The sequence below is a fragment of the Cryptomeria japonica genome, chromosome 9 (genome assembly GCF_030272615.1).
Source record: "Cryptomeria japonica chromosome 9, Sugi_1.0, whole genome shotgun sequence".
Lineage (NCBI taxonomy): Eukaryota > Viridiplantae > Streptophyta > Pinopsida > Cupressales > Cupressaceae > Cryptomeria > Cryptomeria japonica.
Genome location: NC_081413.1, coordinates 619,018,430 through 619,162,608, shown reverse-complemented (window position 1 = coordinate 619,162,608; position 144,179 = coordinate 619,018,430). Strand labels below are relative to the sequence as shown.

The 144,179-nt window shown below is 35.5% G+C and overlaps 1 protein-coding gene across 1 annotated transcript; it reads left to right on the top strand.

Moving 5' to 3' along the window:
• The first annotated feature begins 49,032 nt into the window (after positions 1-49,032).
• LOC131063697 (disease resistance protein RPV1-like) lies at positions 49,033-124,495 on the top strand. Its single transcript, XM_059211842.1, has 4 exons — positions 49,033-49,163; positions 120,350-121,355; positions 121,522-123,753; positions 123,857-124,495. The coding sequence occupies exons 3-4, from the start codon at positions 121,936-121,938 to the stop codon at positions 124,493-124,495; spliced, it is 2,457 nt and encodes an 818-aa protein (XP_059067825.1). The 5' UTR covers positions 49,033-49,163; positions 120,350-121,355; positions 121,522-121,935.
• The last annotated feature ends 19,684 nt before the right edge of the window (positions 124,496-144,179 follow it).

Genomic DNA, 144,179 nt, shown 5'->3' with positions numbered 1-144,179 from the left:
ATGGATACAATGCCTGCTCAAGATCAAGTTCCTTGGCATTGACGATGAAGTGGTCCCGATTCAGGAAAAAGAAGTAATCGGTCCTAGTCAATCTAGAAATTTTTTGGATGAAGACACTCTTTTCGATGAGAATTCAGTTGAGGATATGGTACTAGAAAACATATTAAAATTACACTCCAAAATAAATTTGGACGAATATTTTCAAAATAAATCTCTAATTGAAAGAGCACAATTGTTTGCAAAGTTTTTTAGAAGAAAATAAATGAACCTTGTTTTGGAGTTGTTGGGTGTTGATAACAAGAATAAATCATTAGAGGAATCAGTAAATCAGAAAGTAGTTGAAAATTTGCAAGAAGCTCTAAAATGTATCGAGAACACAAGTCAAACTGTTGATTTAAGTGTTGTACAAAGAGCATTAATGACTATGATTTCTAGTAAGAAATGATCAAAGAGAAGACAAACTCAAGCAATTGCTCAGTTATTGAACGTGTCTAGAAGAATTGTCTAGAGATATATTAGGAAAAGAAATAGGTTGGATGAGAATATTGAAAAGAATTGGGTCAATATTTGCAGGGTTCCTCGAAAAGATAGAATTGTTGAAGATGTAAGAAGACTTGTTATTAAATACTGAACCAATCACTCTCATGTTTCTTCCAATAGAAGAGACACTATATAGATTAGAAATGAAGATGGTACAAAAATTGCACATCCAGAACAACTTATAGACACAACACAGAGTGAACTGTTTGAAGCATTCAAACAAGAATTTCCAGATGTCAAGATATGTCAAAGAATGTTTGAGATATTATGACCATGTTTTGTGCATATCAATAAGGTACGTGAAACTTGTTGTTGAAATCACGATGAATTTCAGCTGTATCTCCAATCATATAAAACTGCAATGGTAGAAAGTAATCCAAATGTACTCATCCCTGCAAGTACAACATAATTTGTGAAGTCTATTTTATGTGACAGATTAGAAGGTTCAGATGAATACAATGTACAATGTCTAAAAAATACATGTGCTGACTGTGGAGATTTGAAGAAATTTGTACAAATTAACATTGTTGATCTTTCAGTGCAATTTCTATGGAAAATATTTGAATATGAAAAATACCAGACAAAGTTAGGAGTTGAATCGAAAAAAATTGTGTTAAAAGAAAGTGAGTTGCCTTACAAAGAGTTCATGTGTAGATTTCAAAACATGATATATCCACATATGATATATCCACATATCCTACACTATCATGTGCAAGATGGCAAGCAAAACAGTTTTGTATCTCAAAAATTTCTTTCCTCTGAGTTGTATTCTTTCCATAGTAGACTTCTATGAGAACTAAACGTTCAGTCCTCACAGAGAGATTCAAAGTCAAACTATTATTCTAAGCACGTTGCAATTTTCATACAAGTTTTGTATAGACATGCAGAGGTTTATGTGGACGGTCTATAATCTGATGAAGATGATTGCATTGTCATTAAGAAAGTTCATTTTTATATTAGTGATGATACTTGTCTTGACAGGAGTTATGTAGCACACTGTTTTGAATTTTTTTTTGAAAATATCATATATCGTTGGATAAGTGCTTCACAACATTGGATTTGGTTTAATGCATGTGTTGCTAAGCATAATTAAGTTTTACTTAAGTATTTTAATTATCTAGTATAATTAATTTTTCTAAACTAATAAATATTATATTTTATTGTAACTTCATAGGACTATTTAAATCTAGAAAAGCATTCAATTGGTTGTCACAACAACATGCTAAACGTGGTCTAAAGTTTTTGTGGAACTTTTTTTAGAGTGGACATAGAAAAGGAGAGCATGATGGAGCAAGAGCCTGTGTGAAGCATGCACTTCACCAACATGAACTTGGAGGTACATGTTCAATGTTTATAGGAGAGCGTGTACCTTATGGGTCGGAGTTAAATTGCTAAAATAAGTTAATATGCAAGTAACAACATAAGAAATTAAAGTGAGATAGTAGAATGGTGTCAAAGTCATTTTGGTGCTTGTGACACGACATACAACAAATGCTATTTTTGGGAATTTAAAGATATTGATCGTTCCAATCCTTATAATTGCCAAACAATTAATGGCATTAGAAAATTGCAACAAGTGATGACTAGAGGACGTAGCAAACCTCTTGTGATTTAGGTAAGAGAATTTAGAACTTGCTTTTCTACAAAATTGCATTGAACATAAATCATGTCTACAGAATTTAACAAATCTCTTGTGATTCAAGTAAGAGAAAAACCATGTTTTTGTGTTGACTGCATTGAAAACAGCGCAAATATTCAACAATGTTAGAACATTAGAGATGGATTTGTTTCACAATGGGAGATGACAAATTTATTTGCAACGCCTCCTTATGAAGACAGTGACATTGTAGATATTCATGATCCTCTATATTCAACATATTATGAACGTGTTTTTGATTTAGTTGTGTCAAGTACAGTTTAAATCTTAATTTAATTTGAATTCATTTTACATTCAACCATACTTTACAACTTAATTGTTTGTAATTTGTGGTGTACAAGTGATATTTTTGCCGTGGTTGCAGATCCTAACAATGTAGAAGGTGTTGATTATTATCTACCAGGATGCACAAAACCAAAATATAAATTGTCAGAATCAGTGAAAGATGTTGATGGGCAACAATATCCCACGAGATCAATTGTTGAAGGTATTTATTATCAACAAACAGAGATAGATAACAATGGTGTTACATTTATTGAATACATGCCTGACCAAAAAGATTTGCATTATAGTCACTTAGTTATAGTGACAAGACTACAATTTGAAACTTTACAAAAAAGAGGTTGTGGCCCCCAAAAGTGGAGGTTGCCTATCAAAGATCATGAAAGGATATTAGAGATAGTAAAAGACAGAGAGGATCTATATTTTATGTACGATGAGCTCACTTAATTTATTAGAACAAGTGAACTCATGTTTTCTTTTACCATGATACATGTGTATATATGCATATATATGTATACATGCATGTATATATATATATATGCAAATATATGTATGTACTATTTTTTGGATCGTCATACATATGTACGTATGTACATTCGAGCTATGTTTTGGATCATGATACATATGTACATTCAAGCTATTTTTGGATCACTATACATATATACATATGTACACATTTACATTTGAGTTGCTTTTTGCAACATATGTACACATGTACACATATACATATACATATGTACACCTGTACATTTGAGTTAATTTGTTGCAACTGCTATCTTTAATTTGTACACGTGTGTATGTGCATTTGAGTTAATTTACATAATTTCATTTTAATTGATTAATTGATTTGATTTAATTTGATTAATTCATTTGATTGATTTGAATCACTTAATATAATGTAATTGAATTAATTGATTGATCTGAATTGAGTTCATTAATTGATTTGATTTAATTTGATTGATTTGAATCACTTAATATAATTGATTTAATTAATTGATTGGATTGATTACAATCACTTAATTAAATGATTAAAATTCATTGCATTGATTGATTCATTGGATTGATTAGAATCACTTAAGTTTGAAGACTTTGAGGGAAACCATTAAAGGTTTCAAGTGGGTGAGGATAAATAGGATTTTAAATAAATAATTTATTTATTTAAAATAGTTGTGCAACTTGCATTTGTAGGAAAATACAAGTGGGTGGAGGATAAAGGTGATTTAAATAAATGTTAATTTATTTAAATGTGAGAGATGGGATTTTGGGGGATTTAAATAAATATTAATTTATTTAAATGTGAGAGAAGGTTTAATTAAACAAATATGATTTATTTATTTAATTAATGGTTTGAATTTGGTTAAGTGAATTAAATCAAATAAATTGAATAATTTATTTAATTAATAGGAGAAGAGGGTTAAGATGAATTAATTAAATATTAATTTAATTAATTATTGATTGATGGTTAAATAATCAAATAAATATTAAATATTTATTTAATTAAGTGGACAGATTTATGTGACTACAAAAAGAATCAACAGACATATCATCATAAGGATCATATGTCCGAATAGTGTCAATCATACAAACCAACTGATCCTTAATAGTCTATGCTCTTTCCTTATTTGGTTGGGCAGTGACAAAAAGTAATGTCGAATCAAGATGATCTAGTACATGCTATAGGGAAAGAATGGTCTCGGCAAAAAGTTGAGCCCTGCGTTGACTATCTGTGGAGGGAATTGGACTAGACTGTGTAGATGTCTGGTCAGTTTCCTCAGGATGAACTCTAGCATCTGATGTATGATCATCCATGTGAGAAATATCTGTATGTGTAATAAAAGTAAATATTAAATTAAAATTAATTATTCAAAACTATTTTTAAATAATTCAAACTAATTCTGAAAACTATTTTAAACTAATTCAAACATATTTGAAAATGATACAATTGTATATAAAGTACAATTCAAAGTAATTGAAACATTTGATACAAATTAATTTAAAGAAATATTAAAATTAAATACATGTACATACACATACACATACACATACACAGACACATACACATACACATACGCATATGCATACGCATACACATATACATACACATACACATACACATACACATACACATACACATACACATACACATGCACAAGTACATACACACACATACATACTGTGCAGGTACATACATACATACACACATGCACATATAAACACACACACACACACACACACACACATACACCCACACCCACATACACATGCATGCATACATACATATTGTACACACATATGTGCACGCATAAAAGCATACATGTGCACACATACATACACCCATACATACACATGTATGCGTGTGTATGTGCATGTATGTGTATTGCATGCATTTGTATGTGTATGTGTGTATGTGAGTGTATGTGTGTGTGTGTGTATGTGTGCATGTATGTAGGCATGTAAATGTGTATGTATGCATGTGTATATACACATGTATGACATGTATGTGTGTGTATGTGTGTACATGTATGTCTATATATATTCATGTTGGTGTATGTATGTATATATATGTGGATCGTATGTCTATGTATGTATGTGTGTATATATGTTTATGTGCCTATGTGTATATACATATGTGTATGTATGTGTCTGTGTATACAGACATAAACACACATACATACATATACATATACATGTGTACACACACATACACCCACATACACCCATACACACATACACATATACATGCATGCATACATGTACATACATGTACACATACACACACATACATGCATATACACACACACATACATACATACATACATACATATACTCGTGCATACATATACACGCACATATATAAATACACATGGGCATACACACATACATACACAAACACAAACACATGCACAAACATGTACATCTATGTATGCATGTATATGCACGTGTGTATGTATATGCACGTGTGTATGTATATGCACGTGAGTCTGGGTGTGGATGTGGGTGTAGGTGTAGGTGTAAGTGTCTATGTCTTTCTATGAGTATGAGGATTTATTTTTTTATATGTAGTGTATTGATTATAAATTTTTATGGTTTATATGTAAGCGTAATGAGAAAATGATTTTTTTTTTTAATTTAACAAGTATATGTGCATATTTTTTTAAAACATTTTTCTAATGTTTTCATTTTAATTTTGTTCAAAAAATCAATAAACTACAAAATAAAAGAATTATAACAATAAATATATTAATTTTTAAAATTATAAACACAAAACAAAAAAAAAGCCAAAAAAATGAACCTACTTGGAAAACTGGGGGCTGGGAATAAGCTGCTTAGGTAGTTCGGTCAAACTCCCAAAGCTCCTCAAGGTGCAAATGAGGGGGGTCAGTCAAATTTTTTATTTATAAAACCGATAGTCCGGTCGGACTCCTGTAACCACAAAGGCGCCAAATAGGCGGCACATGGCCCTCGGGTAGTCTGGTCAGATGGTCCCTTGTTGGCCCAAAGTGTGACACAGGTGCATTCTTTGGCCTATATGTATGTATATGTATGCGTGTATGTATGTATATGTATGTATGTATGTGTGTGTATATATATATGTGTGTAAATATATATGTATGTATTTATGTGTGTGTATATATGTATGTATGTGTGTATGTATGTATATGTATATATATATACATGTATATGTATATGCATATATATGTATGTATACATATTCATGTATATGTATATATATATATATATGTATATGTATACATACATATGTATATATATGTATGTATACATATACATGTGTATATATATGTATGTATATGTATGTATATGTATATGTATATATACATGTATATATATATATACATTTATATACATATATGTATATATACAGACATATATATATATATATATGTATATATATATACATGTATATATGTATGTATGTATGTATGTATATGTATGTATATATGTATGTATATATGTATGTATGTATGTATATATATATATATACATAGATGTATATATCTATGTATATATATGTATGCATATATATATACATAGATGTATATATCTATGTATATATATTTATGCATGTATATATATATGTATGTATGTATGTATGTATGTATATACATATACATATACATTTATATACATACATACACATACACACACACATATATATACATATACATGGGTAAAAGCACAAAACTGTGTAACGTTTCAGGCTAACTTATTAGCACAAGTGAATTTAAGTAATTCTAACTAAAAATTAATTTTAGTCAAACATATGGTCTATATAGATTCATTGTAGCTAAGTTACATATGGGCCACAACTTTTCCAATTGGAAGTGTCTACTAAATGTATATTTTATACTACTTTTGGTCTAATTACAAAAAAAATAAAACTCAATGTTTCAACAACTCCTACTCTTATAAATAATATTTTTTTTGAAATGTAAAAATACCCTTTTATAGATCTATAAGTGAATTTTCCAAAATATATATCTTTTAATATTTTAATTAGTTTTAATGTTTTATATTTTATTTTTATTGAAAGTAGGTCATCGGCACTAAAATATAAGGTTGATTATCTTGTCAAAGAAAAATACTAAAATTTATTACAAAAAATTGAAAAAAATATGATGCAGTAGAGAAAAGAATCTATGTCAAGATGATATAATTATTTTATGATTTGGATAAATAATTAAGAAAAAAGGTGGTGGGAATTGGAAACAGTTATATTTCAGCACGTGCAACTTTTCAAATTTAATGAAAAATATATATTTATAAAAAATAGTAAACAATACATCCATGCACTAAAGTTTCAAGTTATCACTATACAACAAAAATTCAAGAAAAAAAAAGTAATTTTTACTAAATAAAGTGTGGTGGCTTGTATAACTTCAATTTCAACATTTTTTTAGCAACTAAATTATAGTGTTTACTTTATAAAAAACTATATTCAAATAATTTTTTAAATTTATGTTAAAATTACAAACATAAAATAGACATAAGAATATAAATTTGATTAGTTTACATCATTTCAAAATTCAAAACATATATTTCACTTTCTATTGATTTAATTTAAAAAGTTGAATCAGCATTGACCATTTCTTTTATAAAAGTGTGACACAGCGTTATACTTTTACCCACATGCATGTATGTATATGTATACATGTATATATATACATATACATATGTACATGTATATATACATGTATATATATACATATATATACATATACATATGTACATGTACATGTATATATCTAGATATAGATATAGATATAGATATAGATATAGATATAGATATAGATATATATACATATACATGTACATGTACATATGTATATGTATATATATACACACACATGTATATATGTAGATACACACACACACACACACACACACACACATACACATGTATGTATGTATGTATGTATGTATAAGTAGATAATAGTATATTTATATTAAATATATTTAATTTTTTGAATATAAGTTAAATATGTTTAATTTTGTTTAAATTTTTTGTTGTTATTTATTTTAATATTTATTATATAATAACATTATAAGTTACTAAAAATCCCATTAGTCAACTCTAAGAGTGTAACGGTATGGAAAATGGCGGCACTGGAAGGCAGCAGGAGCGGCGCTGCCGAGAAGAGCAGGGTTACCGATGTGCGGTATTCTAGTTCCCAGTCTACGAAGGTTGGATCTCGAAGTGATGAAGTAGACATCGCCTTCCCCATTGCGATAGGTAGATTGCATGTTGTCCAACAACCGGTTAATGCTGGGAAAACAGATAGGTTCCAGGACTCCAAACACTCCAATCCATGGTTAAATTATGGAAATCCCTATTCAAGTGGTAACCAGTGCCCTATTGACCCACACAAGTGGAAGGCGAATGGTTTGATTTGGACTATCAAAGGCTGGTTCCGCAAGGCTAATCATCCCGCATCTGAGGGCCCCTGAAACTGGTATCCACCGCCTAAACCTAACACTTCTGATGCACCAATCGAGAGAGGCATTCCTCATACCAACTATTTTTTGGTTCCCCCGACTGATCATGGTAACTTCCAAAAATGGAATGGGCTCTTCAAGCAAGATAATTCAAGGGCGGACCAAGCTAGGTTTTGGAGATCCAACTTTCGCCCAAAAAATTGGAACCCTCGACCGAATCTTGAAAGACGCCTTGACTTTCGAAGAGCAAGCTCTCCCCCTCAGTGACCCCATTTTCATAAACCCGTAAGAAAAACCTCAAGACCCACTATCTTTCTGGATGAGAATAAGATTAATTCCTTCTAGGTCCTTGAGTCTTGCCTTTTTATCAAGTGGGGTGGTGGAAAGCGGGTTAAGGACAGCTTTGAATCCTAGTGTAGAGTGCAGTGGGGAAAGGATATTAACATTAATATTCTCCCGAATGATTTCTATATGATTGAATTTATGAGCAATGAGGAGAAATGGCAAGCTAAAAATAAAGGTCCATACATCCTAGATGGCATTGAAGTTTACATCATTGATTGGCAGCCCAATTTCAATCCCCAGACATATGTCCTACCAGACAGCAAGGTATGGATAAGACTGTATAATTGTCCCTCGGATTATTGGCACATTGATGTCATTAAGGACATATGCAAAAACCTTGGTACCTTTATATCAGCAGATGACATCCTGGAGGATAAACTTTGGGGAAGCTTTCTCAGAATTTGTATTAGCATAGATCAAATCAACAAGATCCCAGATGAAGTCAGAATTATTGGGGCATAGAAGATCTGGATTCAAAAGATTGATAGTGAAGATCAGTTGCATATTTGTCCTAAATGCTTCTCCTTGGATCACACCGGTATTAGTTGTGATGTCTCGGCTATGATACAGCAAAATTATTCCTGTAAGCAATCTTCTATTGAGGTAAATCTCCAACCGGAACCTCCCACTATCGTTGACATCGGGGATGCCTTTTGCAATGATACTCTTGATAAGGAGAATGTTACACTAATGGAGGCAACCCCTTTGATCATAGTTCCCCCCTCCTCTAGTCAATGCGAGAGCCAACAAGATCTTCTCACACTTCTAGAGAAGATGAAATCCCTACAGGCAGACATTGAATCCAAGATATTGGACTCACTTCCACCCTCCCCTCTTGTGACTAGGAATAAACTGGCAATTGAAGATGGCAGTCTATACTCTCAGGGTATGGAGAATGACACTATAGGGGAGATGGGAGGGCATATCTGGTCCTCGATAGGCATTGAACTTGAAGATGGTGAAATTGAAACCTCCTCCTCGGAGGGGGAGGAGGACTTTGAACCTGACTCAGAGCTTATATTGGAGGGAACTCCAAAAGGTTTTGGAAAGTTAGATTCAACTATTGAAAAATAAAATTTTAAGCCAAAAGGTGTGCGGGGGCGCAAGTCCAAAAAAGTCATGGTAGCAGTAGCTGGTGCTGCCAGTGGTCAAACCAAACTTAATTTAGGGAAGGGAAATGCCCTTCCTTAAGAGCTATGAGATTCCTATCTTGGAACATCAAGCCCCTGACAAATGGTGCTTGATTAAGTGCCAGATTGATGACACCAAAGGTGATATTTGGCTACTACTGTAAACTAAATGGAGCAAGGCTAAGATTGATGCTAAAATGAGAGTTTGGAAATAGTGGAATGGGCTTTTTAAGTAATCGGATGGAGCCTCTAGTGGCTTGAGAATCATTTGGAACCCCATGAATGTTAAGATCTCACTTGTGGGGGAAGATAAGTATTGGCAACATTGCTCGGTCACTATTCTTGGATGAAATGAGAGCTTCAATCTCTTCAATGTGTATAGACCATCTTTTGTTGGTGATAAATGGGCTCTCTGGGATCTCCTTTCCATCAAGCTTAACAGTATCACTAGTGGTAGTTGTGTGGTAGCCGGGGATTTCAATGTGATCCTTTCTGGCACTAAGAAAAATGGGGGTATTTAGAGGACTGGTACGTCCCAAAAGGACTTCCAGGAATTTGTTGTGAAGAATCACCTCTTAGACATTGTTTCGAAAAATGGAGTTTTCACATGGACGAATCGGAGAATGGGCTTTACTAACATTGCTGAATGGCTTGACTGGTTCTTTGTTTTTGGTGAGTGGTTAGGTCAAAGTCTAGCCTTAGAATCCTTGATTCTATCACTCACCAGATCAGATCACTACCCGATCTGTCTGGAGGTCGCCTTGGCTCAAGCAGAGGGAGGCACCCCGTTCCGGTTTGAGAAAATGTGGCTCAGAGTGCCTGAACTATATGATCTTATAGTGGCTTGGTGGAATGAACCAGTTTTTGGGAATCAGTCAAGACTTCTCATTCTCAATAAAAAGCTCAAGTATATTAAGGTCAAGATCAAAGAATGGAATAAGAACCATTTCAAGAATATTCATATGGAGAAATTAAGAATTAAGGCTGAACTGGCAGACTTAACCAACTCTGTTACATCTTTAGGAATGACTGAGGATCTATTTATCAAAGAAAATTATCTCAAATCTGATCTAAATGAAATCCTTCGATGTGAGGAAATCCACTGGCGTCAAAAATCAAGGGAGTTATGGTTAAAGGAAGGTGATAAAAACACCAAGTTCTTCCACTGGTCGGTCATTGCCAATCAAAATAGAAACAAAATACCGGAGATTATGAGACCGGATGGAGTCACTATCAGGAATTACGAGGACATTGCGCAGGAAGCTATAAGATTCTTTGACTCTTTGTTGAATGGTGACCATTAGGTCGACCATGAAGCAAGAGCCATAATTCTAAACTCAATCCCATCTGTCATTTCTGCTAATCAAAACATAGCTCTCTGTACTCCTATTTCAATTGATGAAGTAAGGAATATCACCCTCTAGTTGAAACCAGATAAGACTCCTGTCCCGGATGGCTTCCCTGCCGCTTTTTTCCATCATTTCTGGGATATGATTGCTCGAGATTTACACCTTGCAGTAGAAGAATCAAGAAAGAAGATGACTATGTTAGGGGCCATCAATCACACCTTTTTGACTCTAATTCCGAAGAAACAAAATCCACAACATATGAGTGACTTTAGGCCTATCGCTCTATGCAATACTGCATATAAGATTGTAACAAAGATCATAGCTAATAGATTGAATCCCCTCCTTAAACACATCATATCAGATGAACAAAGTGGGTTTGCCCCTGGAAGATCCATTGTGGAAGGTATCATCATTTCTCATGAAACACTTCACACAGCCAGGACGACCAAGGACTTCTGTATGATTTTAAAACTGGACATTCTGAAAGCTTATGACATGGTGGACAGGGATTTCTTATTTGATGTTCTGAATAAATTTGGCTTCTGCAAGGAATGGCTCACTTGGATCATGAGTTGTCTCTCTTCCTTCAAATTCTCTGTTCTGGTTAATGGCTCATCCCATGTTTTCTACTCTTCGACAAGAGGTATCAGATAAGGTGATCCACTATCACCTTTTTTGTTTATCATAATGGCTGAAGCTTTAGGTCAATCCATAAGAGCTCTCCAACAAGATGGTCTTTGGGTTGGAGTTAATGTGGCAACAAGGATTGAAAAAATGACTCATCTTTAGTTTGCTGATGACACCATTCTATTTGGTTCAGCCTATAGGAGGGAAGCTAGAACAATCAAAACTTGCCTTGACGACTACTATTTGGCTTCCGATCAGAAAATCAACTGGCACAAATCTGAAGTGTTTTTTGTCAACACTCCGCTCAACTTGCAAGCTGTATTATCAAGGATTCTCAATCTCAGAGTCGCTAACTTCCCTGGGAAGTTTCTTGGAACCCCTCTCCTCATTGGTAGTAACAAAACTCACTACTAGAAGCACCTCATTGATAAGTGCAAATCCAAGCTTGCAACTTGGAAAGGCAAGTGGTTATCCTCTACTGGGAAACTCACTATGATAAAGTCGGTCCTTTTAGTGCTACTAGTTTTCTCCATGGCTTGCCTGTGATTATCGGTGGCAATTGAAGATGAATTGATTTCTCTAATGAGAAATTTCCTTTGGAATGGTTCGGATGACAAAGTTAAATTTCCCTTGATAGCTTGGAAAAAGATCTGCCAACCAAAAAAGGTAGGTGGTGCTGGTATTCGCCAAATCTCAATTATGAATTTAGCAATGGGTGCTAAAATGGTTTGGGAAATTTGTAGCGGTGGGAAGCAAAAATGGGCAAGGCTTCTAAAACATAAATATCTGGACTCCCTGGAACCTATAAGGATTTTGACTATCAACAACCCTCCCAAGGGTTCGGCTATCTGAAATTTTATTACGGACAACAGGGAAATCATAAGCGATCAGGTTACTTGGGATGTCAGGAATGGTAGGGATGCCTCCTTTTGGTTTGATTCTTGGTCTGGTGAAGCTGCCCTTTGTCATAACCCCTCTCTACAACCTATTATGGAAGCAACCTGTCGCCTCTGGGGGAACAATATCTATCATTATGGTTATCCGATCCAAGAAAATTGTATTGCTATATGGAAATGGAACTCCTTGGATCAACTGGACTTGAATCAGCTTCAAAAGGACTTATTTACTGACATTCTCAACAAAAGGATTATTTTCCCTTCCCCTGATAAGGATATTATTAGGTGGTGCAGCTCCTCCGATGGAAAATACAAGGTATGCTTTGGCTACAAGCTGAAAGAAGTGGCTATAGACTGGCCTGTTAATCTTTTTTGGCATCAACACCTTCTTCCCAAAGCAGGTTCCTTTTCCTGGTTGGCTTGCTAGAGAAAAATCTTAACTCAAGAAAGGCTCCATTCAGTGAGTATCACTGGTCTCAGTAGATGTCCTCTATGTCTAGAGCAGGAAGAGACTACAGATCATCTTCTTCTCTATTGCAAATTCTCTAGTCACTGTTGGTGGAATTTCATGAGGAAACTGAGAATCTTCAGCCCCTTCCCAGTAGGGCTGGATCAGTGGTTTCTACAATGGCCTAAATCACTGGTTTCTTATTTTCTCCTCATCCTCCCATCACTTCTGATTTGGGAAATTTGGAAAGAAAGGAACCGCAGAATCTTCTAGGGTAAAGAAATGAGCCTTCTGCCTCTTTGTGGGAAAATTGAGAACCACCTAACTAAGATCCTGAATGTGGTAGCCCAATCCAAAACACTTAAGAAAAATTTGTTCACGGACTGGGATGGTAAGATTAAGCTAGCTCTTCCAAACCTACTCATCCCTCTAATTTTTGGATTGGGCTCTCTGGTGGATCAGACCAATCCAAGAGTGGGGGTGATTTGGGATCCGCTAGAGGTTGGGTGGAGCAAGGTAAACTTTGATGGTGCTTCTGCAGGAAATCCAAGCCAAAGTGGTATTGTTTGCATTCTGAGGGACTCTAATGGTCATTGTATAAAAGAAATCTCCAAAAATATTGGAGTGGCTACTAATAATGAAGCAGAATTTAGAGCGGCATTAAGAGGTCTTCAACTAGGGAAGGAACTAGGGGTGCAAAATATTCATTTGGAGGGTGATTCATTAGATGTCATTAATGTGATCCATTGCAATAACACCCCTAGTTGGCATCTTAACCAGTGGCTTCAATCGATCCTGGCGCTGCTAGCTACCTTTGATGAATTTCGGGTTAGCCATATCTACAGAGAAGGTAATGGTGAAGCCGATATACTTTCTAAATTGTCTATAGCCGTTAGTGACCCCTCCTGATTATCCACTGATGATGATTTTTTTTTGGGCCAATTGACATGCTCTCCTCACTCTCCGGTTGGGTCCTTTGAACTTTGGCGCGCTCTGGTTGGGTCTATTGATAGTTGTGCGCTCCCCAGTTCCTCCTGCATCTTCCGGTTGTGGAGAAAATCAGTGCTCTGCTCCCCAGTAGCCATGGTTCCCCCTCTCCACCTTTTGGTCTTGGTTTCTGGTGGAATGATCGACCATCTGCCCTGTTAACCCATTAAGGTTTCCTCTTATCAACGTGATGTGACACATTGCCGACACCATTGATTAATGCTAGTTTTTGGCTCGTGGCTATTAAATACAAGTGTACTTTATGAATATCTAGTTATGACTAGATCCTTTCAAGATTTGTTTATGATCACTTGATGCTTAAAGTCAGTCGACACCAAGTTGAGAAGCTTGGAGCAGATGGTTAGCTGGATATTGGCAACTCACGCGTGTGGGTTTTTAATGGATATGTAGTGTTTGCAGGGTGTCATATTCTCTAGATTGATTCCTTGCTATTTAACAATGGAATACCCTTTCTTTCCACCATAATTTGCTTTCCTTTCATGGCATCTTGTTATGGAGACCCCAATCCTCCTTGAAGCTTTTTGTTGCCAGATGGCTTTCTTGGGTAAAATCTCAGACAGACGTCTGCAAGAGGTCCTTTTCTCTTGACATCCTCTTATTCTCCATGACCTAAAGAGGATTCTGGGAAAAGAATTTCTCATGGCTTACCACAGGTATAGAGCCAATGCTGATAGTCCAACCTTTTTTCTTGCAATGATAATCTATATGGGGACTAGTAAGCAGAAAGCAAAACTGCTAACTCAGATGATGTTCAAGCATCGCCTGTTGGGGGAAATAGATGCTGTATTAGACAATATTGATGCCAATCTTAGAATTTCGCTTCCCCGAAATTATTGTATGTCACTTAGCAATAGAGCGGAAGTGAAGAAGCTTGTGATTGTTAATTCCCTGGATTTCAAATCCCTCTAGGCAACCTGGCCTGTCATCTCCCAGAATATTGATTTCCTTCTGAAAGTGGCTGGTATACAAAGTGGTTTCACGTCAGAATGGAGGGAAAAATTTCTCTGTGATGAAGATCTAGCGGGGACTGATGACCTTGGGATCTTGGAGAATGGTGATCTGGTGGATGGAAATGACTGGGGTTTTGGGTTGGGTGAAGAGTGGTTTCCAAATGACTATCGACTCCCCAATGAGAAGGCAGAATCGGCAGCTCATTTGAAGTGCGGCACTAAATGTCCCATTGTCCTAGATGTGGTAATGCGCTTGTGGATGATGCTTCTGAAGATTCTCTGTGACTCCAGTTGTCTCTAGGCCCTCCGATCTCTCTGCTTTTTGAGATTGTCTATTTTTTGTCTTATAACCTTTGCATCCTTAAGAGGTCAGTATATAGTTGTACTCATCCAACCTTAGTGCTGGTTTCTCTTTTCTAAGGACTAGAGCTAAGGTAGGGGGTTTTATTCCTGATTCTTTCCCCCTACCGCTCTTATTGAATTAGGCCTTGTATTCTTCTTTTTGTTTAATACAAGGGTGCTGCCCCTCTGCAACTATTTACTTATTAAAAAAAAACATTATAAGTTACTTTAAAATATATATTATATCAAAAATTTAATAATATTATTATGTAATGCTTGCCAAAATATCCTAGAGAAATATAACAAACATGCAAATAGGAATAATTTTCGTTTAGAAACATCTACTAATACAACATATGCATTACATTATTCATTATGCAAATATCCAACCATCTAAGAAATACACTTCTAATCCATTAACATAAACAAATGAACATAATACGCAAGTGGAAATAAATACAACTCATTAACAATCATTCCTTAGGGTATCTCAGCACCATTACTTAAATATCATAAACTCAACATCATCATCACTAAACATAATCAATTCTGCTCAAGCATACTACTAATCATTTACTTCTTAACACATAGAGAATAATCCTTTACATAACCATCATGAATGGAACCCTATCAAATCCCATTAATCCATTTTAGGTTCATTTTAAAGCACCAATGCCAAGTGTTCCTAACCCATTTTACTTACCTTTAATTACATCATAAATCATAGTACCTACAACATGCTTAATTCTTTCTCATCCTAGAATGACCATGCATACATCTCATTATCAATAAATAATCTTAACCAAGAGATAAACACAACTAAGAAGTACCAACTTTCTAGTTAAGAGTAAATATTTCCATGCATTCAGTTATAACCAATGGCATCCTTATTTAAGTATAAAACCATTTCTTTATTCCATTTAACCCATATCTAAGTTATACAATGATTCCAATAATGATTAGTACCATATGCACTACTATGTATCAATCCTAATACATAAAGATACAAGATCATCTTACATCAAGTACATAGCTTATTCAATATTTACATCTATCTCTCAAACTCACTATTACAAATGCCATATGAATCCTAATACATCAACCTGCTACAAGAATATTCTCATATGCCAAAGAGACAAGAATCCAATCCATGCTCAAGCATCCAACGAAGAAAATCGCAATGAAAGAAGGCATCAAACCACCCGACCATGTGGAACCAAAAGAACCACCCCTCGTGTTATGAGATGACAAGGTCCCACACACACTCAAGACCTAGGATGACACCTAACAACCAAAGAGACTAAAACAACACAAGAATACACAACAAGAAGTAACACATAATCAATAAGAAAACTCACATCACAAGGCTAAATCATAAATATAGAAACTCCCAGAGGCGTACCATAATCCAAGGCATAAGGAACAAGGACACATGTAGGGGAAAGAGTGTCATCACATGCTATCCTCACATAGAAGGGAATAATGCCACACCCTAATAGTCATGTCTTTGCATGCTATCCTCACATAGAAGGGAATAATACCAGAACCTTGATAGACATGTGGATCCATCTCAACCTATGAGAGAATCAAGAGAGATTGACTTACCATCTCCACGGTCTTCCCAAGCTCATACCGAGTCTCCACTCAAGGGCCATGAGGTTGGCCACTCAAATCAATTAATTATCTTGTTTAGGTGAGTCCTAATTACCCAACCCAACTAATTAATTATTATGGTTAACACTTATTTAAATCAAGAAAAACCCCCAATGTGTTCTTGGTGGTCTAGACTTCAAGCATCTCTACAAGGTAACTCTTGATAGCCTATTCTCTAATGACCCCAACCTTCACATGGAAGCCCACTCTCCCTAGCCATGTTCCAAAAAAAAAATCACAACAACAAGAAGGAGGATCATTAAAATGAATCCACATACATCATCAACATGAACATAAGCCAATTTGAAAAAACAGGCAAACCAAGATGCCAACATATAAATCAAGAGCCTCATCCATCAATGAAAACACATCAATAAACAAGAGTGAGGAATAACCCTCTTACTAAGCCATAAATAATCACAACCCTAAAAAATGAGGCACAACATCTCACTGGGGCTATCATGAACAATGCTCCACAACAAGGCATTCTACATCTTGCTGGAGCTAACAGAGCATCCTCAACAATAAGACATTCTACATCTTGTTGGAGCTTAAAACAATAGTATAATAGCCAAATCTAAGAACTATCCAATAATAAGAAAAATAGGAATATCAACAAATGCCTCTGGTATGAAAATCAGACCCAGAAAACTGACTAAGAACCACAAAATTGACCAAAAATAGTCAATGAAGTAGAGTAGCACTTCTGCAGAATAAAATAGCACATTTGTTAGACTATTTAGTGCCTTCACCTAATAGAGTAGCACTTCTAACAATTAGGTTAGCACCTTTGTTTGAATTATTAGCACATATGACAGTTATAATAGCACTTTTACCACTAAGAATGACACATTCAACAATCTAAATAGTGCATACACAATGAATTAGCGCTTTTGACCAAGACATTGGCACTTTTTCTAGATTAGCACATTTGACTAGGGTTTTAGCGCTTTCACTATAAAACTTAGAATACGAAAATAAAAAAAGTTACGACAACTTAGAAAATTTACCAAGTCTTCAATATGATGGTAGAACTTTTCAAATAGAGTCGTAAAGACACTAGATGTCCATATAAACTAATAAGAATTGAATTTACAATCGAAGTGCAAAATTATGTTCCCAAACCTTAAAAAAATGACTCACGACAATACACAGAGAGTCGACACTCAAGCAACTAGATACAGGAAAAGTTGTAACAGGGTAACAAACAACCCATAGATGTAGAAAAGAAAGGCAAATCAAATCCACAATTCCTAGACCAAATGAGGATTCATAGCAAGCTTCAATAAACACAGAGAACCTCAAAGCCGTTCAATCCGATACACCAACAAATAATTCACAAAAAACTCAAATAATAAATTTCATAATATATATATATATATATATATATATATATATATATATATATATATATATATATATATATATATATATATATATATATATATATATATATATATCCAATAGAGATACCTAAGATCATGCAAATCAATAAAATAAAATAATATTACCATTCACATGTTTAGTAGGTTTCAGTCTCCATTTCTTTCTATCTCCGTTGATCTTGTTTGATATATTTGCTCTCAGATTTTATGTGTCCACAAGAGCTCAACAAAGAACAAAAATGTGGTTGATAGCTTGGTTGCAAGAAGTCTTGATTCTGTCATTAGTGTTGATAATGAAAGAGAGCATCTTCTTATATAGAAGACACTGTAAGAAATGGAGGGATAAGATTAAGAGGTGTAAAGATAAATGGTTGGCTACGATTAAAGGGTAGATAAAGGAGATAATTAAATAATGAGAGGGTAGGTAAGAGAAGAATTAAGAGATGAGTGACATATGTCATGGGTAGAAAAGGCTACTGAATTAATTAAATAAATAAAGATATATTTAATTAATAGAGGAAGTAGGATCAATTAAATAAATAAAATATTTATTGAATTTAAAAAAAGAATAATTTAAATAAATAAAACTACTAATTTAAATGATGAAAGGCTTAGAAGAGTATTAATGAATTAATTAAATAAATAAGAATTTATTTAATTAATAGAAGATAGGATAAAGTAATTAAATAAATGTATATATTTATTTAATTAAGAAGGACAATTTTAGGTGTCTACATTTTGCCACTCTTTGAGACAATGCATCTTGTCGCGTTGGTTCAAAGAAGATAAGATAAATTGATACAAAGTTGCCCCAAGACAGGAATGATATGCCCCCTTGAGAGATTGGATGAAAATGTTTGAAAAAAGCATACACAATCTCTTAATAAGAAAGAAAGGCTAGGAAGGATTGATAAGATAAGGTGACAAGGTCACATAGGAAGAAAAGACTGACACAGGAAGCTAGGGTTAAGTAGCCTATATGATAGGGCCACAAGGAAAACATCATCAATTGCATCCACACACCTAAGAGATTAGAGTGCAGAGAGAGATCTTAGAGTAGTCAAAGTAGTCAACGACGATGGATAGAGTTCATAGATTTGATTGAGTCCAACGATATCAGAGACCATATGACATGCGTGAGCCAATAAGTACCTCAAAGCCTCTTTGTATTTTTTTGCTTTTATTGTTTTCATTAATGCATTTCAGGGTAGATAAGAAAAAATGCGAAATCAATATTTTGCAATAAAAATGTGTCTAGGTTAGTGCCAAACATGTGTAGGTAGGATAGGTGTGTCTAGGTTAGGTTTGGTCATGTTTGAGAATGCAATCACATCTAGGTTTAATAGGGATGCGTCTATGTGAAGAAGACACATCTATGTCATAAAGGCGTGTTTATGTAGGACAACAGTGCATCTATGATGTACAGGCACTTATAGGACAAGAAAGAATGTTTGGGTTGATGAAAACCACGTCTGCATTGTAAAAACACATTTGTGTCTAAGTAGGCTCAAATCGATAGTTTTGTGATGAACATACACTGTCGATTGGATAAGCTTATGAGAGGATACACTCAAGCAGGTTCCCTAGGGAGACAAACTGAGAGATAGGCTAGAATTGACAATTATGTGATGAACATATGTTGTCAATTGGATAAGTTGCTGAGAGGATACACTCAAGCAAGGCCTCTAAATAGGATCAAGTGCATTGTGATGAACATATACACTAGGATGCATTGCCATGTGATAAACATAAGCACCAGGATAGAAGTAGCACTATGTGATAGACATGAGTACCACTAGGATTGACATGATTGGTTTGCTTGGATGCATGAGTACTTTCCCCAGATATAGTCACAAGAGAGATTCTCTATGACACAAAGGTTATGACCAGAGTTGAACTTTGAGGAGCAGGAAGTTGTTGAGGGTATGAGATTGAGACATATCATGTATCTGTCTGAGATTTGGGCAAACAAAGGAATACTGACTTCTTTAGCAGAGAGATGACACTCTGAGACCTATTCATTTCATTTGTCGATTAGCAAGATGTCAGTCATTCCAGAGGATGTTTATAGGATTTTAAGGATACCGATCCATGGGGAGCTAGTGTCATATGACAAAGAGGGCAACAGGGATGCACTAAGATGATTATTTGGTGACCCAGTACTGGAGATGAGATCGGGTCATGTTAGCAGGGATGTTATGCTAGGTAATGGATGCAGACTATCGACAGTAGTTGGAGGAGTGATTAGTGGTTACCTTTGTCCAGATAGGGTGACACGAGGTATGGTTGTTGGCTGGGGGAGGACTCTAGAGACATTGGTGACACAACACACTAGATATACATGGGGTGTATGTGTAAGAGCACATTTGTATCTTGAGCTATACTAGTTTGTATATCTTGATAGTTGTAGGTTAGGGTGTGGGGTGACTCTATTACAGGTGTGGTCATATGAGCACATTGCAGTGACTAGACCAGTTCACTTCATAGGGAGAGGGCATGGACAGTCCTACGCACACTTGTACAATATGATCACTTCCTAGCCACAAATTGGGAAGGTGGACTATTAGAGATGGGTGATAGATAAAACAGATAGTGTCATATAGAGACCCAATCTTGACTGTGAGGATTGGGAGGAGGACACTATAGAGCTTCCATATAAATTTAAGATCAATTATTTGATCAAGAAGATGCCCTATATACTAGACATACATCACATTGACAGGGTATGTAGGCAGTTTGGGTGGTAGCAAAGGATACCTTGGGAATTTGGAAAATTTGCACAAACAGTGCGAGAGAAGGCTCACAGGAGGGAGATTTTGTCCTATGATGTTGTGATTATATAGTTTGAGAAGATGGTTCCTATGCCATGGGATCTACTAAGGAATGTGGTTGATGTAGGTACAGATGCAGAGTATGATGCCTTTTTTGCAGCACACTTAGTATCGAGGTTGATAGATCCAGATAATCCTATGGTAGCGGAGGATGATGATGATGAGGATAGGGTGGAGGGAGATGGCAGAGGCGGAGGAGAGGAGCAGTGAGGAGGGTGCTCAGGGTAGAGATGAGGATGAGTATGAGCTATTAGCATTGCGAGAGATTGCAGCAGGATAGGCCGATGAGATCGAGGATCTCGAGAAAGACGTGATTCAATTGAGGCAATAGTTAGGAGAGATGTAGAGAGAGAGGTATCATTCCATCTAGAGGTACACTAAGGATAGGCAGGAGAGAAAATAAGGACACAGAGGCTAGATATGAATATGTCCTATGGGTAGGAGAGGAGGTAGCCTACTAGAGAGATCTGTACTATACAACTCTTCCTCCAAAGCTAATTGCTAGGAGCTTCAAGAGAGATTCTAGGATGACTACCATATGGAGGAGGGAAAGATGACATGAAACCAATGGTGGGGTTATGGGTCCACCTGTACCACCAGGAGGAGGAGATAGAGGAGGTGATCATGGAGCAGGGACTTTGAGAGCTTAGATTCTTTCGAGGCCAGCTGGCTCCAAGGGAGGGAGTGCATCATAGCTCTCTTAGATCCAGGTTTTTGTATCAGTATATTGTATGATAATGTAGACACCTTCGAGTGATTTTGTAGCCATATGTATTATTGACATCATTGTATCATGACACATTTATTTTATTATATATATATATATATATATATATATATATATATATATATATATGAGATGACTCATTCCTTGCAACAGCTATATGCATGTGTTCTTATGTGCTTATGATTCTATATATGTTGATGCTTCTATCAAATGGGTAAGGACATGTGTTCTTCATTGTATACTATTGCTTTGGTGTATTCATTTCCACCATTTTCTTTTGCAAATCCTTGACCTATTGTTGCAAGTCATTCTTGGGTGGTGTATTTTCTCTTTGAGCTAGTCCCATTCCTAAGCCACTGGGCAGAGGAGGAGGGATATAATGCATATATGGATGGTATTGATCATATATGTGTTCATATAGAGGAGGGACATGGTTATAGCTTGCATATAGACCACTTGGTATGGTGTTGCAATGAGGAGAACTAGGTCTAGTTTGATACATGTTATGAGTATAAGGATAGGATGTATCATAAGAGTGATCTTGAGTATTGCCCCCAAATCTGACATGGGGTCTCCTCGTGTCATGATTTTGAATATTTGCTTGAGTGTAATTGTATGAATTGGTATGATCTTGGGTATCATCATGAGCATGTGTGGTGGTAGTTCTTCTCAATGGGAAAGGACAATTGCGGGGTTCTTCATGAGAGGTTCTATCATAATTGGCATGAGAATGAGTGTACATGTTTGTAATTTCAAGTTTTTGAAATAGGGAGGAAGCTGATTCAAGCACGAGACACTCTCTCCTATTACCACCATTATCAGGTCTCCTTTGTCGTGTATTAACTTGATTTATTCGATTTGTATCATCCTCCAAAAATTTTGATATATCAAAATCACGGGGTAGTCTTGTTCCACTTTGTGCCATAACTTGTAGGAAATATTTCCTATCCCTCTTCATGATTTCTTGAACCAATTTTTTTAAATGGGGATCCATGATAGTTTCCTCAACTTCTGCAGAATCCACAAATGCATTGTCATTTTGATTATCATTTCCATTGTTATTCTCATTATTGTCATTGTCATGGTCTGGTATATTACTGCAATAGTCAAATGGATTGTAAAATTCATCTCCATCAAACCAAAAAAGTGTTTTCACATGCTTCCTAGGGATCTTCCCATTCACCAAGAACACGAAATCAACCACCAAAATTACCGCAATCATCAAAAATCATTCCAGATCAAAACATTAATGAATTACCCTATTTTATCAGTTAACCGCCTATCGATTAACTCCATCTTCTAGATAAGATGAATCACGACTACTAGATGAAATCACCAAGAAGAGTTGCTATCAATGACAATCCTAAACAAATGAGAAACTACCGGAAGTCACTTGAAATCACTGGATGAGTGTCAATTTATAATAGCTATACCAAACACAAATGTGATTATAGAACATAGATGCATAAAGACCTAACAGAAATGTGATTCCCAGATCTGAAACCTACAAAAATCAACAGAAGAACCCAAACACAGAAATAACCTGCACAGACACAATTTATAGATAGAAATGTGATTTAAACTAACACAGATGTGATTTCAAAAGAACCAATCTTGCAAAACAGAAAATCAACCCCACACAACAGAAATGCTGCTAAATAGAATGCAAAAGCATAAATAAGTCAAAAACGCAATTAAATTTGACACAGACGCGACTTGAGGATAGCAAATCTGCAAAATGACAACAAAATTAGAAATGTGGAAATATTTGTTGCAGACGCTGGATGAAATCATAGATGCGATTTTATTTGTCATAGATGTGAAAAAATGCAGAATTGTCTCAATGTTGAACCTGCAACTTTTAAAAACACAAAATCTGCAAAGATGATGTCAAAATAAAAAGGGACAAGGGTCCCATGGAGAAAGCCAAAATGTATATGGTGAAAAGTGATGATGATAAACTATTGTAAAACCATAAAGATCCAACCACAAACAATCTAGGTCCTACAATGAAACATTCACCAATACCAATAGAGATACCTAAGATCATGCAAATCAACAAAGTAAATCTATATTATAATTCACATGTCTAGTAGGTTTTAATCTCCATTTCTTCCTATCTCCATTGATCTTGTTTGATATATTTGCTCTCAGATTTTATGTGTGCACAAGAGCTCAACAAAGAATAGAAATATGGTTGATAGCTTGAGTGCAAGAGGGCTTAATTTTGTCATTAGTGTTGATAATGAAGGAGAGAAGAACCTCTTATATAGAAGACATTGCAAGAAATGGAGGGATAAGATTAAGAGGTGTAAAGATAAATGGTTACCTAGGATTAAAGGGTAGGTAGAGGAAATAATTAAATAATGAGAGGGTAGGTAAGAAACGAATTAAGAGATGAGTGACATGTGTCATGGGTAGAAAAGGCTATTGAATTAATTAAATAAATAAAGATCTATTTAATTAATAGAGGAAGTGGGATCAATTAAATAAATAAAATATTTATTGAATTTAGAAAAAGAACAATTTAAATAAATAAAAGTACTTATTTAAATCAGAAATGCTTAAAAGAGGATTAATGAATTAATTAAATAAATAAAAATTTATTTAATTAATAGAATAGTTAGGATAAAATAATTAAATAAATAAATATTTATTTAATTAAGAAGGACAATTTGAGGTGTGTACAATATATATACAACAAACCTTATGTTTAAAATTCAATGAATATTATGTCATGATCTTCCCCACAAACAATTTCATTCACGTGTGCGGAGCAGACATTCTTTCTAGAAAATAAATTGTAGAGAAGAGAACACTCCACCAACTTGGAAAAATAGAAGTGATGGTAAAGCCAATTCGAAGAAGAGCCAAATCCAAATCCAAAAGCCAACAAGCCAAATCCAAGCAAGCTCCAATCTACCAAAATCTCCCAATTGCAGAAAAATAATTCTAGAAGCTAACTCGACAAAAAGCTAGGAAAGCTCAATAAATAAAATTCAATTCAAAACTATGCAATAAAACTGACCAATCAAAATAATCTAAAATATTATCTTCTATACCAATTCCCTTCTTGAATTCAAGGTAAGAATATAAAATATTATTATTTACTCACCCCCAAATCTCAACCAATAATAATACAGGGTAGCTAAGAATATAATATTTTAATTACCTAAATAGTAACAAGAGAATATAATAAAATAATAACCAATAATAGGTAAAAGCAAAGCCCAATAATAAATAAATCAAGGGCAATATATATAAATAAATGTCACAAATGAATATAAAATCATAACCAACATTAGAAATAACATTTAAACAATAAATCACTAAATCAATCAAATAAATATAAAGGCACCAAATAAATATAAACCAATAAATTAATAAAACATTAATTAAATAACATTAAAAAATATTAAATCTCAATCAATAAATCACCAATGATAATTAAATATCTAAACTATATCATAAATTAATTTAATTTAACATTAATAAACTATACGAATCCAATATTAATTAGTCACATAATCAAATAATCACAACACCTCAAGACAACCCGACACTGGGTCGAACATCATAGCACAAGACTCTAACCAACGACTCAAGCCATAACACTAGCTAACAAGGATGACAACTTAAAACTAGAGTGTATAGAGGGAACTCATGCCATCTCCAACAACTTGCCATTGGGATAGAGACACGCTTATACTTGTAGAACTAGGTAGAGTCAATGTCTGCTACCTGCAATCCTGCAACCACCAATATCCACAAGACAACATATATAACAATATATCATAAATGATTAGACAAGTGATAGAGAATCACAACATCATATCATGCTTGTGATGAGTGGTATGACATCATCCCTATCACGAATACAGTAGTGAGACAGTCACAACCACCATAGCATCATCTCATCCAACATAATCATATAGTGGGGTTAGCATAATCAAGATGCCATCAAGATCTCATTAACAATATAATCCATCCGTGAATAATAAGTGCATATAGATCATCAAATGTAAGTCCACCGTCATAATAATCAAAGATAGATATCATCATCCACATAAGTCATCATGTATCAAATGTCCATATAAAATATGTAACATCATCAATAAATATCCGAGAAATAGATAGAGTCATAAGCATCAATCAAAACATCATCATAGAGTCTAAGCAAGTCCAACAATGCATAAATCAAAAGGTGAAACAAGAAGGGACGCTACATATTACTTTAGTTTTAAAAATACATATATAAATAAATAATAATAAGTTTTTAATGTATAATTATTTTTTACCTTCACTAAAACATCATTTGTAACATTTTTATTGAAAAGAAGTGTTTATATAAAAAAAAAAACAAAGATAAAATTGCAAAGTGCAAATATGATATGATTCTTGTGAAAATGTGTATGAATCTCACATTGTTAGGGGTTCATTTATGTTAAGATTTTTATTCAATCAAATAAGTGGAAGGAAAAATCTTCTCTAACATTTAATTTTAAGAAAAATGTTTGTTAAAATAAGAATAAACTATGAAAAGAAATATTTGTCTTGGATAGAAGAATAAAGATAAAACCATGAAGCTTACAATTGTTAGGGTGCTCACTTATGTTAAGTGTAATATCTACCCCTTGGACACTACATTTTATTTTTACTATTTATATGTACCAACTTAATTAAACAAACTTCTCAATCTAATTAGAAATGTAAACTTCTTAATTCCTTCAAATGTCAAAGGTGGTAAGCTCTTCAAGTCAGTATCCCTATTAGACCTAGACTTAAGCCTTGAGGGTTCATTCCAAATGACCTTGCCTACGTATCCTTTCAAGGGAAGTCAGAGGCTTCATAGTTTGTCCAAAGGATTAGAGGGAGTTCATTCTCTCCTCTTGTATAAGATATTTGGTCTCTCTTTAAACCAAAATTATTTATCAAATTAGTCCAATCATAATATATAGCAATAACCGATTGCCATCAAGTAATGCACAAAGTTACGCAATTGCTTAAGGGTCATATCCTTTCATAATTTATAATCCTATAAAGGGTAATTCGAGCACACTTTCCATTAACACATGGTGTCTATCTTGTACACCTCAAACACATGATTACTAGCTCTATCTTACATCACATATACAAAGTGACTAGCTCTAGCATACTTCCCACATTCTTAGGGATTAGCTTTAATATAGATCTATCATAGATAATGACTAGCTTTAGTAGGCATCACATATCTAGTGACTATCAGTTTTATAGTGAGGAACTGGCATATGCCTATTAACTAGCTACCACTTGCCCACAAATCCTCCCAGATAAAATAAATGTCGGTGCATTGCGCACTACACAATGGGACACATTCTTTTGTCCATTGTTTGCACCAATGAGCAAGCAGGAACAAGGTTCAATGTATCCCATACTACATCGAGTGTCTGTCCTCGACCTAACAAGTCAAGTATACCATTTCCACTTCAAGATATGCCCAAAACTATACAATGAGATTGATCCAATTATTACCTACCTTTTCTTCATTAGAAATTGTCTTCCCTGTAGTCCATCAGATGGCTAAGGAACAAGGGCATCCATCGCCGACATGGAATTGGCCCCCAGGCCTACATGCTCCTGGCGGAATCTGTCCAATTACCCTAGCTCATCATGGGTATCCCTCACCTCCATGCAACTGGCAACATCCATCTGCTAACTAGGTGGTACGACTGACAGTCTACTGGTATAGTACACTCCTTGACTACAGTTAATCTTGAGTGGATAACCTTATCTTATGTAGGCCATAGGATTTATTCTTCAATGATCATCTCGGATAGAGAGGACTAGTCTATGTGCTAGAGGAATAAAATCCTCTACCTATGCCTTCATAGGGTCCTAACTCTATCTATTCCCATAATGTTAGTTCTTGTACATGGCTTAGCACTATAACTGGAAGAGAGGTTCCTAATTTACAATATGTAGATTATAACTGAGACAAGTTTAGGAGTATTCACAAAGTCTTATAGGTCTATGATTAAATTACACATCCACCTAAGATCACTTGGATCCAATATAAGATTGCCTCTACTCAATAGATAAGAAAACTGACCATAATGTGGTCTACCCTTTCACTTTATCAACTCATCATTAAAAAATTCACAATATATTAAGTACGAGTTATAAGGCTTTCTTAACTCTTTCATAATCAACTAATGGCTATTTGGCCTCATTTGAAGCCTACTAAAGAGGAAATTTCAACATATTAGGAACAACCTCAAACCTTTGAGTTATCCCCCCCTTAGACCCCACCCCTGTGGACTTGAGGTCATAGGGGCATCCTTCACCCAATGACCACCTACATTCCTACTTTCAATGGGTCAAAGTCACATGTAGTATCTCTCAAAGGATGCCTATGCACAAGGTCCCATAACCAAGGTTATTTTAAGTAATAACATAATAATAGTTGGGGGAAAATCAATTAAGAACACACACACACACACACACATAAATCAAACCACAACACTAGAGTTATGAGGAAAACCCAATGTGGGAAAAACCTCAATGAGAACAACTACTGGAGTCTACTACTCCAATTCAGCCTCACAACAGAGTTACTATTTACAATATGTTTAGGGCACCAACCCAAGGAGCACCAAACCCTGATAATTTGTGAGCACCAACTCTAGGAGCACCAACCCCTAATTTTAGAGCACCTACTCAAGGAGCACCTACCCCTACTTTGAGCACCCACTCAGAGAGATACAATAATGTTACGTTTTGCAATACAATGAAAAAAACTTGTTACAAATGTGTTTTGTAACCCTTACAAATTTCTTACACTTGAGAATGGATTTTTTTGCCTGTTGATGTTCTTCCTCTTCTTCCTCTATCTGATTATCTTCTTCTCTCCACCTTTGCTACACTTTTTCTTGACTTCTCTATCTTTCCGCTTTTGTAGCTTCTACTTCTTCTCTTGGCCGCAAATTCACTCTACACTACTACACTGTAGACTCAAAATGAAAATTTTATTTCCACCTCTATCTCTGTCTTGACAACCACACCTACCATTGTCAAATCTCATCAAATATGTTGCATGATTCGATTGGCTCTGTGCACCTAATATTTTCCCTCCAAAGCATAAATATGGTTTTGTTGTCTTGTAGATTTCTACTCCAAGATATTTTATTCTTTGTCTTCAATATGTCCCCAGATTGGTTGCCTGTATTAAATGCATCCTTTTTGTCTTCATATCATTCTATGTACTTAGATTACTAAGTTTAGTAATCCTCCTCTTCCTGAAGAGATCTAGTATTCTTCCTCAAGCCACACAAACAACCTGCAATGTGATTTCCATTAATGCATTCTCCATTCTCCTATTCTGATCTATTCGATCACAACTACCTCCATTAAAAAAATCTTCACTTGGTAGTTGGCAACAAACTTTGGCAACGAATGACTCAGATTCTCATTCCTCTATGTGCACTCATGAGCACCACGTCATCAAAATGATGTTCAAATTAGTTGGTCAAACCTTGGTCAACTGCCATGTTGATTGTCATCTTTATCGACATGCAAATTGTGTGTTACAATTTTCACATTTGGCATTCAAGTAACTTGGTCAGCATCGATCAACCACAGTCAACCTACTAGGTGGACTATCGGGCTGCACAGAACCATTGAACTCCATACCATGACTAAATTTTGTGTTATTTGCATTACAGAAATGTATGCGGGATGGCAGGAGCCATTAACTTCTTTCTCCTAATTATCCTGCATCATCATTCTCAGACCCCTTTTACTCGTGCAAGTTGGTGGGATGCACCATTTTCAATTTGTCTTATGTTGTAAGAGTTCCATCCTTTGGTCATTGGCATCACAAGATAGTGGGGGACGTGTCTCTTTCACCTTGTGTTATCCCATAAGGTCATCTTCAAGTCTATTTCACTCATGCAGACTGGCGGGATGTATCAGCCATCCTACTTCTTGATGCCCTGTAGACTCCTTTTTGTCTACACTTCCTAGCCGCGGGATAGCAGGGATCACCTCCTACCATTTTTCTTCTTATCTCGTAGGATGCCTTCTCTGCAATTTTTATGGTTGCAGGATAGTGGGGAGAACTATTTCTTTGTTTCTATGTTACCCCACTAGATCATTCTTCAATCATCTCCTGGGCTACAAGATGGTGGGAGACGCTTCTGACTTCATATTTTGTTTCCCCGTAAGGTCTTTCTTTCTTCCCTTTCCTCAGTGAGAGCTAGCTGGTGACACTTTACTCTGCGTACAGTTACCCTGCATAGTCATTCATCTTTGACTTTCTACATTGCGGGATGGTGGGGATCCTTGAGCTCCTTCATTTTCTTACCCCGCAAGGTAATTTCTCTTCGGCTTTTTATGACGCGGGATAGTTGGGGCTGCTTCTATTCTCTTCAATATCCTTATCCTACATGGTCATTACTTCTTCAATTTCAATATTGTGGGATAGCAGGATACCACCATCGTCGAGACACAAAACTCACACGAACACGTCACAACCTAGGTAGACCAATACACAACAACCAAGTAGACGTCGACGCACACAAGAAAGGGGGCCCACTCGATATGGAAACCACTAGGCCAAGTACGAACTCTGTTAATATATTAATGAAGCCCGATGAAACTTGAAGATGGTCTTGTCAAACGCCATCTTACACCAAAATGTAGACAACTTCGCCGAGACAGAAGCCTTGTCTCACCTAAACACTACCATCAAAGGGATTTTTCACCTTTGCAACCTGCATCATTTGTATAGCATAGCACGACATGTTATGCATGACTGCATAACCTGTGTGTTATGCGCTCATCACTTACTCTCTGTGTTACCAATTTGATCATCTTTGTACCTTTATCCTCTGACTGTTGACATCAATGATAATCTAATGCCAACATTTACAACCCATACTATAACACTTCCCTTTATGACATTGAGGATTTGAGTCAAAGTCCTTCCATTATTATTCATAAGCCAAATTGAATGTCACATGGTTTGTTTTATCGACCTAGGGGATAACATCATCACTCAACTTGAAGTTACCTTGGTTCTCACAACACATAGGAAATTAACTCCATTGAAGTACATATAGTATGCTCTATATTAAGGTTCTCATATATAATTAAGGGTCAATAAAAGCCTTTAACCCAATACCCAAATACCATTTTAAAATTATTTAGTATATATTATTATTGCACTAAACGAGGATAAAATAACATTTAAATTATCCCAATTCACCTATTTTCCCTACAATAGATTATCCAAATGGTCCATAATTGCCTTCATCTTGATATCATCTCAATATAGCCCTACAACTAGCATTTCCAATATAATAAGTAACTAAAATATCATGGATCTTAGAACATAGACGTAGCCATGTCTTGGCCATGTTCCTACCTTGAGTATACCATCACTCAATGCAACCATAATATACCTCCCTTCATTCCCATGATAGTTCCAATATCAAGGTTCTATTTAGAATTATTATAATCATCAGATTATATAACGTATTTACCATGGTATCAATAGATTATCATAATTGAAGATAGGTTTAGGGAAATGTGGTTGTAGCACCACTAACGAAGTTCACCTTACTATATTATGCAAATCAAGGGTAGAGACTCATATAAATTATAACTTACTCTTGGACCATGCTATAAGGTTATCTTATAACTAAAGATTTGTTCCAAAAATCTTTGCCATCTCAATTCTCTTAAAGTTCAAGCATAAATTTATTCAAATAATTAACCCTTCATTATTGTAAGTTATTTGTTAATAGATTTTCCCCAAAATATCCTATAGGTTCATCTCCATGATGCAATGGTTAGGCATCACTTAACAAGAAATTCTTTTTGTTTTCACAAACAATAATTAATCATTGGACCAAGACCCCATGCAATAGTGAATACATAACATGAAGTTACATTATTATAGTCATAGTTTCCACATCCCAAGTTATGTGATAATGAAAGTCATGTTATGCCTAAGTTTCCGAGTCTCACCCTACATCACATGATAATATATTCTTGTACATATAGCTTATATATACCAATTCAAAACTTCTCATTTAATGTACATAAATATGATAAAAAAGAACAACTTGTTATATCATACCAAAATTGAATGTCCAACCTACTAGACATACAAATAATGATTTTGATTACTAGTCTGTCCATGGAGATAATTTAATATTTAAGACTATGTATTGGACAATGTTGGCATGCAATACTAATATCATGTTTCTACTCATTATTTTAAAGGAAGTCTTACCATACTGTTCTTCCAACTAGGGTCAACATACTTTACCCAAAACAATAATATTATTGCCCTCTATATCTAGACATTATAAGTAAGCGGATATCATAGTATAAGATCACTATGGATCTAATCAAAATACACCCATTATGCAAGCCTCGACATGGCTCCATGAGATGTGTAATTGTGAGGAAAGGATATTAATTTATTTAACCAACCAAAACCAATGTCTATGCTTAAGTATTACACTACAAGTTCTAAGATTTGATAATAGTTCGTGGTCAGTCAATATATGTGTTCTAATATATATAGAATAAACTATTTGTCTAATCTAGATTATTAGTGTTACATCTCATAAACCAAATCTCCACATAAAGAAAAATTGACACTTTTATCCATCCATTGATAACCAAAACCAACATAAGGTAGCTGTGGAATAATTAGGTTAACTCGCTAACAAAATGTATTAAATTTCTTTCTTTTAATTCAAGCTCTTTGTTTATAAATAAATCACCATCTCATTGAAACTCTTAACCATTCATAGATATTTATATGCTATTAACCATTTAAATATAGACTGTAATAATAGTAAAGGGTGGCAAGATTAAATATCATAATCATGTAATACTCATCAACCCATCAACAAAGATGCCCACTATTGAGAGAGGTTGTTGCAAAAAGAAGGGAAATGTGTTTTGACTTCATCATTGGCTTTTCATGGATTTCGAACACCCTCACAGCATTTGAGACATCAACTAAAAGCAACTCCAGCTTGTGTGGGACCAAATGCATCCATGTATCGACCTTGCTGCCTTAATGTGTTTCCAGATGAACCTTTCATCTGCACCAATCCCGTAAACCTTCCTAAACGACTCATCAAACTCATATATTTCAACCTTTGATCTACTTCTATCATTCAGAGCCATGGATCATGTACCTTCGTCCACCGAACACAAATCAAAACCCCCCTTTGAAAGTATGAATTGTTCTCACGCCATTTATGTTGGATCCAATCTTGGGTGACACAGAAACAACTACAAGCACCCATTTCAACCAATTCCTTTTCTTCCCAGAGAGACCTATGCTTGTGAAGCTCTATGCAAGCAACTGATGAGTCTCCGTTGAGCTATAAGAAATAGCTGACAATCCAATCATAACATATAGAGGCAGAAATGCCCTCAAATCTATATCATACGATAAAAGAGGATTGTTTCCTTGTGGTTTTAGGCTATTTGAGCTTTTTGATAGAAAACTAGCACCTTATTTTGTTCCCCATCATAGTCTATCCAGTCACCCAGGCCAGGGATATACCCAACAAGAGTACTCACTTTCCTCTCAACAAGATAGGGCTTATCATTTGAACTCTGGCAACCGATACTGTGAATTCATCAATTCACATAGCAGGGCTAAGAATCTGGACAGAATTATAAAATAAGAGCTTTGGCTCAATCTTTGGGTTCTCTACTCTTCAACAAATCTTTATTACTTCAAGGAAAATATTTATTTTGATGGTTGTTCAGGGGAAAGGAGCTAGTAGTGGACATAGGACCAATAATTGTCATCTTTTGGTCAACCTCACTGCCGTTAGTAGACATAGTAGGAGCCAAAAAGAATGGTAATGGAAGGTCCATTAATAAATATCACATGTACCAATAGTGGATAATTTTTTTTTACCATAATTAGTCCATTATGAGACATTTGTGCACCACTACTGGGACATTTGTACATAACTACTGGAGCATTTGTCCACTACTGTTGACTATGAATTGGAACACACTTTCTGCATTGGACCACACTTTCAAATGACCACATAACTAATTCCACACCATGCATCGTTACTACTCACAAGCCAAAACAAGAGCAAGTCCCATACCGAGAGAACCAAAAAAAATTAGTCAAAACAAGATGAACAGTTAAGAAGCTTCAGATGCGTAAAGTTAGCTATGTCCACTATTGCCTCCTTTCCCCTACTCCATCTTAATTGATTTAGAGTAACTAAAAATGGCAGAGCGAAAAATTATCTAGATTTTTTACTTATTGATCTCTAAGTTTAGTATCATAAAAGTGATTTCTCAATTAGTTCTCAAATAAAATTATTATTTTTATTTAATCCATTTGTACTTACCTTATCACAAATTAAATAGCTACAACTAATGGGTTTTTCTATATCTTTGTTGATTTGTTTTTACAACATATTGATTCATAACATTTAATTGATCATATGAAGAAAAAAAAAGTAAGATGGTTTGTATTAAAGTTTAGATTAATATGCATAATTTAAAATTTTGTGACATTATAATTAAAGTGTTATGAACAACTAAGGCTAGGTCTCATGGAAGGGGGCTTCCTAAAAAATAGAGGTGAAGTTGAGATTTTTAAGGGATATTTTAAAGTTAGTGATCTCATGAATTTTGTACTACAATTTAACTTAAAAATTTAAGTTCTTAAATTCAAGGGTGTTGGTGGTCTCATGAACTTTATAGTGTAGATCACCTTAAGTTTAAACTCCTAAATTTAAGCAATATGGCACTAAATAAATTTAAGTTTTTCTTTAAAATTCAAATGATTGACAAGTGGCATAAAATATTTCGAAGCTCCTAGGGTAATTTCTAGCTCCATCATATTTTTACATGCTTAAATTTGCATATCTAGAAAGTAGGAGCTTCTAATTTTTAGGAAAAGATTCAGAATAATCCCATAGAAATTTTTTTTTTCTTCATGAGACCACCTCTTCCTTTAAAATAGAAGCGTAAGTTCCCCAATGAGACCTGCCTAATAAATCTAAGCAGCTTTATTAGAGGGAGGGAGGAAGGCTCAAATCATTCAAAGGATGACGTTAAGCTCAAATGGAGGGATGATAATGTAATATTTGCTTAAAATGGCTTCACCCAAAACAAATTTTTTATTTTATATATATTTATTTATAAGTCATACATCAAACAATGATTTATATTTATATCGATTTGTTATAATCTATTGATTATAATTTTTTTATTATTTTATGAACTATAGCATAAAGGAGGATTTTTTTTTTTTTTTTGGCAATACATCATAATATACCAGTAGGTTGTGTTTTGAGAAATACTTACCTATATGTTCATACTATTGTTTATGCATGTGTTTTGCTTAAATACTAGGAAATGGAATGTTAACATGCAAAATTTTCATTATAAAAAATGATAATTTGAAATTTGTCTATTTTCGTGGTGAAACTATTATTTATGAATTGAAAATAGGTAATGGAAGAAAGGAGAGGTTGAAAATAAAGAGCAATTAAATATTACCAAAAGAAAAACTCTTTTTATTTTAACATTTGCCTTCTACATATATTGTTATTAATATTATTAATACAAATTTAAGATGATTGATTAAAAATAGGCAAAAAAAATATTTAAATATTCATGTGATCATTATCTACACAAATAACTTTAAAAAAAAATGATCAATAGCTACTAACCGAAATAAGCAAAGAAGTTTTATTGAATAAAACTTGTTTTCATTTCATAGCTTGTAAAGTATTATAATGCAATACTTTGCATCACTTATGTCTTCTGTAATTAGCATAGTTTTTAATATAATAAATTATTATTTGATTAATGTTTTGTTGATTTATGATTTTATATTTATTTATTTGATTTATCTATTTATTGTCTAATTTAATTATTTGTTATTTATCTATTGTTTAATTATTTATGACTTTATTATTTATTTGTGGCATTTATTTATTTAATTTACCTTTTGCTTTATTTTATTGGGCTTGATTTATTATTTATCCATTTTTATGATTTTTGACATTATTAAAATACAATACCCTTTGTTACTAAATGTATAAATAAATATTATATAGTTTACCTACCCTTTATGATTATTGGTTAATAAGCTTTGGGAAATAAATTATTATATTTGGGCATGGTAGGTAGATTTGATCTTATTTTGGAATATTTCTATTGGTCGGATTTTTGGCTATAGTTTTGAATGAAATTTTTATTTATTTGGCCGCTTGTACATTTTTGTCGGGTTAGCATTTCCAAATTTTTTTCTGCATATTGGATTTCTTAGCTAGAGATTTTTGGTTGCCTGGATTTGGCTTGGATTGGATTCGGGGATTGCACTTCTTTAGCTTCATTTACCATTACTTCAATTTTCCAGGTTGGAGGATTTTAACCTTCTACAATTTTATTTTCAGAAATGAGTGTCTTCTCTCTATATGCAATCTGTATGTGGGAATGGGAGAAGAAAATTTGCATATTGGAAAGAAATGATGATTTATCTATATACATGTATTGGAAAATTGGGGAATTGGTTTAATATGTTTCCCTTGTTTTATTTGCATTGGTTTATTTGTCTAAGAATTTTGTCATGAATGACTCTGTGTACGAACTGTGATTTCCACAATGGTTGGATGCATTGCTAAGTTCGTTCTTTTGTTGGAGTAAAATTGGTTTCTCACTATTCCTTATGAGCTTTAGGAATGATTGCATTCACTATTTGTTATTTCATTTGTTGATTGGGAGTTTTCTCTTTGAGTGTTGTCGGGAGTCTCTACGATAGTTTGGAATGGATTCCAAGTCTATAAATCAGTTACTAGGACCAATATCTCTTGATTATTGTGTTGGAAGAAGATTTCATTCTTCTGAGTGGTTTGAGGATTCAATTTCTATGCCTTGATGTCTTTTTGAGTCGATTGCATCTTAACTTTTCCATTTTTTTTTGAGTTTTGGATTTCACTATTCATATGCACTATTATGGGTGTTAGATGCGCTATTTGGCTAGACGTGCTAAAACAAGTATCATATGTGCTAATGTGTGAGTCATATGCGCTACAGAACAAGTCATATGTGCTATTATGGATTTTATATGTGCTAAAATGGGTTTCATATGCACCAATCTGCTGAGTTTTGTTAGTTTTCATAGTTTGAACCATTATGGTTACTTTTTGGATTTTGGGTTTTTACCAGAGGCTTCCTATGATTGATTTGAGTTTCTCAGAGGTACTTATGATGTTGTTTAGATCATTTTATGTTTTGATTAATTAAAAAAGAAGGTTTTCAGGACCCGAAACCTTTAACATTGGAGATTAAGATAAGGCACCAAAAAGTTCAGTGCTTAAGAACCGCATACAAAAAGACAAGCCAAAAAGCCAGCAAACCGAAAGGACAACAAAACAGAAAAACAACAAAGAAACACAGAAGGCACTACACAATTATTTTCTTCAACAGGTCCTTCACCTTTATCACCAGCTCGTCGTAAGTTGCCCCGACAGCTTTAAGGTCTTCCAGATCCTTGTTGGGTTTCTTATCCTTCTTTTTGCCTCTAGTATGGGTATCGAGGCCTTGAACTTCCCCCGTTCCTTCAGTTTCCAGATCAATATCGAGGATTTCCTTTTCTTCATCCAGTTTGCTGATGAGAGTGTGGGTGTTGTTAGCTGAAATCTTCAATATGCTTAGGCTCTATTCAGCAATGTTCTTCAGACACTCCTCAATTTTACCTATTTTGCTGACAGTATCCGAGAGAGTTTGGTCGTTAGTGTCAGCAAGATTTTTCCTATCTAGCAAATCCTTCTCAATTTTTTCAAACCTGGGGTTGAAAGCATCTCTTATGTTTTCGGCTTCAGCGATGGTGCTTTTCAGGTCCTCAATGTAGTTGGCCATGGTCTTCCCTTCCCCAATATTAATGGTTTCCAGAATTAAGGCTCTGTTGCAGAGTTTTCTGTTTTTGTCCACAGCTTTCTTGTAACCATTAATAAGTCACTCCATAGTTTCCATGAAACCTTGCAGACCCTCGAGGGGAGGGCTAGAGGGGGGGATGGCTTTTCCAGGGGTTACTTGTTCCTCTTTAGGGGTAAGCCAGGTGGTAGTAGTGTCTACATCCCTAAGAGTCTCCTCCATGGTCTCCTTTTCCAGGTTCTGATCAGCTTCCAGGACCCTTACCTGCTTGTGGACTTCTGGTTTCTTGACAATCTCCTCTTTCTTCTTGTGATTTTTCCTGGTCTGGGTATGAACTTTTTTTTCTTCTTCAGCAACCCTTGAGGGTTCTCCTCCTCAGAATCATCCGAGTCATCCTCTTCTGAAGAAATTCTTATCAGGGGTTTGCCTTTAGGCTTTTTGCCCTTAGAGGATGAAGGTCTAGTTTTGGTGTATTTCCTCTTTTTCCTGATTTCATACTCTGAGACGTCCATGCTGTCCTCAGTGTCAGTTGAAGGGTCGGTATTAGACTCCTCTTCCTCTAAGAAGGCAGAATCAGACCCTTCATCCTCAGAATCCACAGAGGGCTACATCCAAGCTATTTGACTAGCCTTGAGATGGTCATCTATTAGGACCATTAGGCCTTGATGCATAGCAGTATCACCCAATGGGTTCTCTTTGTAGGCTTTAAGGGATGCATTCATCGAACATAGTAGAAAATAAGGGAAGTTAACCTTATCATTGTGCCTAAAGTGGTTCAGCAGAACAAAGTGATAACCATAAACTTTTGTGAAACTACCATCTAGAGTGATATAACACATTAAAACAAAGAGAACCTCCCATCAGGGTTTGGAAAAAGCTCTAGGTGGGTAGTAGGTTTTTCTCAACTTTACCAGGCATTTTTTTCTCTTTCTCTATGTCCAGATATTCTTTCAATGGCTTCCCTACTGACCTTCCTACCTCTGTAGAAGTTGCACCCTTCTTTGGTGTAGAAGTTTAGATCATTTTATGTTGATTTATCTCTGGTGAGATGGTTTATGCCATACCGTCAAGGATTGTGTATATGTGTTTGATTTTCTCTAGCAAGAGGATAAATGCCTTGCTATTGAGGGATAATATGTGTAAGCTCCAGTGAGAGGATTGTGCCTCACTGTAGAGGATGTATTTGGCTATTTTTGAGTAAGAATATTGTAATCCTTTCTCTTTTTTATTTCTATGATTTTATTTGGTGGAGGTTCTAACTTTACGTTTTGGTCATATGATTCTTATTGTGCTCATTCTATAACAATGGTGATTATGTTGATTGATTTCATCTCTTGATTGAGCCTTCATGATATTATTTTGAGTCTTGTTGATTTATGTTCTACCCTAAGGTCTTAGTCCATGGATAGGGAGAGTGGGCTCTTGCATGTGTAGGATCGGGGTCATGAGCAATAGGCTTCTAAGAGGTTCCTAGAGAGGATACTTAGGGTCTAGACCAGCCATGGGACCACATGAAGAGTTTATGTTTATTTGCAAGTGATAACCTTAATAATTGATTAGTGGGTTTGGGTAAAATTAGGAATTAATATAATTAAGATAATGAAATTGGTTTATAGTGCCCCACATAGCCTTTGAGTGGAGACTCGAAATGAGCTTGGGAAGATTATGGAGATGGTAAGCCAAACTTCCTTGATTTCTCATAGGTTGAGATGGATCCACATGTCTATCAGGGGTGCGGGTGGAGATCCAATATTTATATATTATTCCCTTATCTGTGAGGATAGCATGTGACGACACTCTTTCCCTACATGTGTCCATGATCCTTATGCCTTTTTTGTTGATTATGCCTCTAAAAGTTTATTGGTTTATGATTAGCCTTGTGATGTGATTCGGTTTGTTGTTCTTGGTTGTAATCTTATTGATGTTTTGTTAAGTCCCTTGGTTGTTAGGCGTCAGCCTAGGTCTTGAGTGTGAGTTGGAACCCCATGTCATCTCCTAGCATGGGGGGTGGTTCCTATTCGATCCCACATGGTCGGATGGTTTGATGCCTTCTTCCATTGGGATGTTCTTAATTGGATAGTAGTGTGCATGGATATGGATTCTATGATTCTTCATTATGCAGATAGTTGTAGAGCTGATTTCTATGTATTTGAGTTAGTATATTATATCATAATGATATTATAAATGTAAAAGAGACTATGCACTTGAACCATGTATTCTTATGTAATAGGGAATGTTGATGTAGTAGTTGAGATTATGGTCTTGTAATGGAATAAGATGTATTCATTGTATGGTTCTTGTTGTAAGATTGTTCATTAAGTAGAATAGAGATTAAAATCTATATTGGAATAAGTTTGAAATGGTTAGTCATGTATATCCATATTTTAGAAAATGGTGTTATGAGATAATCTTGTTATAAGCATTCTCATTGGAAAATAAAATTATTTCAACAATAAGCTAGAATTTGTTGTGTAGAATTGCATATTGTTTTGTATATGTCTATCTTAATGGAATGTATAAGGAAGAAAATGAATTAGATTTGTTTATGAGTTAGTTAGTGTTATTTTGATTCATATTGAGTTATATGGTTAGTGAAGAAAGTTGAGGGAATAAGAATATTTTGATTTGGTGTTTTAAAATGAACATAGAGAATCAATGGGAATATGATAGGATATGAGTTTGGTATTTCATGATTTTCATGATAAGAAAGATAGTAATGTAGTGTTGTAATAGATGTTAATGGTTTCTTGATATATATGTGTCATGTGTTAATGATACCAAATAATAGCTTTGAGATACCCGAGGGAATGGATGATAGTGAGATGTACTGTTATTTCCACTTGCATTCTATATTTCTATGATTATGGTTATGTTCATGATGTTTTAATCATTAATGTAGATGTTAATCTATGATCTTGAGTAATGATAGTTTATTATGTTGCATAAGTAGATGATTTAAAAATAAATAAATAAAATCTCTAATTGATAGTTAGTTTAGTTATTTTCTCTAGGGTATTTTGGCTGGCATTACACATTGATCTTCTAGAGGTGATATTGCTCTTATCTTTAGTACTTTTTTTAATTATTATTGGAATTCTCTTTTGCAATTCCCTTTGCACTTTGGGATCTCATCTCCTTATTGTTTTTTATTGAGGCAAACGGGTTTTACAGGGACCTGAAACACAAAGTTTTACAACCAAAATAATAGTCACAAAATAGGCTAGAACCAACAGCCAACTAGCAAACGAAACAAGGGCCAAGCCCACAAAGTAAAAAAATTATTAAAAATAACCTAAACACAAAACACAACAACAACACCCTACTTGAAAAGTGCACCAATTCTGAGTTCTTCTAGATCATCTTCCGATTTATGTCTTCAAGCTCTTCTATAATGAACCTGGAGGTACCCTATTCCTGATTCCTGCTTCTGGTTCTAGTATACAGGCCAGTCGTAGTTTGAGAACCCGTACCTTGCACACTCGAATCCTGTAATTTCTTCTTCTATTTAGTCTCCAATGGCTAGATGTTGGATAAAGGCCAAGCTTTATGATCAGCAATCATCACATTTACCTTCTTGAGCCCTTCCACACCACTATTCATTGCTTCCTTACCAAGGTCCACTAAATTCCTCAAGTTCCCTTTTATCTCTTCCAAGATTGACTCCAGATAACCAATTCTGCTCTCATGGCCAGTCTTCATAGTCTCCACATCTTCAGTTAATTTTTGTGTCATCTAGAGTAGCTTATTAGTTTTACTTGGCATAGGGTTATCGGTAAATGTATTAATCATACCCTTGATACCCTCTTTCAACATGTTAATTTCCTTACCTACCTAGAGGAAACAATCCTATTGCCCACTAACAAAATTTTTGATTAGCCACTCCAGCACTGAGTCAATAGTGGTCATCCCCTCTTTCTCTTGGTCAACATAAATAAGGATGTCAAGTTTAATTTCCTTTCCCTTGTTGTCACCAAAATTCCCCAACTTAGTCTTTTTTGGTTTTGGAGGGTCAGAAGCCTTCATTTTTAATATAATTTTATACTGTCACTACTCTTTCAATTCTTATATATGCTTAGGAATACAACAAACATATTATTTTATTGTTTTCTATATGTTAGCTACACGAGGAGGTTGGAAGATCCATAAAATGGTTTGACCATTCATGCTCAATTTCTTAGCAACACTAGTATTTTTTATTTTCTTATGTACAAGTTTATTAATGATTAACTCACTTTGTATTTTGTATCCTCTCATCTCTTCTTATCTTTCTTATTTCACTAACCACATAGATTATATCAATTTTATTCATTTGATATGAGTTAGTATCATTGCTTTATTTTTTCATCATCCTTGTGTCATGTTATGTGACTAAGTTCAAATTTTATGAAAATTTTAGATTTGGTAGCATTTTTAGACCCTTGTGTGAGATTGCAATCTTAGTGTGTTAAAGGGACTGCAATGCATCACAATGATTATTGGGTAACAAAATCCATCTTTTGGTGTCAAGTTCCTTATTTTTGGCTATTTATTTTTTTGAATTAGTTCATATATTCTATATCTATAATTCTAAGAAATTAACATTTACTTTCTCAAGTCTATTAATATAATAATAAAAATTTAATGTTAACACTTTTTCTCTATTACAATTATTCTTCATGTAAAATAAGTTTGAATTACCTAGGTTATTCATTCTTGAATAACATTAGCTTTACTCTAAGTCATCCAAGTTTGTGTTCTATGTAAAATAAGTGGATTACCTAGATCATGTCATTTTACATGATAGAGTCAAGATTGACCAAGTCAAAAGATAAATGCCATAGTAGAGTGTAGAAAATATTTATAATCACTAAGAACATATGGGATTTCTTTGAGATTACTAGTTACTATCATTTAAATAATGTAAGAGTTCCTATAGAAATATTTATATCATGCAATATTGAATAAATATTATAACCACCAAAGATATAGGAATTTCATGAAAGTACAAGAGAGATCAACAATGGAAGAATAATGTTATCCTATCGAAAGATATAAATGATAGATCAAAACAACATAATTAGATTAAAAAGGGGACCCCTTGGTTATATGGGCCAAGGTGAACATAGGATGGCATAGAATTATGACATGTGAATCTTATGACTTGAGACAAAGTGATAACTTGTCCACTTAAGCTAGAAAAGTGACGACTATCCATTAAAAGTGGTAAGTATCCTATGATTTCCCTAAGTAAAGTTAAGTAACACGTTTTTTTAAGAACTAGATGTTGAACTTACTAGGTACAATATCCCTATACCAACACCCCCCCTTTAGTACAACTTAGGGAGAATTTATACAAATGCAAGATGGGTCATGGCTACTAGGCCATATTAGGTACTCACAAACAAATAAGAGTAAGAAAAAGATATGGATACTCACTTGAGCCCACATTAAAAATATCCAAGAAGATTCTTTTTAAAACATGAAATGAAGAAAAGAATGAGGCTCTGACACACTAATTAGTCATTTGTTTTCAATACAATTACATTTCACATTCAATGGATTCATAAATTCATTAAATCTACTAGCTAACCAAAATATTAATTACAAAATAAAGTGCAACTAAACCTAACATAATATTTTTATTTTTTTATTACATCACACATTTTATGTCATATGGTAATTAATTTTAACAAATTCAAGTTTATCAAAAAAAATTGTAGGCAAAGGAAATACTTTATAGTATATTGATAGGATCCACCTATGTAATAACTCAATCCTTATGTTTAAGATTTTGGTAGAACTATATGCTTCTGAAGTAAGTGGGAATACAATTTTCTTGAACGATTGTAATAGAATCAGCTAAGATATATTTTCCCATCTGATTGTTGGGGTCACTCATGCAGATTGGTGTCTTCTTGATCCCATTCATGATCTTATTTTAGAGGTCCTTCATGCAACATTATAGTGGTTATAATTCAACAGTTATCTATAGCTTCTTTGTGCTTTTAGGATGTTCTTCATGTTCTTATTATTTTGGGACATTTTTCTTGGAGGCTTCTTAATCCTGCATTCTTTTTAGCAATTCATGTTTCTTTTTATGTATTGCATCTCTCACTTTTGGAAAGGGATATTTTACCACATGTTTTTTCTCCTTTTCTCCGCTAAGTGAGAGTTTGTTTCTTTGTACATGGGTACCTAATCAGGGATTTTGTTGTTGAGACCCATTTATACATTCATATATTTAAAAAATTTCTACGCACCCTAAGTTTCACTTAAAAGGGTTGGGGTGGGAGGGGGGGTGTTAGAGCCTATTTAGCTATTAGTTGTTTTTTACAACTAGTTATGCTTTTTTTGCTTAAGTTCACTTAGGAGTGCTTATTTTAGTTGTGCACCTTGTTTAGCTTTTATGCATCTAATTCAGCTAGAGGTGAGATTTATTGAGCTCCTCATGCTTGCACTTTAGTTCTCCTAAATTTAGCTTTGTGTCTTCTTTATAAGCACCTCATTGTACAATTGTAATTTATTATATAATCTTTTCTTAATATAACATTTTTTTGAAATATAACATTCTTTTGTGCAACCCTCATTTGTGGAAGGTGTTATTATTTGTCATTTGATCTTGCAGGCTTGTGTTGCAATCTTTTGTGTTGTAAAATTTAAAATGGTATCAAAGCTTAACATAGCTTGTCAGATCATCCCTACTTTCATGGACATACCTAGTGGTTAACAAGATCTTGAAGAATTTTGTATAAAATATTATTTTAGAAAGAAAAGAAATATATCTATAATGTGTATCACTACTATAATAGTGGCATAATATAATTTTTCTCATAATTTAGTGTACAATCAAATTGAGAGAAGGGGTTATAGAGCACATTAGATTTCACATTTAATGGATTCTCTATAATGTCTATGGAGAATGGAAAAGGTAATAAACAAATGTATAATCAAATGCAGAGAAGGGGTTCAATGTAATATAGATTGGATTAATAGTCAAAGTAAAGAACCATGAAACTGTAATATTTCAAGGTCAATATTCTATCTAGATTAAAAACTAATGTAGTTAGTATCCTAATTATGAAGTTATAGAACAAGTTGAGTGTGCACCCACTAGCGTGGAGGTAGAATCTAAATATGTGGAAAAATTCTAATTGATTATAAGTTAGTAGATGTTAAGGGTAAAATGTTTAGTAGTGTAAAGGACCTTAACAAATGGGTGACCATTATATCTATCTCCTAGAAGGTAATTAGAGAAAAGAGATGAAAATAAATTCAAAAAGTGGACTTTTGCATCGAAAAGGAATAAGGATATTAAAAATAAATTGGAGGCAAGTGAAAGAGAGTATTTTGAAATGGAATTTATTTTAGTAAGGGATTTTATATATGGAAAAGTAAAAAATATGTAGTAGTTCACGTGCTCATAATAATTAGATCGATCATGATTCATTGGATCTTATAATGTAGGAAGAAATGCAAACATAATTTTAAACAAATGAGGAATGAATTTAACTAGTTAACATGATTATAATAAGATGTAAAAGGTTTCATAGTTGATCCCATTAAGGAGGTACATACAATACCACAATGGATTAAATGAAGAAATGGTTACTCTCAAAATTGGTATTAGAGGTGAAATAAATTGAAGTAAGTACCAAAAATGAATGTTATCAAATATGCACATGCTATTTAAAAGAATAAATAGATGAATCTAGTTATGGATGATGTTAAAGAGAGATTTCTTTTCAAAAATATGACTCACTAATGTGAGAGCTACAAGATTTATTTTTGGTAGTGAAAGTCAAGGAGGAAGATGTAAATATTGAAAAATGGTTGAAAATGCAAGGTTTTAGTGCAAGGATTTTTCAATATATTTTTTAAATTTCAAGATCCAAGCATGTTAAAATAAAATAAAATATTGAAATGATATTTTAAAATAAATTAAAGAATAAAATCTAAATTAAAAAGAAACTTTCTATTATTATTTATAATAATGAGTAGACAATAGATAATTTAAAAATAACTTTAAGAGTAAAATTTAAATTAAAAAGCAACTTTTAATTATTATTTTTTTATTAAATATGAAAAAAATCTAAATTTAAAAGAAACAAATCTAAATAAAAAAGCAACTTATTATTATTATTTATTAAATGTAAAAAAAAATATAGTTTTAAATCTACATTTAAAAAACTTCTAATTTAAAAAAAAATGTTTTTAAATCTAGATTTAAAAGAAGCTTCTAATTTAAATTTTAAAATAAGACTAAATTCTAATAGATATTAACCATATGAAATTAATTAATCTATGTTAAAGGTAAAAAAAATCAAATTTGATATCTCTCCCCATCCTCTACATAAATTTATTTGTAAAATATAGGTATGCTAGTTCAATATTATTATATTCTATTATAAAATAACAAAATTTATGAGACTAAAAACTTTAGTAAATTTTGAAGGTTAGACGAGAAAATTTCTAAGACCACCCACTTTAAAATACTCTTCAAAAATTTCAATAACACTGATAAAATTTATTTACAAAACCCTTCAATTGCAATGCATGAAATCTAGAAATCATCAATCTAATTTTTTTTTTTTTTTTTTTTTTAATTGTAATGGTTTATCAATTCGAATATTTTAAAGACATTAGGGGAAGAGCACTAGTAGCCATCATAACTAACTTCGCGCACACACATATCCTAAATGGTACATTGGATTTTGACTTTTCTTTTTTAGTTGTCTTCGTATGCGACTTAACTGCTTATAGCTATTGATCTGGCTTCTGGATAGTAATGATGCACACTGTGGAATCAGTTATACGCACAAAGGTAAAAAACTACACATTTCCAAGTGTCGCCTGATACCTAACTAAAGATGTTCCAGTAATTGTCAACTCAAAATTGCCAGTACTTGTTGACAAATGTCCCAATAGTGGTGCACAAATGTTCCAATAGTGGTACACAAATGGGACAAATGTCCCAATAGTTATGGACAAATGGGCCAATTAATTACAAAAAAAGATCGGCTATTGGTACAAAACAAATTTATTAATGGTGTTTTCACTATGATGGCTATTGGGGGGTCAACATGACAATAAGGTGACGTTTATTGGAACTATGGTATCTATTGGTGCTCTTCCCCTAGAAGGTTTCTAAGACATTGGAATGATGATTGAGTTTGCTTTCGATTTTCTCACGCGTGGGCACGACGTTTGAGTTTGCGTTTGATTTTCTCATGTGCAGGAACATCATTTGAGTTGGAGTTTGAATTTGGGAACTGTTGACCGCTGACCACTGACTGTAAAGGGAGTGTTTATTGAAACGGAAAATGGTAGAAAAACAAAACAGAGACAAATAATATATTATATATTATATATGAATGTTAAATTTATATTTTATATTACTTGTTAGATAAGATCATTTGTCAAATTTAAGCTTGATATAGGGAGACAAATAATATATTATATATGAATGTCAAATTTAAATTATATATAATTAATATTTATAGATTAAACTATAATATTGACAGTAATAGTAATAGCAATATCTAAACTCAACTTAAAATTAGTATTTAGAAATATACTCTCTATATATAAGTTATATAAATTTATAATTTAATTACTACAAACAATATTTATAATTAAATTAATATTAATAATTTTGATGTTATTTTATTATGTATGTATGTAATATTTATCTATATTTATAAAAAGAAAAATATTATTTATTTATATATATTTTAAAAGTTAAAAAATATTATTATGAAAATTTATATATAATGTAATCTTAAAATAATTTAATTATACATTATATATTATAATATAGTTATTATTAAAATAAATTAAAAGAAAAAATTTAATTTTTTTAAAATATATTTTAAAAAACAATCAAATAATAAAACAGCTTGGTGACATCAGTCTTAAACCACACACTAAACAACATATTAAGTTTAGAGAATGTTAATCAATTTTATACGCTTAATAAGAAAAAAATGGGCAACACTTGCTGCTGCTGCTCATGCTCATCCCCCCAAAAAGATTATCAAGATGTTATGGAGAAACTGATCAAAGTGGAAGAGATGAGCCACATCTATGAATTGATTTCTTACATCGATGACCTCTTGAATACCATTGACCAGGGAAGCATTCATTCAATTGCCCTTCTTTCCAAGATAATCGAGTGACTTCTTCTATCACTTCTGGTATGCAACCATTTTTTAATAATGTAATCCATATATGCAAGGTATGCAACCATTTTTTAATAATGTAATCCATTTCCTTATCATTACGCCTATTGATTCACACATTTTGAGTATTTGTGGGAACGAAAGTATAAACGTGTAATCTAAAACAATCTATCAATGTTTATGCGTGCAGAGGGACACTCTGCCAATGCTTAACCGTGAAACACGGAAATTGATGATTGATATAACAAATCAAGCAGGGCGGATTCAGTGGGTGGGAATAACGCTTTCAGTTGTAGGTTTTGTGTTGGAACGAATTGAGCAAGTTTCTTCCAACAGAGAGGAATGTACAGAGTTGCTGAAATACATGTGTAACTTTTGATGGGTACATAGATATTTCGCTGCTCCGGATGCGGGTGAAGATTTGCGGAGATTGCAAGCACGAGTACTCAGAGCTCTCATTAGAGGCAATAGTCGTTGTGTTGAATAGGAGTGCCGAAGTATTGAATAGGATTCCAGTTGTGCTACCTCCCTCCCAAGGAACATCTCCTCAAGCAGGTACTAAATTCTCTTTTATTTGGGCTTCTGTTTATGCTACATCAATCTTTTGCCTCACAAAAATCCCCGATCTTAGAGGTGAACTGTCCTGAATGAATGGTTTTTTTTGTCACCAAATTCCTCTCTTTGGATTGAATTCATAATATCTAGTTTCTATTCCTTTCTGTGTTCATGTTTTTTTTGTTAGAATTGTGTATGGAGGGACCAATAATGCATCGGACAAAGTCAATTATTTTATATTCATTAATTAAATAAACTAGCAATTGCAAGCACAACTTGGGCACGAGTACTCAGAGCTCTCATTAGAGGCAATAGTCGTTGTGTTGAATAGGAGTGCCGAAGTATTGAATAGGATTCCAGTTGTGCTACCTCCCTCCCAAGGAACATCTCCTCAAGCAGGTACTAAATTCTCTTTTATTTGAGCTTCTGTTTATGCTACATCAATCTTTTGCCTAACAAAAATTCCCGATCTTAGAGGTGAACTGTCCTGAATGAATGTTTTTTTTTGTCACCAAATTCCTCTCTTTGGATGGAATTCATAATATCTAGTTTCTATTTCTCTCTGTGTCCATGTTTTTGTTAGAATTGTGTATGGAGGGACCAATAATGCATCGGACAAAGACAATTATTTTATATTCATTAATTAAATAAAAAATCAGAATCTTCTATATATTTTGATTTCTAATTTAATTAATAAATATAAAATAATTGTCTTAATAGATGCATTTTGGATCCCTACAAATTAGATTTTTTTTTCATAATTGTCTTTCAAATGGAAAATGAGATCAAATAATTTATTTGATATTTGATTTTTTTTTTGTTTTTATTAACAAAAGGTCAAAGTCAACAAGAGTTTATATTATATAATAAAAGGTGATGCGGTATGCATAATAATAGAGTAGTTATCTAGATCACTGCTAATTGCATTCAAAGCCCCAAACTACCTCCAAAAACCTGATTGGAAATTATACAAAATTTGCCATCCACATACCCTAACCTAATTAGATGCCTAGAATTCTGTACAAAATGGCCTCTGACTTGCCAATCCCATGGTTATACAAAAAACTAACTAAGAAATTACATAAAATAGGGGCCAAAAAGGACTACTCCCCTGCAATCCGACATGCATTTTGACGACAAAAAAAGCCATCAAGACATGTGAATTCATCATCACTACTTTGCCCTTATCATCTGACATACAAAGGGGAGAGCATGTTGTATCCATGTTGCTTGGTCTCAGACCTTGTGCCTCAAAAATTTCCTCCAGACCATCCGCCCTCAGATTAGCCTGTTCCTCTTCGTTGTTGGTATCAATCCCATTCACTGTCATGCAGCTCTGAATCCAATTCTCCCCTTCAGTCTTCTTCATACGGTATAACTTCATCAGGAAGATCACATTGAGTTTGATACCCTCTTTCCTAACTCCAAATGCTCTTGCATCCTCAATCACCAAGATGGGAAAACATGGCACTAGCTTCCCATACTGAATAATGACCTTATTATCTTTAGGGTAAGGAATGGTCAATTCATCACTAATGTTATTCATTACCTCATCCAAGTCTCCAAGAAAATCTTTCTTGAACATTTTCTGACACGACCCTGCAATAGCTTCCTTGGACTCACCAACATGAAGGAGTGTGGCAAGAAAAACCATAAGAATTTTTGTGTTGACTTTGTATTTGTGAGAGGTAAATATGAATTCCCCAGAAAGACTTCTCATAACAGCTCACACTACCAAACTGTGAGAATGAATCAACATCTCGTTCATTCTCATGTCCTTAATTTCTCGTATGAACACCATTTGCCTCGTACTCACCACCGAACATATGGGAGATTCCATTATAATAGTCCTCTGTAACTCTTCACTCCTTAAATCTATAATAGCTTGACTTGATAGACCAAGGCAAGGCTCAAGTAAATAATGCCTGCAAAGCAGCTAAGTTCCTGCGAAACAATGACAGGATGTTTTTGTTTTGTCTAATTGAAGTTTTTGTCAAGTTTGCCAAAGTAAAATGTTAAAAAGGTTGTTAATACAATTCAAAATATTCCTAGCACTAAGAGTCGATAATTTTTTGCACTTCCAGAGTGAATCAGGTAGTAAAGGATCTATGCTTTGGTAGGAGAGACACGGGTTCAAATCTAAAGAGGGGTGGAATATGGGATAAGTATGCCCCATATTAAGGAAAAAATGATAAAACCTAAAGATAATTTGCTGTAAACACTCTGAATCTAATGCTTGCCTCCTTTTCTCTATCCAAATTATACATCAATTAGTCGAAAGTTGTCTTCAAGTTCGTTTTCATCTGCAATGTCACTCAACCCAATGCACTACAGTTTCCGAGCATCCTCCACCTTTCAGCAGCATGCAAAACGTCTGAAACCCTAATCGCCAGCTGTTCGCCCCAATTTGTCACCTGTACCGTACGATGATCCCCAGGGGTTTTGCAGAGCCAAGTTTATCCAAGCCAACATTTTGTAGGCTCGAGCTCCCTATTTTGGAGGCATTGTCCCCTGAAGTTGTGCTTTGGTGTCTACAGGAGCAACTATAATGAATTAGTCTTGCCCTCGGAAGTCACGCATTCTCTCGTATTGATAACGGTGAATGCCTCTGATCATCCAATCAAAGCTTGTCGAGATTGATTTCAACAGTCAATTGTTAAATGTCGATTGGTTTGGTATATGAACATTGTAAAAGAGAGAAATCTTGAAATAATATTGAGTTTTGATTGGGCGTGCAAGATCTGTTTAATCACCGTTTAGGGCGAACCCTTGGCAATAGTTCCATGCTGTCGCAGGAACTAATAATGCCAAAGAGAAGCCCGACAAGTGATTTATAGAAAAGGACTCTTTGCCCTACCAAATTGGGACTAGATATCATAATAGCCAAATAAACATAGACCATGTATAATTCCTTGAAAATCAAAATCAAATCATACACAAAGAGTAATCTTGTTGCTCCTTAGGATATCATACTCCAACTATCCATTAGCATCTTGGAATGACCTTTAAGGAAAGCTGCCACTATCTAGAAACATCATTGATCGAGCCTGTCTATTAATATATATGTATGTTATTTTAAAATCTTTTATAACAACCCTGCCAACTATATATTACCTTGAGAGGAAGAGGGCTACCAACTTCGAAACATGATTATGCCACATCATCAAAATACTATGGATGAGTGATATGTCCACCTCACCATCAAATCCTCATTTCAAATTTGAAATGCCTTCCCAATCACAACATCTACCTTGCAAATACATTGTATTTTAAAATAAAATTTCCCTACTCCCGAATAACGTCTTCCTAACAAAGTGAAAATTGACTATGTTGGCAAAATAGAATACTCAAGAACCTCCTTGTCTGCTCCCAAATTAGATAAATGGTCGGCTACCAAGTTCGCCTCCCTATAGATATGATTAATAGTGACCGCCTCAAAATATTTGAGCAATTCCAAAGTTCTACCTACCAGGGCATTAAGTCTCCAATTTAGGGTAGAGTCAGTTCTAATTGCATTAACTACCAATATTGAATCTCCTTCAATTTAAGTCACTTCCATAAGTGCTTTAAAATATACCATGTTATTAGTATCCTCCTCTAAGGGATTAGCCAATCTAGACAACACCAAACTGATGGTATGATGAAAGAACAAGGATCCAGTCAACTATTGAGGCGGGGGGGGGTTTGAATCAGTAGATAGAAAAAATGATAAACTTTCACCTTTCTTAGAAATAACCTCTCAAGTAAACTTAGAACTATCAATGCAATATCTGTGTGAGAATAAAAATGTCAAGTTAAACTGGTTGACTATTACAACAGATTAACAGTAAACAACTTGAAACTCACAAACATCCAAATACTTTTACTTGACATAAGTAAATCTTCATTTCATATTGCTGCTGGTTATCATGACTTATCAAAGTGACATAAGTAGTTAAGCAATTCAACCATAGAAACATAACCACAAAAACATTCACCACTTGACACAATATTTTTGACGTGTAAACCCAAATGGGAAGAACCACGGTGAGATGAGACTCACAAGATAACTATCTAAACTCTTATGAAGTTCACCTTGTTAGGAGCCAAGCCTGTTAAAGCTTTTACAAAAAGTCCTGTTGAGAAAGATTCTGTTAGGGACCACCCGGTTAAGGGATTGACTATAATGCCTTGTTAGAAGCAATACCCTATGAGGAGTAACCTTTGTAAAGGATTTAGAATCCAAACTATTGGATCACCTTGTTAGAGGATTTGATTAACGCCAAGCTTGTTAGAGCTTACCCGGTTAGGGGATTTAACTGTTGTAATTGTTAGAAAACAATAGGAGTTTTCTAATCTGTTTGAATAGCACTTCACTTTCTTGTTCAGATCCTTTTCATGCTCCTATCTGCCTTTACTCAAAATGCAGATACATCATCCGGTTCGGCAACCACATAGGGTGATTGTATGGATCTATGTCTCACTTTAGGCTAACAATGCATGTTCCGGCCTGAAGGATTCCCGCCGGAAGTGTTTCAGCCAGAATGCTTCCGGCCGGACAGATTTGGCCCAATTTGGCAGCCACATTGCACTCGCGTTGCAAGGGTTTTTTCGACCGGAAACATTCCGACTGGAAGCATTCCAGCTAGAACGGTTTCTGTCGGAAAACCCTTGCCCTATATAAGAGCCGAAATCCACCCAAGCCTCTCATTTTGCATTGAGCGGCTTGGATTTGAGCAGAAGGGTGCAAAAAATCATAGAGATCCAGCCAAAAGTGTTTTGGTGGTAAGTACCAGTTTTTTTTTAAATGTATTTATTTTAACATATTAATTTATATTATTATTTTTTTAAATAGTTTTTAATAGAAAATTAAATTTTTGATAGAAAATTAGTATTTTTTAAGTTTTTAAAAAATATATTTTTTGTATATATTCTATCATATTAGTTTAGAATATTAGAAAATAAATACACACATACATACAAATACATACACAAACATACACATACATACATACAAACCTACATACACATGTAGACATAAAATAATTATATACACCTTAGGACATACAATATGTATGTATGTATGTATGTGTATGTATACATCCTAAGCAGTATATAATTATTTTATATGACCCCTTATTACCACTAAAGGCCCCTTGCGACACATGTGCACCCCTTAGGACCTATTAGGACCACATAAGACTAAATGGTGTTGCAAGAGGTCTTTTGTGGTCACACATGCGTGACCCCTTAGGACCACTTAAGGCCCTTGCAACACATGTGCACCCCTTAGGACCACAAAAGACCAAATGGTGCCACAAGGGGTCATATGTGGTCCTAAGGGGTCACGCATGTGTTAGAACACATGTGTGACCCCTTATTACCACTAAAGGCCCCTTGTGACACATGTGCACCCCTTAGGACCTATTAGGACCACATAAGACCAAATGGCCTCGCAAGGGGTCTTATGTGCTCGTAAGGGGTCACACATGTGTTAGTCACAAGGGGTCATATGTGGTCCTAAGGGGTCACGCATGTCTTAGAACACATGCGTGGCCCCTTATTACCACTAAAGGCCCCTTGCGACACATGTGCACCCCCTAGGACCTATTAGGACCATATAAGACCAAATGGTCTCGCAAGGGGTCTTATGTGCTCGTAAGGGGTCACACATGTGGGTAAGTGCACAAAGTTGTGTCCACTTAGTGTGGAAGTTTTACACTTAGAAAAAAAAGACAAATCTCATGGAACGCATGAGAAACGAAAGAGGATCTCGAGCCAAAATTTGAAACGGGATCCTGAGCCTAGATCTAAGAAACGAGATCCCGTTTCAAAAACAAAATGGGATCCCGTTCTAAAATGGGATCCCGTTTCAAAAACAAAACGGGATTTTTTTTTTTTTTTTAAATTATTATTATTTTTTAAATTTTTTTAATAAAAAATAAAAGCTATATATACATGAAATATAAAATTTATATATAAGTCACATTTCTCTTTGTCTTTTTTTCCTTTCTATCTCACTTTGTCCCCTCTCTCCCAAAATCTAAAACTATGTCTCTACCTCTCTCTCACACCCTTAACTCTTTACTCTTTATATTCGCTATCTCTATAAACCTCCCCTTACCCACTACCTACCTATATATTTCTCTATATATACATCTCTCTCTCCCAACCAACTTATCTTTCTCTACATATGTCATAATAGGTCCTACTAAGGGGTCTTATGTCATAATGGGTCCTAGTAAGAGGTATAATGTCTTAATAGATCCTCTTAAGGGGTCTTATGACATAATAGGACCTATTATATCATAATAGGTCGTATTTTGTCATAATAGGACCTATTATGTCACAATGGGACCTATTATGACATAATAGGTTGCATTATGACATTATAGGTCCTATTATGACATAGTACCCCTTAACAAGTTGTAGTAAGGGGTATACAGTCATAATAGGTCTTCTTAAGGGGTTTTATGATATAATATGACCTATGATGTCATAATAGGACCTATGATGACATAATAGGACCTATTACATCATCATAGATCTTATTATGCCATTATTAGTCCTATTATGACATAATACCTTTTAACGGGTCCTACAAAGGGGTATAATGTCATAATAGGTCTTCTTAAGGGATCTTATGACATTATATGACCTATTATGACATAATAGGTCCTAATATGTGATAATCGATCTTATTATGTCATAATAGATCCTACTAAGGGGTATTATGCCATAATAGGTCTTGTTAAGGGGTCTTATGACATAATAGGTCGTATAATGTCACAATAGGACCTATTATGTCATAATAGGTCCTATTATGTCACAATGTGACCTATTATGACATAATAAATCGTATTATGACATTATAGGTCCTATTATGTCACAATGTGACCTATTATGACATAACATGTCGTATTATGACATTATAGGTCATATTATGTCACAATAGGTCCTGTTATGACATAATACCCCTTAACTATCTCTAATGGGTCCTATTATGACTTAATAGGACCTATTACATCATCATAGATCCTATTATGTCATTATTAGTCCTATTATGATATAATACCCTTTAACAAGTCCTAGTAAGGGGTATAATGTCATAATAGGTCCCCTTAAGGGGTCTTATGACATTATAGGACCTATTATGACATGACAGGTCCTCTTAAGGGGTCTTATTATAGGTCCTATTATGTGATAATCTATCATATTATGTCATAATAGGTTCTACTAAGGGGTCTTATGTCATAATAGGTCCTAGTAAGAGGTATAATGCCATAATAGGTCTTCTTAAGGGGTCTTATGACATAATAGGACCTATTATGACATAATAGGTCGTATTATGTCACAATAGGACAAATTATGTCACAATAGGTCATATTGTGACATTATAGGTCCTATTATGTCACAATAGGTCCTGTTATGACATAATACCCCTCAACTCTATCTAAACATACCATCTCTCTCTTCCAACCAACTTAACTTTCTCTACACATGTCATAATAGGTCCCACTAAAGGGTCTTATGTCATAATAGGTCCTCTTAAGAGGTGTTATGACATTATAGGTCGTATTATGACATAATAAGTCGTACTATGTCATAATAGGACCTATTATGTCACAATGAGACCTATTATGACATAATAGGTCGTATTATGATATTATAGGTCCTATTATATCGCAATAGGTCCTATTATGACATAATACCCCTTAACATGTCCTAGTAAGGGGTATAAAGTCATAATAGGTCCTCTTCAGGGGTTTTATGACATAATATAACCTATGATGTCATAATAGGACCTATGATGACATAATAGGACCTATTACATCATCATAGATCATATTATGTCATAATTGGTCCTTGTATGACATAATACCCTTTAACAGGTCTTACTGAGGGGCATAATGTTATAATAGGTCCTCTTAAGGGGTCTTATAACATAATAGGACCAATTATGACATAACAGGTTCTCTTAAGGGGTCTTATGACATTATAGGACCTATATGACATAATAGGTCCAATTATATGATAATCGATCCTATTATGTCATAATAACTCCTACTAAGGGGTCTTATGTCATAACAGATCCTAGTAAGAGGTATAATGTCATAATAGGTCCCCTTAAGGGGTATTATGACACAAAAGGACCTATTATGCCACAAAAGGACCTATTATGATATAATAGGTCATATTATGACATTATAGGTCCTATTATGTCACAATAGGTCTTGTTATAACATAATACCCCTTAACAAGTCCTACTAAGGGGTATAAAGTCATAATAGTTCCTCTTAAGGGATTTTATGACATAATATGACCTATGATGTCATAATAGGACCTATGATGACATAATATGACCTATTATGTCATCATAGGTCCTATTATGTCATAATCAGTCCTATTATGACATAATACCCTTCAATAGGTCCTACTAAGGGGTATAATGTAATAATACATCCTCTTAAGGGGTCTTATGACATAATAGGACCTATTATGACATGACATGTTCTCTTAAGGGGTCTTATGACATTATAGGACCTATTATGACATAATAGGTCTTACTAAGAGGTCTTAAGTCATAATAGTTCCTATTAAGAGGTATAATATCATAATAGGTCCTTTTGAGGGGTCTTATGACATAATAGAACCTATTATAACGTAATAGGTTATATTATGTCACAACAGGACCTATTATGACACAATATGACCTATTATGACACATTAGGACCTATTATGTACCAATGAGACTTATTATGACATAATAGGTTGTATTGTGACATTATAGGTTGTATTATGACATTATAGGTCCTATTACGTCATAATTTATAAGATCTTCTAAAATCTAGAATCTGTATTATAACTCCTAGAGATCTGAAACCATTCTCAAACATCCTGCTAATATATACATAAAATATAACTTAAAGTATAAGAAAGGAAAAAGACAAAGGGAAATGTGACTTAAACTTAAATTTTATATTTCATGTATATGTAGTTTTTTTTTTTAAAATAAAAATAAATAATAATAATAATAATAATAATAATAATAATAATAATAATAATAATAATAATAATAATAATAATAATAATAATAATAATAATAATAATAATAATAATAAATAAATAAATAAAAAGGGAAATGAGATCCTGTTTTGAAATGGGATCCTATTTTGTTTTTGAAATAGGATCCCGTTTGCTAAACATTTTTTTAATTATTTAAAAAAACGAAACGGGATCCCGTTTCTAAAAATTTCAACTTTGGTTCGGTTGTAGCTTCGGTTTTGGCTTGGGAAATGGCTTGGAGAGCCGACCCTTAGGCTTGGACCTAGTTTGACCTGCAACTTGAAGGCCAAATCAATCTTCATATAAAATAATGACTTCAAAAATATCTGAACACCAAATTTTCAAAAAAAAATTAAACAATGAAAACCCATTATAGTAGAGACTGTCTAGGTTCTAAATACGTAATTTTTTTAAAAAATTGATCAATATTTTTATTTTTAAAATAATTACTAATGAAAGAGGTCTATAAACTCGAAATAACATGGTTTTTTAGTTTTTTAATAACTTTTTTGTTTCTACGTTTTTTGAAAAAAAAATTATATGGCATCAAACTAGAGACAATTCTATACAATTTTAAAAAAAAAACCAAAAAATGTTAAGTTTAGGTCAAATTATGCTTGTCGTACACAAATTTTTTTCAAAACAATGATCATGCCCAATAAAAAATTAACAAAAAAAAACATATGCAGAAAAAAATTACAAAAAAATATTCTCATCAAAGGTGAGTGAGTTATAGATATTTTCCCAAAAGGATTTATAAAAATAATTTCATTTAATTCAAATTATGCTTGTCGTACGTGGGCATGGTATGGTCCTGAAAAGTGACTTTTAAACTATAGGTTTTAGTAATGCCTATTCAAAATTCATTATTAAGGTCTGGGTATTAAAATAAATTACATATTTGGAAAGTAGACTTCAAGCACTACATTTTCTATTACTGAAATTTTTCAAGATTCATTCTTTAAGTGCCTCAAATATTTAGGTCAAACAGGACGAAATCGAAAAAAAGGGAAAAAACTTCACTTTTTGGCCAAAAAGTGGACACAACTTCTTGCACTTACCCATGTGTTAGAACACATGTGTGACCCCTTGCGACACATGTGCACCCCTTAGGACCTATTAGGCTGACATAAGACCAAATGCCTTATTACCCCTAAAGGCCCCTTACGACACATGCACACCCCTTAGGACCTATTAGGACCACATAAGACCAAATGGTGTCGCAAGGGGTCTTATGTTGTCCTAAGGGGTCACGCATGTGTTAGAACACATGTGTGACCCATTATTACCCCTAAATTCTGCTTGCGACACATGTGCATCCCTTAGGACCACATAAGACCAAATGGTGTCGCAAGGGGTCTTATGTGGTCCTAAGGGGTCACGCATGTGTTAGAACAAATGCATGACCCTTTATTACCGCTAAAGGCCCCTTGTGACACATGTGCACCCCTTAGGACCTATTAGGACCACATAAGACCAAATGGTGTCGCAAGGGGTCTTATGTGGTCCTAAAGGGTCATGTATGTGTTACAGCACATGCGTGACCCCTTAGGACCACTTAAGGCCCCTTGCAACCCATGTGCACCCCTTAGGACCTATGAGGACCACAAAAGACAAAATGGTGTCGCAAGGGGTCATATGTGGTCCTAAGGGTTCACACATATGTTAGAACACATGCATGACCCCTTAGGACCACTTAAGGCCCCTTGCGACACATTTGCACCCCTTAGGACCTATTAGGACCACAAAAGACCAAATGGTGTCACAAGGTGTCATATGTTGTCCTAAGGGGTCACTCATGTGTTAGAACATATGTGAGACCCCTTAGGAACACTTAAGACCACTTGCGACACATGTGCATCCCTTAGGACCTATTAGAACCACATAAGACCAAATGGTGTCGCAAGGGGTCTTATGTGGTCTTAAGGGGTCATGCATGTTCTAGAACACATGTGTGACCCCTTAGGACCACTTAAGGCCCCATGTGACACATGTGCACCCCTTAGGACCTATTAGGACCACAAAAGACCAAATGGTGTCGCAAGGGGTCATATGTGGTCCTAGATGAATATATGTGCAAATATAAATAAAATGAATGTACATAGATGAATAAAACGAATCCATGCATGTGTAAAAATATTAAAGAATCAATGACGCACATATCCCTTTAAATCTCCTTAAGACCACTTAAAACACCTTAGGACAACATAATTAGATGAATCCAAACAATATAATTAAATGAAACAATATATGTATAAATATAAATTAAATGAATATACATAGATGAATAAAATGAATCTAAGCATGTGTAAAAATATAAAAGAATCAATGATGCAAATATCCCCTTAAATCCCCTTAAGACCACTTAAAACGCCTTAGGACAACATAATTAGATGAATCCAAACAACATAATTAATAGAAACAATATGTGTAAATATAAATGAAATGAATGTACATAGATGAATAAAATGAATCCATGCATGCGTACAAATATAAAAGAATCAATGACGCAAATATCCCCTTAAATGCTCGTAAGACCACTTAAAACACCTTAGGACAACATAATTAGATGAATACAAACAACATAATTAAATGAAACAATATATGTGTAAATATAAATGAAATGAATGTACATAGATGAATAAAATCAATCCATGCATGTGTAAAAATATAAAAGAATCAATGACACAAATATCTCCTTAAATCCCCTTAAGACCACTTAAAACACCTTAAGACAACATAATTAGTTGCTCATTTTAGTGAAACTATATATACATGTGTAACTATGTATACAACATAAGAATGAAACTATACATGACTAAATCAAAATTAAATGAATACATAGATGAATAAAACATGTAAAATCAATGTATAAAACGTAAAATAAATGCATCAACAAAACTAAATTTCCACAGGTTATCCAAATTGCTACACATGTCTAGAAATATCTAAATACATACGAGTTTATCAAAATAAGACCTATCTAATATAATTTACTTTTTCAAACATGACAAGTGAACTTAAAGCTCATGGTACATATAATCTGGATCCTACCTATCTTTTATAATTTTAAAAAAAAAAATCATGATCTTCAATAGGCAACCTCCACTTTTGGTTGCCACGTCCTCTTTTTGGCAATGTCTCCAACTGCAATCTTGTTGCTATTACTAAGTGACTGTAGTGAAGAACTTCTTGGCCAGGCATATAATCAATGAATATTACACCATTTGTATCTATCTTTATTTGTCGATAATAGGTGCCTTCAACAACAACTGAACCAGTGGGATATTGTTGCCCATCATCATCACTGACTGATTCCAATAACTTGCATTTTGGTTGTGTGCATCTCAATAGATAATAATCTACACTTTCAGTATTGTTAAGATCAACAACCACTGCAAAAATATCACCTGTGAAAATAGACCATGCATGTATATATATTACAAGCAATATTAGTTCATTACACATTTTTAAATTAATTTTGAACAATATTAAATTAATGAAGAATTTAAAAATTTATGCATGTACATATATGTAATTTACAAAATATGCATGCACGCACCTGTAACAACTAAATCAGAACACGTTCATAATCAGCTGAATATAGAGGATCATGAATATCAATAATGTCACTATCTTCGTAAGGAGACATTGTGTAAAATTCTTTAATTTCCCATTGCAAAACATATCCATTAGCAATATTTTGATAATGAGTATCTCTGTTGTTCGCAATGTAATCAACACAAAAGCATGATTTTCCTCTTGCAAGAATAACACAAGGCTTGCTAAATCCCGTAGTCATGACTTGATGAAAACTTCTAATACCATTAATTGATTGACAATTATAAGGATTTGATCAATCAACATCTGATAATACAAAAATTATTTAGTCAATTTTAGTGCATTTCACACACACTCGCACACACACACACACACATATATATATACACAAATTTTAAAAATAATTCAAGAACACCAAGAATGTTTAAGAAAATATATATATATACCTTTAAATTCCCAAAAATAACGCTTGTTGTAAGTTGTATCACGACCAACAAAATGATTTTTGCACCATTCAATAATATCATTAGAATTACGTATGGTGGTACCTGTACAGAAGCTCTTTCTTTATAAAATTGGACAACTGACATGCATATATATATATATATATATATATGAAGATAATTTACCTGCAAGTTCATGTTGGCGAAGTGCACGCTTCAGACATGCTCTTGCTCCATCATGCTCTCCTTTTCCATGTCCACTCTCAAAGAAGTTCCACAAAAACTTTATGCTATGTCTAGCATGTTGTAGGGATAACTAGTTAAAATCTTTTGCAAACTTAAATTTCCCTGACATGAATAACATATGTATTATATATATTTAAACTCTTGACCTATTATATACAATCAAATCATATATATAATAAAAAAAATAACTTAAATAATCAATTTCAAATCTAATGTACTTATCGATACATCCATCTAACCAAATCCAATGTTGTGTAAATTCTATCCCATGATCTTTAATATCTTCAAAAAACATTTCAAAACAATGTGCTACATAGTTGTTATCATGACACATATCATCACTGGTATAGAAATGGACCTCCTTGACGATAATGTGTTCATTTTTAGTACTCTCTATACCATCCACATGAAATTGTGCATGTCTATAGAAAACTTGTACAAATATTGCAACTTGATCAGAATGATAATATTGACTTTGAATTTCTGTGTGAGGACTAAATGTATAATTCACAGAGAAATCTACAATTGAAAGAATACAACCTAGTGGAAAACAATTATTTTAATCACGAAACTATTTAGCCTGCCATCTTGCACCATGACAATGTTGGATATGTGGATATATCATATTACAAAATCTATCTATAAACTGAATGTAGGGCAATTCACTCTTTCAACATAATTTTTTTGGATTTAGTTCCTGACTTACTTTGGTATGTCTCATATTCAAATCTCTTCCATATAACTAGTGCATGAATATCAATATTCTCAATTTGCAACACAAACTTACTCAAAAATCCACAATTTGTATAGTATCCCTTCTATTGGAAGAAACACGAGATTGGTTGGTCCAATAATCAATGACCTGTCTTTTTACATCTTCAAAAAATTTGTCTTTTCTACGAACCCTACAGATATTTACCCAATTCTTTTTGATGTTTTCATCCAACATATTTCTCTTCCTAATGTATCTTTGAACAATTCTTCTAGATACATGCATTAATTGAGAAACTGCATTAACTTGTTTTCTACGGGTCAATTCCTTACTAGTAATCATAGTCATCAATGCTCTACGTGTAACACTTAAATCAACACCTCGACTTGTGTTCCCAATACATTTCAATGCTTCTTGTAAATTTTCAATTATAGTTTCATTTACTAATGTATCAGGAGAACTTTTCTTATTACCAACACCCAACAACTCCAAAACAGGTTTCATTTCCCTTTTCCTAAATAACTTAGCAAATAATTGTGCTCTTCCAATAATAGACTTATTTTTAAAATAATCATCCCACAAGTTCTTACAATGCAATTTTAATGTTCTTTCAGGTAACATATCTTTAGATGGAATTTCATTGAAAAGATTATCTTCATCCATTTCCATCAAATTTTGCATACCAGAAAAAAAAAATTCATCTCGTACCTGAGAAGATGTTTCTTGAACATCATCAGGTTGATCTTGAACAACAACGGATTGTTGTTGACTATGTTTTGTATGACCTTTCATCTTCTCGTCCCTTTTACGATCATACAACCTTGATCTAGTCCTCTTATTCCTCATTGCAAAAAATATTTAGATTTTCAAAATTTTGTGCTTTGAACCTAAAAACAAAACATGCGAATATGCAGATCTTCAAAATTTAGTGCTTTGAACTAAAAGGTTAAATATCTAATTACTTTTCCTTGGTTCTTAACAAAAAAAATGTAATTAGTGAAATGTATAAATAATTTTGCATTCTTAAACTTAACATGTGTAAGTTTCATCCATTTAGATCATTTAACTTGAAGCCCAATTTTTATAATTTAGAAAATGAAAAAATAAGGCTCAAGAAATTTAGGAGCATTGATAAAAAGTAAGAAATTAAGTATACTTCAATTAGATACATTTGACTATATGCAATGTACATATGAACGCGATTTAATAACATTAATTGCTTGAAATCACTTAGCTAATATATAGAGAATTTGAGTCAAGTATTAGGAAATAAAATATAATATAATTTAGTACTAAATAGTGTTGGATATATGGCCAAGTAATGGTTATCCTGGTATCGTAGTGACTAGAGAATATGGTTAATCTTAAAAATATTTAATTTTCAAAAAAACATCTAATATTGTAAATTAAGCATGATTGAAAAATAAATTTAAAATAACATACTTGGAAAGGGTAGATGCCTTCCAAAAAAAATTCAAAATCTTCGCCGCTTTACAAAATTATAAATATTCGCCCCTTTATAATCTTCCTACTCACTCTAAAATGCCACTTTATGTGAAAAAAAAAATGATTTTTTACAAAAATAACTCTTATTATTTTCGCACTTGATTGTTTTGGTTTTTTTAATGGGAAACATAATTCTTTTATGTATGTGGTTCAAGCGAACGGTCATGTCGGCCCTCATAGTTCCAATCAGAAGGGTTCCGGTGGGAACATTTCCAGCCAGAACAACCTATGTGGAATGGCAAATGGCAACCACATCAACAAAAATGATGATTTTCTCAAACTTGTCACTTCTGCAACAAAATTCAATAGGTAAATTAAACTTATTAAAAAAATTTAAAATACCCTTTTTTAGAGATCGAAGTCACAATTCTACTCATATAATTTGTTAATGTTTTGTTTACATTTAATATATAAAAAACAAAAAATACCACAACTAGGTATTCTTTTGTTCTATAACAGGTTGCTTTGAAAAAAATATATATATATCGAATCAGTTCAAAAAAGTTTTAAAAAATATGGTTCACTAGAAGAGAGAGTCTTCTCCAAAAGGGTATTTTTAGTTTTTGGATTATCATAAATTGAATAGACAAATTGTGGTGGGAGACAAAAACTGTCAAATTCAGGTGTATTCGACTTCCAAATGCTATTACAAAGAAAATATACATCAATTTTTTTTATTTTTTTTTTCATGCACTATATAAATATGTGATCTATAATGGATATCAAAATGAGAAAAAAAAAATGTTGATTTACATTTACTTTTGAGGTGGGAACCAAACCCCCTGTTTTTTAGCATTAAAAAAATGGAATTTAAAGCTAAAAAAACATTTAAATTATTAAAAAAAAAAATTCAAAAAATACTAGACTTAAACTTCAACAAATTTTACACATTTTTCAGTTTACATCATCTTGAAATTCAAAATGCAAATAACACTTTTATGGCGACGAAATTGAACAGTTATTGTTGTGTTAGCCTTTCCCTTTGTAAAAGTGTGACACATGTTTGTACTTTTACCCCACACTCAATTCAACTTTGCCAATGCTTAAACTAAAACAACTCATCAACCTTATAAAAAATCAATTAGGTCGATAACACAATAAAAACCTAATTCTCTCATAGAGATTACAAACAAGTCAGTTCAGGTATGACCATTGGATTACATAAAAATCTCTACACATCATTCAAGAAAGCCTCGACCACTCCATGATCACCATTTCATCGAACTTAGTAACTCATCATGCGTTTTGCATTACATGCAATATACTTTCTCATTCCCTAGACAAAAGCATTAACTCAACACGCAAAAAACTCTTTGAAACTCTCCTCATACAATATGCATATGTGTCATAATCATTACTGCTCATTATCGGATCATAAACCAATATAACCAATTCACCAAACTTAATCAGTTAGGGTTTATCAAAACAACACGTCGGGTTTACATGTTCAACTCTCCAATACCTAGCAATACCAGTTCACTCCATAAACTTACCAACCGGTTACAGTTTCCTTCACTAGCTCTTCTTACCGGTTACAAAATATCATTACCAGTTACAAAATATCATTACAACAATATTATTACCGGTTAATTAAAATCAGTGACAACATAACATATCATCAATGCAATCTTCATGCAAATGCCAACAATCTCCCCGTTTGGCATTGATGGCAATACAAATATCAATACCATTGATTGTGAATAGGAATTTTGGTTCACATTTTACCATGTACTCTCCTTGTCTTTAGCTTGTCACTGGTTCTTCTCCCCATAATCACATAGATCTTCTCCCCCTTTGATAATAATGCCAAATTGAAAGTAAAACATGCAATGTAAAACTTCACTTCCTAGCATCAACATCCTGCAACTTGATGCTCCCCCTATGGAATAACTCTACTTCTACATCAATCCTAATGTAAAATTCTGCAAGTAGCTCCGGGACTGATGTAATCTACATCATGTTCAATTTACCTCATGAAGGGGTACAACCCCTAGATGACTTTTAAGATACTCAAAAGTAGTCTTAGGCAGAGGTTTAGTAAAGATATCTACAAGCTGCTCCTTGGTAGAAACATGCTCTAAGATCACATCTTTAGTCTGCACTTTTCCCTCAAGAATGATACTTCAATTCAATATGCTTGGTTAGTGCGTGCAAAACATGGTTCTTTGAAATATTTATGGCACTGGTATTGTCACATAAGATCTTTTCAGGTTCTGTAAAATTCATCTTAAAACCTTCCAAAACGTGCCACATCCAAATAGCTTGGGTACAATTCATATAAGCTAGAACATACTCAGCTTCAACAGTGGACTGTGAAATATAACTCTGCTTCTTTCTACTCCATGAAACAAATTTTCTTCCAAGAAAGAATGCTCCATCGGTTGTTCTTTTCCTATCATCAACATTACCTGCCCAATCTACATCTGTGTACACCTTCAAGTAAAATTTTCCTTGATATGGATACCATAATCTATAGTCAACAGTAAATTTCAAATATTTGAATATCCTCTTGGTTTCTATCAAATGTGTTTCCTTCAGATTCTTCTAGAATCTAGCAACTAGACCAACTACATGAGCTATATCCGGTCTTCTTTGAACAACATAGTGCAATTTTCCAATCATTGACTTGTACTCCTCATCAACAGATGTGGCCTCATCTTCCTTAGACAACTTACAACCTATAACCATTTGGTGCAGGGGCACTAGGACATGTGGCTACTTAATTTTTGGCAAGGGTCTACATCATTTTGATTCATGGTTATGCTTATGAATAGAATGTGTAATGTGTGTATTTGAAGGCCTATTGATTAGGTCTAGACAGTGTAATAAGCCCTGAGGCTCCAAGGTGTGTCAACTTGGTCAAAGGCCTTGTATGGGCATTTTATATGTAGTTTTGGTTTTTAGGGGTTTGAAATGTGTGGTATGTTCATTCTTGACCTTTTGGTGTGAAGGCAAGACCAAATTGTAACAAGTTGCCAAAAGTTGCATTATTGTGTTAAGCAACTTTTCTTGCAAGATTTTGAAATACGGTTATCCCAAAAGGTTAGTTGGTTGATTGTATGAATTGGAGGTTGTTGGAGGAATTCCTTGGTGTGATATAATCCTAGGGGAATGATGCCAACTGGTTAGAGATGATATTGAATGGAATTCTTTTCTTCAAAACAAACTATTATTGCAATTTCCTGCATTCTTCTTGAGTTTTTTGTTCTTGCATAATTTTGTATCAATGGTGGGCTTAAATTAAATATTTGAAAAATTTTAGCAGAGTTTCACCTTCCATCTAGAGCTAATTTGAGGTCTTGAAACCTTCGGGTTGAGAAGAAACTGAATTTTCTTTCCCACTGGCCTGAGATAACCCTCAAAACAAGGGTTTGGATGCAAACAGTGACACAAATCAACATTTCTTTATGGGATCAGTCTAAAACCTTGGGAGATGTTGATTTGAAATGTATACTAAATTCTCTTGGTGGTTTTGGAGACAGGAAGTGCCATTTTCCTTTCTTAAGATAATGCCCTAGGCTTGACATCACTCATGTGGCAAGCCTGTGCAACAAAAGAAGTGGGTGGAAACCGTGGATAGAAGATTGGATGATGGTCAAAATTGGCATGAGAAGGACCCTTGGAAATTTTAAGACCCTTTACAAGTGTTAAAACTTCCTTCCATTGTGACTGGTGAAGCTTTTGAGAGCCTAATCCCCAATACCAGCTAGAAGAGCCTAAATAGGGTAAGTAGGGTTTGACCATCTGTACTCAAAACCCAGATGCCAAATTGAGAAGTCCTTGGTCCATTAGAAGAGACCAAGTGAAGATCCTTTAGTGAGTAAAATCAAGCAAGTAGTATAACAACACTAGACCCTCTGCATCATATTGGTATCAAAGCCAATACTTGGGGTGAAATAGTGTATGTAAGACACAAAAGGTGGAGAAGATGCCGACACAATTCCTCTGAAGGAAATGAACCCTAAGGCCATCAAGAAGATGGTAGAAGATATGCTTGTTGAGAAACTCAAAGAGACCAGATAGTCCAAAGGAAAGGACAAAGCATGGGATGATGACTCAGAGGAAGAGAAAGAGAATGAGGAGTAGGAGGCTATTTCCAAAGAAGCTCATAATATGGTCCCTGATCAAAATATATTCTTGGATGCTTTAAATTTAGTAAATAGAGACAATGTAGAGAGTTTACCTGCCTATGGTGGTAGCTTGAATAGAGAAGAGGTGCTTGATTAGATAGAAGCACTTGACAACCACTTTGACTACAAAGAAGTTCCTGAGGAAAAGAGAGTGAGTTTGGAAAAGTCTACACTCAAGGGGTCAGCCCTGTTGTGGCAGATAGTGCTGCAAGAAGAAAGAATGAAAGGAGGGAAGAAGAAGATATCCTCTTGGGAGAGGATGAAGAACAAAGTCAAGAGCCAATTTCTATCAATAGACTATGAAGTGAAGATGTAAAAGAAGCTGCAAAATTTCAAACAGAGAGAGTTGGATATGAATACATATACTGAAGAATTTCATAAACTAAGTCTTAGATCAAGGAAGCATGAAGATGAGGTAGAGAAGGTGGCTAGATACTTGAATGGCCTAAGACAAAATGTACAAGATGAGATAAGAATATTGGCTCCAGACACTATACATAAGTGTTTTCAATTGGAATCGAGAGTGGGAGATAAGATAAAGAGGAGAGGAGAGAAAAACAATAGAGGAAGAGGTGGCACAAATTTCAGAAGTAGAGGTGGCTATGGAGGAAGGAATACTCCTTTTAAAAATGGCGATTCTAACAAGAAAGATTCCAATGGAGAGATCAATAATAAGAATGGAGGCTTTAGAGGAGGAAGAAGACCTTTTGGTAGAGGTAGATAGGGAGGTCAAGGAAGGGTTACTGGCGTCTTCACCGGCAAGTGCTACAATTGCAACCAAGTGGGTAATATCATGAGTAGATGCCCTAAGAAAAATTCTAGTTCATATGGACCAGAAAGAATGAATCAAATTGTACAAGAGGATGATGGACAAAGTGTCAATTCTCCCATGGGAAATGTAGGTCCTACCTTGGATGGAGAGAACCTCATTCTAGCGAGGACATTATTGAATGTACCTCAACACAAGGAACCACCACAAAGAAAGTCCCTCTTCAAGACTACCTACAAGTCACATGGTTAGGTCTGTAAGGTAATTGTTGACAATGGATCCACAGGGAATATTGTTGCTTTTGAAATGGTAGAGAAGTTAAAATTGAAAAGGTTACCACATGTCAGTCCTTATAGAGAGTCTTGGCTTAACAAGGGGCAACATGTATTAGTAGATGAACAAACTTGGGTGGATTTTGAAATGGTAGATTATAAGTATAGGATCATGTGTAATATCCTTCCTATGGATGCTTTTCACCTATTATTAGGTCGTCATTGGGAGTATGATGTCAAAGCACAACATGATGGTGAGAAAAATATGTATGTCATTACCAAGAATGATAGACATTTTAGGATAGATCATCTACCTGATCAAGGGGAAGAGAAGATTGCTAGTCCAAATGTCATGTTGCTTAGTGGAAAGAAGCTTTTAGAGGTCCTTAAGCAAGAAGAAACCCAAGGCTATGCTTTAGTTTTGCACGCAAAAGATGAGTTCAAGCAAGGAAATGGTGAGAAGGGGGAGATTCTTGGCAAAGTGCAAGCCATTTTGGATAGATATAAGAGAGTTGAGGCCAAAGACATGCCTGATAAATTGGCCCCCATCAGAGAAATTATTCATCAAATTGATCTAATCCCTGGTGTGGCATTTCCTAATAAAGTTGCCTACACGATGACTCTTAGTCAGAATGAGGAGATAGAAAGACAAGTGCAAGAACTTTTAGATAAGGGGTTGATTAGGAAGAGTTTGATCCCATGTGTTGTATGCAGTATGTTGGCACCAAAAAAAGATGGAACTTGGAGGATGTGCACTGATTCTAGAGCCATCAACAAGATTACAATTAGGTACCAGTTTCCTATGCCTAGGATTGAAGAACTAATGGACTATTTTGGAGGGTCATGCTATTTTTGAAAGATTGATTTGAAATCAGGTTACCATCAAATCAGAATCAAACCTAGGTATGAGTGGAAGACAACCTTTAAAACCAATGAGGGCTTATATGAGTGGATGGTGGTGCCATTTGGCCTCACAAATGCACCTAGTAACTTTATGCGCCTCATGAATGAGGTATTGGCATAATTTATTGGAGAATTTGTTATTGTTTACCTTGATGGCATCTTGGTGTTTAGCAAGCCCAAGGAGGAGCATTTTAAGCATTTGAATCAAGTTTTGAGGAAGCTTCATAAAGAGAAATTGGTAATTAATCTAGAGAAGTGTGAATTCATGAAAACTGAGTTGGTGTATCTAGGCTTTGTAGTTTCTAATCGAAGTTTGAAAATGGATCTTTCTAAAGTTGATGCTATTTTCAATTGGCCTACACCTAGGACAATAGGTGATGTTAGGAGCTTTCATGGATTGGCTAATTTTTATAGAAAATTCATCAAGGGTTTTAGTCATGTTTGTGCTCCTATACTTGACACCATAAAAGGAGGAATAAAATGCAGGTTTGAATGGATAGAGAAGGCATTTTAAAACTTTGATATTTTGAAGAGGAAGGTTGCAAAACTTCCCACCTTGATGCTCCCTAACTTTGATCAACTTTTTACAATTGAATGTGAGGCAAGCAAGCAAACAATAGGTCTAGTCCTTAGTCAAGAAGGACATCCAGTGGCATTCTTTTAGGAAAAGTTGAATGAGGGTAAAAAAATTTATTCAACCTATGATTTGGAGGTCTATGACATGGTTCAAGCACTCAAAAAGTGGCACCATTATCTTCTTCCAAAGGAGTTTATTGTTTCTACTGATAACCATGCGTTGAGTTTTCCTAATGGGCAAGAGAAGTTGAAGAAAAGGCACATCAGGTGGGTTGAATAACTCCAACTTTACACCTTTACCATCAAGCATAAGAAGGGTGTGTCTAATAAGGTTGTAGATGCTTTGAGTAGGAGAACCCTCACTATCCAAGAGATTCAGTTACAAAGTGTTGATGTTTGATTCTCTTAAGGCCATGTACAAGGAAGATAATGATTACATGCATGCATATGATGTATGTACAAAGTTTGCTAGCTCTTTTCATGTTGAGTTTTCTGATTTTATGTTGCAAGATGGATTTCTTTTCAATGGGCAGCAACTATGCATTCCTCAATGCTCTATAAGGGAAATCATTAGAGAGAAGCAAAATGGCAGCCTTGGAGGTCATTTTGGTTTGGACAAAACCTTAGAGCAGGTATCAACGTTTTACTTTTGGCCGAAGATGCAATTAAAGGTAAGAAGATTTGTCGAACATTGTCCTATTTATCAAAGGGGAAAAAGGTGTTTCAACTAATGTAGGATTGTACCAGCCTTTACCAATTCCTACTAGGCCTTGGGAAAGCCTTAGTATGGATTTTGTACTTGGATTGCCCAAAACTCCTAGGGGGTTTGATAGTTTCTTTGTAATTGTTGATAGGTTCAGTAAGGTGGCTCATTTTATGCCATGTAAATGCACAAATTATGCATCTCATATTGCAGGTGTGTTTTTCAAAGAAGTTGTAAGGATACATGGATTCCGTCTCAATATTGTCACTGATAGAGACTCCAAGTTTGTTGGTCATTTTTGGAGGACTCTCTAGAAGAAATTAGGTACCAATATTTCATTTTCTTCAGCATACCACCTTCAATTTGATGGAGAAATTGAGGTGGTTAATAGATCCCTTGGAAATCTCCTTAGATGCCTTACAAACAAGCATGGACAAAGTTGGGACTTGGTGATAGGACAAGCTGAATATGTATACAATGATTCAGTCAATAGAAGTACAGAGAGGATTCCATTTGAAGTTGTGTATGGTTTACATCCTAAAGGGATACTTGAACTCATAGATCTTGGAGGAGTGGAGAAAAGGAGTGCACTAGAAGAAAACTTTGTTGTCACCATGAAGGAGGTTCATGAACAAGTTAAGGCTTCACTTCAAAAAAGTGTTGATAAGTATAAAATCAGAGTAGATGTTAAGAGGAGAGATGTTTAGTTCAAAGTAGGGGATTTGGTGATGTCCAACGTAAAGAAAGAAAGGTTACCTAAAGGCAAACCCTGTAAACTCCTCATGAAGAAGATAGGTCCCCTCTGGGTGGTTCATAAATTTGGTAAAAATGCATATGAAGTTTAACTTCCAGCAAACTTGAGAATATCTCCCATATTCAATGTATTTGATTTGACAGCCTTCAAAGGATCCTTGATAGATGTAACACTTGATTCATCTCTTGTGGAAGAGGATGCAGAGTGGGTGAAGGATTCACTGCCTCGCAAGCCATTTGAATTGGAGTGCATTCTTGAATCTAAGGTGATCAAACAAACCAGGAAATGGGTGTACAAATACTATCTGGTCAAGTGGAAGGGACTTCTTGAGTGTGAGGCTTCTTGGATGAATGAAAGTGATATCCTCAAGCATGGAAAAACAGTCAACCGGTTAGCAACTCAAGGGACTTGAGTTTTCCTATCCCGAGGAGTATGGTTCAGGGGCACTAGGACATGAGTCTAATTCATTTTTGACATGTGTCTATATCATTTTGATTCATGGTTATGCTTAGTACTATAATGTGTAATGTGTGTGTCTGAAGGCCTATTGATTAGGTCTAGACAGTGTAATAAGCCTTGAGGCTTGAAGGTGTGTCAACTTGGTGAAAATTATTGTATGGCCATTTTATATGTATTTTTGGTGTTTAGGAGTTTGAAATGTGTGGTATGTTCATTCTTGACCTTCTGGTGTGAAGGTAAGACTGAATTGTAACAAGTTGCCAAAAGTTGCATTATTGTCTTAAGCAACTTTTCTTGCAAGATTTTGAAATATGGTTATCCCAACAGTTAGTTGGTTGATTGTATGAATTGGAGGTGGTTCAAAGAGTACCTTTTCCTAATATAAGCTTGGTGGAATGATTCCAACTGGTTAGAAATGATATTGGATGGAATTATTCTTTCTAAAACAAACTATTATTGCAATTTCCTGCATTCTTCTCGAGTTTTATGTTCTTACATAATTTTGTATGAATGGTGGGCATGAATTAAAAATTTGAAAAGATATATCAGAGGTTTACCTTCCATCTAGAGTTTATTTTAGGTCTTGAAACCTTCATGTTGAGAGGAAACCAAATTTTCTTTCCCACTGGCCTCAGAAAACCCTCAAAACAAGGGTTTGGATGCAAACAGTGACACAAATCAACATTTCTCTATGGGATCGATCTCAAACCTTGGGAGATGTTGATTTGACATGTGTACTAAATGCTCCTAGTGGTTTTGGAGATAGGAAGTGCCATTTTCCTTTCTTAAGATGATGCCCTAGGCTTGACATCGCTCATGTGGCAAACTTGTGCAAAAGAAGAAGTGGGTGGAAACCTTGGACAGTAGATTGGATGATGGTCAAACTTGGCCTGAGAAGGACCCTTGGAAAGCATGATAAGGACCATTGGAAATCTGTAGACCCTTGAAAAGTGTTAAAACTTCCTTCCATTGTGACTGGTGAAGCTTTTGAGAGACTAATCCCAAATACCGGTTAGAAGAGCCTAAATAGGGTTAGTAGGGTTTGACCATCCGTAATCAAAACCCAGATGAAAAATTGAGAAGTACTTTAGGGAGTCCAAAAGGGTATCCAAATCTGTAATTTATTCTGGGTTTTGTTCAAATAATTTGGAAATGACTGATAAAAAACTCGAAGAGGAGGCCTCATTGCTTGTAGCCCTCACTAGGCCTCTTGGGAAGAAAATATTGTTGGGGACTTGTAGAACTTGATTGAGAGGTCCAGAAGAATAAAAATGCCTTGTGTAGCATGGGATTCCATCCGCACAAGTCATATTTCACCACTTGACTAAAGATCATGTTGCTTGGGTTTTGGGGTTGTTAGGCATCCTTGGTCAAAGGGTTGAAACCTTAGGAATAGGAGACTCCTTGTCAGTTGTGAGTTTCCCTCAGTGGAGAGATCCTTGGGAAGGATCAAGGGAAAGCACTTGTAACCTAGGGAAGTTTGCAGTCATTGGTCAATTGGAAGAGACCAAGTGAAGACCCTTTAGAGAGTAAAACCAAGCAAGTGGTATAACAACACTAGATCCTCTGCATCATATTGGTATCAGAGCCAATACTGGGGGTGAAATAGTGTATGTTAGACATAAAAGGTGAAGAAGAGACCAACACAATGCCTCCTAAGGAAATGAACCCTACGGCCATTAAGAAGATGATAAAAGAGATGCTTGTTGAGAAACTCAAAGAGACCAGACAGTCCAAAGGAAAGGAAAAAGCATGGGATGATGACTTAGAGGAAGAGAAATAGGATGAGGACTAGGAGGCTATTGCCAAAGAGGCTCAAAATATGGCCCTTGATCAAAAGATATTCTTGGATTCTTTAAAGTCATTAAATAGAGACAATGTAGAGAGTTTACCTACCTATGTTGGTAGCTTGAATGGAGAAGAGGTGGTTGATTGGATAGAAGCAGTTGACAACCGCTTTGACTACAAAGAAGTTCCTAAGGGAAAGAGAGTGAGCTTGGCAAAGTCTAGACTCAAGGGGTCAGCCCTGTTGTGGTGGACAGTGCTACAAGAAGAAAGAATGAAAGGAGGGAAGAAGAATATATCCTCTTGGGAGAGGATGAAGAACAAAGTCAAGAGCCAATTCCTACCAATAGACTATGAAGTGTTGAGTACAAGAAGCTGCAAAATCTCAGACAGAGAGAGTTGGATATGAATGCATATACTGAAGAATTTCACAAACTAAGTCTTAGATCAAGGAAGCATGAAGATGAGGAAGAGAAGGTGGCTAAATACCTGAATGGGCTAAGACAAAACATACAAGATGAGATAAGAATCTTGGCTCCAGACACTATACATAAGTTTTTTTAATTGGCATTGAGAGTGGAAGATAAGATAAAGAGGAGAGGAGAGCAAAACAATGGAGGAAGAGGAGGTAGAAATTTTAGAAGTATATGTGGCTATGGAGGAAGGAATACTCCTTTTAAAAATGGTGATTAAAACCAGCAATATTCCAATTGAGAGTTCAATAATAAGAATGGAGGCTTTAGAGGAGGAAGAAGACCTTTTGGTAGGGGTAGACAAGGAGGTCAAGGAAGGGTTACTAGCGTCTTCACCGGCAAGTGCTACAATTACAACCAGGTGGGCAATATCATGAGTAGATGCCCTGAGAAAGCTTCTAGTTCATATGGACCAGAAAGAAGGAATCAACTTGTACAAGAAGATGATGGACAAAGTGTCAATTCTCCCATGGGAAATGTAGGTCCTACCTTGGATGGAGAGAACCTCATTCTAGCGTGGACATCATTGAAGGTACCTTAACACAAGGAATCACTGCAAAGAAAGTCCCTCTTCAAGACTACCTGCAAGTCACATGGTAAGGTCTGTAAGGTAATTGTTGACAATGGATCCACAAGGGATATTGTTGCTTTTGAAATGGTAGAGAAGTTAAAATTGAAAAGGTTATCACATGTGAGTCCTTATACAATGTCTTGGCTTAACAAGGGGCAACATGTAGTAGTATATGAACAAACTTGGGTGGATTTTGAAATGGTAGATTATAAGTATAGGATCTTGTGTGATATCCTTCCTATGGATGCTTTTCACCTATTGTTAGGTCGTCCTTGGGAGTATGATGTCAAAGCACAACATGATGGTGAGAAAAATATGTATGTCATTACCAATAATGGTAGACATTTTAGGATAGATCCTCTACCTGATCAAGGGGAAGAGAAGATTGCTAATTCAAATGTCATGTTTCTTAGTGGAAAGGAGTTTTTAGAGGTCCTCAAGCAAGAAGAAACCCAAGGCTATGCTCTAGTTTTGCACCCAAAAGATGAGTTCAAGCAGGGAAATGGTGAGAAGGGGGGGATTCTTGGCAAAGTGCAAACCATTTGGGATAGATATAAGGGAGTTGTGGCCAAAGACATGCCTGATAACTTGGCCCCCATTAGAGAAATTATTAATCAAATTGATCTATTCCCTGGTGTGGCATTGCCTAATAAATTTGCCTACATGATGACTCCTAGTCAAAATGAGGAGATAGAAAGACAAGTGCAAGAACTTTTAGATAAGGGGTTGATTAGGAATAGTTTTAGCCCATGTGATGTACCCACTATGTTGGCACCCAAAAAAGATGGAACTTGGAGGATGTGCACTGATTCTAGAGCCATCAACAAGATTACAATTAGGTACCAGTTTCCTATGCCTAGGATTGAAGACCTAATGGACTATCTTGCTGGGTATCATGATATTTTTCAAAGACTGATTTAAAATTAGGTTACCATCAGATCAGAATCAAACTTGATTATGAGTGGAAGACATCCTCTAAAACCAATAAGGGCTTATATGAGTGGATGGTGGTGCCATTTGGCCTCACAAATGCACCTAGTAACTTTATGCGCCTCATGAATGAGGTATTGGCATAATTTATTGGAGGATTTTTTATTGTTTACCTTGATGACATCTTGGTGTTTAGCAAGTCCAAGGAGGAGCATTTGAAACATTTGAATCAGGTTTTGAGGAAGCTACATAAGGAGAAATTGGTAATCAATCTAGGGAAGAGTGAATTCATGAAAACTAAGTCGGTGTATCTAGGCTTTGTAGTTTCTAATGGATGTTTGAAAATGGATCTTTCTAAAGTTGATGCTATTGTCAATTGGCCTACACCTAGGATAGTAGGTGATGTTAGGAGCTTTCATGGGCTGGCTACTTTTTATAGAAAATTCATCAAGGGTTTTAGTCATGTTTGTGCTCCTATACTTGACACCATAAAAGGAGGAATCAAATGCAAGTTTGAATGTATAGAGAAGGCATCTTAAAACTTTGATATTTTGAAGAGGAAGGTTGCAGAACTTCCCACCTTGATTCTCCCTAACTTTGATCAATGTTTTATAGTTGGATGTAATACAAGCAAGCAGACAATATGTCCAGTCCTTAGTCAAGAAGGACATCCAGTGGCATTCTTTTAGGAAAAGTTGAATGAGGCTAAAAAAAGTTATTCAACCTATGATTTAGAGCTCTATGTCATTGGGCAAGCACTCAAAAAGTGGCGCCATTACCTTCTTCCAAAGGATTTTATTGTTTATACTAATAACCATGCATTGAGTTTTCATAATGGGCAAGAGAAGTTGAACAAAAGGCACATCAAGTGGGTTGAATAACTCAAACTTTACACCTTTACCATCAAGCATAAGAAGGGTGTGTCTAATAAGGTTGCAGATGCTTTGAGCAGGAGAACCCTATTGGCAAATGCACACTCCAATGAGAAATTGTAGGTGATTGAAGGTATTGTCATTAATGGAAACCTTGCAATCATGTGATACCAGCAGATAGACTCTACACCAGCATACAGAACACTGACACCGAAAAGGAAGAATACCGGCATCATGGCCGACAAGAATTTTGTGTAATTATATTTTGTATTTAATTGTAAAATATTTTGTAAGACGACTTGGCAGATTGTATAATGACTCATATAAGTATGAGATCATTATAGATCATTTAGGATTGAAGTAAGAAAAGATAATAGTAGACCTAATGTGCGAATTATTGGGATACAGGTTTATGTATATTGCAGAGCTTAAACCGGTACTGAATCTGGCATAGTAGATGCTGATCTAAAGCAGTACAAGATATTGGATTTGTAGAATCCAATTTTGTAAGTCCGTGTGACTTCTTTTGTAACTGAGCAGTGAGCTCTAGGCACTTGGCCTTCCTGCATGTGCAGGCCCCTATTGTAAATAGTAATATTCCCTTATTGGCCAGTAAGCAAATATTGTGGGTCACAAATCCTACCGAGGTTTTTCCCACACTGGGTTTCCTTGTTAAAAATAATGTGTTATGGTGTGTCTCTTATGTTATGGTTATTGTTCTCATTTACTGCATTACTTTTGGTTTATCGGTACACAGTTTTGATATGCTTTTCATATTATAATTCAAGTAAATTATTATACCGGTCAGATACTGATTCACCCCCACCCTCTCAGTATCTTTGGGAATCCTAACAATTGGTATCAAAGCCTGGTCTTCTATTTTCAAAATCCTAACAGCTTGAGGAAGATATTGACACCGGTAGAGATAGAAAACCCAAGGAAGAAATTGGAAACAACTCTTTCAGACTATGATGCAGAAAAAGTAAAAAATATCAAACTTGAAGATGATATGAAGGCTGCATAGGATATTATTCAAGAACTTCAAGAAAATCTTACTATTGCAAGGAATAAGAGAAGAGAACTTTGTGAAAAGATGCAGAACAATGATGATGAAAAGGAAACTCTTAATGATCTAGTGAACAAACCGAGACAAGAAAACAATACAATGAAGAATGACATGCAAGATATGACTATGAGATTTTGTAAAGAAATTGAAGACAGAAAGAAGAATGAAGATGACTTGGTTAGAAGAATGAATGATGTTGGAAATGAAAACACAAGACTTAGTCATGAAAATGATATGTTGAAGAAAGATTTGATGCATACACAAAATGACACAAATGAACTCATGAGACAGAAAGGAATCTTGGAAAGTGAACTGGCTACTTTAAATCATCACAAGGAGAAATTCAAGAAAAGTTGAGAAGAACTTGATGACATGCTGAAGAACCAGAAACCTAATGGAGATACAAATGGCCTTGGCTTTGAAGTTGGTGAAAGCTCAGGTACTACAAACAATCATGATCATAGTAAACTGGTAAGACAACCTAATGCTTAAAAATTTAATGGGAAATGCTTTAACTGTAACTAGTATGGTCATAGAGCAAATCAGTGTAGATCTAGAAACTATCAAAACACTAATATACCCACCGGTCAATGTTCTAAGTGCAACAAAGTTGGTCATAATTAAGAGAATTGTAGAATGAATGTGAGATGTTATGTTTGTGGAAGATTTGGACACTTATCTAATCAATGCAAAACATAAACCGACATAGGATATGGGAAAGCTATTCAGAAAAACAATGTAACTTGTTATGCTTGTAAAAAGATTGGACATATTGCAAAATTCTGTAGAAGCAAGGCATCACTGGCAAATAACAAAGGTCCTAGCTTGAAAGGTAAAGAAAAGGTTGAAAAGGTAAAGAAAGAATTCTCAAAACAATGGATCGGAAAGTCAGATCAGAATGTTGATGGGAATAATCCTCCATTGGTGGAACAAAGTATCACTCCACTAGCAGGAGACTCTTCATCTAACTGAAGGAAAATCCTTTGGGGGTTTAGCAACAAATTGAAAACCATGCTATTATACCCTCAGTTGATGGTAAGAAGTTGAATTACTTCTATACGGGCAGATGAGTTAAGTTGTGACTTAACCGGCAAGCATTAAATGTGGTAGTTGGAGAAAAAAACATTGTAAAGAAAGTTTTTTGGCTCTTTTTCATTCACCGAGCATTCAAATCTTCGAGAGCGCGAAAATTCCTTAGCGAAGGCATCCTTAGCAAAAAAGTGAACCAGTTCATCCAAGCACTCACCCTGAGGGCAAATTGAGGTATTTATAAATAGGGAATCCTCATCCACACCTGAATTTATTGCAAACCCTACTGTGATTGAAGCTATCGAACTCCCTAGACCCATTTTCAAACTGGTTCCCAAAATAGCGAAGAAGGGTTATACCATAGGTGCATTCTCAAAAATACCTAAGGGAGTAGTCTATGCAGAGGATCCTAGAATATACATACATTGTCATATAGAGTAATTACGTGATGATGAGATCAAGAACATGTATAGGACTGTGATTTGTGATGCAGATGGTAATGTCAAGTCAGAACACAAGATAGTAGAAACCCTAGTTTTTGTGGATATTCTTAGCATTCTTGATTTTCCTGAAGATGTGATAAGAATAGTCCTAAGAAGAGTCCATGGTGAATTCTTTTGGTTGGATTCCATCCATAAGATCACCAAAGAAGTGGTTAAGGCAGTAACAAGGTTACCTTCCACCAGTAGCAGGCCTGACAAAACAAAAATGGTCTCAAATGACACGGTGATGAAACTAACCAACGCAACTTTTGATAAAAGATCGCTAAGGGTAATTGATGTGAAGGAAATCAATGTCAGATTTGTAAGTATGATTTTAGGCTATAAGACTACACATGCAAATAGGCTAAACTCAATATCTAGCCTATGTATCAAAAGTGCATATGACATGGTTAATGATAATGCTATAATAGATGTGTGTGAATGGCTCAAAGATGAATTGATAGACAATCTAAAGAAGATCAAAGGGGATAAGAAAGGAACCTTTAGATTTGGAAATTTGCTTGTTTGTTTGATGTTGTACATTACTAAGCAAGTACTCGGTATTGGTAGGAAAGACTTTGGCTTTGACATATTGGTAGGAAAGCAACTATTGGATTTATTAAACAACATGGGAGAAGATAGAGAAAAACTTAAATGAACATTTTCAAGAACTCCAGGCTTGAATGAAAACTAGAATAAGGTTGTCACAGGCAATTGTAGATAAATATCAAAAGGAAATATGTTTTGTAATCAAGAAAGATGAAGTCTGGATGGAGGCAGTTGTCCCTAGGACTATCTGGGTAACTGAATGGGGTATAAAACAAATGACAACATCATAGAAACTTATGCAAAATCCCTCCTTGAAGCACCAAAGGAACCCACTGAAGAATTCATTGGCAATGCTGAAACAATTAAGAGTGGAATTCAGTCTAAGAAAAGACTTAAGAAAGTTGAACAAACAGTCAGAAAAGACACTAGACAAGCTAAAGCAATTAAGGAAGATGTATTAAAACAAATTTGGTATCAAGGAAAGTGAGTTGGAAGGACTTCAACTGGAAGCTCATCTTTCACTAGTTGGAACTTCTTCTGAGAGTGATATACCGATGGTATTCAAAAGGGTAGAAAGGAAAAGAAAACCCTCACCGGCACCCTCACCTACACCCAAGAAAACAAGACAAAAGCAACAGGCAGTTAGGCCTACTATTAAGAAGTTGACACGGAAGAATAAGAAGGTAAAACAAGATATTGCTCCACTGGACAAACTCCTTAATGAAATAACAAAGGATGGACAGTTAAAAAACATTAGCAAACTACATAATACACTTTCTCCTGATGACAAAGACAACATATAAAATAGTGTAATTTTACACTTGGATATATACAAGAAATTTTTGTTGGAAATTGTTGATGAGATACCCAATGATTTGTATAGAAGACTAGAAGCCAGAAGGGTAGCCATTGTTGAGCTGGATAAGAAAATAAAAATTGAAAAATTACTTGCAGTGCATCCAGTAAACTCACTTGATGAAATAGACCAATTAACCAGTGAGGCTAATCGGACAGTGTTTTCAACCGCTCACTGACATGTAGCACTAATGGCAGGAGGAGTGAATGAATTTTCTAAAGAAACAATGCATGGGACATATTCTTTGTTGAAAAAGAAAAATAGGAAGAGCTCAAAAGACCTAAAACAATCAAGGTATACCAAAAGGACAAGTATAAGGGGAAAGGTAAGGTAGGTGGACCTCCAAGCCTTAAAATAACTGATAATGTACCCCCACCTCCTTCTGATACTCCACCACCACATAATACTAACAGTCAACCGACTACAGAGAGTATGGAGACCCCTCAAGAGGATACAAGTCCTGTGTTAGAGATATTGTATACTATGAATATTGACACCCAAGAGGTGAATATTGTGGTAGATAAAGAAACCACTGAGGATAAAAAGAAAGATATGGCTACTGAGCCACCAGCTACAGATGTTGAGATTGGAGTTAGTGATACTGTAAATATAAGCATAGAAAAACCTACAGAAACAGAGAAACCAGTAAAGGACACCACTGGGAAACCATCAGTAGCACCGGTAAATGAAACTGAAAAACAATCAAAGGTAAATATAGAGAAACTGGAAGTGCAGATAAAGACTATATCAGAGAAACCGATAGTGCATACTGAAACCTCATTAGAGAAACTGATAGTTAAGAGCACATAGAAACCCACTGAGGCACAAGAACAGAAATAGGTTGATATATAGGTTCAAACAGAAACAGTGCCACCGATAATAGTTGAAAAGCCTAAACCTTTGCTAGCAGAAATGCAAACACAGACTGACCCACCAGAGGTCAAAACAAGAAAGTTTATTACTACAACTGGCAATAGGGAAATTGTGAAAATAGTTGGGTAGATATCTGGTACTTCAATGATAGAATTTCGGCCTACAAATGTGATAGAGGTCTTACTCGACTCAATAAAGAAGATTACAGAGTGTAATGCACAAGCCTATAAGGCTATTGATGACACAATTCCCATTCTTAGATTGATAGCACCGAAGTGTATTGTGGATAATAAAGATTCTTTAGGTCAACTAGACACATTGTCTAAATTCATCACCGGCAGCATTTTGACAGTTGATCAAATAAATGAAGATACATTTAAAGAGAGAATGAATAAAGAAAAAGAAAAATTCTTTGAGGAAATAGTGAAGGAGAATAAGGAGAAAATGGAAACCTTATTACCGACACTAGGAGAAACAATTTTGGATTTCAAGAAACTATATAGGGATACATGCAAAACTGACATCTTGACAGAGGATATAGATTCGGAGATCAGCAAAACACATACTGAGATTAACAATATTGCTGACAATCTAATAGGCACATCAGATTCTACACCGGCATACAGAACACTGGCATCGAAAAGGAAGAATACCGGCATCATGACCAACAAGAATTTTTTGTAATTATATTTTGTATTTAATTGTAAAATCTTTTGTAAGCTGACTTGGTGGATTGTAATATGACTCATATAAGTATGAGATCATTATAGATCATTTAGGAGTGAAGTAAGAAAAGATAATAGCAGACCTAATGTGTGAATTATTGGGATAAAGGTTTATGTATATTGCAGAGCTTAAACTGGTACTAAATCTAACATAGTAGATGTTGATTTGAAGCAGTACAAGATATTGGATTTGTATAATCCAATTTTGTAAGTCAGTGTGAATTCTTTTGTAACCAAGCAGTGAGCTCTAGGCACTTGGCCTTCCTGCATGTGCAAGCCCCTATTCTAAACAGTAATATTCCCTTATTGGCCAGTAAGTGAATATTGTGGGTCACAAATCCCACCGAGGTTTTTCCCACATCGGGTTTCCTCGTTAAAAATATTGTGTTATGGTGTGTCTCTTATGTTATGGTTATTGTTCTCATTTACAACATTACGTTTGGTTTACCGGTACACAGTTTTGATATGCTTTTCATATCATAATTTAAGTAAATTATTATACCGGTCAGATACTGATTCACCCCCCCCTCTCAGTATCTTTGGGAATCCTAACAAACCCTCACTATCCAAGAGATTCATTTGCAAAGTGTTGATGTTGATTCTCTTAAGGCCATGTACTAGGAAGATAATGATTACATGGATGCATATGATGTATGTACAAAGTTTGGTAGCTCTTTTCATGTTGAGTTTTTTTATTTTATGTTGCAAGATGGATTTCTCTTCAATGGGCATCAACTATGCATTCCTAAATGCTCTATAAGGGAAAATATTATTAGAGAGAAGCAAAATGGCAGCCTTGGAGGTCATTTTGGTTTGGACAAAACCTTAGAGCAAGTATCAAGGTTTTACTTTTGGCCTAAGATGCACGCAGAGGTAAGAAGATTTGTCGAACATTGTCCTATTTATCAAAGGGAAAAAGGTGTTTCAACTAATGTAGGATTGTATCAGCCTTTACCAATTCCTACTAGGCCTTGGGAGAGCCTTAGTATGGATTTTGTACTTGGATTGCCCAAAACTCCTAGGGGGTTTGATAGTTTCTTTGTAATTGTTGATAGGTTCAATAAGGTGGCTCATTTTATGCCATGTAAATGCACAAATTATGCATCTCATATTGCAGGTGTGTTTTTCAAAGAAGTTGTAAGGATACATGGATTCCCTCTCAATATTGTCACTGATAGAGACTCCAAGTTTGTTGGTCATTTTTGGAGGACTCTCTAGAAGAAATTAGGTACCAATATTTCATTTTCTTCAGCATACCACCTTCAAACTGATGGAGAAATTGAGGTGGTTAATAGATCCCTTGGAAATCTCCTTAGATGCCTTACAAACAAGCATGGACAAAGTTGGGACTTGGTGATAGGACAAGCTGAATATGTATACAATGATTCAGTCAATAGAAGTACAGAGAGGAGTCCATTTGAAGTTGTGTATGGTTTACATCCTAAAGGGATACTTGAACTCATAGATCTTGGAGGAGTGGAGAAAAGGAGTGCACTAGAAGAAAACTTTGTTGTCACCATGAAGGAGGTTCATGACCAAGTTAAGGCTTCACTTCAAAAAAGTGTTGATAAGTATAAAATCAGAGTAGATGTTAAGAGGAGAGATGTTTAGTTCAAAGTAGGGGATTTGGTGATGTCCAACGTAAAGAAAGAAAGGTTACCTAAAGGCAAACCCTGTAAACTCCTCATGAAGAAGATAGGTCCCCTCTGGGTGGTTCATAAATTTGGTAAAAATGCATATGAAGTTGAACTTCCAGCAGACTTGAGAATATCTCCCATATTTAATGTATTTGATTTAAAAACCTTCGAAGGACCCTTGATGGATGCAACAATTGATTCATCTCTTATGGAAGAGGATTTAGAGTGGGTGAAGGATCTACTACCTAGCAAGCCATTCAAATTGGAGTGCATTCTTGAATCCAAGGTGATCAAACAAACCAAGAAAGGGGTGTACAAATATTATTTGGTCAAGTGGAAGGGACTTCTTGAGTCTGAGGCTACTTGGATGAATGAAAGTGATATCCTCAAGTACGGAACCATAGTCAACCGGTTAGCAACTCAAGGGACTTGACTTTTCCTATCCTGGGGAGTATAGTTCAAGGGCACTAGGAGATGAGTCTACTTCATTTTTGACATGTGTCTACATCATTTTAATTCATGGTTATTCTTAGTACTATAATGTGTAATGTGTGTGTTTGAAGGCCTATTGATTAGGTCTAGACAGTGTAATAAGCCTTGAGGCTCGAAGGTGTGTCAACTTGGTGAAAATTCTTGTATCATTTTATATGTAGTTTTGGTCTTTAGGGGTTTGAAATGTGTTTTGTGTTCATTCTTGACCTTCTGGTGTGAAGACAAGACTGAATTGTAACAAGTTTCCAAAAGTTGCATTATTGTCTTAAGCAACTTTTCTTGCAAGATTTTGAAATATGGTTATCCCAACGGTTAGTTGGTTGATTGTACGAATTGGAGGTGGTTGGAAGAGTTCCTTGTCATAATATAATCCTAGGGGAATGATTCCAACTAGTTAGAGATGATATTGGATGGAATTGTTGTTTTCAAAACAAACTATTATTGCAATTTCTTGCATTCTTCTCGAGTTTTATGTTCTTACATAATTTTGTATGAATGGTGGGCATGAATTAAAAATTTGAAAAGTTGTAGCAGAGCTTTACCTTCCATCTGGAGTTTATTTGAGATCTTGAAACCTTCATGTTGAGAAGAAACCAAATTTTCTTTCCCACTGGCCTCAGAAAACCCTCAAAACAAGGGTTTGGATGCAAACAGTGACACAAATCAACATTTCTCTATGGGATCGATTTGAAACCTTGGGAGATGTTGATTTGGCATGTATACTAAATTCTCCTAGTGGTTTTGGGGACAGGAAGTGCCATTTTAGTTTCTTAAGGTGATGCCCTAGGCTTGACATCGCTCATGTGGCAAACCTGCACAATAGAAGAAGTGGGTGGAAACCTTGGACAGTAGATTGGATGATGGTAAAACTTGGCCCAAGAAGGACCCTTGGATAGCATGAGAAGGACCCTTGGACATGTTTAAACCCTTGAAAAGTGTTAAAACTTTCTTCCATTGTGACTGGTGAAGCTTTTGAGAGACTAATCCCAAATACTGGCTAGAAGAGCCTAAATAGGGTCAGTAGAGTTTGACCATCCGTAATCAAAACCAAGATGCAAAATTGAGAAGTACTTTAGGGAGTCCAAAAGGGTATCTGAATAGGAGACTCCTTGTCAATTGTGAGTTTCCCTCGGCGGAGAGATCCTTGGGAAGGATCTAGGGCAAGCACTTGTAACCTAGGGAAGTTTGCAATCATTGGTCCATTAGAAGAGACCAAGTGAAGACCCTTTAGTGAGTAAATCCAAGCAAGTGGTATAACAACACTAGACCCTCTGCATCATATTGGTATCAGAGCCAATACTGGGGGTGAAATAGTGCATGTTAGACACAAAAGGTGGAGAAGAAACCAACACAATGCCTCCTAAGGAAATGAACCCTAAGTCCATCAAGAAGATGATAGAAGAGATTCTTGTTGAGAAACTCAAAGAGACCAGACAGTCCAAAGGAAAGGAAAAAGCATGGGATGATGACTCAGAGGAAGAGAAAGAGGATGAGGAGTAGGAGGCTATTACCAAAGAGGCTCAAAATATGGCCCTTGATCAGAAGATATTCTTCAATTCTTTAAAGTCATTAAATAGAGACAATGTAGAGAGTTTACCTGCCTATGGTGGTAGCTTGAATGGAGAAGAGGTGCTTGATTGGATAGAAGTAGTTGACAACTGCTTTGACTACAAAGAAGTTCCTAAGGGAAAGAGAGTGATTTTGGCAAAGTCTAGACTCAAGGGGTCAGCCTTGTTGTGGTGGAAAGTGCTGCAAGAAGAAAGAATGAAAGGAGGGAAGAAGAAGATATCCTCTTAGGAGAGGATGAAGAACAAAGTCAAGAGCCAATTCCTACCAATAGACTATGAAGTGTTGAGTACAAGAAGCTGCAAAATCTTAGACAAAGAGAGTTGAATGTCAATGAATATACTGAAGAATTTCACAAACTAAGTCTTAGATCAAGGGAGCATGAAGATGAGGCAAAGAAGTTGGCTAAATACCTGAATGGGCTAAGACAAAATATAAAAGATGAGATAAGAATCTTGGCTCCAGAAACTATACATAAGTGTTTTTAATTGGCATTGAGAGTGGAAGATAAGATAAAGAGGAGAGGAGATCAAAACAATAGAGGAAGAGGTGGCAGAAATTTTAGAAGTACATGTGGCTATGGAGGAAGGAATACTCTTTTTAAAAATGGTGATTAAAACCAGAAAGAGTCCAATGGAGAGTTCAATAATAATAATGGAGGCTTTATAGGAGGAAGAAGACCTTTTGGTAGGGGTAGAAAAGGAGGTCAAGGAAGCATTACTGGCGTCTTCACTGGAAAGTGCTACAATTGCAACCAACTGGGCAATATCATGAGTAGATGCCCTAAGAAAGCTTCTAGTTCATATGGACTAGAAAGAAGGAATCAACTTGTACAAGAGGATGATGGACAAAGTGTCAATTCTCCCATGGAAAATGTAGGTCCTACCTTAGATGGAGAGAACCTCATTCTAGTGAGGACATTATTGAAGGTACCTCAACACAAGGAACCACTGCAAAGAAAGCCCCTCTTCAAGACTGCCTGCAAGTCACATGGTAAGGTCTATAAGGTAATTGTTGACAATGGATCCACAGGGAATATGTTTTCTTTTGAAATGGTAGAGAAGTTAAAATTGAAAAGGTTGCCACATGTGAGTCCTTATAGAGTGTCTTGGCTTAATAAGGGGCAACATGTAGTAGTAGATGAACAAACTTGGGTGGACTTTTAAATGGTAGATTATAAGTATAGGATCTTGTGTGATATCCTTCCTATGGATGCTTTCACCTATTGTTAGGTTGTCCTTGGGAGTATGATGTCAAAGCACAACATGGTGGTGAGAAAAATATGTATGTCATTACCAAGAATGATAGACATTTTAGGATAGATCCTCTACCTGATCAAGGGTAAGAGAAGATTACTAGTCCAAATGCCATGTTGCTTACTGGAAAGAAGCTTTTAGAGGTCCTTGAGGAAGAAGAAACCCAAGGCTATACTCTAGTTTTGCACCCAAAAGATGAGTTCAAGTAGGGAAATGGTGAGAAGGGGGAGATTCTTGGCAAAGTGCAAGCCATTTTGGATAGATATAAGGGAGTTGTGACCAAAGACATGCCTAATAACTTGGCCCCCATTAGACAAATTATTCATCAAATTGATCTAATCTCTGGTGTGGCATTGCCCAATAAAGTTGCCTACACGATGACTCCTAGTCAGAATGAGGAGATAGAAAGACAAGTGTAAGAAATTTTAGATAAGGGGTTGATTAGGAATAGTTTGAACCCATGTGTTGTACCCACTATGTTGGCACCCAAAAAAGATGGAACTTGGAGGATGTGCACTGATTCTTGAGCCATCAACAAGATTACGATTAGGTACTGGTTTCCTATGCCTAGGATTGAAGACCTAATGGACTATCTTGGAGGGTCATGCCATGTTTCAAAGATTGATTTGAAATCAGGTTACCATTAGATCAGAATCAAACCTAGTGATGAGTGGAAGATAGCCATTAAAACTAATGAGGGCTTATATGAGTGGATGGTGGTTCCATTTGGCCTCAAAAATGCACCTAGTAACTTTATGTGCCTCTTGAATGAGGTATTGGCATAATTTATTGGAGAATTTGTTATTGTTTACCTTGGTGACATCTTGGTGTTTAGCAGGTCCAAGGAGGAGCATTTTAAGCATTTGAATCAGGTTTTGAGGAAGCTTCATAAGGAGAAATTGGTGATCAATCAAGAGAAGAGTGAATTCATGAAAACTAAGTTGGTGTATCTAGGCTTTGTAGTTTCTAATGGATGTTTGAAAATCAATCTTTTTAAAGTTGATGCTATTGTCAATTAGCCTATACCTAGGATAGTAGGTGATCTTAGGAGCTTTCATGGATTGGCTACTTTTTATAGAAAATTCATCAAGGGTTTTAGTCATGTTTTTGGTCCTATACTTTACACCATAAAATGAGGAATCAAATGCGGGTTTGAATGGATAGAGAAGGCATCTTAAAACTTTGATATTTTGAAGAGAAAGGTTGCAGAACTTCCCACCTTGATGCTCCCTAACTTTGATCAAATTTTTACAGTTGAATGTGATGCAAGCAAGCAAACAATAGGTCCAGTCCTTAGTCAAGAAGGACATCCAGTGGCATTCTTTTAGGAAAAGTTGAATGAGGATAAAAAAAGTTATTCAACCTACGATTTAGAGCTCTATGTCATGGTGCAAGCACTCAAAAAGTGGCACTATTACCTTCTTCCAAAGGAGTTTATTGTTTATACTGATAACCATGCATTGAGTTTTCTTAATGGGCAAGAGAAGTTGAACAAAAGGCACATCAAGTGGGTTGAATAACTCCAACTTTACACCTTTACCATCAAGAATAAGAAGGGTGTGTCTAATAAGGTTGTAGATGCTTTGAGTAGGAGAACCCTTAATATCCAAGAGATTCAGTTGCAAAGTGTTGATGTTGATTCTCTTAAGGCCATGTACAAGGAAGATAATGATTACATGGATGCATATGATGCATGTACAAAGTTTGCTAGCTCTTTTCATGTTGAGTTTTCTGATTTTATGTTGCAAGATGGATTTCTCTTCAATGGGCATCAACTATGTATTCTTCAATGCTCTATAAGGGAAAATATCATTAGAGAGAAGCAAAATGGCAGCCTTGGAGGTCATTTTGGTTTGGACAAAACCTTAGAGCAGGTATCAAGGTTTTTCTTTTGGCCTAAGATGCAAGCAGAGGTAAGAATACTTGTCAAATATTGTCCTATTTATCAAAGGGAAAAAGGTGTTTCAACTAATGTAGGATTTTATCAGCCTTTACCAATTCCTACTAGGCCTTGTGAAAGCCTTAGTATGGATTTTGTACTTGGATTGCCCAAAAATCCTAGGGGGTTTGATAGTTTCCTTGTAATTGTTGATAGGTTCAATAAGGTGGCTGATTTTGTGCCATGTAAATGCATAAATTGGAGTGAATTCTTGAATCCAAGGTGATCAAACAAACTAGGAAATGGGTGTACAAAGACTATCTGGTCAAGTGGAAGGGACTTCCTGAGGCTACTTGGATGAATAAAAGTCGCAACCTCAAGCATGGAACCATAGGAAATTGGTTAGAAACTCAAGGGACCTGAGTTTTCTTGTCTTGTGGAGTATGGTGCAAGGGATCTAGGACATGTGTAATGCCCCACCAAGAACCCCGAAGGAAAAACCCACAACAAGGGTGAAACATTTTTTTTTTATTTAAAGTAAAAACATCATAAGTGCATTTACACAACATGAATGATAACACAAGTGGAAGACTTACACCAAAAATCCTTGAGGGTTACCAACAAAGAATTAACTCCGAAAGATAAATTCCACAATTAAGGTTAATCCAATAATCCATCATTAACTTAATGATCATAAGAAGCCATGTGCAATAATAGATGCACCATTGAAAGATTGAAAGGATACAATATAATTCCACTTCAATAAGAATTTACACATATCATAAAGGAACTGATAAAAACATCCCAAATATAGGATTACATTGCTCTTCCAATACATAGCTTCTTAATATACATATAAGGATACAACTTAACCAATACAAGGCTACAAAAGATCAATGATACAATGAACACAAGGGTCTCCAAATAAATAAAAAATCCAAATATAGGATAAAGCATGAGCCACGAACCACATGAACACCTGTGAAGCCAATCCTTGCATGAAGGTACAAATCCGAACATCTGATGGGAAGTGGCACTACCATCTGACCATGTAATTCCCAAAATGGAATCACTCCACCGTGCTAGGAGATAGATGAGGACCCTCAAACAAGCATAAGCATGACATGGTCGACAAAATAATACAACTCCATGACAACACAATATGAATCCACAAAATCCAGGTGACTCAACATCACAAATACACAAGTGAACCTAAAGAGAGAGTGTCATCGCATAGCTCGATGGTTACCTTGGTAGGCTCTCATAGGTCCTGACTCTCTGTCCTGGTAACCTCTCTCAAACCTCTGGCTCCAACTAAGTCTCATGTGGACCCTACTAGCCTTTCGTGAAGACAAGGTGGTTAGTTTTCCATTCTAGGCCTTCTCACAACATTATGAGCTCTGTACAAGAACTCACCTATGCGCGAGGCACAATTATCTTTATTAATGTATGAAGTACCCACCTAATCAATTAATTAGATTATCACTTATTATATGACTCTAGAGGGGTAACCTTCCAACCACTCTGGGCACAACCCTTGCTCGAAATCCACTCTCTCCAAGGACACTAGACAAACATAGTCACTCCCTGAGGACTCTATGGTGAAGCAAATAGCCATAACACCACTTTTAGGAACAAGCGGTCAAACAAGGACATACCGGCTCTTGGCTAACCATAAGGCAAAGACACTACATGGTTAAGACAATGGAGCCAACATATATCACTTGGTCAAAGAACCAAATTACATCACCACAGGATGACGGAACCACAGACCAAAAATAACACAATATACACTTGCAAGGATGGCTAATTCACTAAGTCTGCACTCAGACAATCTTTGAGAAAAACAACATCATAAGCACTTGCAACATCATTGATTGGAAGTTAAATAAAACACTCTTTTTACCAGCAATCACATCTAATCAATTTCCAAATCCATATTCCATCAGGAATGAAATCCACATTAAACATTCAACTGAATTAAACATGAATTCCTAACAGGCATTTAATTCATTTGCAGAATACATCCAAATTAACCAATTTGAATTCCTAATTCATGCCTTGATTTCCATTGATAATTTATAAAACCACATAATAAAATCACAAGAAAAATTACCATCTTCAATGCACTAAAACCACTTACAATATATTTCATTTATAAAATTTAAGCTCTTAGCGTAAACCGGTTTGTACCAGTAAGGGTACAAGATCAAGCGGTGGCCAAGGCCAACCCACAGTAGTGCTACTGCCAAGGCAATAGACACTACCTATCGGTAGTGTTGTTACCACTGGTAACAGCCCTACTGACTGGTAGTGCTACTACCTGTAGCATCATAAATTGTACGCACTTGCTAGGGTGGTACAATTTCACACCTAGTTTAGCACCCGCCTTGGCGCATTTTGCATCTTGCATTGCATTTCCCCTTTAGCACTTAATTAATTAAATTAATTAGGTCTAAGGTTCTATTTTATCATCTCCCATATCATAAAGTTGGGCCCTTTTCATTAAAGTGTGCCCCTTTCATTTTATTCTTCCAATACATCATTTAATCTAAAACCCTAATTAGGTCCTATTTTGAACTTTAAGGCCTGATTTTGGGGGTCAAAACATCTCGAAATCACCTGTAACTTCGGGATTCTCTCTAAAATCATCATATCTGACGGCCCTGAAAATTTGGTGAAAAGTTGTCAGGACCATGGCGCTCGGAGTGCACATGGTCCCGGACATTTTTCCCGAAATTTTAGGAGCACGATCCAATCATAAAATAAAGCTTAACCCCAAGAAATTGGTGGGAGATTCAATCTCTAGGTCAGCCAAAAGTTGAAATTAAGACCTAGGGTTTCATACATAAGAGCTCTCTTTCTTCATTTGAAGGCATCAGAATTTTGGTTTAGAGGGACCTTCTATGCAGCGAAAGAGCAGATCTTTGAAGACTTCAAAAACATTCAACATCCATCCATCAAGCATTCATCAATTTCATTCATCCATTTAGGGTTTTGAAGATATTGAAGAGCAATAGGGGATTACCGATTGAAGATTGGCTTGTACCCCTCCCTTGGGGTTGGGTATGATTTCATGTTGTTTTCATGTCTTTGCATAAGCCTCATTATATCATTTGTATTCATGCTTTAGATCACTTTGCATCTTGATTTGGAGCATCTGCATTATCATTTACAAGCAATTAGGGTTTACTTTCTAGGTTGCTCTAGTTTGCTTACTTGCATTTTAGGATCTTGCACACACACAAGGTCTGCACACACATTACTATTACAATACAACTTGGCTATTCGTGGAGGTGGAAATCACCAAAGCGGGGGTTTGACTAAGGCAAAACCCTATATAGCCTCCCACCATACCTTTTCAGATATAAGTGTAGATTTCGGGATTCGAACGATGCCGCAAGTTGCAGATCCGGCAGAAGCAGACAGAAACTGAGCTACACACCAAATTTTAGGGCAAAAGACTAGGACAGGGGCATGGGGCGCCCTGGTCCTACCAGGACAGGGGTGTTGGGCGCCCTGGTCCTTCTATCAGACAGCAAGTTTCAGCATTTTCGACAGCTTTTCAAGGTGCAAAACAACAGTTTCAGGAGCAGAATTAGGACAGTGGTGCCTGCGCCCCCATCCTGAACATTTTCACTCAGATTTAAACTCTGTGTACGCATCTGCATTCTTACCTTGTCCTTGTGTTTAAAGCTTTCCATTGTTTAATCTCAATTCTGCAATTAGTTCATACTTACACTTTAGGGTTAATAGTTGAACTTGCATCATTTTATCTTTCAATTACAACAAAGGAATAGAAATCCTAATAGGTAGCCTATGGCTCTCTCTTCCACAAAAAGAACTAGCCAATTGTGTGATACCTCTAGGCTCTTTCGTATTCCACAAGTGTGTGATTGAAAGTGAGATTAGGGCATGTTAGCCTAGTCTCGCTTTTTTCCCCACACATTTTGGTGAGCCCGACGTGAATTCCAATCTTCTCTAATTCCAATTTATGTTTTCAAATTTGAGTGTTTATGCTATTTCAAAATCAAATTTGTATTTACAAGATTTAATTTCCCGCAAGATTCAAAAATCTAGAGGAAATTTTTGCTAAAACCCTAAATTTTTCAATTCAAAGTTGAACTTGTGGATAGCTTAATTGGGATCAATAATTTCAAATCTGATTTAGGAACTCATTTGAATCATAAATTTCATTTTCTAAATCTACATTCTAAGTGCTTGCATTGGTTAAAATTAAACATTTCCTTCTATTTTGCATGTGTTATCATTTGAAAGAGGAAAATTGTTGTCATGATGCATTCATTTCATAGATGTGATAATGGGTTAGCTTCCCTTGTTTCAATTTTTCCTTCTCCTAAAGAACCTCCCCCCATCTATAACAACATTTTAGTGCCTAAAAGAGTTGCTACCAATCCCTTTGAGACTCTCCCATGCTCTAAGGATGAAGACTTTAAGAGTGATCTTGACAATTCTCCTAAAATGTGCCCTTCCTATTTAGCTATCCTAGAGGAAGAGAATGATATCATAAACACCTTTCTTAATGTTACTTCACCTTCCCTACATGATGCCTCTCTAAGTGAAAAGGTATTGATGGACATTGACTTATTTTCTCCTAAAGTTGGTCCTTCCAATGGGGGCATGTTAGTGCAACAAGAGGTTATGAACACTTCTTTCAAAGATCTCCTTCCTAAGCATGAATCTTTGGAGAAATATGTTCATGTTCCTCCTAAAAAACACTCCCTTCATGAGGATCTTTTTGTGCAAGAAGATGACATGATCCCTACATTCCCTAGTGATGGCATTTCCTTTTCCAACAAAATTCCCACTAGAGATGATGAGTTAATGATAAATGCTTACCCTTCTCCTAAAGTTTGTCTTACCCATAAGCATCCCTTAGAGAAAGAAGATGAAATAATAAGCAATTTCCTTAATTCTCTCTCCCCTAAAGATCATATTGAACATATTTTGAGGAAAGAGGATGAGTTTAACACATCTATTGATGCTCTCCCTTCTAAGGATGAGGAATTAATAAACAATGTTATCTCCTCTCCCGAAATTGACAATACTTCAAACATTCCTTTCAACCACTTCACTATTTGGGATGAACCATTAGAAGAAGGTGTGGATTATTCTCTACCCCATGAGAGAACCCTAGCCAAAGGGGATGAAATCAAGATTGAAAACTCCCTTGATAGTTTCCCACCTTCCTTGAATCTCAATTATTCTCCCTCTAAAAATAAAGCATTTCCCTCTCCTCAACTTGGTTCTACTCATAAGGAAACCCTAGTTCAAGGCAAGATGGTTAACATCTCTTTCAAAGATCTCCCTCTCAAGAGTGAGACTTTAGAGAGAAATGTTGATCCTACTCCTAGAGAGTTTATTCCCCATGTAGATCCTTTGATGATGGAGGATGATATGACCTTTCCTAGTATTACTCTGCCTACTAGAACATCAATGCCTACCCCTTGTCTCTCTCCTAAAATTGATTTAATCCGTGATGAGATTTTAGTGCAAGAGAAGACTATCAACAATTCTTCCAACAATTTTGTTCATTCCCCTAAACCATCCTCAATCAATTTGATACATGTGAATGAAACACCTAACAAACCTCTCTTCACTATCCAAGGTGCTTGTCCTTCTCAAAATTATCAACCTTTAAATAAGCCTATCTTAGTGGTTCAAGGTGGTTATGCTAATGATTCTTTTTGCACTCCTAAGAAACCTATTATTACTGTGCAAGGAGGTTATTCTACTAAGAGCCCTTATGATTATGCTAAGCAACTGACTAGAGAGAGTTATAATGCGGTTGCTCATACCTATAATACTAGAAATAATAGGCAGCCTAATCCTCCTCCTGTTACTCCAGTTTCTCTTCCTAATCCTCAACCAATTCTTCCGCAAGCTCCATGTATTTCACAAGTTCTTGGTAAGGAATATGATCTCATAGAACAACTTAAAGCTACCCCTGCTAAGATATCCCTTTGGGATTTGATCCAAACTTCTTCCGCTCATCATGGAATGTTACAAGATGCCTTGAAAGATTTGAATGTTCCTCCACCTAATACATCTAGTAATATAGTGTCTTTGGTTAACTCTGTGATGAATCCTAACGCTCAAATTGTGTTTACTCAAGATGAATTGCCTACTAGTGAAATTCAACATCAATATGATCCCTTGATGATTGTGGTTATCATAAATGACACTGCTATAAGACGAACACTGGTAGATAATGGTTCTGGCCTTAATGTGTGTAGCATTAATCTATTGCATAAGATGAATGTGGATACATCCCTTATTGAGCCTGACTCTCGTCCCATTCGAGGCTTTGATAATGTGGCTAAGTCTTCATTAGGTATTATAACCTTACCCATCACAGTGGGACCTATTACTTTGCCTACTCCTATCCATGTTATGTCGGGAAATCTAACATACAACTTGTTATTAGGGAGACCTTGGATTCATAGTATGCAAGTTGTCCCCTCTACATTGCATAGACAAGTTAAATTTATTTATAACAATAAGACATATACCTTGATAGGTGATACTAATTTTCAAGCTTGTTTGCAAACATCTACTTCCAAAGGGAGTTCTTCTAAGCCTTCCTCTTCTAGTGATGACTCGTTAAACAAGATACCTATGGATGAATCATCACCCTTTGATAATCAAAATTCTTTGGATGAGTCTGAAGTTCCTGAAGAAGATTCTTCTCAACTTGAATCTACACATGAAAAGGCTTTTGATCGTAAGAAGGTTCTCGCAGAAGACAATTGGGGATCTCTTGATTTCAATCCCACCTTTGTAGGTGAGTATAGGGTTCCTCCTAGAGAGATTAAAGTTAAAAAGAAGGAAGAAACTAGAGATCAATCAGTCTTACCTGAACCTATGAGCAATAATTTTGTGGCCGCTTCTCAAACTTCTTCTCCTCACACCTCTAATTTTGAAGAATTTGATTCTTTGACTTATGAAAAACATCCTTCTCTTTCTAAAATGGCTAATCGTTATGGTTGTGGTTTTCATATTTTGGCTAATAGTGGCTATAGTGGAAATGGTTGTGGCACAAATGAACAAGGAATTAAAGTTCCTTTAGAACATAACATGCATGAATATTCATTTTGACTTGGATATAATCTTTCTAAGCCCACCAAAGCATCTAAAAGACCATCTCTCAATGTGAATGCTATATTTAGTAGTGATGATGATCTCACTTCAACTAAATCATCCTCTACTTCTATCAACTCTCATTCCCCTCATAAGGAAATCTTGGCGATGAACAAATCTCTTTATGAATCCCCTCAAATTTCTAAATCCACTTATGAATCTTTATCTCCTATTCATCGTAAAGTCCTTTCCTCCAGGGATAAGGCTCTAATAAATTACACTCATCTTTCTTCTAAGATTTCTCGTAACTGTCCTTCTTCAATTTTTATCACTTTATACATGTTTTTGATCTCACTTATAGTTGAGCATTTAGCATGTCATATTCAAATACCTCATTCAATCTATCATGTCTTTAAATAACATTAATGGCTATTATGTTGCTCATCATTATGTGACATTGGTAGCTCATTTACTGGGGGCTCATTGTCATTCATGATGGTACAATTTCAAGTGCAATCATATTTTTTGAAGCAACATAATAGCCTAATTTTCTATGTATCTCTTGTTCCTATGGGGACAAGAGTGATTTCATACATCTCTTCTTTTTATGGTTAAAATTTCCCTTTGGGATAATAGTGTGGAAATATTGATCATCTTTGCTTTAGAATTCTCTTTTCCTAGATATGGGAGAAGATGTGTATTCTCTTTCTTATCCTACCCACTTCTTGTGAGGAGCATTTTACATACACTAATGTCTTGCTTGCATGAACTCATGTGAGTATGTAGTACATTTTGCTTATGTCTAAATCTCTCCCTAGAAGATTGTGTAAGTCCTTCTCATTGTCCTTATCCTTGGGAGGCAATGATCTTTCCTTATTTTTATCTAAGTATCCACTTTTTCCTAATTCGTGGATGGTGTGAACTTTATTACTTGATGTTATTCCTTGTATGCATTTGTTTTTGTTTGTTCAAGGATTCTCTCTTACAAGAGGTGTAAGTCCTTGACTACAACCTCTTTTGCACTTGGTAAAATACATCCATAATGAATTCACTCTCCCAATTGGGTTAAAAAGAGTGTCATCCTTCATTAAGAATCACTTTCACCTCTTGGAACCAGAGCACAGACTCTTAGAGCGAGATGTCTCCATTTTTCTTTTATGCAAGGTGATTATTCTCGGAACCAGAGCACAGACTCTTAGAGCGAGATGTCACGCTTTTGTACTATACATATACAGGTTGTAGCATACTCGGGCATAGACTCCTATGAGGTGCTTCTAACCTACCTTACACACACATGCACGAGGTTGAGTGGAACTAGTGGCATAAGGCTAGACTTTCTCACTCTCCTCCCTTACATGGATCACCTAGACAGACTCTAGGGGCTAGTTTTCCATGTCCTTTTTCCCATGGATCACCTAGACAAGATCTAGGGGCGAGAAGTCCATGTTTTCTCTCTCACTATTCTTCTCATGGATCACCAATGTGTGTATTCATGCTTTTTTCCTTTCTTTTCTTCTCTTTGCATTTTGTTTCCATTTACATCCTTCATCTTGTGTTAGAGAACTCTCAAATCCTCACACTCTTTGTTGTGTTGGAATTGAGATTTAGTCCTCTTTCTTACCAAATGATTCTCCATTAGTTTTTGATCTCATATCAAATCTTCTTGTGAGCATTTGTCATCAATATTCTTTAACAATTCGAAGTGGTAAACATGATACCCTGTTTCAACTCACTAAAACTAGCAAGCCAAAACAGGGGGGGCATATAGCTACCCTCGAATTTTCATCACCTTCCTTAGTAAGCATTAGGTGATTTTGTGATCTAACATGTGGTTTTGTAGGTTGTGGTTCCTAACTGAGTACCACAGATACCGCTGGGGGCTTCGTTCAACAGACTTATGGATATATCTTTTTTTAAATAATGTTTACTTTTTTGTACTTTAGCTTGCATATGCACGTAGTGTTCATATGACCGCTAAAGTGGGGGCTAAATGTAGCATCATAAATTGTACGCACTTGCTAGGGTGGTACAATTTCACACCTAGTTTAGCACCCGCCTTGGCGCATTTTGCATCTTGCATTGCATTTCCCCTTTAGCACTTAATTAATTAAATTAATTAGGTCTAAGGTTCTATTTTATCATCTCCCATATCATAAAGTTGGGCCCTTTTCATTAAAGTGTGCCCCTTTCATTTTATTCTTCCAATACATCATTTAATCTAAAACCCTAATTAGGTCCTATTTTGAACTTTAAGGCCTGATTTTGGGGGTCAAAACATCTCGAAATCACCTGTAACTTCGGGATTCTCTCTAAAATCATCATATCTGATGGCCCTGAAAATTTGGTGAAAAGTTGTCAAGACCATGGCGCTCGGAGTGCACACGATCTCGGACATTTTTCCTGAAATTTTAGGAGCACGATCCAATCATAAAATAAAGCTTAACCCCAAGAAATTGGCAGGAGATCAATCTCTAGGTCGGCCAAAAGTTGAAATTAAGACCTAGGGTTTCATACATAAGAGCTCTCTTTCTTCATTTGAAGGCATCAAAATTTTGGTTTAGAGGGACCTTCTATGCAGCGAAAGAGCAGATCTTTGAAGACTTCAACAACATTCAACATCCATCCATCAAGCATTCATCAATTTCATTCATCCATTTAGGGCTTTGAAGACATTGAAGAGCAATAGGGGATTACCGACTGAAGATTGGCTTGTACCCCTCCCTTGGGGTTGGGTATGATTTCATGTTGTTTTCATGTCTTTGCATAAGCCTCATTATATCATTTGTATTCATGCTTTAGATCACTTTGCATCTTGATTTGGAGCATTTACATTATCATTTACAAGCAATTAGGGTTTACTTTCTAGGTTGCTCTAGTTTGCTTACTTGCATTTTAGGATCTTGCACACACACAAGGTCTGCACACACATTACTGTTACAATACAACTTGGCTATTCGTGGAGGTGGAAATCACCGAAGCGGGGGTTTGACTAAGGCAAAACCCTATATAGCCACCCACCATACCTTTTCAAATATAAGTGCAGATTTCAGGATTCGGACGACACCGCAAGTTGCTGATCCGGCAGAAGCAGACAAAAACTGAGCTACACACCAAATTTCAGGGCAAAAGACCAGGACAGGGGTGTGGGGCGCTCTAGTCCTGCCAGGACAGGGGTACTGGGCGCCCTGGTCCCTGGGACAGGGGCGCTGGGTGCCCTGGTCCTTCTGTCAGGCAACAAGTTTCAACATTTCTGATAGCTTTTCAGGGTGCAAAACAACAGTTTCAGGAGCAGTTTCAGGAGCAGAATCAGGACAGTGGCGCCTGCGCCCCCGTCCCAAACATTTTCACTCAGATTTTAACTCTGGGTATGCATCTGCATTCTTACCTTGTCCTTGTGTTTACAGCTTTCCATTGTTTAATCTCAATTCTGCAATTAGTTCATACTTACACTTTAGGGTTAATAGTTGAACTTGCATCATTTTATCTTTCAATTACGACAAAGGAATAGAAATCCTAATAGGTAGCCCATGGCTCTCTCTTCCACAAAAAGAAGTAGCCAATTGTGTGATACCTCTAGGCTCTTTTGTATTCCACAAGTGTGTGATTGAAAGTGAGATTAGGGCATGTTAGCCTAGTCTCGCTTTTTCCCCCACACACTACCATTGGTAGAAGCCGCTACCAACCGGTATCGGTACTACCGACCAGTAGTGCCGCTACCAACCGATAGTGCCGCCACCAACCGGTACCAATCCTATTGATCGCTAGTGTTGTTACCGATCGGTAAAAGTCCTACCAATCGCTAGCACTGCTACTGCATAGTGGTGCTGCCGACTGATAGTTCTGATACCTATAGGTAGCAGACACTACCGACCCACGTGGTGAGATAAGCCCATCATAGAAGCGGTAAAGTCCAAAGGTAAAACACAAAATCATATGCTTCCAAAGCATTCTAAAACCAATCAGACACAAAATCGATAACCAAAAGGAACAATTCATTTCCAGATTATTTCACAGGCACACACATACCGTGCCAAATCCAAAAATTCAAGGACAATTTATCAGCAAGGTAAATGATGAAATAAACACACAAGAAGCAATAGCTAGCCAATTCTTGACAATTTAGAAACAAGGATGCACACAACAAATCCAATCTAAAACATTCATTTCCAAAAAGAAGAGGTAAAACAAGAAACTGATTTTCAAGAACAAAAACACACAACAGAAAGAGAAATGAACCATTTCTTTCCTGTAAGCAACCATATGATTTAGGATTCACAAAACTAACAACCATAGACATTCTTTCTTTCAATCCAAACATTCCATAAGAATCTACAGGCAGATTTGTATTTTTAAACACATAGGAAGAAACTGAAATATTAAAAAATCAAATTTCAAAACAAGAAGGGATCCTCCAACCTTGAAGAAATAGCAAGCAAAGAGATGAAGAATTTCCAGTCTTGCAAACCAGGTCGAATTTCCAGCTCCTCCAGGAAGTTTTCCAGAATTTCTATCCAAAAATTCTCCTCTTCTCCTTCTCGTGAATCTCCAGGAATAGATGGAAAAAATATGTTTTAACCTAAACTTTCTAGGTTAAAAGTTTTCCATCCAATCAGATTTAAATATTTAAAAAGTAAAAAACAATTAGATTTACTTTCATCCAAAACAATTCTTTTCCAACAAATTAAAAAGAAAAAGTCAAATGGAAAAGTAAAAAGGAAAGCTTTTATTTATTTCTATTTCCATAAATACTTCCTTTCAACATAATCATTTAACATTTAAATGGCTAGGCAATTATTTATTTCACAAATATATCAATGCCACTTTACACAATGAAATAATCCATTTAACCATTTAATCTAGCAATTCATTAATTAATTAAATCAATAATCACAGAGCATAATAATTAACTAATTACACCAACATAAGATAGCATCATCCATTTAATTAAATAATCATTTAAATAAACGAAAAAACGCAAAACCAAGAATGATCAAATGACGACTCTCAAATGACCAAACCAAGGCACCATGACTCACATAACAACCAGATGGAGAAGACAACCGACCGACAACACACACACGAGTGTAACTGCAGGTCAAACTAGGGTACAACAACTATCTCCTCCACTCCCATTGGATATATAAGGCATGCTCAGACTTGTGAAACTAGGTGGAGTCAATACCCCGTACCTACCCGATGCTAGTACCTACAATGTCCTACACCAAAGAACCACACGTGCATATAGACTAATATATATATACAGGCATGAAACACACACCAATGAAGGAGAATCGTGATGTTCCCTGTCTCACTGAAGTGAGTGAAGGAAAATCACCCCCTCGCATCCCAATACACTTGCAAACACACAACATATAAATAACTCATCGCAATGTAAGGTAAATGTGTTAGTTCATGATAATGATCCATAAAATAACATTAATCATAAGTACTAAGATACTGCATAAAATCATACACCATAAATCCAGATAAAGCACGAAATAACATTGCATAACATCTGAATCAATATACAAAATATTCCATTGAACAGTCACTAAAGTAAATCAAAACATACAAAAAGAGGTTGATCGAGGAGGGGTACTACAACATGTGTCTAATTCATTTTTGACATGTGTCTACATCATTTTGAATCATGGTTATGATTAGTAATATAATGTGTAATGTGTGTGTTTGAAGGCCTATTGATTAGGTCTAGACAATGTAATAAGTTAAGGCTCCAAGGTGTGTCAACTTGTTCAAAAGCCTTGTATGGGCATTTTATATGTAGTTTTGGTGTTTAGGGGTTTGAAATGTGTGGTATGTTCATACTTTACCTTTCGGTGTGAAAGCAAGACCGAATTGTAACAAGTTGCCAAAAGTTGCATTATTGTCTTAAGCAGCTTTTCTTGCAAGATTTTAAAATATGGTTATCCCAAAAGGTTAGTTGGTTGAATGTATGAATTGGAGATGGGTGGAGGAGTTCCTTAGCATAATAAAATCTTGGGGGAATGATGCCAACTGGTTAGAGATGATATTGAATGGAATTCTTGTTTTCAAAAACAAATTGTTATTGCAATTTCCTACATTCTTCTCAAGTTTTCTGTTCTTGAAAAAATTTGTATGAATGATGGTCATGAATTAAAAATTTGAAAAGTTATATCAGAGGTTCACCTTCAAAACAAGGGTTTGGATGCAAACAGTGACACAAATCAACATTTCTCTATGGGATCGGTATGAAACCTTGGGAGATGTTGATTTGACATGTATACTAAATTCTCCTAGTGTTTTTGGAGATAGGAAGTGCCATTTTCCTTTCTTAAGATGATTCCCTAGGCTTGACATCGCTCATGTGGCAAGCCTATGCAACAGAAGAAGTGGGTGGAAACCTTGGACAACAGGTTGGACGATGCTCAAACTTGGCATGAGAAGGACCCTTGGAAATGTGCAGACCCTTGAAAAGTGTTAAACCTTCCATCCATTGTGACTAGTGAAGCTTTTGAGAGCCTAATCCCCAATACTGGCTATAAGAGCCTAAATAGGGTCAGTAGGGTTTGACCATTCGTACTCGAAACCCAGATGCCAAATTGAGAAGTCCTTTATCGTATCCGAATCTGTAATTTATTTTGGGTGTTGTTTAGAGAATTTGGAAATGACTTGGCAAAAAATCAAAGAGGAGGCCTAATTGCTTGTAGCCCTCACTAGGCCTCTTGGGAAGAAAATGTTGTTGGGGACTTGTAGAACTTGATTGAGAGGTCTATAAGAATACAAATGCCTTTTCTAGCATGGGATTCCATCCACACAATTCATATTTCACCATTTGAGTAAAGATCTTATTGCTTGGGGTTTGAGGTTGTTAGGTGTCCTTGGTTGAAGGGTTGAAACCTTAGGAGTAGGAGACTCCTTGTCAGTTGTGAGTCTCCCTCAGTAGAGAGATCCTTGGGAAGGATCTAGGGAAAGCACTTGTAATCTAGGGAAGGTTGCAGTCATTGGTCCACTGGAAGAGACCAAGTGAAGACCCTTTAGTGAGTAAAACCAAGCAAGTGGTATAACAACACTATAACTTCTGCATCACCGTTAATATCCCAACTGGTTTACAGTCACTCACAGAAAATTTCTTTAATACCTCCTTCACATACTTAGAATGTGTGATGAAATACCACTCTTCATTTGCTGAATTTGCAAGCCTATGAATTTTTTTATTTCTCCTACTAGAGACATTTCAAACTCACTTTTCATTTCATTTGCAAAGTCATTGCTCATGTCATCATTTCCTCCAAATATGATATCATCTACAAACACTTCACTAACCAGTATCTTATCTCCTTTAGATTTGAGATATATGTTGCTATCTTCACTGGTTCTCTAAAAACCTATCTTCATCGGGTGTGAATGAAGCCTTTCATACCATGCTCTCGATGCTTGATTTAATCCATATAGTTCTTTGTGAAACTTACATACCATGTCCTTGTTATCAGTTAAAGAATAACCATCTATCTTCTCAATGTATATTTCTTCTTCCAGTATTCCATTCAAAAATGTTGACTTCACAACCATCTAATATACTTTGAATACCTTATGAGTTGCAAAAGCCAATAAAATTCAAAAACCTTCGAATCTAGCCACTGGTGCAAAAGTATCACCATAATCTTCTACTTCTTCTTGTGCATAACCTTTGCAAACCAATCTAGCTTTGTTACGAACTACAACACCATCTTCATTCAGCTTGTTCCTAAAAACTGACTTAGTACCTATCACATTTTTATTTACCGGTCAGGGTACTAGGGTCCATGTGTTATTCTTCTCAATTTCTTCAAGCTCCTCATCCATAGCTTTAACCCAATGATCATCTCCAAATGCTTCCTTAGCAATTCTAGGCTCAATAGTGGAGATCATGCAAGAATTTTCTCTAATTCTTCTTCTTGTTATCGTTTCAACATCCTTATCTCCAATAAGTTGTTCAGGATTGTGATTGAGTCTCACATACCTCAGAATAACATGATCATTATCTTCAAGTTCTTCTTTTGCATTATCATCATCTTCTTCTGAATCTACCTATTCCGGTTGAACTGGTACATCAGTATTTTCTTTCCCGATTTCAAGTTTCACAGGTTCTGGTTGCAAAAACAAAATGCAAGGATCTTCATCCTTTTTCTCCACACTAGTTTTCCTTGAGACTTCGGGATACTCATCCACTCAAACATCAGCACTCTCAATGATTCTCTATGTCCAATTGTTATAAAATTTGTAGGCCTTACTCTTAATGGAATAACCAAGAAATATACCTTCATAACTTTTAGCCTCAAACTTGCTAACATAGTCACCTCTCTTAATAAAACATTTGCTGCCAAATATCTTGAAATAACCAACATTAGGTGATATACCATACCAGTATTCATAAGGGGTCTTTTCCTTACCTCTTTTTACCAAAATATTATTCATTGTGTAGACAATTGTGCTGACAGCTTCTCTCTAGAAAATGTTCGCTACACCTCCTTGCATCAACATCATCCTAGCAGCTTCAACAATTGACCGGTTGTTTCTCTCTGCAATACCATTTTTTTGTGGTGTCCTTGGTGCAGAAAGCTGTTGTTTGATACCATTCTCTTCACAATATCTAGTGAATTCCTCAGAAGTGAATTCTCCACCTTGATCAGTCCTCAGACACTTTATCTTCTTTCCACTCTCCTTTTCAGCTAAGGCCCTGAATGCATTGAACTTACTAAATGCCTTTGTTTTATCTTTCAAGAATGTGACCCACATCATCCTTGAGCAATCATCAGTGAAGATCATGAAATATCTATCACCTTGAATACTTTTAGTCCTTATTGGTCCACATAGGAATGTATGAACCCAATCTTACAGATGCTCTACTAAAAAAGACTTTCTCTTGAAAGTTGAGGATGTCATCTTCCCCAATTGACATTCCTTACATAGAGAATTAACCGATTTGTCCAACTGAGGTAAACCTCTCACTAACTTGGACTTACTCACTATAACAATGTTATCAAAATTTATATGACAAAATCTTGTATGCCAAAGCCAACTATCATCTACTTTAGCAATTAAATAGTTGCTGACTTTAGGATTCAGGTGAAAAAGGTTACCTTTAGTCTATTTGTTGGTCGCAATCATTTCATTTTTGTTCCCATAGATTTTGCACATACCATTTTTAAATTCCAATGGATATCCTCTGTCATTGAGTTGTGCATCACTCAAAAGATTGTGCTTTAGACCTTCAACCTAGTAGACATCATCTCCACTTCTCTTTTAAGAGAAATAGTTCCCTTACCTTTAACCATGTAGGGTGAGTCATTACCAAATCTTACAACTCTGCCATCAAATTCCTTCAAATAAAGAAATTTGCTCTAATCACCGGTCATGTGATGTGAGCAACCACTATCAATGATCCAATCATCAAAATTGTCCATGCGAGAAACTTAAGCTTTATGATCAGATGTCTCCTCTCCAATGACTACAAATACAATGTCTTCATTAGCATCACCATTAGATTCCTCATCAGTGATACCACCATCAACTGCAATAAGACAATCTTTCCTTTTCCCTTTTACTTCTTGAACTTGTCTCGCGTGTGCTCATTATCACCATTAGGATAGTTAGCAGCTATGTGTCCAATCTTGTTGCATGCAAAAAATTTCAAAGGTAATTTACCTCTATACTTACCGGTACCTCTAGGCAATCTCTTGGCCAACAATGCTTCAAGATCAACTAAATTGTCTTCATCATCAATTTCTCTGCTAGATCTAGATTCATGGCAGTGACTAACATCTCTTCTTTTCCTCATAGATGGGTTAGAAATAGAAGCTCTAAATACTGATTCAGATTTATGAATACTACCATCATAACCATTTAATTGAAAAGCTCGCTAAGCTTACCAATGATGGAGTCATGGGCTACCTTAGTTTTGTCAATAGATTTTAGCTCCTAAATGGCTGCAACTCAAATAGAATAGATCAGTAGCAGGGTTCTCAATACCTTACTAATCACTATGGCATCATCCATTTTACCACTAGCACTCTTGATCTCACCAACTATCTCTTTTATCCTTTGACCATACTATTGGATATTCTCACGTTCAGCAATCTGCATGTCATCAGACTTTCCTCTTAGACTCTCTTCCTTAGCAATCTTCACATGTTCATCACCACTATAAATCTCTTCAAATTTCTTCCATACCTCATATGTAGTCTCCAGACCATGGACATCAACATATTCTGCATCAGAGAAAGAATTGATAATAGCCTCTAGTGCTTGATTGTTTTCTTGTTGCTCTTTCTTCTGATCATCAATCATAATCCCACTAGGTGCAACATATTAAGTATTAACATGTTCCGAGTATTGATTTCCAAGACTCTTGATATAAGTTTCCATTCTATCACTCCATATCCTATAGTTCTCTCTATTAAACTTCAAGCCTTCCTTCTTCATTATGTTCTACAAGATCTTTAACTCAAGCTCTTAGGCTTAGACCTTAGAGGACCTAAAATGTTCTGATACCAATTGATGGTATGATGAAAGAAAAGGATCCAATCAACTACTGAGAGCAGGGGGTGGGGGTGAATTAGTAGATAGAAAAACTTATAAACTTTCACCTTTCTCAGAAATAACCTCTCAAGTAAACTTAGAACTATCAATGCAATATCTCAGTGAGAATAAAACTGTCAAGTTAAACCGGTTGACTGTTACAATAGATTAACAGTAAACAAATTGAAACTCATAAGCATCCAAATACTTTTACTTGACATAAGTAAAACTTCATTTCATATTGCTGCCGGTTATCATGACTTATCAAAGTGAAATAAGTAGTTAAGAAATTCAACCATAGAAACATAACTACAAAAACATTCACCACTTGACATAATATTTTTGACGTGGAAACCCAAATGGAAAAAACCATAGTGAGATGAGACTAGCAAGATAACTATCTGAACTAATCTGAAGTTCGCCCTGTTAGGAGCCAAGCCTGTTAAAGCTTTTACAAAAAGTCATGTTAAGAACAGATCCTATTAGGGACCACCCGGTTAAGGGACTAACTATAATGCCTTGTTAGAAGCAATACCCTGTGAGGAGTAACCTTTGTAAAGGATTTAGAATCCAAACTAATGGATCCCCTTGTTAGAGGATTTGAATAACACCAAGCTTGTTAGAGATTACCCGGTTAGAGGATTTAACTACTGTAATTGTTAGAAAACAACAAGAGTTTGCTGATCTGTTTGAATAGCACTTCACTTGCTTGTTCAAATCCTTTTCATGCTCCTATCTGCCTTTACTCAAACTATAGATACATCATCTGGTTCGACAATCACACACTCAATTCAACTTTTCCAATGCTTAAATTAAAAAAACTCATCAACCTTATAAAAAAATCAAATAGGTCGGTAACACAATGAAAACCTAATTCTCTCATAGAGATTACAAACAAGTCATTTCAGGTATGACTGTTGGATTACATAAAAATCTCTACACATCATTCAAGAAAGCCTAGACTTCTCCTTGATCACCGCTTCATCGAACTTAGTAACTCATCATATGCTTTGTATTACATGAAATATACTTGCTCATTCCCTAGACAAAAACATTAACTCAACGTGCCAAAAACTCTTTGAAACTCTCCTCATACAATATGCACACGTGTCATAATCATTACCACTCATTATCAGATCATAAAACAATATAACCAATTCACCAAACTTAATCAGTTAGGGTTTATCAAAACAATAGGTAGGCTTTACCAGTTCAACTCTCCAATACCTAGCAATACTAGTTCACTCCATAAACTTACCTACCGGTTACAGTTTCGTTCACTAGCTCTTCCTACCGGTTACAAAACATCATTACAACAATATCATTATCAGCCCATTCCACCACCCCTCGATAATCCCATCCCAATTTGTGAATTAGGACTCTTTAATGAAATGTACTTCGATCTTACAATTTATCATGTCCATTGGTTTCTACCTCTAACTTATTAATAAAAGAGCGCACTCCACCTTCTTGTCTCTAAAAAAATCTATATTTCATCTCTTTCAAAATCTCCCATATAGTTAAAGGGGGAATTACCACCCAAATACAACCATATAAAAAATTATTGTTTAATCAAGGCAAAGACTTAAACAGACCTAGAATATCATTGGGAAGGGCTATAGTCCGACCTAATTTAGTGCATAGGCACCTCCAACGTTTCTGAGAAAAGGGATAGCTTAACAAGATATGATTAATTGTTTCTTCATCCTATTCACATAGAACACACCTTGAGGGACCTTCAACACCAAAATTCCTAAATCTCTCAGCCATGAGAATTCTACCTTGCATAGATGACCATGAGAAAATACTCGCTTTGAGAACATATAATTTATTCTAGCATAGTTTAGTGGGAATGTCTAATTAAGGGAAGTTTTGTTTCTTAACAATAGTGTTGTTTTAATCTTTAGAGCTATAATGGCCAGTCTTGTCTCCCACCCAAACAATTTTGTCTTGACCATTATGACATGTTAAAATTTTGCCCTTCAAAATGTCCATTAGTTGTTTAACATCTCCATCCAACAAAAGATGCTCATAAGGTTTCCACTTCCACCCCAATGTGGGATCTCCATCAACAAACTCCACATAATCTCTAACATTGGGCCCCCAAACTTGCTCCAAACTATTTCTCATTCTCTCCACATTCATTAGAGAAGTAATGCATGGATAGCCCACCCAAGAATCCTCCCAAAATTATGCACTTCTACCATCAACAATAAACCAAGATAATTTCTCAGTAATGATATCCCTACATATCAACATAAAGTTCCATACTGTGGACCCCTTATATGGATTAGCATTCCTGAAAATGCAACTAATAATATCATCCTCCAGATATTTGCCTTTCATAATTTGAACCCATTTGAGATGAGGATCCTTATATATCTTTCACACTAATTTTGCTCCTATTTCTTTGTTCTGCCATAACTAATTTCCCAATCCTACACCCATAATCTCTTTTGGTTTGCATATCTTATCCTAGACTATCATTTCTATATTCTTCTTCTCTATTAATCCTTGTCAAAATAAATTTCTCATTCTTTGAAGTAGTTTGGAATGAGCTCATGTCGAGAGAGAGAGAGAGAGGAAAGACATTAGATAGATAGGCATTATTGAGAGGACAACTTTGAGTATTGTTACTCTACTTGTCGAGGATAGCCATTTCTCTTTCCATGAATTCATATTTCTATCCATCTTCTCCCCCATAGGTTCCCACACTTTAATGGACTTAATTCCTTTATCAAGGGGAAGGTCTGACTATGTACATGGTAATTTTCCTGGTCTAAACCCCAAAATAATCAAAATGTCTCTTTCCTCTCTTGGTTTAATGAAGAAGAAAAATATTTTTGACTTCTCTTGACTAATTAGCTGACCCAAGGCTTTCGAGTAAAGACTAATAATCCTCTTAAACCACCTAGCTTCCAACTTATTCCCATCTCTGAAAAGCATAGTATCATCTGCGAACTATTTATGAGAGCTAGTTGGCTACACATTTGCAACCCTAATACCTCTGATAAGCCCCACCTCTTGAGCCTTCGTAATAGATATGCCTAGAACCTCTTCCATAATGATAAAAATAAATGGGGAGATAGGATCTTCTTGCCTTAGGCCTCTAGAAGACTCAAAGAAACCCTCTAGGGAACCATTTACCAGGATTGGAAATCTAGGACTCAAGATGCAATTAAATATCAAGTTAAGGGGTTTGAGGTTGCGTGTTCCATCTTGTTTATTTCAGACTGCATTTACTGCGAGATTTTTGTGTTTATTATGGCTCTGACCAACTTTATCCCAGCAATTGATGTTGGTGTTGGAGTTACTGCTACGGACCCTCATGGCACCACCGAGCAAACTCGCAAGTTTGTGCCGAAAGTGTTTCATGAGGTATGTCCTCGCCTGATGTTATACTTCCAGTTCAAGATTTTGACAATGCTTGTGGCTGGCTTGAAAAATGTACTTTGATAAGATATTTTGTGGGTAGGATCCCTCCTAAAAGCATGCTTCATGATTGGGTCGCCAAAGCCTGGTCTCCTCATGGAGTTAGGCTTGATGGTGTCCAAAGTCTCATGAAAGGCTTTTTTCTATTTCGCTTTTCAAACCCTTCCCATCTAGAGGCTATTCTCTCCCATGGACCGTGGACTATTAGGTCATCCATTTCGGTCTTCCAGCATTGGTCTAATGATTTTTTTGTCTCTGATGACAAAAAATTGCAAGTTCCAGTCTGGGTTGAGTTCCCTAGTTTTCCTTTGCCTTGTTGGCCTTTCATGCAAACCATTTCTCAGTCTATTGGCAAAGTTGCCTACCTTGAGCCAGACTTTTTTTTAATGCTCGCCCTCAAAAGAGGGTATGTGTAGACGTCTATATTTCGTGCAACCTAAAAGAAACTGTTGATATTCAAGTGGGCAACAACACCTTCACCTAAGAGGTGCTTTATTTGAACCTTCCCAACACTTGTTATCGATGCCAGTAGATGGATCACAAGATCAAGGATTGTCCCTTGGCAACTCTGAAATTGAAACCCCTTGTTAAGGAGTCTGCCTCTCATCTAGTGGAGGGAGCCAAGAAGGATGAATGGACCTGTGTGGTTCATAAAGGAAAAACCCCTGTGGTTTCGGCCCAAAAGACTCCCGTCGGTTCCAATTCTCAACTAACGACGGATCCTCCTGTAGAGTCTTCGTCCTCCTAGACGGTTCTCACTTTGGTTTCAAACCCTAATCAATAGGGGAATGCTTCTACTAAGGGTGTTGCTCGCCCTCCTTGGGTGCGCACTCCTCAGGCTATGTCTGCGATTTCTGCTCCACACTCTCTATGCCATTCTCGCAGCCCTTCAGGGCCTGCTGAGATTGTAGATGGTGGTTCAGAAAAATGATGCATCATCTCCAGTGGGGATCTTGATTTTTTGAGAAATAGCTTCTCCTCTCTTGGGGATGAGGAAGATATTCTAGTTTTGTCATGAATTACATCTCATGGAATGTTTGAGGTCTCACAAACCTCGCCAAAAAATATTATGTTCAAAATGTTCGTCAACATATTGTAGGCCTGGATGTTCTTTGCCTCGAGGAAGTTAAAATTGTAGGTTTCATGCTAAATACTACATGTTGTGTTATTTGGCTAGATATCCTTGTTTTTTCTTCCCAACATGAAGTTGATCGAGGGGGAGTTGTCACTCTCCTTTCACCTCGGTGGTGCACTGCAGTTATTTCTCATGGGGTTGATCCCATGCAGCGCGTCATCTGGGTTTTTTCCTTCAATTGACAATGATTTCGTTGGGATCATTAATGTTTATGCTCCCAATGATTCGGTTGAAAGATCTTACCTCTGGCAATGGATCACGGATAATATTCCACCTGCCACTTGGGTCATGTGTTGGGATTTCAATATGGTTGAGGTGACTTCCGATAAGGATGGTTTTTTGCCTTTCCGTTGGATAGCTGAAGAGCGGGAAGCCTGGTACTATATGTGTAATAAATTGGGTTTTTTCGACCCCAAAACCAACCGTCACCATCCTAATGGGGTCTAACACACTTGGTCGAATTTCAGAGCTGGCTCTAACAGAATTCTTAAAAGGCTTGATCATGCTATGATATCTGCGCAACTTTTTTTCTCTTTTTTTGAAGAACATGATCTTCCTGTCACTACTCTTGTTGATGTGACATTGTCATACCACTTCCCCATACAGTTTAGCATTGAATGGCAGACAGCTAGGCAGCATCCTTCCAAAATGCAATTCTACCTCAACACATCTCTTCTACACCACCAGTCCATGATGGCCCACATTCAATGAGTGTGCAATCTTGAGCCAAGGCCCCGTCATCACACTGGTTGGATTGTGTGGTGTCAAGACACCATTTCCCACTCCGCGAGGTTTCTGTGCATTTATGGTAGGCAACTTGCGATCTGCCACATGCAATCATATGATGTGACCACCAAAGCTCTATGTGCTCACATAGAAGCTTTGGCTTTGAATCTCTTTGATTCTACCTTGCAACTCCATTTAGCCCAACTCCACCATCAAAAGCAAGTTGCAGATAGTCACTTTGCCAAAGGAGATCAAATCAAAGCTAGATTGCACTGGCTTAAAGTAGGCGATAGGGCTTCTAAGGAGTTTTTCCTGGCTCTACATGCTCGTCATACCTCTGTTGGGATTAAGAAAATTAGAGAGGGATGGGCTCTTCTCACCGAGTTGCCTGACATATTGCAAGCCTTTGTCTGTCATTATGAGAAGGTGTTCACAACGCAAGGAGATTCTCCAGCTAGAACCCAAGCCTTACAAGATTGCTTAGCTGTTGTTCCCAAATGGCTCTCTGATTCACAATAGGCCTTTTGTGATATCTTACTGACCATTGATGATCTCAAAGAAGCCGCTTTTTCTATGGAAGATGACAAAGCCCTGGGCTGTGATGGCTTCCCCTATGAATTCTACAAAGCTCTTTGGCCTTGTGTTGGTCCTGACCTTCATAAAGTCTATCTGGAAGCTTTTTATTCCCGCTCCTTGGGAAAAATGACTAATCAAGGAAACATCAAGTTTATCCCCAAGGCTGGGGACCCAGAGGACATTTGCAATTAACGGCCTATCACCTTGCTTAATGTCTCTTATAAGATTATTCCCAAAGCTTTGGCCCTTAAGATTCAACATCTTCTTCTGCTTATTATCTGCCCATAACAGACTGGATTTATTAAATCCAGGTTTATTCTAGACAATATTATTGTTGTTTGGGAAGGAATGGATTGGGCTAGACACTCTCAACAGCGGCCAATCTTTCTTAAGATTGATTTTGCTAAAGTGTATGATTGCATTGAGTGGCCTTTTATCTTGGCTATGCTCAAAGCCCTCATCTTTGGTCACCGGTTCATCCAATTTGTTCAGATGTTACTCGGAGATGCCTCGGCTTGCATCACCATTAATGGCTGACAGTCTGAGGCTTTTGGCCTTTTCAAATCCATTCGCCAAGTGTACCCTCTGGTTCCTGCTTTATATGTTCTTGCTGGGAAAGGGTTTGGCTACTTACTTGCTAATGCTATCACTGTTGGGCATGTCCGTGGTATCTCCCTGCCTAAGTCACCTTCCCAACTTGTCAATGACCACTTTGTAGATGATTCCTTTCTCACTCTCATTGAGGATGAGGATTTTGTGCAGCTCTCTCTTCAGTGTCTTAATACTTTTTGCTTGGCTTCTAGTTCAGCCATTCAGTGGCACAAGACACAATGTTACAGACAGTCCTTTCTTCCTACTCTGCCATGTATCCTTCAGTATGACTAGAAATGGCTCCAACATGGAAAATATTTCTCTTTCTAGGCATTCCTTTTGCCTTCCAAGGTTCACCTTCGGATCTCTGGCAGGCGGTCTTAGCCAGAATCGAGAAAAAGCTTGCCTACTAGATGACCAAGCCTCTCTCTTTGGATAGTAAATTCCATGTCTATTCCAAAGTGTTGGCCGCCACCCATGTTTACTATTCTTCATGTTGGGCTCCTTCAAAGGCCTCTTACATGAAGTTGGAAAGACTTCTGCAGGCCTTTCTTTGGGCCTCTGGGTCTGGCCATCATGGTTTTTAGAGGGTTGCTTGGGATTATTGTTGTCTCCCCAAGGAGTGTGGAGGACTCGGCCTTATTTCTACCCAGAACAAAGGGTTGGCCTTATGTACTAAATGGGTTATCAGAGCCTTATTTGGTGACAAGGCCTGGAAAATTCTTCTTTGGCATTGCATTTCTTCAAGCTTTCCTTCCAAAAGGCCAGCCTGGAAAGGGATTGGCTTGCAAACCTTTCTCACCATGAAAGACCCTATTTAGATACAGGGTACTTTTGTGGTCAAAAGTATCTGGCATGCTTGGGAAGCTATCAAGCCTTGGCTGTGATGGGTTGCCGATGGTTTTCGAGATGACTTATCCATGAATCAGCACAACCTTTGGTGGTCCGCTCTTTTTCAGGTGCAAGGATTACCTTTGACCAAGATTCAGGGTTTTAGTGCTCCGTGCTTTCACATGTGCGACATTCATACACCTAAGGATCTTTTTCCCAGATCTACTATGAGCCTTCAGTCTTGGGAAGACCTCCAAGTCCAGTTTCGTCTGTCTCGGCCAGATCGATAGACTTATGACCTTCTGGTCTCGGCCCTTCCCTAAAATTTACTTCATAAGCTCGGTATTTGGTCTTTTAGACCTTGGTGGAAAGACTGGAAGTGGTATCCTTGAATCCTTTACCAACTACAAACCCAAAATGGGTTATCTCTGGTTGGTTCCTCACTTGCCTATGGTTCATACTCTCAATCAGCGGTGGCAATTGTAGTCTTCCCAGACTGCCTGGAGATTCAGGTTTTTGGTTGTCTGGTCTGTCGTCATCGAACCTAAGATTTCACACTTTGCTTGGTGTGTTCTCTTTCAAGGTCTTCCTTTGGGTTCCAGGCTCAACCATTTGGGAGTGCCTAATCCTCGATGCCCTTTTTGTGGTCACCCAAAAACTTTTATGCACATCTTTTGGTTCTATAGAAGAGCTCAATAGTCATTTTCTTGGCACATGGCTCTTCTAGGTGATTCACCTAGAATCCCCTTTAAGTTCTCCCAGATATGGCATGCATTCAGAATGGAGATTCTATTCACTCTTTTGAAGGATAGAAATGATGTTATTTTTGCTCACAACTGCTTGGATATTAATGTTTCACTTTATGCTAAAGCTTGCATTTGTAACAATGTATTAATGTAGATTCAGGTACAAGCTAACAAGGTGGCCCACCTTTAGGAGCTCCTTCAACACTGGGGAATTGCCCCTTGTGCAATTTCCCGAGTACCATCAGACTCTGTCTTTGCCGACCGTACGCCCCGTGGCCACCGTCACGGTCGCATCTCAACCAACCACTCTCAGACCCCGCAATCCTAGCCTCCCAACCGCCCCTCGGATGGGAAAGATGATGCTTGGCGTCTCCATTCGGCTTCCCCTCTGCGGCATGGCTCTGGCTCGGGGTGACCCTCTGATGCCCCTGTGGCCTTTGTTCCTACTGCTACTGATTATGGGTGGCCCTCTGCCACCACCTCCAAGTTTCCTTGTCTGGCTTTGGCGATCTCGCCTCCTAGGTAGGAGGAAGGATAAATTGAAAGAGATCCTAAAGATGGGTGGTCTATGCCAGATCCGACCCCTGGCCCCGCTAATCTATGGGGCAAAAAAGATGAACCTGATCCTCCACCCTCAGCTGCCTCTGCTTTGGATGCTTGAGGAAGTTTTTTGATGAATAGTTTGTTATTTTTTTGTTTCTGGCCATTGGTCGAGTGACTCTCGTGGGGTGATCTCATATCCCCCAACCTTTTTTGTGAATATGTACTTTAATATTTCTAATTAATAGAGAAAGCGTATTCATAAAAAAATATCAAGTTAATCCACTGCTTACAAAATCCAAAGGCTTCCAAGCATTTAATCAGAAATCTCCAATTCACTTTATCAAAATATTTCTTTATATCAAGCTTTATTAGCATGCTTGGTTGTTTATTATTATGAATGGAATGAAGAGCTTCTTGAGCTATGATCACTACATCAAGAATCAATCTTCCTTACACAAAAAATGTTTTTTCTTTAGCTATAGTTGTTGGGAGGATATATTTTAGTATATTGGCCAAGGCCTTAGTCAATATTTAGTACAAGGTATTGCTTAAGGATATTGGTCTAAATTCATCTAGACACATAACATTTTCTTTGTTTGGAATTAACACAACAAAGGTGTTGTTTGTCTCTAGATTACAAACCTTCATGCTACTCTAGTAGCTTCTACAACCTCCACCAACTCCTCCCTAAAAATATTCTAGCATTTTTGAAAGAATCCTGCTTGGAAATCATCTAGATTAGGGGCTTTATCTAGATGCAACTTCCTATGAGTAATTTCAATCTCAGCCACTGAGAATTTTTCTGTTAGCATATTATTCTAGTCCTACAAGACCAATTTAGGAATATCACCCAATAATATTGACTAAGCTATCAATTCTAAACCTTCCCAATTATTCAGAATCTTTTTGAAGAAGGATACTTCCTCTCTAGCTATACTCCCTGGGTCTTCAATGAGATTTTCATCATATCCTCTCAATCTGAAAATCGTATCAATGCTCCTCCTCATCTTAGTGCTATTATGAAAAAACTTTGAAATTTAATCTCCTTCTACTAGCCATATCTCCCTAGATTTTTGCCTTCAATAGATTTCCTCCCTTTCCAATACCTCCTCATAATCTCGTAAAATCTCCTTCTCTTTAAGAAATCTCTCTTGATCCATGCCTACACTAGGTACTTTTGAATTCAATGCTCGCAAAGCTTCCTCAATGCTAATCTTCATTTCAATTTAAATATTCTCAAAGTGTTCCCTATTCCATTTTAGGATGTTTTATTTGATTTATTTTAATTTAGAAACAAAGCAAAAGAGCATTGAACCCTCAAATTGTTCCTCATTCCACCAAGTATCGATTAGCTCAAAAAACTATTTGTCCCTCATCCACATCTTTTCAATTTGAAAGGGTGATTCAAGGGACTTTTATCTCCTACCAAAGTTAATTCCATCGAATGATGATCTGATCCTGAATAGGATAAAATCGAATAATTTATCTCCCAGGGGAAGGATGTCATATTACCTTTAAAGAAAAACCTATCTAACCTCTCTGCTATATAGTTAAAACCCATTCTTCTATTATGTTGGGTAAAGGTGTCATTCTTTGAGGCCACTTCCAGTAAATTATTTCTAAAGATCCATTCCTTAAAATCTTTTTGAGGTTGCAGTTCCTTCTAAATCTACCCTCTCTTCTCTAATAGATGTATGATAGCATTTAAATCTTCCTCAATTATAAAATGTGTTGAAGGAAGTTGATTCAAAAATCCATTTAAATTTGACCACAACTCCTTTTTCTTGTTGGTGGCAATAGGTACCTATACATTAATTAATATGAATCTCAGATTGCAAACCACAATTGTAATCACCCCCCATCCAGTGCTTACTTTCTACAATGGGTTCAAAAGAAACCCCAGTCGAATTCCAAAGGATAGCTAACCCACCTAAAGCTCCCTCTACTTGAACATCTGCTACTCCCCACAACCCTATTCTTTTTTGAAAACCAATCATTTCCTCTCTGATCAATTTTATTTCCTATAACAAAATTGCCTCTACTTTAGCCAATGATATTCTACTTTTGACCAAATGTTTTTTCTTAGGAGCATTTAAGCCCCTAACATTCCATGAAAGGAGCCTCATATCTCCTTGGGAAGGAACTTCCTCTTCCTTGCATTTATTTAACTAGTTATTTTAGTTTGATCCACAACAAATCCATCCATCAGTCTATGCCCCACCAAATATTTCTTGCCTCTCCTCTTGTTTATGGGTTTCCCATAGTCTAGTTTGTCCTTATTGGGGAAACATTGGTAAATGACTAATAGTTATTCCCGTTTAACCCCATCCTCAGATTCTTGATTGATTTCTTTCACATAAAGCATTTCTTGATATGCCTCCTCATCTACTTCTAGCTCCAATATTTTTTGAATCAACAATTATTTTTTGTTTTAGTTGATCTTCATTTTCTTATGTTTGCATCTTAAGATATGCCTAAAAGTCATAAACTAGTTCCATTTTTGGAGAAATATTGTTTCATTTTCCGCCATTCAAACCCTTATCTCCCCCTATTTGCTTATCTCCTTTAGTTAAACAAGAATCCTTTAAAGCCTCGCTATGTTCTACATCTTTATAGTGAGTATCTTCTTTAGAAGACCTAATATATGATATCTGTGTATTAGGACTTTTGATCTATCTCTCTATTGGTTTGATCAATGATGTAATTGTTAATCGATATCCTGATTAAGAGCCTCAACCTCAATCCTCAGCTAGGAAAGCTCCTCTTTGTTAAAATAATCAAATTCTAATTGCTTCTCATTCTGCTTTCCCCCTCTAATCAATTTAGATACTAAAGACCTTGCATCTAAAGATAGTATTAACATATGATGCTACTACCTTGACTCCACTTGCTCCATCTTTAGTTCAATCACTTGGAAACACAAATGTAGGCTTACTAATGTACTCACCACTCAAAGGAGATTTACCTTTTGTATCTGCCACTTGATCCCCAACCTCTTTAGGAATTGAAAAAGTTGTCACTCCTACATCCACACATTCTCTACTCTTCTCCTCTGCCAAATCTCTAATTCTTGAACACACTGTTATCATTTGTTCCCTTAGGAGGCATTTACCTAGTTGTTGATCCCTTAAAACTTGCACTTTATGGTGCCATCTTCCCAAATCTAAAAGAATCTCTTGTTCACTATAGACTCCCAGATCTATATCTATCTCAACATAAATTTTTTCCACATCCCCTTTTTTTCTCATTAAGGAAATCCTCTTCCACGTCGAAAAAGGAACCTAATGCATCTCCTATACTCAACAGGAATTCCTCATTCCAAAATTCAACTAGTACATCAATAATAAAATCTTGGGAGTTAGAAATGGAAATAGATGTATTATTTTTTTATCTTATAAACAGATGTAGTAGGCCATAGGTATACATAATTTTAAACCTCAACCACAAATTCTTTTGACAAAGACTTATTACAAACGTTCTAAACCTCAATTATTAATTTATAAACTCATGTTGTCATTTCATTATGAATAATATTATTAAAATCGATCAATATACAACATATTTTCCACAATTTGTTAGGATTGTATACACAACCTTATGGATTGATTGTGCAACCAATAAGATTAATTACACAAATTCAAATCGAATAAAATAATTTATCATATGAAATAATATGCCTCTTATAATAATATGTATATCTACTATAATACCCTAGGATAAAATAATTGATATACTTCCAAAAAAATATTTAAATTTAAAATATTTCAAGTTAATTTAGTGACAAACAAATAATACTTGGGCCATTGTAAATATATTTTATCAAAATTTGAGATTATAATGTTAAAAGAATGTAATTAGCTAATATTGTCTCCTAAAGGTCAAGATACAAGTCAAAATATTGTGTAGTTTTCAAAAATAAAAAATTTAAAGATCTTGAAGCTAGTAATTTGAATTTGTATTTGCATGGTAGACTTAAAAAATTGATACTTTAATTATCATTTAATTATCATCTATTTGTATATGTTCTACAATTTTTTTGTAATCTGTTTTATTGTTTTATAGTTTTTATTTAAATATATTTTCTATTTGAAATTTGTATTTGCATGGTAGACTTAAAAAATTAATACTATAATTATCATCTATTTGTATATGTTCTACAATTTTTTTTTTAGATCTGTTTAATTGTTTTATAATTCTTATTTAAATACATTTTCTAAGAAATATATGTTGGGTTTTTTTTTGTAGTGGGTATTGAGGAAGCCAAAACTCTTGTCACTAAACTTCTAGATATGGAAAGTAAATCTGTTAAGGTGGTGGTTATTTATGCACAAGGTGGGATAGGGAAGACAACTTTAGCTACCGCAGTTTCAGTAATCTAGACTTAAAAAATTACAAATATTCTAGACTTGATATGGAACAGAATTGTTCAGATGCTGATCTTAAGTTGCTGCAACAACAAATTTTAGAAGACCTTTATGACCGTAAAATTCAGTTGAGGAGTTTGAATGAAGGTCGGGAACAATTGTCCAAGGATTTTAAAGAGCACTCCTTTAAACCCGTCTTCATTTTTGTTGACAACGCACTCAAGCAAAGTGACCTAGAAAAGCTTTTGCCTATAAATGACCTAGCATCCCTTCCGGCACAAAGCAGGATTCTTATAACCACCAGAAATCTAAATGAGACTCGTATAATTTTACAGGAAGGAATTGAGCGATGTCATTATCTAGTAGCTTCTCTTCCACAAGAAGAGGCATGGAAACTCTTGTGTGAGTTGGCTTTAGGCAGTGCCCAAGCAAGTTTTGACCCAATTGTAGATATTAATGGCCTCCTCCAAATATGCCAGGGAATTCCACTAGTACTAAAAATGGCAGGAGCAAGATTACGTGAGCATGCTCAAAGCATGCCAACTTGTAGAGATGTAGTTGAAAGTCTTAAGTCAGAGCTACTACAAGGAGAGCAGGATGACTTAAGTGAGCATATGGTGGATTTTGTATATAACCGCTTGAAAGCCTCCTGTAAAGAGGCATTTCTTGATATTGTGTTCTTCTTTTGTAATTGGAAGCGGCAGAGAGTGGCATGTAGTGTTGGAGTGACAGAGTTTGAAGAGCTTGAAAGGGCTGCACTTGTAAATATAGTGAAAGACAGGGTGCATGTTCATGATATAGTGAAAGCACGAGGGAGAATGTTGTCACCAGATGGGGAGAGAATTATTGATCTACAATCTCTCACGGAAGTTCTCAAAGATGTAGAGGTATGTTTTCTATCTCTCAGATTTATAGATTTTGTCTCTCTACATATAGATGACTTAACAACCAAATTTTGCATATATCATCACAAAATCAATTTTAGGAAAGATTTGAAAGATCAATTAGTGCTCTATATTTGAATGTTTTATGGAGCTACAAGCATTTTTGCAGAGGATAAAGAATACAAAGGGGTTTGCTCTTCAGTTGGAATCATTTGAGCTAGAAGCAAAACATCTCAACTTGATGAAGAAATGTTTAAGGGTTTTGATCTTGACAAAATCTACAAGAATAGTAAATGGAGAATGTAAAGGATCCTTCGAAAATCTACGGCTGCTCAGCCTCAACAACTATAATAATTACTCACGGATGGATAGCAATAAACATCTGAGGTTATCAGTATTCATTTTGAAATACGACAAAGACTCCAACTTTCCTGAGGCAAAATCTATAATCTCTGTCTAATTTTTAATTTTATGTTTTGAGCAAAATTCTTTAAATTTTATACTTTTTTTTGGCACATTGCTAATTCGAAACAATGAAATTGTTTTGCAGTTCATCGATACCATCCCATCTTCATTGAGATATATGTATATAAAAGATGCTACGCTGGTTAATCTTACCACCACCCTTTCCCAAATTCAATATTTGCAATCTCTCACATTGCGGGGCTGTAGAGGGTTTAGTAGCTTGCCTGAAACCATTGACAACCTACTTGTTTTGGAAAAGTTGAGTTCAAAGTTTTGTGATAGTTTGGTGAGCCTTCCATATAATTTTGGAAAAATATCTAGTTTGAAAAAGGTGAGTTTAAGATCTTGTTCCAGCTTGGTGACCCTTCCAGACAGTATGGGCAATTTATCTTCTTTGAATAACTTGGATTTAAGGTCTTGTTCCAGCTTGGTGAACCTTCCAGACAATATGGGAAATTTATCTTATTTGAGTAACTTGTATTTAAGGTCTTGTTCCAGCTTGATGAGCCTTCCAGACAGCGTGGGCAATTTATCGTCTTTGAATAACTTACATTTAAGTTCTTGTTCTAGCTTGGTGAGCCTTCCAGACAGTGTGGGCAATTTATGTTCTTTGAATGACTTGGATTTAACCTCTTGTTCCAGCTTGGTGAGCCTTCCAGACAGTGTGGGCAATTTATGTTATTTGAATAACTTGTATTTAAGCTCTTGTTCAAGCTTGGTGAGCCTTCCAAATAGTGTGGGCAATTTATCTTCTTTGAATAACTTGTATTTAAGATTTTGTTCTAGCTTGGTGAGCCTCCCAAATAGTGTGGGCAATTTATCTTCATTGAATAACTTGTATTTAAGCTCTTGTTCCAGCTTGGTGAGCCTTCCAGACAGTGTGGGCAATTTATCTTCTTTGAATAATTTGTATTTAAGGTCATGTTCCAGTTTGGTGAGCCTTCCAGACAGTGTTGGCAATTTAGTTTCTTTGAATAACTTGTATTTAAGGTCTTGTTCCAACTTGGTGAGCCTTCCAGACAGTGTGGGAAATTTATCTTCTTTGGATAACTTGGATTTAAGGTCTTGTTCCAGCTTGGTGAGCCTTCCAGACAATGTGGGCGATTTATCTTGTTTGAGTAACTTGGACTTAAGGTCTTGTTCCAACTTGGTGAGCCTTCCAGACAGTGTGGGCAATTTATCTTATTTGAGTAACTTGTATTTAAGGTCTTGTTCCAGCTTGGTGACCCTTCCAGACAGTGTGGGCAATTTATCTTTTTTGAATAACTTGGATTTAAGCTCTTGTTCCAGCTTGGTGAGCCTTCCAAACAGCGTAGGCAATTTATCTTCTTTGAATAGATTGGACTTAAGGTCTTGTTCTAGCTTGGTGGGGCTTCCAGACAGTATGGGCAATTTATCTTCTTTGAATAACTTGAATTTAAGATCTTGTTCCAGCTTGGTGAGTCTTCCAGACAGTGTGGGCAATTTATCTTCTTTGAATAACTTGGACTTAAGGTCTTGTTACAACTTGGTGAGCCTTCCAGACACTGTGGGCAATTTATATAGATTGGTAAAACTATATTTAATCAGATGCACACAGCTATCTTTGCTGCCAGAAAGTTTCAGAAACCTCGCATCTCTGGAGCGCTTGGTGTTGCAAGATTGTGAGAAACTCTCGAATCTGCCTCAAAATTTTGGTCAGCTGAAGTGTCTAAAATATGTGAGCGTTCATGGATGCAGTGTATTACAGAGCTTCTCTAGTGATTTTGAATGTTTGAGTTCACTAATTGCTGTCAAGGCTTCGGAATGTTCTCAACTGCAGGAAAATACAATGGACAAGTTAGCCAAGATGAATGGATTGATGATTGTGGATATAGATGGAAGCCCTATCTTGAAAAAGCGGTGGGAACAAGTGAAGGAGCAATACTCTTTAGCAGTAGTGGAGTGCGGAAGAAAGGTAATCATTGTTACAAATTTTCTTGTGCTTAACTACGAATTTTATTTCATTGTCTATAATTGCTCAACCTTGTTCTTAATTGAGGGTCTTCATTGCATTGCAGGAATTCGAGACTGAAATGTACCCACACGCGGATGTAATGTATAGAGAATTTTTTCACAGTGAGTCAAAACTCATGCATGTTGATGAGAATGGGCATCTCGTGGAGTCGTCCCGTATGACAGGTGGGGAAAAGCTGTGGTTCTTGTTAAAGGAGAGAGATGTGAGATCAGCACCATCAAATAGCAGATGTTGGGAAACAGTGAAGAAGAAATGGATGGAGTTGGTGGCTTTGGAGGGGGCTCAAATGATTTATGTGGATATGGGAGGGTCATGGGAGGAAAGAGAAAGACGTGTTCAGCAAGCTCTCCCCCATTTACCCAGCAAAACTCATGCGTGGATTGCTCCTGACAATAGGGCAAGGCTATCTTTTGCCTATTCTGTGCATCATTATTACAACAAACATGTCCAAGAGGGGGACGAGGAGGCCGACTTAGGGATAGTGAATTGCATTGTGAGCACATCAGCGTGTGTGGATCACCTCAAATTCAAATTTCCCGACCTTAATACACTACCTTCTCTAGAAACTGAGTACGAAGACTTTTCTGCCCAATTACTCACCCCTATTTTTGACGCCACCATTAATGGTGTAGCAAAATCCAATACAACACATCTCATTTTGAAGCTATTGAAAATAGACTAGTGTCAAATTATTCATCTCCCTTCTTTACAAAGTCTGATCTTGTATGAGAAAAACAATAATCTCCCCTTTTTCTATTTAAAAAAAAAACAATTTGGAATAAGAAGAGAATTACAAACTTGAACAAGGCTGATCAGAAAATCAGCACAAGAAACAATTGTTCAAATGCAACTACAAAACACTATACAGTTGATTTATCCATAAATCAGTGAAATAACCAACTGTACATGTGCAGGTAAATAAATCTATACCGCTAGCAACAACAATAACAACAGTATAGCTGATCATTTAAAAAAAAGCCACAGCTGCTTAGCAAATCAACAACCTATATAATGTCGTAGCTTATTAATTCACATTTCTTGTTCAAAATGATTTTATATATAATATGAGTTACATTCTTCCTATATATATATATTTATAAATGTATTGATCATAATAATTTTATAATAATCCTTGCTCCAATTTTATATCAGATTTACAAAATTCTAAAATCCAACTCAAATTTACAATTTGCAATCAAATGGTGAAACCTGGTGAAAATTGCACCAATGAACTTCTACTCACTTTAAAGCCTCATAAAAACATAAGAAGAAGATTCTGCAAAAAAATGGCATTACAACAGCATGCAAAAATATGTTTATAACAGTCTACAAATCTGTCCTGAAGCATTACAAAATAGACTTCATAAATGGAGCTCAAAAAACCACTATAAAATCCAAAATACTTTCCAAACTCCTTATACTTCTCCACAATAGCAAGATGCATGAAAATAAATGTTTAACAACAGCCAAGAACAACAAGATATGTTCTTATTACCAGCAATACAAATCTGAAAATGAACTAAGAAACTACAACACACTAACTGTTGCAAACCCTGCCAAAAAAACACAGATAAAAGTCTCCTTGAAGCACAACTACAACCCCTGAGGAGACTTGTAAACACACTGCTTGCAACAATGGTTTCTCAGCCTCTGAAGAAGAACAACAATACCTCTTAAAATGATAAGATAGAATGAATCCAAAACAAGTCGAAATCATTATAAAAACATAATATTCAAAAAGCACTTTTAGATGCCAAAATCCCCATGGCAAAGAGGAGGGAATCTTCCATTTCAAAATTTGTAACTATTATTCCAAAAATGCATCTCCACTTATACCACTTGAATAGAAAAATTTTGGTGAAGCCATGTGTCATTTTTTTAATAAGCAGCTGCTGCTTATTTCCAGCCCCTCCTTTTTTTTCCAGCTTATTTTTTATTATCAAGCAGCCACTGCTCCACAAAACTAGGAAAAGATTCCAAATTATCCTTTCCCTCTAATTAAAAAATTCCATGGGAACACTTTCAGTACTTATTTTTAAGCAGAAAATAGACTTAAGCAGTCGCATGGGGACATGGGGTTATTGAAAAAAAAGACACATGGCTTCACCAAATTTTTTGCCTAAAATTTTGCTTATGAATTTTATTTGTAAAAATTATTATCAATAATTTCATTTACAAATTGCTAAGCAACAGCAAGGGGACATGCCCATGCTAATTTTCAGAATTTCCAAAACCCCTTGCACTTTTTGGCTCCAACTAATTTAAAATGTCATTTAATAATTTGACATTAAAATCTGATTTGATTATTTTTCCATTTAGAACATCATTTTCCAAATTGTTTGTAGGACTTGACTCACTAATTTTCCACAAATTGGCTTACTATAAATAATAGGTTTTATTTTTTAACATGACAAATTCACACGCATCTTATTTTAGTTCAAATACTTACAAGATAAGATTATGATTCCAATTCTTATATTTTGAATCATTAAAGATGATTGAAAAAAAAGACCAAGAACCAACTAAGTGACTAACAAGATTATGACTTAATTACCCAAATATAACATAACAATCAACTCCTATGTTCATATCAACTTGTAAGCAAAATATATATCTTAAACAAAATAAAATCATTCATGTAAAAAGGCTTGTAACAATATGTATACTATCATTATGGAACATAAACGTATTACCTATCCAACCTTCAAGACTGCCCATTTAATTCTATTTATTAATTAATTAAAAAATAAACTTTAACCATTTTTTTTTTCAATTAATTAATAAATAAGAAACATATCTGTTTGGATTCTCTTACCTTGGATTATATATTCGGCACGACACCCAGACCCTTTTTCAATTGACTTAGGTACATTGAAGGAAGGTCTGAAAACAATAATTTTCATAAAGGACGTGATGTGCCAACCCATTTGAAAGGAACATCCAGCAGATTATCTCTAATTTATTATCTTGTTCACCTAATTTAATATTTTTTACTCCTGTCTAATTTTTTTTATTTGATTATATTTTATATTAATTGTTATTTTATATACTCATATTTTTATACAAACACATATACATATATAAGATATATTTAAGATGCTCATATTTTTTATACTCAAATATGGTTGGACTCAATTTTGTTATATATTTGTCCCCCGATTCAAAATTAGTATATGTATAATGTCTCTTCACATGATCAATTTCATCTACCATACACATTATTGATTCATTAAATATATTCAAGATTAGAAATTAACAAGTACAAAAAATAAACTTGAAAACATTATTACAACCAAATTATTTATAAAAAATCACATTCAAAATTTCTTAATAATCCTTATTAGTCTTTTTAGTATTGATATTGAGGTCTTTCAAAAGAATAAATTTTTAAATGATATAAAAATAAGTGTTTTATATCTATCAAAAAATCAATAAGTACAATTAAAAATAACAATGTATATCAAACATCTAAAAATATTTTGTATCTTATAAATAGATGGTGCACACATCCCATATTACACACTTTTTGGAACTATATGCATTTAGTCAAATGGTTGACTCAAAGTTGTTGATCTTACATACCTTACTACATGATCATACTTCTCTTTACATATTATGGCATGACCACTTTACATAAAATTTATAGAGCATGAGAGACGTATGACATGACCACACACTACAAAGGATTCACTAATAGGTAATCGAACGGCTTAAATCACACACACTAAGATTTGACTTCTAGGCTTAAAAGTGTTAAACACTTAAAGTTGATTGACATTGTCTAGGCTTAATATGTTTCTTAGTGTGTGTGATTTAAGGTTGGCCATGGGTAATATATCACAAACTAACCACAAGAATAGCCACTTGCAATGTTCATTACAAGTATTTTTTATTAGATTAGCAAGGTATGAAGAGCCCTGAATGATGTACAAAGAAGGACATACTAGAACACAACAAATTGAAAAGATGGGTTTACAAAAGGACCCAAAACCTTCAAGGGTTTTCAAAAGGCACCCAAAACCTTACATTCAAAAACTAACTATCTGGAAAGGAGGACTAAGGATGGCAACCAAACCATCCACTACAGAACCCCCAGGCAAAGTGGAGAAGGAGTGATTTTTCCAAGGATCCCCCAAACCTTTACAAAGGGTTTTGAAATGGTACCTTGAACTGCACAACTGCACAACTAGTCTGAAAACCCCAGTAACCCAACAACTCCTCCCCAGCCAAACTCCTTTCCACGTCAATAGGAAAGGAGACCTTCAAAAAAGGAACAGAGGATAAGACGAACGATCAAATGGCGAACCAAACAGGCCACATCCCTGCAACCTAGCAACAATCATCGAGTGAAAACCACATAGATCAACCTTCATTCTCCCTCCATAAGCAGATCCCCACCTCAATAGGAGATGGCCCCACCTCAATAAGGAAAAGTAGAAAGAGCATTAGAAGCAAAATACATCATTCCCACACCAATGGCACCATCAAAGATCCAACCTCAATAGGGGCTGACTTCACCTCCATAGAATTCAAGCAGGAAGGAACCCAACAAGGAGCAATAGTCAAAGGTAACTAAACCCCAACAAAAACTATCTCTAACCAAAAACAAGCCATAGCCATAAAGGGCCCTTTAAAACTACTAGCAACCTTCTAGCTAACCAAAAGAGTAGAGTGAACAAAGCAACCAACTTTAAGCACCTAAACAAAGAAACTGAAAACATTAGAATCCTTGACATAAAAGGAACTACAAAAGGTGGAAACCATGGACCGCTCCTCAATAGAAACATAGAGAGACAACTCCCCACCAACATAGGCCAGATCCCAAAAAAGCCTCCCACACAACATCAACATGAGGAGCAAAATCGGTTAGAGAAAACAGAAACACCACCTCTGGCATAACCTACTAGTTCACCACACATATGGAAAACAATCACTCAGCTAAAGGGGCCAAGCAACAACCCCCATGCAAACCCAGGACACCCAATAGGTATGCTAAGACAGAGTCAAAACAGGTAGAGAAAACAAACTTACTTTGGTGCCTTTGTTTACCATTATGCTTGTACATCAAGGAAGTTATATAGGAATCAACATACATATCAAAAATTTGAAAAACTGACAAAACCCACACTAGAAAAAAGGTTTCACATTACATTCCATAAGAACACAATGTTCTTAATTATAGTCACTGTTATTGATCACTGCCACTCGATCTTGAACAGCATAGGCGACTGCCATTCCCATTGGAAGCTGCCCTTAACTTTAGTCATTTTTGCATGGAATGGGAATGGAACATTGGTTATTATTCCCCCCCACAATGTAAAATTTGCACTTATTCACATAGCTAGGAACTTTGAAAAGCGAATCATAGCAATCTGCATACTATTGTCTAGAGCATATTGTCTAGATCTTGTTGCACATCATCACCATTTCCAATGAACATATTCATTTAATGATCATCTTCCAATGAAGTACAACAGTTAGAGGATCACCGCAATCATAGAACATCTAGAAAGGCGGTAGCCTACAATAATAGTGCTTTGCACAACGCTTCAAATTTGCTGGCCAAATAAAGAATTTGAAACGCTAATGGGAAATCTAACCGCTATGTAAGAAATAAATTGCAACCAAGGTAACTATTTAATAATTTCTAAACTTTTTGTCATTGACATTGAATGATAATAGGCATAGAATCTACAATGCTCTGATACAATAAAGGAAGTGTAGAGACGAAGCCAAAATAATTAAAAACAAAATATTTCGTACTTCATCATTCAATACATTTACATATATTTAAGAATTTTACTTCCTACATTATAGGAATCCTCTTCTTAATTATGGGTTGTTCTAACAACTCACTTCCTTATACGTACAACAAATCATACTAACAATATAATAGTCTTACAATAATATAAAATTGTTTATCAACAAATTTATATCCAATCTAAATACTAATGTGAACACTAATTTCCAACACAAAATAAATAGTTATTTATATGATGAAAAATTAGGTATACAAATTTTAATACAAAAGAAGTAGAAAATAAAAAATAACATAAAAAATACCATAGAAAATATGAGTAACTTGTGTATACATCCTTAAATAAGGGGTATCTAAAAATTGAAAATGTTATTGGAAGAGACGTCAATAATAAAACATTCGGAGGTAGAAATATAAATAGATGTATTGTTTAGTACTTATAAACAAATGTAGTAAGTCATATGTATATATACTCTAATCCTTGTACCATCACCATTTTTTTGACTACATAATTGTTTTAGTCAAAGACATTATAAACTAGTGCTAAACATCAACTATTAGACATGGTTAGAGTTTTGACTTTTTTGTTATGCTATAGTGGTAATGGGAGAGTTGTAAAAAATTTAAATGATGATAGTTAGATTAATATGTAAAATTATTGGAATTTGATTGTCAATTATAATGTTGATAAATTACTTGAATTTTGGTACTTTGGTTCATGACAAGAATTGAGTTTAGTATTTTGTAAATAACTCAAAATAATAGTACAAATTTTAATACAAAAGAGCTAAAAATTAAAATAGCATTAAAATAAGGAGTTTTTAAAATTTGAAAATGTTGTTGGAAAAGACATCAATAATAAAATCTTGAGAGGTAGAAATGAAAATAGATGTATTATTTTGTATCTTATAAACAATTGTAGTAGGTCATAGGTATACATAGTGAATGCATAAGTCATCTATTTTAATTTCAACTATTAGTTTATTAATTCATGTTGTCATTTCATTATGAGAAATCTTATTAAAATAGATCAATATATTAAATATTTTACATAATTTGTTAGGACTATTTTCACAACCTTATGTATTGGTTAAAATTAATTACACAAATTCAAATCCAATAAAATAATTTATCATATGAAATAATATGTCTCATATAATAATATGTATATCTACTATAATACCTCACTATAAAATAATTGATATACTTCGAAACAATTTAATTAAATTAAAAATATTTTATTAATTTAGTGGGAAACAAATATTGCTTGCCTTATTGTAAATATATTATATTAAATAATTAGTTGATATTGTCTCTTAAGTAAGTTTTCACCGAATTGTAGATATTAATGGCTTCCTCCAAATATGTGAGGGAATTCCAGTGGTACTCAAAATGGTGGGACCAAGATTACGTGAGCATTCTCAAAGCATGAAAACTTGTAGAGATGTAGTTGAAAGTCTTAAGTTAGAGTTGTTGCGAGGAAAGAAGGATGAGTTAAGTGAGCGTATGGTGGATTTTGTATATAATTGCTTGAAAGCCTCATGTAAATAAATGTTAATTCATGAAATGTTATTTATTTTCTGCTCACGTAATTATGTTCTTATGATCATGCTTGTAAAAAGTTTGTGTGCATGACTAGAGGATTTTAGATTAAAGGCTTATGTTTATTTGAGTTACATTTGTGATGCATTAGAGTATTTTTGTAAAAACATTATCTTTATTTCTTGATTAGCTGGTTAATTTCTCTAGGGCATTTTCGTAGGCATTACAGATTGTCTGACTTTTTTGCAAATTTTTCACTTAATCTCTTGAGGGGGCGTGCCATCTTCCTTATCAGGGGCAACCTGTCGTATCAATGTATTATTTTTTCTTTAAAACAATGCAACAAGTTGCATTGTCTTAAAGAAGGGCAAAATGTAGACACCTAAAATTGTCCTAAACTAATTAAATAAATTTTTTATTAATTTTTAATTATTTTATCCTAAGATTTCTATTAATTAAATGAGTTTTTATTTGTTTAATTAGTTCACTTATCCTCTTCTAGCCTTTCCCCATTTAAATAAATATTTGTATTTATTTAAATTATCCTTTCCCCAAAATAAATAAATACTTTATTTATTTAATTGGCCCCACCTCTTCTATTAATTAAAAAAACCTTTATTTATTTAATTAATTCATTAACTTTTTCATCTAATGACAAGTGTTATTCATCTCTTAATTTACCTTTAACCACCTCTCTAATATTTTCTTATACCTGGACACTCTAATCCGAGCTGACCATTTATCCTTCTACCTCTTAATCCTAGCCCTCCATTTATAGGGTGCTCAAAAAAGAGATCTCTTCCTCTCTCTTTCCATATGAATAAAATGATCAAGTACCCAAACTCTGTCGAATTGCATACACAACAACCATCTATTCACCACTGAGCTCTTGTGCAGACATGAAATCCCAAAGCAACTACATCAAACAAGATCAATGGAGATAAGCGGGCAATGAAGACAAGCCCTTAGAGCATGTGAATGGTATAATCTTTCTGTATTTAATGTTTAGCATGTTACTTGGTTCTTCATTGGTTTTATGTTGGATTGTATTGTAGGACTAGGGGTTTTAGTGGTTGATTCTCCTAGGTTTTACAATAATTTTAGCTTCTAAATATAGCATAAATAATAAGGTCTTGAATGAGTTTTTTGAGCTTATATAAATTACTAGTTTTATGTCTTATGTTCCTATTGTATTCACAAAATTCATTATCATTCCATCATGAGGGTTTGATTCTAGGTTCAAACGGTCCACCCTTAGGAATTGTGATTAACTTAGATGGGACAAGTTTTTGCAAGGAAGATTTTGTAGGTTCACCCAAAGGTGTGAACTTTCTCTATGAGTAAACCATAGGTTTTGATTTTGTCCTTTAAGTATTGACTCGGTTGCTTAAATTGCTAATTATACATGTGGATTGATGATTGGGTAGAATGTTGTTTGGGGAACACAATTTTGATGTGTGACTTAGGGATTTGGCCTAGATGCTTTAACATCCATAACCATATTTTCATACCAATTCTCGGTTGTATGTATTTGTGGAGAAGGTGTTTTTGTTGTTGTTGGGGTATGTAGTTTGGTTAAAGTTTTGAGACATGTGTGATATGGATTGATATATTGGTTGGTGATAAAATGGTAAGTTCTCATATGGTTTCTCAATTGGAGGGATAAATTCTTCACGTTCTCTACTAAATGTATTGTTGGTCCCAAATGGTGCTAAGAGGGGAGGGGTGAATGAACACTATACTAGTTATACCAGATTTAACCTTAATCAAAATTTCTACTCAAACTTAACACTTATACATATAAGAAACATTAATAAGAAACATGCACACATAAAATCAATCACACATGAACACCAAGGTTTATCATGTGGAAACCCAAATGGGAGAAAACCACGGTGAGTAGAAACTCACAAAATCTGCACTCTTCTGGAGTACGTCTCGTGAGGCGCCATCCCTGTTAGGAGATTACAAAGACACTGTTAGGTGCCACTCGATTAACGGATTTTATTCAAGGCCTATTAGAACCTTTACCCTATTAGAGGTAGCCTTGTTAAAGGACTTAGGATCACCAATAAGATGTCACCCGGTTAAGGGATTTTACAAAGGGAATTGTTAAAGTCCACTCGGTTAAGGGATTTTACTGTTGCAGTTATTAGAAAACAACAGAGAGAATGATCTGCTATAATAGCTACTCTTAGCTTAATCAGATCCAATTAAAACTCTTTGTTTTGACCATCGGTTACACTTGTTTTGCACTCTGTTGGTGCTCTGCACTCTTTCTCCACTCTTCACACTATCTGATATCTGCACACTCTCTTCACCACTCTGTTATTCACTCAGCAGTTCTTCACTCTTCTCACCTTGCTAGATCGCCTCTCTTCTGGATTGCACTTAGCAATTTTACGATCAAACTTTTTGGTGTTCGTCAAAAACCTTTATACCAAGTTTTACCAACGTGTAACTGTTATTTCCTGAATGAGTTCAAACTTGAATCTCAGTAAATTTGAAATTCAAATCTTACCGCACTTTCTCTGTGCACTCTCCATCATTCTCGCCAACAACTCATCCTTATCTGCCACCACAACTCATAATTTTAGCAACTTCTAGGTCATGTTCTGACTTTTTAATGCAAATCAGAAAATCAACATAAATCTCCCCTTAACTGGTTGTTAATTGTTGTAGACTTCATTAGCAGTTTGTTTTCAATGATATCTCACCTTGACTAGCTCACCTTTCGTCATCGCATCCAACTTACCGGTCACCACTCCGAGATTCTCGGTGGATAGCATCCTTCAACCTGTATCACCGATTCATCGATGTCACTCTTCACCTTTTGCCACCAGTCACTGATCATCAAAGAGACTAAGACTAATCACTTGTCTGTCCAGAGTGTTCTAGTCATACATAAGACTACTAAACTGCAATCTGAGTCACCTCTTGTGACCACATCATCATTTCAACTGTCAATTTGAGAAACTAATCTCAATACCTATTGAATGCTTGATTGACCGGTCAACTACTTTGTTTATCCTTCAACCGATTAGTCTTCGACCAACACACTGCTTAAGTGTGTCAATAATGCATATTAGGAAAGCACTAAATCCTTCATACTATTTGCAGCCATGAGTAAACCATTGAGTTTTACCACACCTCCTTACCTATGAGCTTGGCCTTGTTCATTGGTAAGTGTTTGTCATCAATGGCAATACTAAATGATGAACAAGTTGTGCCAACACCATCAATTATGCCAACAATCTCCCCCTTTGGTATTTATGGCAACACTTCAAACTTATCTTTAGCAACCAGTCACTTATACTTCTGTTGTACTGATCGGTTGCTCTGTTTGATCTTGAGTAATCATCTTACTCCCCCTTTGACAGCAATGTCAAAGATGTAGTCTAGAAATCCTATTTCACATACTGCAATGACTGCTCCCCCTAACAGGAGTAGTTCATAACCATCAATCCAAATTCATAAAAATTTTAGGAAAATCACACCAGATTGATGTTGTTCAAATCTTCACTCACCTTAGAGCATGCAGGGGAATTACCCCTAGCTTACCTCTGAGATACTCAAAAGTATCCCTAGGTAGCGGCTTGGTCAATATGTTTGCAACCTGTTCCTTGGTTGGCACATATTCTAGTCTAACTTCTTTGTCTTGCACTTGTTCCCTAAGATAATGATATTTTATTGCAATATGCTTGGTTTTAGAGTGCATTACCGATTTTTTTGATATATTTATGGCACTTGTATTGTCACAGTGTATCACCACAAGTTCAATCACCTTTTCTTGGATACCTTCCAAGATCTTCTTAATCCATACTACTTGTGTATAGTTGATTGGAGCAGCCACATATTCCACCTCAACTGTGGATTGAGAGATACAATTATGTTTCTTGCTTGTCCATGACACAAGCCTATCTCCAAGAAAGAATGCACCTCCACTACTGCTCTTTTTGTCATCAATGTTCCCTGTCCAATCTGCATCAATGAAGACACTTAAGTTGAAATCTCCCTTATGTGGATACCAGAGACCATACTCATCAGTCCCCTTAAGGTATCTGAATATCCTTTTAACCGCCACCATATGGGTCTCTTTTGGATTTGCAGCAAATATAGCAACCAAACCAACTGCTTGTACTATATCGAGTCTACTGTGCACTGCATACTGCAACTTACCGATCATGGATCGGTATAGTGTCTCATTCGCTTCATTAGCCTCATCATCTTTGGAGAGCTTGCAACCTATAACCATCAGAGTTCCAACAGGCTTGGAATATTCCATTCCTAAGGTCTTCAATATTTCCCTTATATATTTGGTCTGGCTAATGAATATACCATTCATTAGCTTAAATACTTGAAGACAAATGAAAATTTTTATTTCACTGATCATGGACATTTCAAACTCTTTCTTCATTTCTTCTGCAAAACCTTTTCTCATTTCATCATCTCCTCCAAAGATGATGTCATCTACAAAAATCTCTGGAATAAGAAGTTTTCCTTCTTCTCCAATCTTCCAATACAGGTTACTATTGTCGTAGGTTCTCATGAACCCTATACTTATCAGGTATGAACTTGTAGCCTCTCATACCAAGCTCTTGGTGCTTGTTTTAGCCCATACAGAGCCTTCTTTAGCTTACATACCGTATCTCTTCCATCTTCTAAAGAAAACCCTTCTGGTTGCTCAATTTACACTTCTTCCTCTAGAACACCATTTAAGAATGTTGATTTGACATCCATTTGGTAAACCTTGAACTTCCTGTAAGCAGCATGAGCAAGCAATATTCTAACCCCTTCTAGTTTGGCCACTAGTGCAAAGGTTTCTCCATAATCCAAACGTTCTTCCTGCGCATACCCTTTGCAAACTAGCCTTTCTTTGTTTCTTACTACTTGACTGGTTTCATCCATTTTGTTACTAAACACCCATTTGGTGCCTATCACATTATTGTTCTTCGGTCTAGGCACAAGGGTCCAAGTTTCATTTTTCTCAATTTGCTCCAATTCTTCCTCCATAGCTTTGATCCAGTCTTCATCTTTTAGATCCTCCTTTCCTGTTTTGGGCTCAATTTTAGAGAGTGGCCAGGTACTCTCTCTTTCTTTTCTTCTAGTCAATACTCCTGCATTTTTGTCACCAATAATATTGTCAGCAAAATGATTGTTTCTTACATACCTTGGTAGTGTCGATTCATTTCTTTGAGCTTCATCTACCGGTTGTATAGGTTCTACTTCACATGCTTCCTCATTTACAGCTACATTAGGATTCTCTACAGTAGGTTTGATTGATAGAGTGTAATTGAATCCTTGATACTCCTCTGGTTCACTCTTGTTAGCCTGTTCATTTTTTTAGAGAACTCATCTACTCTGACATTTGCACTCTCCACAATCTTACCAGTTTTGTTGTTCAAACATCAATATGTTTTACTCTTTGTGGAGTAACCTAAGAATATTCCTTCATCACTCTTAGGAACGAACTTTTCATAGTACTCATCCCTCTTGATGTAGTACCTGCTTCCAAATACCTTGAAGTAACTCACATTGGGTGAGAATCCACACCATACTTCATAGGGAGTCTTATTTGTCCCCTTCTTCAGCTGTATCTAGTTCAAGGTATACACAACAATTTTCACCACTTCTCTCCAAAAGATGTGTGGAATATCCTTATGAATCATTAAAGTCCTCGCACAATCAATTAGAGTTATGTTTCTTCTTTCAACAACCCCATTCTATTGAGGTGTTCTGAGTGCAGACATTTGCCTCATAATCCCCTATTCTTCACAATAATTTATGAACTCTTGAGAGGTGAACTCTGCTCCTCTATCCGATCTCAAACATTTCAGACTCTTATCGGTTCCTCACTCCAATTGAGCCTTGAAGATCTTAAACATGTGAAAGGATTTAGATTTCTCTTTCAAGAATACAACCCACATCATTCTTGAGAAATCATCTACAAACAACATGAAGTATCGGTCCCCATAGAAAAGTCATCATAGGACCACACAAATCTATATGCACTATGTCTAGCACATTCTCAGATGAATAAGATTTGCTACTAAAACTAGATCCGGTCAACTTTCCTAGTTGACATTCTTTACACATAGCGTTCTCAGGTTTCATAATGTTAGGCATACCTCTTACAGACTTCATTTTACTAAACTTTTCTACGCTATCAAAATTAACATGACACAATCTTTTGTGCCACAACCAACTATCTTCTACCTTTTCCATTAGGCAACTTCCTACAGTGGTGTCTAGGTAGATAGATTACCTCTAGTTTGTCTATCGGTAGCAATCAGACCTCCTGATTTATCACTTATTTTTCATATTCCTTCATTAAAATCTAACTGGTAACCCTTATTGTTAAGTTGTGCAACACTTAACAAACTATACTTTAGCCCTTCTACCTAGTAAACATCTTCACAATTGGTTTTATTATTTAGGGCTATAGATCCCTTACCTTTTATTGCATAGGGAGCATCATTGTTGAATCTCACCAGTCCTCCATCATAGTCCTCCATGTTGAGGAATTTGTTCCTGTCACCGGTCAATGTGGTGAGTGCAGCCACTTTCAATTACCTAGTCTCCACATGGGTTTGAACTGGAGATCAGTACCATATCACTTTCCTCTGTGCTATCTTCCTTTACCACTACAAATGTAATTCCATCTCCATCAAATCCTTCTGATTCTTCATTGGTAACTCCTCCTTCAGCAAGATAGCACTCCTTCTTGCTCTTCTCTTTGTATCTTCTAGAGTCATCCTTCCTATCATTGTCAGGATATCTAGATTCAATATGACCTATTTTATTGCAAGAGAAACACTTCAGGGGTAGTTTACCTTTGTACTTTCCTTTTCCTCTTGGCAGCCTTCTTTCTATTAGCGATTCAAGCTCATCTTATTCATGTTCTTCAGATAACAGGTTTTCATGTTCATGAGAATGACCGGTTATTCTAATAGAACTACTTCTAATTACTTTTCTTCTCCTTGTTGGTGCCAGTGTCATGGAAGATTTGAAGGCAACATCAATCTTTGGCATACTGTTATCATAGTTGCTTAGTTCAAAGGTAGTCAACTCATCGATCAGGGAATCAAGTGTAACATTAACTATTCCCAAAGATCTGAGTTTCTGAATTGCAAAAACCCTTATGGCATATTGTGGTAGCAAGGTTCTCAATATTTTTCTAACCACATCATCTTCCTCAAGTTTTCCTCCAATGCTTTTGATGGAATTTACCACATCCTTTTTTCTTTTGTTGTATTGTTCTATATTCTTTCCTTCTTGCATTCTCATCTCATCAAATTTGCCTCTCAAACTGTCTACCTTAGCCTTTTGTACATGTGGATCTCCTTCATAAACAGTCTTCAGCTTATTCTACATCTCATAAGCTGTTTTCAGATCTTGAACCTCAACATACTCATTATCAGATAGATAACTAGCAATCACATCCATAGTTGTGATGTTATCTTGCTTGTCTTTGATCTGATCTATAGTGAGAACCTTTGTAGGTTCATTTTACTTTATGATTACATGATTCCAGTATTGATCTCCTAGGGTTCTTAGGTAGAGCTTCATTCTACGACACCACTAGTGTGTAATTCTCCTTAGAGAACTTGGGGCCTTCCTTTTTCATCATCTTGGGTCTTTCCTTAATTTGTTAAGCTCTTCTGAATCTAAGGACCAAGGCTCTGATACCAATTGTTGGTCCCAACTGGTGCTGAGAGGGGAGGGGTGAATCAACACTATACCAGTTATATCAGATTTAACCTTAATCAAAGTTTCTACTCAAACTTAACAGTTATTAGTATAAGAAGCATTAATAAGAAACATGTACACAGAAAATGAATCACACATGAGCACCAAGGTATATCACATGGAAACCCAAATGGGAGAAAACCAAGGTGTGAGTAGAAACTCACAAAATCTGCACTCTTTTGGAGTACGCCCGGTGAGGAGCCATCCTTGTTAGGAGATTACAAAGACATTGTTAAGTGCCACCCGGTTAAAGGATTTTCTTCAAGGCCTATTAGAACCTTTACCCTATTAGAGGTAGCCTTGTTAAAGGACTTAGGATCATCAATTAAGATGTCACCTGGTTAAGGGATTTTACAAAGGGACCTGTTAAAGTCCACCCGGTTAAGGGATTTTACTATTGTAGTTATTAGAAAACAACAGAGAGAATCATCTGCTACAATAGATACTCTTATCTTAATCAAATCCAATTGAAGTTCTTTGTTTTGACCACCGGTTACACTTGCTCTGCACTCTGCTAGTGCTCTGCATTGTTTCTCCACTCTTCACACTATCCATTCTCTCCCCACTCTCTTCACCACTCTATTATTCACTTAGCAATTCTTCACTCTTCTGGATTGCACTTAGCAATTTTACGGTCAAACTTTTTGGTGTTCGCCAAAAACCTTTATACCAAGTTTTACCAACACGTAACTGTTGTTTCCTGAATGAGTTCAAACTTGAATCTTGATAAATTTAAAATTCAAATCTTCCCGCACTTTGTCTACGCGCTCTCCATCATTCTCACCAGCAACTAATCCTTATCTGCCATCGCAACTCATAATTTCACTAACTTCTGGGTCGTGTTCTGACTTTTTAATGTGAACCGAAAAATCCACATAAATCTCGCCTTAACTAGTTGTTAATTGCTATAGACTTCACTAGCAGTTTATTTGATGATATCTCACTCTAACTGACTCACCTTTGGTCATCGCATCCAACTTACCAGTCACCACTCTTAGATTCTCAGTGGATAGCATCCTTCAACCTGTATCACCAGTTCACCAGTGTCACTCTTCATCTTTTGCCACGGGTCACTGATCATCAAGCAGACTGATCACCTGTCTGTCCAAAGTGTTTTAGACGTACATAAGACTACTAAACGGTAATATGAGTCACCTCTTGTGACCGCATCATCATTTCAATTGCCAGTTTGAGAAACTAATCTCAATACCTATCGAATGCTCGACTGACCGGTCAACTACTCTGTTTATCCTTCAATTGATTACTCTTCGACCAACATACTGCTTAAGTGTGTCAATAATGCATATTAGGGAAGCACTGAATCCTGAGTAAACTATTGAGGTTTACCACACCTCCTTGCCTATGAGCTTGGTCTTGTTCACCGGTAAGTGTTTGTCATCAATTACAATACTAACTAATGAACCGGTTGTGCCAACACCATCAATCATTCCAACATGTGTAACGCCACTCCATGATTTTTGTTTGAATTTTCTTTTCTTTTTTTTTAATGGCTTTTTGGTTTTTATAATTTTATAATTTTTTATTAAATATAAAACACATAAAAAATAAATGCAAACTAAAAAATCTTATGGCTTAATTTGGATGGTGTCCCCTTTTGGTTTCAAGTGGGGAAGTTGGTCTAAAAATTCGAGGACATAAAACACACCAACAAGCCTACTAGGTGTATCAATCCTTGCATACACAAGAAATGATGGCCATAAATTTTAGCTATAGGATTCACAAGATCAACTAGGGGTGTCCCTATATACCACAAGGGTATGTGAGGCAAGCCTAAATTTGTGAAATGAAAGAGAAATACTATCAAACAGTAGAGAGGAGAGGGTAAGCCACTCTCCACCTTAACTTCTCTAACATATAAAGTTCTTAGAGGCTTAGCCCAAATTAACAATATTTCACTTCCAAGAGGTGTGTCTTTCAATTTACCCTCACTATTTATACTATGTTGGAACATGAAAGTTGAGGTCGTCCCCTAGAGTGATCACTTCTCTAAGAAAGCCTCCTAAAAATAAAAACAAGATCACTTATCTATAATCACTCATGGGTAATTTTGAGATCCAAGAGGAGATCATATATAAGTGATCTTGGGGATGAAAATACACTTGTTAATTTTAATTCCAAATCCAAATGTGTGTCGTTGATTTTTATCCCAATTTCAATATGTCAAAGACACACCAAGTAAGTTGATCTAAAGGAATAAATGATTTTATGATCTATGAAAAAAATTATTGATCAACTTTAGAATGGAAATGAAAAGGTTTGGAGCAAGTGCACCTTGATTTTAATGCTTCTTCTTTATTTGAAATCCTTTGATCCAATGTTGAGCTCCAAGTTAGTTTTTTATCACCCTCAAATCTGTGTGTGTTAAAATATGCCAAAAATGATACACCCAAGCAAAGAAATGGTATGCATGTGTTGATTCATTATGATGTTAGAATTTTAAAAAAAAAAAAAAAATTTCAAGCAAGTAAAATAATCTTATGATGCAACTAAATCATAAGCTCATCACAAGATTATAATTTCTTTATTTATTTATTTGTTTTTTAATTTATTTTTTTATCTACTTAGATAAGACTCATTGGACCAAGTAAATGATAAAAAATTTAAATATTAAATGTAAGTGCTTATCTTTATGCTTGATGTAGAATATGACTTTCATAGATGTCCCAAATAGAATTGTTAATGTTGTAGAAAATTACGGCTTATTAGACGAACACATTAGAATTTGTATCGCTTTTACTTTTATATTAAGTTCATTTTCATGACTATAGGATCAATCCCATGAAGTTGGATCTACACCAAACTTGCTGATTTGATCTCTACTAATATTTAGAAATTCACTTTTAGCATACACATGACAAGGAAATAACTCAATTGTGTCAAACCTTAGTAAGGATACAAAGTCAACGAATTTTAAACAAGATCAATGATAACATTTGTAGTTGTGCATAATGTCTTAGGATGCTAATTGGATATTATGAGACTTTTTTTTTAATAATTTGTGATGTGTGCTAGAAATTGTTCAATCTATGTATTTGTTAGATGTTTAGATGAATTAAGATTTGTCTTTAAATACAACATCTTAGTGTGGAATTCGACTACCCAACCCCTCATGTCCACTCACAATATTTAGTTGAAGGTAAAAGAACTTGACCTATTTTTTGTTTTATTTTTAATATTTTAAGATCATTTCCATTAATATAAAACATCTAGATCAACTACAAATTTGACTCAATAGATTGAATAATTTAAAAATCAAAATATTTCATCTTTAAAAATATGTATACATAAAAATAATACTAAAATTTTCCTACAAAAATCACCATCCTTGCACACTAAATATTACATTAAAAACAGAATAATTAAAGTGTACCGCTGAAAAAGAAAAAGGGCAAAAGAAGGTTCGCAGTTTTCACCATTACGTAAAGATGTATTCTCATAAAAAAAATGAAGTAACTAAAGATGCCCATAATGCTTTAATCATTCTCAATATCTTTACATATTTCATCATTCAATACATTTACATATATTTAATATTTTTACTTCCTATATTATAGGAAACCTCTTCTTAGTAGAAAATAAAAAATAACATAAAAATATCATAGAAAATATGAGTAATTTGTGTATACATCCTTAAATAAGAGGTATCAAAATACACGTTAAAATATTGTGCAGTTTAAAAAAATAAAAATTTAAGGATCTTGAAGCTAACAATTTAAACTTGTATTTGTATAGTAGACTTTAAAAAATAATACTACAATTATCATCTATTTGTATATTTTTCTAAATTTTTTATTGATGTTTAATTATTCTCTAGTTTTAATTTAAACATGTTTAATTTTTTATATTGGGTTGTTGTAGTGGATATTGAGGAAACCAAAACTCTTGTGAGTAAACTTCTAGATAAGGAAAGTAAATATATTAAGGTGGTGGTTATTTATGGACAAGGTGGGATAGGGAAGACAACTTTAGCAACTGTCGTTTTTAACAATTTCAACCTCAAAAATTACAAATATTGCAGAGTCAATATGAAACAAAATTGTTTAGAGGTTGATCTTACGTTGCTGCAACAACAAATTTCAGAAGACTTTATGACCAAAAAATTCAGTTGAGGATTTTGAATGAAGGTTGGGTACAATTGTCCAAGGATTTTAAAGAGTGCTCCTCTAAACCTGTCTTCTTTTTTGTTGACAATGCACTCAAGCAAAGTGGCTTGGAAAAGCTTTTACCTACAATTGACGTAGCATCACTTCCAACACAAAGAAAAATTCTTATAAAAACCAGAAATCTAAATGAGACTCATATAATTTTACAAAAAGGAGTTGAACGTTGTAATTATCTGGTAGCTTCTCTTCTACAAGAAGAGGCATGGAAAATTTTGTGTGAATTGGCTTTAGGCAATGCCCAAGTAAGTTCTGACCCAATTGTAGATATTAATGGCCTCCTCCAAATATGTCAGGGAATTCCACTGGTACTCAAAATGGTGGGACCAAGATTACGTAAGCATTCTCAAAGCATGACAACTTGTAGAGATGTAGTTGAAAGTCTTTTTTTTTTATCAGTAAAGGTAGAGCCGAATCCATATATTCATTTTGGAGAATCACAGAGTATACATACATGAGTGAGGAAGGATCATAAACCTAATGTATGTGAATAAAACTATTCTCTGAATTTTCTGGAAGAGAGTAAAATTTCAAAGCATAGAAAAATATCCTATACATTATCTTCATTCATTTCAAAAAACTATCATAGTTTATGGCAACGAAGATCAAAATTATCTTTCAAATATCAGTTTTAGTAGAGGATTATAATCAGCAGGTTTAGTAGAGATTATCTGAAATATCTTATAGATAAAAAACATTAACAAAAACCAGAAGCCAACTATAGGCTTTGAAATGTCAACAAAAAGAACCAGAATAATAAAACCTATCTTTCAATTTTCTTCAAGAGGCTCGACAGGGGGAATCGAAGTTCAGCCTCTTCCTTGGCCTCAGCCGCGACTAGACCCACCCACTCCTCTGCCACCTCCTCTCCTACCCCATTCAACCTGGGGTTCCTCTTCTTCAACTTTTGGTGGTAGGATTCCGTTTAACCTTGCAAATAAGAGGAGTTCCTCCTACCTACCCAGATCTTCTGGATTCTCACCCATGAAATGCCACTTAAGGTATCTAAGCCCCATCCAAGAAAATGCTTTGTGTTTGTCCAGGTCCTTGCCTTTCAGGTCTAATAGAAAGGGATAATACTTTATTAGCTCTCCTGGAATGTTGTACAGAATTCTATCACTTGGTCGAGGGGCTCC

Excerpts from the sequence above, each read along its gene's own strand:
- LOC131063697 (XM_059211842.1), top strand. The coding sequence starts at position 121,936 with ATGTATATAAAAGATGCTACGCTGGTTAATCTTACCACCACCCTTTCC. Across the intron at positions 123,754-123,856 it reads TAGTGGAGTGCGGAAGAAAG|GAATTCGAGACTGAAATGTA; the intron begins GTAATCATTGTT and ends ATTGCATTGCAG.